The following is a 144,179-nucleotide window of genomic DNA, read 5'->3' as shown; positions in this document are numbered from 1 at the left end:
GTCGAAAGCCACACATCCGGTCGGTCAAGAAATTAGCTTTCAGTCCATCACCGGCGAGGCTTAAACATCCGACTCGTGAGTATTGATCTCCCATCGGATGTCGCGAAAGCCTCCCGGCCGGACAACCTCACCTTTTCCTCCTCTGTCAGCGCCGCTGGCCCATCAAACGGGTGAGCAAGCCCACCAGTTTGATGTCGGCTAAGCTTCCCGACCTAACTTTACCTTTCCGTCTTTACCTGTTCGACACAGTGAGTCTTGATCTCCCGTCGGACGCCGGCGAGAGCCTCCCGGCCAGACAACCTCACCTTTTCAAGTCCAGCTGGAGATGCTTACCCGTCCGACACAGTGGGTATTGTGCTCCCGTCGGGCGTCGGCGAGAGTATCACAGCCAGACAACTTACCGCTTCATCCTACGGTCGGCAAGACCGACCCGTTAGACTCAGTGAGTATTGGCCTTCCGTAGAGCGTCGGCGTCGGCCTTGGCCACCCACCTAATTTTCCGTCCGACGAGGCCTAGCTTTCAAGGGTCTCGTCCGCCTGCCGAACACCGTCCAACTGTCTCTTCTAGCCTCACACCTTTTCCCCCCGCCTGGCGAGGCTTACCCGTTCGATGCTCTGTGAGTCTCAATCTCCCATCGGATGCTGCGAGAGCCCTCCCAGTTCCGGGTTTTCTCTTCTCCCTACTCGTCGGCGAGGCTATCCGTCTGACATCGTAGTCTTGATCTCGTGTCAGTCGTTGACGCTGGTCTCCCGGTGGGCTCCTATGCTTGACGCCCGCAAGTGAGGCTCATCCATTCGATGTCGTGAGTCTTGATCTCCCGTCGGATGTCACGAGAGCGTCCTTGCCGGGCGTCCCAAACTCTTTTTATCTGCCAAGCCGATGGGACCCACTTGTCCGACGTTGGAGTATTGAGCTCAAGCCGGAGGCTTCATGGGCCCCCTCGGCCAGACAACCGCCCTCTGTCCTCTGATTAGCAGGGGCTGACAGCCAGTAGAGCCCGTACGCCGACTCCGTGAACTATCCCACTGCAGGCAACTCGGGTCCTCCTGGTCAGGGCCTTAACCAGCTGCTCCTCCATCGGCGGGCAGGGCTCACCCATCCCAACGTGATGAGCACACCGTTGAGCTTCGGTTGAGCCCTCCCCGACCGGTCGCCCTAAACCACGCAGTTCACACCAGCGACCGGTGGGGCCTAACCATGCATGCCAATACGCTCCCTCAGAGCTCATAGGCTCCCCCGGCCCTGCAATACTGGCCACTCCTCGTAACTAGCTCCCGCCAGATCTCTAGTGCGTATTTTGGGGGGGATCTGTCTGGCGGCTGTCCTACACCCATTGCTTTTTGGGGGATACTCTGGGTTCGGGCCATTCCCGAGCTCAGAGCCCTTCCCCAGGACAGCACACCAACTACGTATTACCATACTCGCCAAATACGCATTACGTAACTCGTGCTAAATATATGTAAGTGTGAACTCGTGAACTATGGTGGGGACTGTTCAAGGACAACATGCTTTTTAGTTAATTATAAATGTATAACGCCATTGCTGTAAATAAGTGCATAACAAAAGTCAACATACATAAAATATGATTAAATGTGTAAAAACAATGTTTGGAGTTGTTTTAAATTTGAATATTCTATGAATATATTTTTATAAATTAATAATTGACTGGTGCACAAGAAAAAAAAACATTAAACAAGATTAATTATCACTTAATTCAATCTTAAAATTCACTTATTTGGAATAAATTTTCTAAGACTACAAGCACCATTCACCATGAGATTAGTGAAACGACTGTGATGTGATGTGATGTGATTACACTTGACTTATATACAAGTTGTAAGAACACACACACACACATATTTTTGCCCCCTTCCTTCAGGATTTTCTTGTAGAGTGCAGAATTCATGGTTCCATCAATTATGACAAGTCGTCCAGGTCCTGAAGCTGCAAAGTAGCCTCAGATTATCACACTACCACCATGAATGACTTTTGGTATGATGTCCTTTTTATGAAATCCTGTGTTGGTTTTACGCCAGATGTAACGGGAAACACACCTTCCAAAAAGTTCAACTTTTGTCTCATCAGTCCACAGAATACTTGCCCAAAAGTCTTAGGGATAATCAAGATATTTTTTGGCAAATGTGAGATGAGCCTTTGTGTTCTTTTTGGTCAGTAGTGGCTTTTGCCTTGGAACTCTCCCATGGATGCGGTTTTTGCCCAGTCTCTTTCTTATTGTTGAATCATGAACACTGGCCTTAATTGAGGCAAGTGAGGCCTGCAGTTCTTTGGACGTTGTTCTGGGTTCTTTTATGACCCCCTGGATGAGTCGCCGTTGTGCTCTTGAAGTAATTTTGGTGGGCCGGCCACTCCTGGCAAGGTTCACCACTGTTCAGTGTTTTCTCCATTTTTGGATAATGGCTCTGACCTTGGTTTGCTGGAGTCCTGAAGCCTTAGAAATTGTCACGAATCTGGTCCATGATCTCCTGGTTTACCACCACCAGAGGTCACCCGTTCACCACATTGACTCTCACACTACACAGCACACTGGACTCCATTTCCCACTATGCATTGCACAGATCACAGCTGTCACCATTCACTCATCACACACACCTGATGCTCATTTCACAATCACACACACTATTTAAGCCATGGACTTCCTCAGCATCAGGGCCGAGTATTGTTAGCATTTATCACTAACCTAGCGATAGCAACTTTACAGAGCCATTGTTATAGTCTTGTCTTGCCTTGTTTATCTTGCCGTGTCTGACCCTGTCCGTGTTTCCTGGATTTACCCCTTTGCCTTGCCGTTTGGACTGTGTTCGCTCCCCATTTGGATTATTGCTCTCGTCTCTGGATTATCTCTCTGCCTTGCCCCTTTGGATACTGTTCGCCGATCATCAACCCACGCTTGCTCCACGGATTGCTCTGTCTTGCCCTTGCCATACCTGTTTGCCGATTTCTGACCCTGCCTGTTTTCTGACCATGTTTTTTAATAAAGCTTTGCACATGGATCCGCACGTCTCACATCTCGTCAGCCCCGTAAAAGAAATGGCTTTATAACCCTTTCCAGACTGCTAAATATCAACTGTTTCTAATCAGATCTTGAATTTCTTTAGATCACGGCATGATTAAGCATGCTTTACTTTGTCAGACAGGTTCTATTTAAGTGATTTCTTGATTCAACAGGTCTGTCAGTAATCAGGCCTGGGTTTGGCTTGTGAAATTTAACTCTGCTTTCTAAAATAATGTGGTTAATCACAGTTCTTTCATGATTTAACAGGAGGGGGCAATACATTTTTCACATTGGGCCAGGTAGGTTTGGACAGCTTTTTCCCTTAATAAATAAAATCATAATTTAAAAACTGCATTTTGTATTTACTTGCATTATCTTTGTGTAATAGTAAAATTTGTTTAATGATCTGAATCTTTTAAGTGTGACAAATATGCAAAAAATAGTACTATAGTAATATATATATATATATATATATATACTGTTTGTATGTGTATATATATATATATATATATATATATATATATATATATATATATATATATATATAGGCTGAAGTTACCTTGTCAAAAAAACACATTTGCTGCCATTTATATACTGTAGCAAACACAGACTTTTTCCGATGTAACTTCAGCCTAAAATATGTTAACAAGGCAGGTAAGAAGCTGAGCACAATAATCTTCAAATATTAGCTGATTTTATCTTTTAAAAACAAAACTGATACAATATATACTGCATTTACATGTCAATGTATTTTATAAATATTGTAAATAAATGCATTTATTGTCTACTAATTACCAAAAATCACAGTTCTGTCTCTCTAACTCAATGTATTCCAATTGCCCACGTGAATCACTTGACTATTGAGCGCTTGAACTTACGTTGTCGTAACTCTCTCTCGACGGCTCTGAGAAGGACATGCCAACTTTGTTATAAATGATTTTTCTTACATATTATAATATATGTATTAAAAGAAGAGATACAATACTTTTCTATGTACAATGCACTCTGCACACTAAAAATGCAAATGTGCACATACTTTAAGATTTATTAGTATTTAAAGTTGATTGCAAAATTGAGGGCTACCACCTGCCACTGCAAAAGAAGAATGATGCTTATAAGACTTAATGACCATAACCAAACAGTAATCAAATAATGGAGAAGAGCATTATAACTAGAAATGTCCAGATGTGTGGTGCAGTCAAGCACATGTTCTGCCTTTTAAATAGCCAGATCAAGGGTCTGGATTGCAGCAATTGAATAATGCAGCAAAGTCCCAATAAAGTTTAAGATCCTGGCTAGATAGAAACTTGTTACTGTTCTGTACTTCCTACTTCCACACAAAACGACCTGCAAGATGAAAAATTGGAGGATGCAAACTGCATTCAGCACTAATTAATTGGGCTTGCACTGTTACATGATTAGCATAATTCTATTAGTGAGCTGGGTGCTAAAATAATACAGACAGCGTGGATAAGTAAACAGTGACACCAGTGGGCTATACGTTTCAAGTGCCCTTAGATGATTAGTAAATTTGCTGTTAGCCATTTTGCTTGATAGCAGTGTTATGTGGCCTAAGGATTTTGAGATAGGCATCCTGTCAAGTGTAAAGAATGGCCCTCAAACTTGAGATGACATGAATGCTTTGCGTCTAATGAGACTACAGAGAGGGGAGAAAGAGGACCTGCCTAATCTGATTTATGCTCACAGTCACAATCTGTCTGATCACATAAAATTGAGGCAGCGTGTTGATCTTGTGTCTGTGTTGCCCCTTTGGTCTGATATGTACACTGTAAAAAGCAAATCAGTTAAGTTTACAGTAAAATACCGGCAGCTGTGGTTGCCAGAATTTTACCGTGAAAAATATGGTAGCAACATTTTAGGATTTACAGAACTGTTTAAATTTACAGTGAAACCCCGTATTTCATTAACTGATACAATGTTAATATACAAACTTTTCCGTTAACTAATTTTATTTGCAGAAACCGATTGCACTTAAATTATCCAACTGCCATTTGTTTATACACTAATATTTATAATGTTTAAGTAAAGTGAGCACAAGGACATTGATAACTATTTTGCTTAAGTACATGAAGAAAAACCTACTGATTTATGCAAAGTCATTAAAAGCAACAGTTCAACTCAAATCTCTTACAAACAACAGCAGCACACATACACGTATGATTAAAATTAGTGTAGAGATTCTCACTGCATCAGTAACTACACAGTTACTACCTTTAAATAAAGCAACGTGCAGCATAACATCAGTATTTCTCTGTCTGTCCTTAACTTAAACACAGGCTCTACTCTCCAGCACAATGGTGACCCACAAAAAACAACAGGAAGTTTACTTAGGTTTTACAGTATTTTTCTGGGGTTTTTTTCTTGATTTTACGGTGAAATACCAGCAGCTGTGGTTGCCAGTAATCTACAATTTTTTTAATTTACAGTGTATTTCTGTTAAAATTATGTTTGTTTATGTAGTGCTTTCATTTGAAGTCACCATATTGTCGATCAGTGCTTGCTTTAGTTGGGCTCTTGAACCATGACTTTTTAAAGTTAGTTTTTATTTGGTTGCTTTAATTAACTGTGTTTATTAAGTACAGTTTTTAAAGCAAGAAAAAACAGAATAATCTGTGATCAGATGAGACTGATGTTTGTGATATCAAAGCCATTGTGGTCTAGTCTGGTTCACTGATCTTATCCAATGTTTAATCTGTTATTAAATATGTGAAGTGAAGTGACATACTGCCAAGTATGGTGACCCATACTCGGAATTCGTGCTCTGCATTTAACCCATCCAACGTGCACACACACAGCAGTGAACACACACACACACCGTGAACATACACCCAGAGCAGTGGGCAGCCATTTATGCTGCGGCGCCCGGGGAGCAGTTGGGGGTTTGGTGCCTTGCTCAAGGGCACCTCAGTCGTGGTATTGACAGTGGAGAGAGCGCTGGACATTCACTCCCCCCCACCTACAATCCCTGCCAGCCCGAGACTCAAACCCACAACCTTTGGATTACGAGTCCGACTCTCTAACCATTAGGCCACGACTTCCCCCTCAATTTTGTACATGTGATATGTTAATGCACTTAAATTTCAACGCTGATACTACAGCAATCAAATATTGTGAAACAGTTCTAAGCAAAATATGCACAAATAAATGTATTGAACTACGGCAGAACTTAAACACACACAGACATCAACAATCAGCGTATGAATCTCAAAATTGGTAGCAATCAAAAATGATCAAATTTATAACAAATAAAAAAATCGGTTCAACTCTAAACATCACAAAACAGTTTACTGAAAAGTCACAACCAAAACAACACCAAAATAAAAGCAAATAAAGAACTTTCAGCTGCATAATTTATTCATGCCACAATGCATGCTGGGAGTTTTGTACTGGCACCCAGCATGCTTTGTGGCATGAATTGTTTTTTTTATTATTAATAGTCACCATTGTTGAGGTTCATGTGCTGATTCTTGATGTCTGTGTGTCTAAACTGTGCTGTACCTCTAAAGGCTTTGGGAATAAAATGTTTTTAAATTCCTTCATAATGGTTTGTCAATTTATCTTGTAGAGTAATATTACTAACATAGAAAAAAATGAAATTAGTAGATCAGTGAATTCGGTCATTAATTGATGATGAACATCTGCAGTTATTCAAAACTACTTAATAATTTCTCTTGGCTTTTTACTGTGGCATTTTTACAGTCTTTTACCGTTAAAATCACAATCGTTTTTTCCAGTGTACAAGCTTCCCTAATATTTTTTCCTAATTATTACAATAGAAATCATTACATTTTAAGTGTTATATTTTTTAAAGAACATTCCTGAAATTGAGAATATGAATCACAGTTGATCATTTATCAAAGTCCTGCCTTATTTAATAACATACTACAGAAGAAAAGCTTAAAAATGGTTGAACAGTACTGAATTATTAACTCAAATTTTCTGTGACAAATATTCCAGGAGTTCAGATGGTAAGGTAATTAATGGGCTGATTCCAATTTTTCCAATTTTAACATTTTGAACATCCTATGTGAAAATGAGTAAAGCATTTATTGAGATTAAGTATTTATATTTTATTGTGCATGTGGTCATTTTTATTTTGAATCTGTTATTTGTTTGTAAAGTTTGTGTGTCTATGAAATATGTGGTACAAACATTACTTATGATAAACTGGATGTATATTTTGAACTAATTTCTATGGACTTGTAAGAGCAAATATGATGAATGCTAGGCCACAGTTCAGATTACACTTGTTTGTCTTGTTCCATTAAAAATATCTAGATATCTTTAGATAAATTCATTTAAGAAACATAACTGGAACACATATCAAGATTATTGTCAGAGAAGAAGTTATAATAATAAACACAATAACACAACATAGCGAGGTTTATGCTTACAACAAAAAAATGTGCCAATGAAAATGAAAAACAAAGTATATTTTTAAATAGATTTTCTAAAAACAATTATTACTATCTTAAAGTTTAGTAAATTGTTTAATTGTTGGATACACATTTAAAAGCTGGATGATTTCCATTATAGTTTCATCATAGTATGCTAACACATAAGGACTGAACAAGCATTTGAAAAAGAGGCACCTAAAATGTGTTTTAGGTGAAGGTAGTGTGACTAAAGGGAATTAAACTGCACTATTCCTCCTGAACCAACAACAATCTGAAGTAAGCAGTGCTGATGAAGTTTGACATTTCCCCTGAGACACACTTCAGAAAATCAGCAACACCCCCTGGAGAGACCCTGACTATCACCACTTAAAAGGACACTACCATCATTGGGTTTTGACCTGAACAACACTTCAAAGAGGAGACGGGGGAGCAGTCTGACCTCGGGCCCTGATTCAGACAACTGTATCGCACAAACAACTTAATTACACAACACACACTTAAAAAACTTCCAACTTTCCAAACTACAAATTGCTCATAATTTAAATTAGATATTGACAACAATTCTTGACTACATTCAAACCAATCAAAGTCTAATCAAAGAAAGAGGACTTCTGGAGTTCTGAAAACATTCAATACCAGGATGAAGATGCTTCATAATGTTAAAGCTGCTGCTGCTAAGATGCAATTTTGCTTGATTTATAAATTGTTAATATATTAGGTCAGTATATGGAACCCAATTTCCTTGTTTGCCTATCTATCCTTATTTGCTTATTCGTGGGGCAGTCGTGGGCTAATGGATAAAGAGTCGGACTTGAAACCCAAAGGTCGTGGGTTTGAGTCTCAGGTCCGGCAGGGATTGAAGGTGGTGGGAGTGAATGTCCAGCGCTCTCTCCACCCACCCTCAATACCACGACTGAGGTGAGACCCTTGAGCAAGGCACCAAACCCCCAACTCCTCCCAGGGGCTGCAGCACAAATGGCTGCCCACTGCTCCAGGTGTGTCTTCATGTTGTGGGTGGGTGTGTGTGTTACCTTGGAAGTCAGATTTCAGAGCTGGGAATGGTGTCATACGCAAATGAGCCATGTTCCAGTAGAGAAGTCATAAATCAGGATATTGTAGTTGGAGTGTTGCAAAGAATTTCCAACTTCCAAGTATAAATGTACACACCATTAGTTGCAAGTACACTTGTTTGTAACAGCCAGGTGTGTTTGAATAGGGTTGGAACTGAACTCTGCAGGGAGAAGGTCCTTCAGGTATAGGATTTAACACCACAGCTTTAACATTATTATCTTTTATCTTGTATGAAGCCCAAACCTCTGAATAGGTTTAGGTGTGTTTGATTAGATTTAAATCTGCAGGTAGATCTCTGGGAGCAAGATTAAGGGCACCCAAAAGAGATTAAACAATCTATGAAGTCCCTTTTTAAAGCATGTGGAGAGGAGGTCAAATCATCTACTGTATCTATGTGTAATGAGTATGTTCTAGACAATGGGATATTATTATCAAATTAGAGTAAGTTGTCCAGTTCTGCTCTTGAAGGGCTACTCTGGTGCAGAGTTTAGCTCCAACCTATTCCAACACACCTGGAAATATGTTCTTATTATTGAGAGATACCAAGGTCAACACCTCTACTTTTGAAGAAAGTGTAATGGCCATTTTATAATTCAATTCAAGATCATTTGTATAGTGCTTTTCACGTTGCAAATTGTTGCAAAGCAGCTTTACAGAAAATTTAAGTTTCTACATTATATTTACTAATAGCTTATCAGTGGTAATCTCAAGTTGATGTCCATGTGGCAGAAATGTATGGTAAAAATCAAGCAGGTAGTTAATGTCATGTAATCAAACAGACAGTGAACACTATTAACAGCAATGATTATATTTTGCAATCAAACTTATAGCAAAATTTGTTAGTTTTGTATGTTGGTTTTATAACCAATCATATAACAGCCTAGGCATCAATGAATAATTGTTCTGTTGTGCAACAGTCTATCACTCTTTGCAGATACCACAGAAATGAATTTGAAGTGCCTTAAACTGAATCCCACCTGTGGCATTGTCTTCGACTTTCCTTATACAACATTTTTCTGTGTAAGCTCTAAAAACAGATAAATCCAAAGCAAATGTTTATTGGCAAACCTTTTGAAGATTAGCTGATGATTAAATGATAAGCTGCTATTCCACAGAAGTAGTTTATCAAGCATAGTGAATCCACTCATCATTTAAAAAACTTCCTCTGGTCTCCTTCTTTGCATACCATAGGGTGTTTCTCAAATGGAAGACTACATCCTATCGGGGCTGTGTCCCTCCTAGTTCAGTCCTTTGGAGACTTGTAGGCTAGAGTCCTCCTTGGCATTAAACACTAGAATGAGACAGTCTAGTAAGTGCGCGTGGTTATACACATACACTATATTGCCAAAAGTATTGGGTCACCCCCTTCTAATGAACATGTTTGACTACTTTAGTAATTTCTATGAGTACAAATCTTAATGTTAAAGCATATAATGATATTCTAGGGAATTGTGTGCTTCTAATTTTATAGCAACAGTTTGGACAGGACCCTTGTTATGGGCTGCGTGTGTTTGTTTAGTTTCTTTTTCCCTCCTTTTTCCGTCTATACCAATCTACTCTCTCTAGTTTGTCGTTTTTGCTTTCAGGTCTCTGCTGAATGGAGGAGGCGGCTGTCGATCATTATTAGGGGCATCGTCTCTGCAGCCAATCCAGTGTGGCCCCGCTGTGTGGCCACACTGGGAGAGAGGGAGCTCAGTGTGTGTGTTCAGATGTTTGAGTTGAAACCTATGTTAGAGTTGTAATCTTTCGCTGTGAATGTGTGAATTTAATGTGTTGATAAGAGTTAACTGTTTTCCTTTACTGGGGGAATGGGGAACAGGTTAGCGTATCGCGCACCCTAGGGTACATACTGCCCGCAGCTGACAAGTGTTAGACACACTAGGTAAGAGGTGAGTGCCTTCTTTGTATTTTTGTTTTGTAGATAGTGTAGTATTAGATGTGGTGTCGCATACGCCGAAGATTTCGGGTTTGTTTTCTACATTTTTCTTTGGATATTTAGGTTAGAGTGTTTTGGGAATCTAGTTTAGGAACTATTTTTGTTTTATTCTTTTGTTGATTTGGCGCCACCCTCGTTCCTCTTTCTTTTCTTCCCCTCCTTAGTTTTGTATTCTTTTATTTTTGTCTGATTAGTGGCTTTGGCTTGAGGAAATTAAAGACATTCAATTGGATTAAATTCTTGTTTGTGCCTGAGTCTTTCTAAAAAATCTCCACCACCAGTAATATTAATAACTAAATGTTACGTTCCAACCCCTGGAATTTTAAAGATCGTAACATTTAATGGGGGCTCATCCAGGATCATAATAATCATATTTTCTGTGATATTAAATATAGCTGGAGTGGAGAGTAGAATGACCGTGGCTTTAGTAATTTGCTGGAGTATATTTCTTGAGGCGTAACTGGTTGACCGGGTGATTAGCGATTGTTTGGTGTAATTATGGCTGATTTTGATTTGGAGACTTTTATTAATGCGCCGTCTGTTGAGCAGCTTGATAAATCTCGAAAAAGCGATTTAATAAATATTGCGGCCCATTATCAAATGGCGGTCACGACACAGCAGCTTAAGAGCGGGATAAAGAGTGCTGTCATACAAAGGTTGGTGGAGTCAGGTGTTCTAGTGTTGCCTGCAAGAGTCGAGGAAGATTCTCTTGGTGACGGTGTTCAGGTGCCGTTGGCAGCTGAGCAGGAGCAGAGTGGGGTTGCTGTGGTAGAGGGTTCCGAAGCCAAAGCTTCCCTGCCGCCCTTTGAACCTTTTTCTCCGGCCTCTATGGGGTCTGCGGGTGTTGCACGGCTCAAAGTCCGTTTGGTGCGGGTCCAAATGGAAGCGCATGAAAAGGCAGAAGAACGCTGGACTGAGATGAAGTTACGACTCCAAATTCGCAGGTTGGAAACTGAGGTGGATAAGCAGGTTAAGCTGCGTGAGCTTGAACTGAATGCCGCCAAGAATGCACCTGTTCCCGCGGTATCATCTGTACAGGCCGCTGATTCTTCAGCGAGGGCTGAGCCTCCGGGAACCACCTTTGATGTGAGTAAGCATATCTCTCTTGTGCCGCAGTTTCGAGAGGCCGAAGTCAATTAATATTTTAGTGTGTTTGAACGTATCGCATCCGCACTAAATTGGTCTAAAGAAGTATGCTCTCTGTTGCTGCAGTGCAGACTGATGGGCAAGGCTCAAGATGTTTGCGCTAGTTTATCTTTGGAAGACTTTGGAAGATATCAGCCTAAATTATGATATCGAGAAAAATGCAATTTTGCGTACTTATGAATTGGTGCCAGAAGCCTACAGGCAGCGGTTTAGGAACCACAAAAAGACTTCTAGTCAGACGTTCGTTGAATTTGCTAGAGAAAAAGGGGTCTTGTTTGATAAATGGTGCATAGAGTAAGGTTACAGATTTCAAGACACTACGAGAACTTATTCTCCTAGAAGAATTCAATAACTGTGTACCCGAACATGTCGTTGTTTAATTAAACGAACAGAAGGTGTCTTCCTTATCTCAAGCTTCTGTTTTTGCAGACGAATTTGCTCTGACATCGTCCATTCTGATAAAACTGCATCCGTTTCACTGATTAACCAGTCACGACCAAAATCAGTTACTCCAAAGTTAAAGGAAGATCAAGAATGTTTTTATTGCCATAAGCCTGGCCAATTAATTGCTGACTGTTCCTTATTGAAATGGAAGCAGCAAGGTTCGGTACCTAAGAGCGTTGGTATAGTGAAGGCTATTGATGTTGACTGTGCTGAGCTTGATGGTAGGCTAGACTTTAGCTATGAACTGTTTCTGATGGAAGGGTTCATTTCCTTTACAGGCAAGTCTACAGATCAGGTGTTGGTTAAAATGCTTTGTGACACTGGAACCTCCCAATCTTTACCCAATCACCAAATAATAATAAATACTCTTTGTCTTGCCTCATCTATGACTGTTTGCTGTGTATCGACCCATGCTCATTTCTGACCATGTTTATGAATAAATCCCTGCAGATGGATCCGCACGTCTCATGTTCTGATCATTCCGTAACACATATTTGTTTCAAGTGCTTTTTCTTGGGGGTGGGGGGGTCTCCAACATGAATTTTGCCTAGGGTCTCCTAATGTCTAGAACCAGACCCTGTCTTCAATACCGACGTCAAGGCAGTTCTTTTGTACTGAGCCGAAACCTGGAGAACTACAGCTGCCATCACCAAGAAAAAAATGGTTTTCATCAATAACTGCCAACGCAAAATCTTACATATCCGTTGGCCACAGACCATCAGTAATAGCGAACTATGGCAGAAAACAAACCAGCTGCCGGCAGAGGACGAAATCAAGAAACGGCATTGGAGATGGATAGGGCACACCTTAAGTAAGCCAGCAAATAACATCACCAGGCAAGCCCTAACATGGAACCTGCAAAGCAAGTGGAAAAGAGGCAGACCAAGAAACACATGGCGCCGAGAACTGGAGGCAGATATAAAGATCACGAATATGACCTGGAACCGACTAGAGAAGAGAGCCCAGGACAGAGACTCTTGGAGATCCCTTGTCAGCAGCCTATGCCTCAGAAGGGGTAGTAGGCATAAGTAATTAAGTCTGTGTGCTGTAGGTGAAGTGCAGTTTGTGATCCCGGGCTCTGTCTGACATGAAAGTTGAAAGGGTATATATATTTACCGCTAGGCTCCATGCAAGGGCTTTCCAGTTCCATCATGGCTAAGCTTAACTCGACTGTGCAAAGAAGAGGAGAGATACGTAATATGGGAATAGAAGTTGTAGCTCATGTTCTTGAGCCTTTTTCCACTCTTCAGTGATGATGTAGGGGTGGTGATGGCGCAGTGGATAAGACATATGCCTTTGGTGTGAGAGACCTGGGTTCGAATCCACTGTGAGACACCAATGTGTCCCTGAGCAAGACACTTAACCCCCTAGTTGCTCCAGAGGCGTGCGACCTCTGACATATATAGCAATTGTAAGTCGCTTTGGACAAAAGCGTCTGCTAAATGAATAAATGTAAATGTACCCCTTGTTATGCTCCAGAACATCTGTAGCAACAGTTGCCTCGGGTGATGCTGACAGGTGTGAGAGAAACTTGCTGCCTTACACATTGCTGTGTGCTGTGTGTATACATATATAAGACGTATGTCTTCAGCTTCTGAAATTATTATGTGTGCATGTTTATGTGGTTTATGAGAACACAAATTTGTATAATGACATGGTATGACAGAGGTATTACAATATGAAGGTGGTTTATGAGGACATATGTCCCCGTAATTCAAAAGGCTTAAAAAACATACTAAATGGTGTTTTTTTGAAAATCTAAAAATGCACAAAGCCTCCTGTGAGGGCTAAGTTTAAGTGTAGGGTTGGTGTAGGGCAATAGCACACACAGTTTGTTCAGTATAAAAACCATTACGCCTAAGGAGAGTCCAACGTGTGTGTGTGTGTGTGTGTGTGTGTGTGTCTGTGTGTGCTGTGTGTATACATATATAAGACGTATGTCTTCAGCTTCTGGAATTATGGGGGAGAGTTGGGGAAAGCTGTCATTGTACATTTGAACTCTTATTTTGAAACTGTCCTGTCTCTTGTTCCTGTTTCTTTCCTAATTTCCATATGATTAGCATCTGTTCCTTGCTTAGTCTAATTAGTCTGTGTATAACAAATATATAAGTCTCCTTGGTAACACTTTAAATTAAAGAACACGTATCCACTAAGAGGTTTCCCTCAGTCAACTCCTAATTACTAATTATTGATAGCAAGTAAGGTAGTAGTACTTATAATTTTAGGTATGGGCGCAAGTTAATGGATCTAAAATATGGTTGTGTAGAATAAACCATAAATATGTGCTTTTTAAGTACTTAAAGTATGCTAGTAATATTCATGCTAATAAGCAACTAGTTAATAGTGAACAGTATTCACCGTGTTGCCGACTCCTTTGTTTTCTATAATGTTTTATCTGGTATGGCATGTTTTATTTGTTTTTATAGATTTTAGGATTCTTTGTATCTTGTCATTGTTTTTGTCACAAGGGCTACTTGTGGAAAGAAGGAGTAGTTTGATGCAGGACCTAAAAACACAAAACACAGTAAACCTTCAAATATATGATGAAAACAGACAGTGAAATTAAACATACAGACTATTACATATACTGAACAGAACTAAAATAATAATAATAATAATAATAATAATAAAGAACCAAAAAAATCATCATCGCACTCGTCACTCCAAACTTATGGAATGCTTCTTCTTCTTTTTTTGTCTATATAGTGACAAGCCCTGTTGAGGTAGTTATATTGTTTGTTTGTGTTTCCTAAATGAGGACATGGTTAAACCTGTGCAAAATGATGCCGTTCTTGTGTAGAGTTTTGCAGAAAACACTGGGCAAATTGGAACGTGTGAAAACAGGTGAAATGTGTTACAAGTTTTGAGAAACGTGTCTTTGTGCAAAATTGTGCAAATGAATCAGTTATAGTGTTAGCAATCGAGAAAAACTGTAAAAGCTCCCTTAAACCCCATGCGAAAATAAAAACTGCTGCTGGTTGATTTGCATATCAATCTGTTTTATACGATCTAAGTGGGCTTTTCCTTCCCCAAAAAGCCTCAAGTGGACCACAATTTATTCTGATAGATAAGTATGGCTACCAGTGGCAGCTCGCATCAAGTTCAAGACACTGATGCTTGCATACAGAACTACCACAGGCTCAGCATCCTCCTACTTCCACTCACTATTACGAACCTACATCCCCTCCAGAAGTCTGAGATCTGCTAGTGAGCGACGCCTTGTGGTACCATCACAGAGAGGCTCAAAATCACTCTCCAGAACATTCTCGTTCACCATTCCTGGCTGGTGGAATAATCTTCCCACCCCTATCCGGAATACTGGATCCCTGTCAATCTTCAAGCAACAACTGAAAACTCATCTCTTTCGGGAGTACTTGACTTCATCCTAAACTAAAAAAAAATATTAAAAAAACTTAATCTTTCCCTCTGTCCTTCCCTCCCTCCCTTACTAGCTTGTACTTATTTGAACAATGACTGAGACTTGGTGTTACGAGCACTTCCTCTGTCTGATTGCCTCTTCAAGATGAATCGCTTTTTGTATTCCCCAATTGTAAGTCGCTTTGGATAAAAGCGTCTGCCAAATGACTAAATGTAAATGTAAATGGCTATGCAAGACATTTACACCACTTGTGTACACCTATGGTTTTCAATTGTGGTTCTTTCACTCAACTGCTCTGCACATTTTGGATGTCTCTCTTATCTAAACCTGATTCAGATCATCTGCTCATTAGGAGAGATTTCCATGAACCAAACTGAGTTATCAGATAACGGTGACATACAAAATGTGCAGAGTGATGGATCGCCATGACCAGAATTGAGAACCACTAACATAGAGAATATATTCTTACATGTGAATCACACAAACCTTTTGTTCCTGTTTACATAATCATCCATTGCACTGAATAACCAACAGCAGTTTCAGAATGCACTCTCTAGAAAAAAAAAAGTTATATTTACAGTAAAACCAACAGCAACTTTGGTTGCCAGAAATTCAGTGTAAAAATTACAATAACAATGTTTCAGCTACAGGATGTCATATTGGTGCCTGTATTTTTACAACTTTCATTGTATTTCATTCCTACATTTCATTAGGCTGATATAATGTTGATATAGGGCCGACTGTACCAGTCTACAACTATCAATATCTGCTTTTTACCTTAAAATATACCAATGAAAATATATGTAGTAATAAAAAGCCACATAATAAATCAGAGTTATAAATATAATTTATAACATTATAAAGTGGCCTCACAAAATGGCAAAAGCTCCTATAGATTGAACGAAGGGTCATACTGTGCACATCATCAGGGTAACACACATAACAATAAAATAATAATACATAAACATTAACTAAATATCAAAAAATGTAACACTTTATTGTACATTACTGATAACAAGAATAAAAATAAACAAAACATGCATGAAATATATGTGATGTGTCACGCAGGAACTTCTGGGAATGTACGTTTATTGTTTTTCATAGTAATTTATGGTGTAATTCATAGTTGTAAAAAAAACTACTTTACTGTACTTTACAGTAAAATTACATATAATGGGATGTTTTGCCCTTTATTTTAATTGTATAGCTAATTAGGCCTTTATAACTAGGCCTGGGTCTATTATGTCTTCTAACATAATTAAACAAACTCATTCAGTGGGACAAGGCAATAACTGCTTTGGCCAATGCACAAAGCACATCAACGATAATATAACCTGGAGAAGGAAATTAAAGGTGTTCACTGAGACAAAGGCAAGGTTTCAGAAGGACTGAACTCTTGCTAATACCTCTTGCATGTCTAGAATGCTGCTGTACATATGAAACAGCTGGATACGTATCAGTAGAAAGACATTTCTTTTAAGTGCACAGAGCACCTGTTAGAAGCCTGTACGCCTTGTGCTTCAGTTTATTTGGCAGAAAAGACACAGTCCCAATGCTGCTCATTTTGAACCATTACTGAGAATTAGTGTGCCTTGAGGCAAAACTGGCTTCAATCTTTCACACTTAAACAACTTTGAACCAAAGTTATCTGAACATTAGTTATTTAAAAGAGCAGGTTGCTTTCAATAAAGACTTTGTAGCAAAAAGAATTTGCTACATATTCATTGTTAGACTGATTCCAAACAATATGGAAAAGCGCATATATCTATAACAGAGCATGTTAGATTCCTGCTGTACCATTCTTTAGGAACATCCTATTGAACTTCAGAGCTGAACACTGCATATATAATACATTAATTATCTTCTTTTCTGCTTTGATTTTCAGCTTTCACCTGGTCCACTTTGAGAGATTTTTAAAGGTTATACATCATATGTTAAAATAACCTTATTGAATTTTATCAAGGGGTAAAAATCAATGCTGTAAAGGATGAAAATAGTGGTGTGTTATATGTTCCATATTCAATTTTATGAAGTCAGCAGTGGAAAAATGCAAAAAATTTCCGCAAATGTCTTTTCAAAATACTGTGTTTTTGACATTTCTGTTACTGCCACAGTTTCATCACATCCCTCTGTTATAAAAGCATGTTCCCCATGGTTTAACAATCTTTTCTGTCCGAAACCGAAAATGTGAAGGAAGCTGGTACATCAACATGCCAAATATATCAACATAAACAAGAACAACTAATAACTTCATTAGTTATTGCACGGAAGAAGTAGATTGAAGAATGTTGCTCATTATTTACAATATAAGAATCCTCTCTTAGGCTTTCATTGAGGGCAAGCTTTTATGGGATTTAAAAGTATGGTTGTTGTGCCCCCTCCTGGAGTTTGTTGGATAGCACAGCCCAATATCACATATAAATGCACTCACCGGCCACTTTCTTCACAGGTACAATTGTTCAACAGCTCATTAACATTACCTGTGTCCTGTCCTGTTACTGTCCTTCTGTTGCACTGTGGAGCTTCTGTCACTACAACAAATTCCTTGTATGTGTAAACATACTTGGCCAATAAAGCTCATTCTGATTCTGATTCTCATTCTGATTCTGATTCTGATTAATGCATATATCTAATCAGTCAATCACATGGCTGCAACTCGATGTATTTAGGCATGTAGACATGGTCAAGACAATCTGCTGAAGTTTAAATCAAGCATCAGAACGGGGAAGAAAGGTGATTTAGGTACGGTGGCCGAGAGAGCTCAACATGCTGCAAATAAAAAAAACACCTGCAAATTACCAAAACAACATAAATTTAACAACACACGCACTGCAAATGTTCACAACACAACCAAGTAACAAATTGTTACATTCCCCTTGTAAGTCATCTCCTTCCTTCCTCAATCCTCAATCAGGTATACGTGTGAAACAACAAAACACTCAGACCTCAGATCTTATGTATATCAAACTATATTTTTGCATTTTCTGAAGGAAATGTGGGTAGGAATTCATCTTACATGTAACTTTTTAAGCAAAAAACAACTGCTCATAAAACTCTGAAATGCTCTTATAGGATCATTTTCAATTGGGTTACTTTCTTTTTGGTCTGTTCAGCAGACTTGGGGAAAAAAGCATCCAGTACAGTTTTTACATTTTACCTCAACACCCTAACTTTCATTTTTAACGTCTCAGGTTATGTAACCGTGGTTCCCTAAAGGGAACGAGACGCTGCGTCAAAATGCTAGGGGAACGTCTTCAGCATGACTGCGCTCTGAACCACATGTGTAATCTGTCCAATGGAAGGGCGGGTGACGTCACCGACCGGGAAGCATAAAAGCACGTGTGGTGGAACCAATGTTTGTTTCTAGGAATGAAGCAACCGCTCGCAGGGATGCCGGAAGTATGGCCTCGAGACGCAGTTGTCCCTTCAGGCAACCAGGGTTACATATGTAACCTGAGACGTTCCCTTCCAGGAACTCGAGCTGCATCGAAACGCTAGGCGAATGAGATGCCCACACCACCAGACTTCAAAGTCCCTGCCCTGTGTGTATCCCTCAGAAGCACGACGAGGGCGAGAGAACGGACGAGCCTGGAGTGGCCTGCAAATCAAGGCCATAGAACCTGACGAAAGTCAGGGGCATGGACCAACCCGCAGTGTTGCAGATGTCCTGCATAGGAACACCTGCCAGGAAGGCCTTGGAGGCCGCCATACTTCGGGTGAAGTGAGCCTTGACCCCCAGAGATGAGGGGAGACCAGAGGACTCGTGAGCGATAGAGATAGCATCCACGATCCACTGACTAAGGGTCTGTTTAGAGGCAGGCAGACCCCGCTTAGGAGGACCGAAGCACACCAGCAGTTGGTCCATCCTTCTCCACAGGGCAGCTCCGTGGACGTATGCGTCCAGTGCTCGCACTGGACACATACAATTAAGCTTTCACTGGTCGGGCTCTCTGAAGTGAGGAGGACTGAAGGCCTGCAGCACGACAGGCCGTGGTATAGAAGAGGGAACTTTATGGACAAAACCCGCTCGAGGGAAGAGGAACGCTTTGGCCAGACTGGGCGCAAAGTCGAGATATGAAGGGGTCACTGACAGGGCCTGTAAATCCCCAACTCTCTTAAGAGAAGATATCGCCAAAAGGAAGGTAGTCTCTTCAATCTCTTCAATAGGCTCGAATGGAGGCTTACAGAGAGCTTCTAAAACCACAGCCAGGTCCCACGTAGGGACACAGGATCGTACTGGAGGCCTCAGCCTGAGCGCACCGAGGAGGAAACGTGTAACAAAGGGGTGCTTACCCACTGTCTGGCCACAGAGAAGGGCGTAGTAGGCCGATAAAGCCGCCACGTAAACCTTCAGGGTGGAGTGGATTACCCCTGTGGAGAAACGGGCCTGCAGGAACTCCAGCACTGTACCGATCGGGCAGTTAACTGGGTCGAGGTGGGGGTCTCCTCACCATGAAGTGAAAAGTTTCCACTTCAGAGCGTACAGTTTCCTCGTAGAGAGAACTCTGGATTGGAGGATAGTCTCAGCAACCTCGGTCAAAGCCACAGCTTCCACAGCTCCGGGCGAGGGTGCATGATAGTGCCCCCTGCCTGTGAGAGGAGATCTCTCCTGACGGGAATCTCCCAGAACGGTACTACCAGAAGTAGACTGACCTCATCCAGGCGCACTCTTGCCAGAACTCCCGGGAGTAGAGCGATTGGGGAAAAGGTGTACAGACGAAGCTTCGGCCAAGTCTGTACCATAGTATCCAGTCCCAGAGGAGCTGGAGGAACTAGAGAGAAACAGAGGGGACATTGCGATGTCTCCTGAGTCGCAAAGAGGTCCACCTGAGCCTGGCCAAACACTCTCCATATCTGCTTCACCACCTCGGGGTGAAGCATCCATTCCCCGGGCATCGGCCCCTGCCTCGACAGGATGTCTGCTCCCATATTGAGATACCCAGGAATGTAGACGGCTCTCAGTGAGCGAAGTCACTAGCATTACGCGGCGACAAGGAGCTCCCAACACCGGGCCCTGAGACAAGAACCAAGGTTGTCTCCACATGTCTAAGGCACGTAGGCATCGCCGCGTGACCTTGATCATGCAAAGTGGGTTTCCCCTCGGGGAGAACCCCTTGGTCTTGAGCCACCACTGTAGGGGTCTCATGTTCAGCAGGCCAATAGGTATCATGTTGGATGCAGCTGCCATCAGCCCCAGCAGTTTTTGAAACTGCTTGACAGTGAGTGACTGGCCTTCTTTCACCCTCTTGATGAGGTGAGGATAGACTCAATCCGAGTGGTCGAATCCCACACCACACCTAGATAAGTGGTTCTATGAGCTGGAGAAACACGCTTTTCTTGGCGTTCAGTCTCAACCCCAGCACTTTCATGTGTGCGACATCTCGATGTTGAATCGCCACTTGCTCTGATTGAGCTAGGATCAACCAATCGTCGATGTAGCTGAGTATGCGGATGCAAGGGAGCCAGAGCAGCATCCACACACTTCGTAAAAGTGCGGGGTGAGAGTGCAAGGCCGAAAGGAAGGACCCGATATTGGTATGCTTTGCCCCCAAAAGCAAACCTCAGGAACTTCCTGTGAGGGAAGAATGGAGACGTGGAAGTATGCGTCTTTTAGATTTATCGTGACAAACCAGTCCTCGGACTTGATCTGAGACACGACCTGTTTGAGTGTGAGCATCCTGAACTTCAGTCGCATGACTCAGCGGTTCAACTGACGCAGATCTAAAATGGGACGCAACCCTCCATCCTTCTTTGGAACAATGAAGTACCGGCTGTAGATCCAGGACTCTCTGTCGTGAGGAGGGACCACCTCGATGGCCTCCTTCCTCAAGAGAGTGTCTACTTCCTGTTCCATGACCAGAGCCTGCTCAGGGCCCACCAGAGTGGGAATCAACCCATTGAAAGGCAACGAGAAAAGCGCTCGCTGGAGCCAGCTGAAGCGTCGAGCCGCCTCCCTGGGGGGAAGAAACCGCGGAGCGGGCTTCCGATCCTGGGGAGCGGCCGCTGGGTCTGATAGGCGGGGAAGGAGATAAGGACTGGCCCGTCTCCATTCCCTCTATCAGATCCATGTGCGAACCCCACGAACGCAGCTGCCGCTCCGCCTCGGCAGCAGCGGGACCACCACCGTGGGGAAAGCTGGCGAAGGCTCCCTCGCGAAAGAGAGCCTCGAGAGCTGACTCTGCGTGACTTGCTCCCAAGCTGACCACACACAGACCGCGAGTATCCCCCGCAGTGATGTAGCGTCTGCAAGGGGAAACACACGGTCTGAAAGCTGATCTGCTGTCGCCCAAGTGCTTAGACTTCTGAGGACTCTTAGACATGTTTCAGTGGAGCTTATAATGTATACGGGACAAACAACACTAAATAAGACTCACACCATGAAATGACAGTACACACAGACAGAGAAGCGGTTGCTGAATGACAAAAATCATACGCCGTTTCCACCGCACGTGCTTTTATGCTTCCCGGTCGCTGACGTCACCCGCCTATGACATCTCGCCCTTCCATTGGACAGATTACACACATGGTTCAGAGCGCGATCACGCTGAAGGCGTTTCGAAGCAGCTCGAGTTCCTGGAAGGGAACCACACCACATCCCTGCCTAGTATCCTAAAACGAATTACAAATGCTCAAATATCAGGACTAAATCTTTTCTAAGTCTTCAGCCGTTTGTATACATTTGTATACATATTCATATAAAGTTCATATAAAATTCCATACTAACTAGTCTGAAGATATTTTCACCCTCCCCATACACAGAGCAATATATCTGTATAAACCACTACTTAATAACAACAACAGCTGCACTATTTTTAAATGGAGAGTATTTTTGTAATGGTTAGTAAATGAGCAGTACACATACTAGAGCTGCATTTCTAAAATATCCACTTCGCATTGCGTAAGCTGTTGTTTAGTTAAGTTGCTCTCTGTATGGGGAGAGTGGAAATGTCTTCAGAGTTAGTATGGAACTTTGTTACAACTTTATCTTTATATAAAGATATAGAAATTTGTACAGCTGAAAACTTTAGTCCTGACTTTTAGAGTTTCAGACTCATTTCAGAATACTATAGGCACAGCTTGATAAGTAACCTGATATGTATGTAAGCTATTTAAGTACCATGAGAAATGCAAAGAATTTCATTTAAACCCCTCCCTTCGCCTGGCCTTTTTCTTCTCTTTCTCTGATAGCAGCCCACACTATTTAAGGCAGTGCCTTGTCCCACCCTGCGCTGAATCTGAACCTGAAGCTTGACCTGTTTGGAGACAAAAATTAATGGAGCTTGGAAAAATGGACACATCCCGCAAGAATGAGCCAACTTATCTTGTCTGGTCCATCTTCAACACTTTTTGTTGCTGTTTGCCACTTGGCATTGCAGCAATCATCTACTCATGCAGAGTAAGTAACTTACAATTAATTTTATTTACAGCTCTTATAAATAAATGAAAATAAAAATGGTGCATATTTATTCTGTGCTTTTATTAATATTATTACTATTGTAGGCCGACAATGCAAATTCACTTGGAGATGCTGGAAAAGCTCAAGAGTCCTCCAGGATAGCAAAGAACCTGAATATTGCTTCACTGGTGTTTGGACTGATTGTTTTAATTATGGTGATTGTACTGATGGTGATTCGAAGCACAAACATGTAAGCAACATAAACATATGCTTGTGATGCATTGTTTTTTGTTTTTGTTTTTGTTTTTTTGGTTTGTTTTTGTTTCTTTTTTTGTCCTTGCTATTCAAACAACACTGCAATCTATGAACTACACCTCTCAACTCTAGAGATGATGACAGCCAGCTGTGGCTTGAAAATCAAATAAGCAATGATTTTGCTTTGGATGTTTTGTTTTGGAGTTTACTCAATGTTCAGAAACTAAAGAGCTACAGAAATATTAATTTGATTTGTTAATAAAAAAAGAGTTTGAAAAATGTAAAAACCATGTTTGAAAGTTTTTAATAGTTTTTTATTTTTTTATAATTTCCTTTTTGTTAAATCCTTTTCATTTTATTTTGCATGTAAGTAAAATGTTCATGTGAATTCTGTTTTATACCATATAATATCATGTAACGTCCTTCATTTTAATTAGTTTTGTCTTTCATGATTCAGTGCAATGAATACAAAGTACTGTAATCACATAGCCACTATATTAAACATTTAAATGGAAAATGTAACTGGTAAATGTCTTATGTAATGGTTTTCTGCATTTATGTATTAATGGTTTTCTCCATTTATGTTATCTATATATATATATATATATATATATATATATATATAGCATTACATACATAATAAATAATGCATACAAATGTATAACAGTTTGGTTTCTCACATTTTATACTTATTATACATTCTCCTTTATGGAACATTTCGCCATGATACTCAAGTCTGTATTTTTTTTAACTTCACTACATCAACTTTTATTAAATGTCATTTGATCCTTAAAAATAGTCGCTTTGTTTAAAATTTCCATCACAGTGCACAGAAGTAAGGTCATAGATATTTCTGTAATATGAGATCACACGTCGGATAGTTTTGGTGGTTCTGGTTAGCATTCAATGAGTTTATTGTAACAGACTCAATTGTCAGACATCTAGTCGTCAGAAAGCATTTATATGTGAACGGATGTAAGGGAGGGGCATATTTCATGTCTGTTATCACTATGTTGTAGACTAAGCATGATAAAATTGTATGCTGTGCTGTGTTACTTGAAGACACCGATTTATCGAAAATATACACTTTTTCTTAGTGTGAAGAACATTTTTTATCATCTGAAAACATTTTTTAGCTGTAAAGGAGCTGAAAAGGTTTCAAGGATGTTCAAGGTTTTTCATGGAACCATAGATGTCAATAACAAACCTTTTTTTGAACTTAAAGAACAATAAATTACTTTTTTTTAAAAGTCAGTCCTTTAAAACTCCTGATGATTGTTTTACTCCAAAAGCCATTAAACTAAAAATAAATGTTTTATACATTGTTAAATTGAAAAGTTACATAACTACCACTTGCAAAATCTCCTCCCACGTTTCTGTTATGCTATTGGATTTTCAGGAGAATAGGGAGTGGCTGATCCTTTAGGATTGTAACTGAATTCCTTACAATCCTAAAGCTGTTCCAGATGTGAATTTTATTGTGTAGAACACTTTTGAGGGCCATACATACACATACCTCGAAGTACATTTAATTGTTTTCTTAATCATTATAATCAAATGGTTGTTGTTGTGTAGTTGTTGGAGTGTAGACTGGTGATTTAAAGAGTCTGACTCATTTCTGAATGCACTATAGAAAATCTGAGACTGTTGTCAAAAGAATGCTAAACAAGATCCTACATGTAAGGATTACCCAACATGGTTAAGGATTATTGAGTTACTTTACTACTGACGATGGGATCATGTACAGTCTGCCGGTTGTTATTCCAATACAAGTCCTGACTGGAGGACTGAAGATTGGGTTTCGCCAAGGCAGATAATGTTCAAACCAGGCAAACATTTAAGGGAAAATGTAGTCATCCTGTTTATTACATGGCTTCTCACCAAATAAATAATTACAAACATTCAATAGTGATTTGAGTTAAAACCGTTTTAAAATCGTACCTGTATATCACGGTAAAGCTTTTATACTGTGATATACATAAAAAAAAGGGCTACGTGTTTTTCTGAATAGTAATGTTTATTTTTTGATTATTCTATATTTATAGTCAAATATGTTATTTGGCATTCAATGACATGAATTTTTATGTATACGAACAAGAATAACATAAATAAAAACTAAATGTATTATTATTATTAAATAGCATGTCACTGGATAACAAATAACATATTTGATTGGACTGGAGACACTGTAAAAAATCCAATTAACAAAATATTGGAAGGGCAAAAATATTTAAGTTGAACTAATTTTATTGCTTGGGCTTAGTTGAGAAGACGTATTATATTAAGTCTGCAAACATTTATTTTAAAAACATTAAATGAATGGTTATTTTCAAATCCAGTCAACATTCAGAATGCTAAATGTTGACTAAACTAATAAAAACAAATCCACCCAACACTGAGATCATTTTGCATGTGCACACACCTGAGTGACTTCGCGGGAGAAACAGCGTCGCCATCTTGTCAAGTTCACGCTTCAGGTAAGCTGCACAAAATTTTGAGTGGACATTTAGAAAGTGTTTTATGAGTTGTATATCTGAAGAAAAGTGGATATATAAGACAGTGTTGTGAAGTTCAGGCTTCAGGTAAGTCAAGGTATATGAGGTAACATATAAAACACAGAGTAAACGGTTTAATTTTAATTGACATAACTTGCTGTAGTCTTCTAAATGTTTGACCAATAAAAACATTTTATTTGAATGGACTATAAAACTAGTTCACTAAAGATTGAGCCAACTAAAAAAATAACAATTCAGATAACTCTTTGAAGTCAGAAACTGACTAAACGTAAAATTACTAAACTAGTTACTAAATAATAATTAGTTGAAACCGCTTGAAATTTTTTATGGTGCAGTTGGAATATTTTCATTAATTCCCCAGAGAGCAAAAAAAAAAAAACTTAACGTAAACAGCAGCCAATCAGCAAACTAAAAGCATTCTAAATAATTATTGCAAAAATTTTGCCCTGATTTTAGCCCTCTATTCTAAATTAAAAAGAATATAATGTAAATGCCAAATATTATATGTAAATGCCAAACGCTATGACTGAGTAACATCTTTGCATATGAAATGAGCATTGCATGTGGAGCTCTTTGAAAACTTTTAGTACTGTAGGCCTACATTAGAGGCTTCATTGATTATAACAGGAGTTTTGGTGAATGTCCAGAACTCCGTCACTGATAAACTTGTGCTGTGTGATTGATGGCTCCAGTGATTATAAAGGCAGGGTTTTTTGATAGTTGACCATTTAGTCACTGGCTTGATTTACTGACACATAAACAGCGATGAAAGAATTTGAGACAAATAACATCTGTACAAGTATACATGAATCATTAATCATCAAAAATGACTGATCACAGATTGGACATTAGAATTAACACAGTTAGTTACATGTTATGGCATTGCATATTTTATGCTAAATTTACACTGCCAAGAGACACTTCTTTGATCGGACTGATTATAGGCCCCCCTCAATTGAAATTGCGGTCATTTCAAACATTTCAAGATTTTAAAAAGCAATGGATTTTATCTACACTAAGTGAAAATAGCAGTATTTTTAGCGATATGTTATTAACACTAAGTGCAAATAGCTATAGATTATATTTAAACGATGTTAAAATAGCAGGATTTTCTGCTATTTATACTACTTGTTGCAAAATAGTGGCAATTATCTGCACTTCAGTATTGTATTACATTATAAAACAGTATGCAGTAATAACGTATTGAGTGTAAATTATCATTTTGATTCAGATTATTAAATGGATGCCACTTTATTGATACAATAAAGCCCTCCCTACACCTACCCTAACCCTACCCGATACTTTATTTTCAACTTTTTGGTTATTTCTTTAATTTTTTTATTAAAAATAAATGCCTTTACGATGTGATATGATATTTGAAAAGGGAGAAAAAAAGTTCGGCAAAAGGCGGGTTCGAACCCTGGTCGATCACTTCAAAAACACCACAGTACGCACTTTACCATTTGACCTCTGGAGATGTCGGCTCGTTGTAGCTTTTTATAATCTTGACAGTCCCACGTTGGTGGGCGGAATTAGTGTAAATAGCCTCTGCCAAAAGGTGGGCTATTTGCACTAAATGTAAATAGACACTCCGTTTACATTATCAAAGAACATTATCATTGACTTAACCAGAATTAAAGCACTCTCAAAAACTCCCATTAATCACTGAAGTTGCTTACATTGTGAAATTAATATCTTGCTTACATCGTACGCACTTCTGCACTTTGTTGTTTCTGATGAGAGAAATCAGTTATAATGCTCAGTGCTGTAGAAAATCTCCATGCCAGCCAGTTGAGCAAAGCAGATTTTAATTTAGCAGTTGATGATATGCCGATCTAATCACACCGGTGTGATCGTTTATTAAATATAAAAAAATATTATTTGGCTATTTTGTTTTTCTTTTGGATGCTGCATTCAAAATCCACTTTTGCATGGGCAAAAGGGGGCATTTGAGGGGGCACGGTTGAAATCACATCTGGGAGTAGTGGTATTTCGGCTAGGCCCCCCTCTGGTCCAGTGCCCTGGGCACGTGCCCAGTAGGCCCGTGCGTTAATCCGTCCCTGCTCAACTTCGCTGGCTGGCACGGAGCCAGAGACATCCGTGTGTTTCTACAGCACTGCGCATTATAACCAATCACACATGATTCTGTTGAGCTTATGAGTACAATGACCAATAAGAGGCATCCAGATGAGTCATTGCTGAAATAGCTGTTTTGTTCAGAGCGCGCTCCCTGAATGAATTCTGCTCTCTGCCGATTTCTCTCATCAGAAACAACAAAGTGCAGAAGTGCGTACAATGTAAGCAAGATATTAATTTCACAATGTAAGCAACTTCAGTGATTAATGGGAGTTTTTAAGAGTGCTTTAATTCTGGTTAAGTCAATGATAATGTTCTTTGATAATGTAAACGGAGTGTCTATTTACACAGTGCAAATAGCCCACCTTTTGGCAGAGGCTATTTACAATAATTCCACCACCAACGTGAGATTGGGACTGTCAAGATTATAAAAACCGGCTATGATCCAACATCTCCAGAGGTCAAATGGTAATGAGCATACTGTAGTATTTTTGACGCGATCGACCTGGGTTCGAACCAGCCTTTTGCCAAACTTTTTTTCTCCCTTTTCAAATCTCATATCACATCGTAAAGGCATTTATTTTTAATAAAAATTAAAGAAATAACCAAAAAGTTGAAACTAAAGTATCAGGTAGGGTTAGGGTAGGTGTAGGGAGGGCTTTATTGTATCAATAAGGTGGCATCCATTTAATAATATGAATTAAAATTATAATTTACACTCAATACGTTATTATTGCACACAGTTTTATAATGTAATACAATACTGAGGTGCAGATAATTGCCACTATTTTGCAACAAGTAATATAAATAGCAGAAAATACATCCGTGCGTTTCTGGGTGTGTTCTTTTCCTGACTGCCTCTGACGGGCGCAGTTGCTGTCTCTCATGTCTGGACCATAAGCATATTGAGACAGCATTTGTGGATGGTTCATGCCCATTTGGCGAGGCTATGGTCATGTAAATGCTGAGATTGTGACTCTCCCTAATTATGAGGGGGGGAGGTCTCACATGTCGTTGCCCAGTCTAGCTTTTCAAGTAAACAGAGGAGCACATTGCTCAGCACACAGAGAGATCTGAGAGTGGGAGCTTTTTCAGTCAGGCCAGTCCTCACAGACCTCCCATTCCTCTAATCCATTGCCCCCCCATCGATCTCCCGAAGGAGGTCACCAGGCTGTCTTCTGCTGGTCCAACTGTTTCATTCGGGGCTTCTAAGGAGAATCAGATGTCGACCGTGGCTTTGGAGGGAGGGTCAGGCTCCTCAGGTGATGACCACTCAGCTGAGCTTCCCACCTCCGGGGTGGTTGCAAAGTCAGAGTCTGACTCTGAGCTGACAGCCATGCTTGCCTGGGCAACCGAGAGCAATGTGCTGGATTGAAAGCCTCCACCCAACCCAGATCATAATAGACTGGATGATGGCACTTATTTCTTTCAAAACCCCCATCTCACAGCTGGCCTTTTCGGTAACCCTGTCGTGGACTATGCCAAGCAGTTCTCTGCAGTCCAGAAACAGAAGTAGACAGAGACCATTAAACACATCCTGCCCTGCATGATTTTGCTGCCACCAAGCCACGGGCTGGCTCTCGGTCTGTTGCTCATCGCCGAAAGCATAACTCCTTTGGCGACTACATCTGTTCTGGCGCAGTCTGACATGACACCTCAGCTGCAACGTCGTGCAAGAAATGGAAGGGACTGCTCTTTCCCAGGAGGTGGTGACAGCACCACTTCTTCCCCCAGAAGGGGGCCGGGTGGTTAATTTTTTGTTGCTCTTATTGTGTGTTCTACCAAATTATAAATTACAGAGCAGATTCCTCAGTATCTAGGTCATACTCAATGCAGTCTGGCAGTGAGCCATGTGCAACTTCCTCACTCCCAGCCTCATCCTCCCCTTTTGCCACAGGCCATGAGGTCACGTACCGAGGACAGTCCCTTGGAGGATCCACGGAGCCAGGTAAATGCTACTCCACACTCACCACCTGGTTACAATCAATCCTGGATCTGCGAATCTTGAATTGGGCCCTGCACAAGGTGTTGATTCACAAGTGCATTCTTACATGCATACGGGCTCCTAGACTGGTTTGCAGTGATCAACCTGAAGGACGCGTACTTCCATGTCTCGACCTTGCCTAAACACAGACTGTTCCTGTGCTTTACCTTCGAGGGTCGGGCATACCGTATCTTCTTTATTAATGGCCACCACCCACACTCCTCTCTCTACCACCCTTAAGGCTGATTTATATTCGCTTAGGTGTGCGTGGAAAATATGATGTCATCGTGGTGTTGGTGGAAGTTCGCTTTGAGTGTGCGCGACATCGTTTCACGTGGCAGTGTGCACAGCATTTTCTGTAACTTTCCGCACAGCTCCGCTTTCGAAGATGCATGGGTTCTGTGCTATTCTAGCCAAACATGCACGTCTGTGCAGGCATTTGTGTGAAACAGAAGCAGTTTAATGAGAAGTTCAAACTCCATCTGGTGCTTTTTGACGCTTCAACAGAAAACAGTGCTTAGTTGTTGTTGTTTTTTGCATAGTTTGTCCAAGGATTTTTAATTGGAGTATGTATTATTTTTATTGTATAAAAATAGAATTAGAATTAATATAGACAGTATTTATACACTATTTGCTGAAAGTTGTCTTGTGTCCGATGCGAAATTAAGCCAAATTTTAAGATTATTTTAATCTGTTTGTACATTATTAATTCATCACGCGAGAAATCTTGTACCGGCAAATGACTTCTTCTCAACGGTTATTCCCAATGGTTTTAGAGGACAATTACTCCTTGTCGCCCCCTGTTGTTTCAAAGAATAGTACAACGGCGAACGCGGCAAGTATTAAATGTCCCAAGGCATGAAAATTTCACTTTATGAGGTTTTTTAACATTAATATGAGTTCCCCTAGCCTGACTATGGTCCCCCAGTGGCTATAAATGGCGATAGGTGTAAACCGAGCCCTGGGTATCCTGCTTCGCCTTTGAGAAAATGAAAGCTCAAATGGCCTGATCTGGAATCTTCCCCTTATGTCGTCATACGGGGAAATGTTACCTCCCCTTTCTCTGCTTTGCCCACCCATGAGAAAATGAGCTACGACCGTGTGAGGCGAGCGCAATTTTTTCGAGAGAGAGAGACATCATGGCTTGCAAACGAGCGAAGCAATGTTTTGCGTCTGAGTAATAAACTGTGCATATTAAGAGACAAATTATGTTCATATTTAAAAGTCCAAACAGTCAGTAAGCGACAAGTGCTTGGAAACGCTGTTTTGTAAATGATTTATTGATGAGTCTGCTGCTTTAAGGCAAACTGAAAGCGCTGCTTCTCTGTCGTTGCTGCTCAGAACAGACGCAGAGAGAAGCGACACTGCGCCGGGAGAGAGACCTCGCGCTCGCGGGGCAGTACTGGAGACATCTTCCAACTGAATGATAAGGTTTTTTTTTAAGTCGCTAGGTTTGTTAGTATGTACCCATTATGGGAAAAAAGCCGCCTAAAGGGTCTGAAAGTTACTAAATATTGTGCTCGCGTGTAAAGTCGCGCTCGTGTGTGTGAGACGCGGGAGCTGATGGCAGCGGGTGGTGGATATTGTTGCGGTCCGCCCAGGTAAAGTCTATGTGTGGGAAACACTGACCGTATCCAGACACAATATTTTAAACTAACCATTCGGAGACGTTCTGCTGTAGCCGCTGAGTTGCATCTTCTTCATCTGGTGCTTCTCCATCCAGATCAGATTCTGGGTCAAACTGGAAAGAACGACTGCGTGTCTACGAGCCATTGTGATACATCCACTGTCAACATTAGCGCATGGTACCGTGGCCGCAAGCTGCAGGACACACACCCACCCTCCACCTTGCCCCGCCTCTCTCCTCATCATTAACATTTAAAGCTACAGACACAGAAATGGCTCGTCCTAAGGAAAGCTCATTTTGGGACTGGCTCATAGTGGCTGAAATTCTGCACCAAGGCTGTATTTCGGGAACGAGACTTCAGATACAGTACTAGGGACCACTTAGGCCTATATAAAAGCATCCAAAAAACAGCATGTCATGGGACCTTTAAAGCCTCGTCCCTTTGGGAATGTGTGCGTGCAGTCAGCGGAGGCTTGCAAAGCGGAGCCAGGCGAAACTATAAATTAATGGGAGAACATTATTTGGGATTCGCAAGTTCCTCTTGAGCATTTTAAAATTATACACAGAAAGATAAAAGCCAGTTTCAGTTTTGTTAATGGAAATGTAAGTCAGTATTTCATTTCATGTACAAAATTCTAAACCTAAAACTTTTTTTGATAAAGGCAAATGTGTTTTTCATTTTGTGTACTAAATGCATTAAAGAGTAACTAAATTTTGTGTCAAGTAATTTATCCCATCTAAAACTGAGCCATTACACGTACTGCCACATCTATCTAATTTTTACTTGTTTCTAAAAATAAGGACTAGAAAAGGTTAACGTGGATTTATAGAACTGCATCTAGTTTCTCAAGCAATTCACTTTATCTGTTTTCCTTTTGATTAATTTAATGTGTACTGCTGAATTGCTGAATAAAAGTACAACCCGAATTCCAGAAATGTTGGGACATTTTTTAAATTTGAATAAAATAAAACCTAAAAGAATTTCAAAATCACATGAGCCAATATTTTATTCACAATTGACCATAGAGAACGAATGTTTAAACTGAGAAATTTTACAATTTTATGCATAAAATGAGTTAATTTCAAATTCAAATGATGCCTGCTACAGGTCTCAAAATAGTTGGAACGCGGGCATGTTTACCATGGTGTAGCATCTCCTCTTCTTTTCAAAACAGTTTGAAGATGTCTGGGCATCGAGGTTATGAGTTTCTGGAGTTTTGGTGTTGGAATTTGGTCCCATTCTTGCCTGATATAGGATTCCAGCTACTGACGTATTTTTCATTTTATTTTACCAAAGATCTGGACTGAAGGCAGGCCAATTCAGCACCCAAACTCTTCTACTACAAAGTCATGCTGTTGTAATAGCTGCAGTATGTGGTTTTGCATTGTCCTCCTGAAATACACAAGGCCTTCCCTGAGACATCATCTGGAGGGGAGCATATGTTGCTCTAAAACCTTTACATAACATTTACATTTATTCATCTAGCTGACACTTTTATCCAAAGCGACTTACAATTGCTATATATGTCAGAGGTCGCACGCCTCTGGAGCAACTAGGGGTTAAGTGTCTTGCTCAGGGACACATTGGTGTCTCACAGTGGATTCGAACCCCAGTCTCTCACACCAACGGCATGTGTCTTATCCACTGCGCCATCACCACCCACTATACCCAACATATGGTTTTACCATAAAGCATTCATAGTGCACTTATGCACCCCCATACCATCAGAGATGCTGGCTTTTCAACTGAACGCTGATAACACGCTGGAAGGTCTCCCTCCTCTTTAGCCCGGAGGACACGGCGTCTGTGATTTTCAACAAGAATGTCAAATTTTGACTCATCATGTTACAGAGCTGATGTCAATCTGGCTACAATCTTGATGTTACGAACTGTTGTTGTGGGGCAGTCGTAGCCTAAAAGATAGAGAATCAGACTTGTAACCCAAAGGTCATGGGTTCGAGTCTCAGGTCCTACAGGAATTTTCAGTGGGGGGAGTGAATAATCAGTGCTCTATCCACCTTCAATACCAGACTGAGGTGAGACCCTTGAGCAAGGCACCAAACCCCCAACTGCTCCCCGGGTGCCACAGCATTGGCTGCACACACTGGATGTGTTTTCACGATGTGTGTGTGCACTTGGATGGGTTAAATGCAGAGCACAAATTGTGAGTACATCATACTTGGTCACATGTCACTTCACTTTCACTTTTTCACTTTTCACTTTCAATTAACTTAATTAGTTGCTAGATGTTCTCCCAGCTGAATCTTTTCAAAATGTCTTGCTTTTTCAGCCCTTTGTTGCCCCCGTACCAACTTTTTTGGGCAGGAATCAAATTTGAAATGAGCTCATTTAGTGGATTAAATTGTAAAATTTCTCAATTTAAACATTTGTTATGTTCTCTATGTTCTATTGTGAATAAAATATTGGCTTACGTGATTTGAAAGTCTTTTAGTTTTCATTTTATTCCAATAAAAAAAAAAAAACGTCCCAACATTTCTGGAATTCAGGTTATATTAATTAAAGGAAAAAACCTTTGAATGATAGTTTGTTTATGTACCATCTGTTCTGTATGGTCATTACTCATGTTATTACTCATGTTATGTTGTTGGCCCGAAAGCACACTCTGGTATCTGTTAAACCGTGTGTCAGTGGTTATATCTACTAATGTGTTTGTATGCCAAAGGTCGTTGAGACGGAATTTGTTATAGGCTCAACATCTTTGATGGGCCAAGTGTTACACTGAGACATCTGTTATTTCATAATGTTTACTTGTAGTCTGTATAAATAATCCATCTACACATATATCTTCATTTTAAATTTCTAATTAGTTTTTAGGCTTTTTCCAGCCTCAAATTTTTTTTTTCCTTTCTTGATTTTAAACAATTTAAACACCACATTGTACATTGTGTTTACTTAAACATAATAAATTCACATTTCCTTTGCAGCAATTGATGATAAAACGTTCTGTAAAATCAACAGAATGGCTGTTGCTTCACAAACTATAGCACTACAAATATATTATGACTGTTAGCAAGTTTCTCATTTTCTTTGAAAACTGAACTGTTGGGCCCCCTCAGTTGCATTTGCTGCCGAGGCCCCTCCCTCTTTCTGAGTCCTTGGAATTGTTGTAACTGTAACCCCCTTATGGTGCCCCTGACTAAAGCCAGTGAAATGGGATTCTTTAGAACACTCCTGCCTTCTGGGCGATAAAGCACTCAGCAAACCACACTACAAGGCTCAAAAATCCCCCCTCCAAAACTGAATACAGTATCCAGAACAGCAGATTGCAATGTTCCTTCACCACTTGTTTGGAGGCTAATGCTTTCACTGTTGCACAATAATGTCTGCAATTATGCACATCTTTTATTTCATTACTTATTACTTTATGTATATTTGTCTTATTACTGTAGTTGTTTAATTGTTTAGCATAGGAATAAAACAAATCCTTGTTATCAAAGTTCTAGACAGGATTCCACACATAAACATATGCTTGTCTGAAACAGACCTTAATTTGCTGATTTTATTACAGCTAACATGATAAATAGGTACATTTAGTCTTATGGATTCTTCTGATCAATAATAATTGTCTAATATTTCATTTAATTTCAGTTGCAACTTTCAGTTGCGCAGTTACTACAGTTTAGTGTGTCAGAGCATGTGTGCTCTGTTCAGCAATTGTTTTAAGTAAATCATGTATACCAATGTATTGGATGGCTTTTGTGTGCTATTTTGTGTGACTATGAATGAATGTTTGAATTGTATTTTTAAAAATGTGTATAAATTTGCTTTATACATTTAAAGCTTGGAGGTTTCGTGTTCATAGTTCTTGAACAGTGAGGCCCATTTCAGGGAAAGTGAGAAGTGAGGAAAGTTTTTTGCTGTTACAGATGTTGTGAATTAAGATATGTTTATACGACACTCAATACATTTACATTGAGAATTTTATTCTGATTACATTTGATTAAAAAGTCTAATCCAAATGAAAATGTAAACACCTCAATCAGAATAAAAATTCCCAAATTTATTGAAATTTCAATTGGTTTAAGAGGGGTGTGATATAATTTTTTTTAAATTCATTCGATAGAGCACATAAATACTCTATCAGATTAAAAAAACAAAACTGCAAAGCCAATGTGCAATGGCTTAGAAATGGTGTAATTACGTGTGATGTTCAAACATGCTAATATTGTTGAATATAAAAAATTACTGTCATGTCAATTTAAATTTTATTTCCTTTTTCATTGTCCTATTTTATCATTTATTAGTCATTTGTTCATATTTTTGCAGTACTGGTTGAAGCTACCCATCATTCGTAAATGTTTATAAACATTTATTAAACATTTAGTATTAAAAATCAGACTTTTTGACACATTTGCATGTTTTTGTGGTATGACTTCCATTTACACATATTTATAAATCATTTATTAATTGTTTGTTCAAGTTTTTGCAGTATTCATTCGAAAGTGAAAATTATTCTATAATTTGTAAATGTTTATAAACGTTTACTATTAAACATTTAGTACCTTTGTGGGAATTGGACTTTTAGCTGCACAAGCAAAGTTTGAGTAAAACTTTAACCTAGTTAAAAATATTTATATTCTTGCTAAAGATATAAAAACTACAGCAACACATAATAGCAACAAGAACATCTTAAGAGAAAAGCTTTGTGTTGACTCAATTACAGATTTATGATCAAATATGAGGTTACACTTTATTTCGATACTCCATTTTAAAGAATCTACTAACTAGCAAAGTAAACTAACTCATTAATTTGCAACTACATGTCAAATAACTCTCATTAGTATATAAGTAGACTGTTGTGTTATGGTTAGGGTTAAGGTTAGTACAATAAGTAGTTATAAGTATACTAATACGTTAGTAGAACATTTTATAATGTTTGTCAATGATTTATGGATGAAAACTATAAAGCACTTTTAAATTCATATGTACATTTTTAAAAGTGTATATGATCACATTATAATTTAAAGTTTAATAATATCTGCAAGCATTTTAGTTTACTTGAATGATTTGCTAATCATTATGTAGCGTTCAGTATGTACCTCATACATTAAGCTATTTGAATATATATTATCTAATTACCTGTTCAAAATTATATTGTAGCATTCTAGAGACAATGGCGTTTTGCAGTACAAGGAGTGTTTATTAAGGCTGTTGTCAGCAACAGACATGCCGTGCAAGCATTCCGACTTATTCAGAGCCCCTCTTTCCCCAGTGCTCCTCTCACACACGTCCAGGGGGCAGGGCTTGTCCCAACTCACATAGAACATATAATAACAACAGAATAAAGTGTAACATTAACATGAACACTTTCCTTTAACAACAGTAACCTTGTTAAGTCTCTACATTATCATGTTTGTTAAGGATTTATTAATGAAAGTTTTAATAAAGTGTTACCCTCTGTGGGTTACATAAGTTTTGGATTCAGGACGTAAAATACTCTTTTTATTTTTTGCACTCTCTCTTATTTACAATGTCGGTGAAAGGGTAGACAGGAAGGAATGGGAGGAGGTGGAAAATGAGGGGGATGTAAGATCGGGAAATGACTTAAATGTAATTAACCTCGGGTCTCTGCACAAGCACGCAACGGAAAGTAAGACCACATTTTGAAAATGTAACATACTTGATAAGTCTGAAGCACAGCAATCTAAAGAACAATGCACTTCTTTATGCTGCCCATACACTACACAATTCCAGTCAAAACACATTTCACTCTGATCAACAGACACATCCAGATATTTAGTCACTTTGAATAAATGTGTCTGCTAAATGACTAAAAGTAAAGTAAAGTAAAGTAACACTTTATTAGTCCACTTTAGACATTCTACTGACAGTAAGTAACTTTGCAAATACATGTCAACTAGCAGTCATTAGAGTATTAGTAGACTGTCTGCTTAATATCTTCTAACACTTTATTTTGATGGGTCCACAACATACTGACTATGAGAAACTTTGCAAGTATGTCAACTTATTCTACTAACCCTAAACCTACCCTGCTGAGAGTTAGTAGACATGTAGTTGCAAATTAATGAGAATTAGTTGACGTAGTTGAAATGTAGTTATAAAGTTACTTATAGTTAGTAGAATGTCTAAAGTGGACTATCGAAATGCAACCTAAATTAAAGTAAATGTCACTTACGACATTCTGGTTCTCACCCCTCGATATATATATATATATATATATATATATATATATATATATATATATATATACAGTGGGGCAAATAAGTATAAGAATGATGCGTTGGGGTGGAGGAGGGATGCCGGAAAACTGTTGTGTCATGTTGGCTGTGTGTGTATATATATATATATATATATATATATATACACAGTGGGGCAAATAAGTATTTGATACACTGCCGATTTTTCCAGTTTTACCACTTACAAAGAATGGAGAGATCTGTCATTTTCATCGTAGGTACACCTCAACTGTGAGAGACAGAATATAAAAATTAAAATCCAGAAAATCACATTGTATGATTTTTAAATAATTAATTTCCATTTTATTGCATTTTATTTTATTTTAATAAGTATTTGATACAATAGAAAAATAGAACTTAATATTTGGTACAGAAACCTTTGTTTACAATTAGAGAGGTCAGACTTTTGACCAGGTTTGCACACACTGCAGCAGGGATTTTGGCCCACTCCTCCATACAGGTCTTCTCCAGATCTTTCAGGTTTTGGGGCTGTCGCTGGGCAACACGGAGTTTCAGCTCCCTCCATACATTGTCTATTGGGTTCAGGCCACTCCAGGACCTTGAAATGCTTCTTACGGAGCCACTCCTTAGTTGCCCTTGCTGTGTGTTTGGGGTCATTGTCATGCTGGAAGACCCAGCCACGACCCATCTTCAATGCTCTTACTGAGGGAAGGAGGTTGTTGCCCAAAATCTCACGATACATGGCCCCATCCATCCTCCCCTCAATACGGTGCAGTCGTCCTGTCCCCTTTGCAGAAAAGCACCCCCAAAGCATGATGTTTCCACCCCCATGCTTCACCGTTGGGATGGTGTTCTTGGGATTCTACTCATCCTTCTTCTTCCTCCAAACACGGCGAGTGGAGTTTATACCTAAAAGTTATATTTTGGTCTCATCTGACCACATGAACTTCTCCCATGCCTCCTCTGGATCATCCAGATGGTCTTTGGCAAACTTCAGATGGGCCTGGACATGTGCTGGCTTGAGCAGGGGGAACTTGCGCGCGCTGCAGGATTTTAATCCATGACGGTGTAGTGTGTTAATAATGGTAACCGTTGAGACTGTGGTCCCAGCTCTCTTCAGGTCATTGACCAGGTCCTACAGTGTAGTTCTAGGCTGATCCCTCACCTTTCTCAGGATCATTGATACTCCACGAGGCGAGATCTTGCATGGAGCCCCAGTCCGAGGGAGATTGACAGTCATCTTGAATTTTTTCCATTTTCTAATAATTGCGCCAACAGTTGTTGCCTTCTCACCAAGCTGTTTGCCTATTGTCCTGTAGCCCTTCCCAGCCTTGTGCAGGTCTACAATTTTGTCCCTAGTGTCCTTAGACTCTCTTTGGTCTTGCCCATAGTGGAGAGGTTGGAGTTTGATTGATTGATTGTGTGAACAGGTGTCTTTTATACAGGTAACAAGTTCAAATAGGTGCAATTAATACAGGTAATGAGTGGAGGATAGGAGGGCTTCTTAAAGACAAACTAGCAGGTCTGTGAGAGCCAGAATTCTTGCTGTTTGGTAGGTGATCAAATACTTATTTCATGCAATAAAACGTCTCGGTTACGTATGTAACCCTCGTTCCCTGAAGAAGGGAACGGAGACGTCACGTCGGTGACCGACGAATTGGGATCTCGCTTAGAGAGACCAATCCCCTACGAGAGTATCTAAACAAGCCAATGGATATTGGCATGCGATTATTGCATCCAGCTGCCGCTAATCACAGCGTGAGTATAAGTAGGAAGCGGGTGCAGCGCATATTCAGATTTTCGCTGAGGAGCCGAGCCGGTGACCCGGCCGCTCAGCAGTGGTACAGCAGCCGTGGCGACGGGACGTGACGTCTCCGTTCCCTTCTTCAGGGAACGAGGGTTACATACGTAACCGAGGCGTTCCCTATCAGTCGGTCACTCCGAATCACGTCGGTGACCGACGAATTGGGATCCCCTACCAAAGGGCCACGGATACTGCCCCTTCCAGTGTCCTGTGGAAGCCTCCTGAGCCCCTATTTTTTGGCGCAGGTCAGGGCTACCACATAAGACCAACTACTGTTGCCATGGCACTACCCACTCAGTAAGACTGGATAACACTGGGAATTGCGGAGCAATTACGCATATGATCAACCTTAGGCGCATATGGAAAATTTGAGGAAATTGTACGTCATGGAGATTGGCAGAGGACCTGCCGGGGAAACACGGGCTCTCAGGCTATACCGTGGACTATACACATATGGGATCCAACTAGGCCTTTCATATGGAACCCAGCCCTCTACCGGTTCTCATGGATTCAACGAGTGAGGGCCTGGCGTCAGACGCTCCGCCACGTCTGACTGCCGAGGGGACGGAGGAACTCGACAGGGTCTAGAGTACGGACTCTCTGGAGCAGTTTTAGCAAGCCGACCCGTAACTGGAGCCTCTCAGTGCTTCTACCCATTTGAGGTGAGAACACAGGAGGAAACCGGTTCCACACGAAGGCTATAGAACCTAGCGAACGTGTTAGGGGTCGCCCAGCCCGCAGCTCTACAAATATCTGCCAGCGAGGCGCCACGAGCCAACGCCCAGGAGGATGCAACAGCTCTAGTAGAGTGAGCTCTCAACCTGAACGGGCAGGGCACACCCTATACCTGATAAGCCAGGGTGATGGCGTCCACTATCCAGTGGGCCATCCTCTGCTTGGAGATGGCCTTCCCCTTCTGCCGGCCTCCGTGACAGACAAAGAGCTGGTCTGAGTTCCTGAAGCTTTGTGTCCTGTCAACGTAGCATCTCAACGCCCGGATGGGACAAAGCAAAGCTAGGGCTGGGTCTGCCTCCTCCAAGGGCAGCGCTTGCAGGCTCACCACCTGGTTCCTGAAGGGAGTAGTGGGAACCTTGGGCACATAGCCAGGCCAGGGCCTCAAGATTACCTGGGAGTCAGCCGGCCCAACTCTAGGCACGAATCGTCGACCGAAAATGCGTGCAGGTCCCCTACCCTGAGACCTCATTGAAAGAAACTGCAGCTCAACTGACTGCAAAGGCTCGAATGGGGCCTGCTGTAGTGCTTCGAGGGGGGTTATAGGTATAACTCTATATATGTTATAGAGGGGGGCCGTGGAGGATTTAACCTTCTTGCCCCCCTAAGGAACCTGATGACCAAGTCATGCTTACCCACCGACTTCCCTTCCATGGGGTCGTGGTTGGCAGCAATCGCAGCCACATCGACTTTAAGGGTGGAGGGAGACAGCCTTCGCTCCAACTCCTACTGCAAAAAGGAAAGCACGACTCTGATCGGGCACTTCCGGGGGTCTTCTCGGTGAGAAGAGCACCACTCGACGAACAGGTTCCATTTCAAGGCGTAGGCCTGCCTCGAGGACGGCGCTCTAGCCGAAGTGATGGTGTCAACTACCCCTTGGGGTAGGTCACCTAGAACCTCCGCGTCCCGTCCAGGGACCAGACATGACGTTTCCAGAGGTCTGGACGCGGGTGCCATAGGGTGCCCCGTCTCTGAGTCAGTAGATCCTTCCTCAGAGGAATCTGTCCGGGAGGCAATGATGTGTCAGTGCAGTTGAGGGCCCATCCAAACCCCCGACACTGCAAGCCCGTCGAACGTGGCACCCCAGCCGGTGGTGGAGGCATCCGTGAAAACCACAGCATGCCTGGAGACCTGTTCCAGGGGCACTCCTGCCAGCAGAAACGAAAGGTCTGACCACAGGGTGAGGGTTCGGCGGCAGGCCGGTGTGACTTGGACCCGGTGAGTGCCGCGCTGCCACTCCCACCTCGGGACTCGGCCATAGAGCCAGTGTTGAAGCGGTCTCATATGAAGCAGCCCCAGCGGCGTGACTGCCGCTGCAGCTGCCATATGCCCCAGGAGCCTCTGAAATTGTTTCAGTGGGACCGCTGTCCTGCTCTTGAACGTATTCAAGCAGTTCAACACCGAGTGAGCACGTTCCTGCGTGAGGCGTGCTGTCTGACTGACCGAATCCAACTCCATACCGAGAAAAGAGATCCTCTGCGTCGGAGAGAGTTTGCTCTTTTCCCAGTTGACCCGAAGGCCCAACTGGCTGAGGTGTGAGAGCACCAAATCCCTGTGTTCACACAACTGGTCCTGAGACTGAGCCAGTATGAGCCAACTGCATCGCAACTGACCGCTCCACCGGGGGGACCCCCGTATACCCCCTAGCTGCGCCACCACCGAGGGTGGTGAGGGGGAGGAGTTAACAGGGCGGTTTCTGGCAGTAAAAGGTGTCGTCCACGACCTGGTAAGCTCCCCATGCACCTCCGGGAAGAGAGGCACTGGGGCAGGGCGCTGAGAACCCAGTCGTCCAACCTCGAGGGCTCGGGACACTGCCGGAGCAGCAGCACAGTCGAATCTTCTTGCCCAGAAATCTCCGGCTCACCCTCCAATGCAGCAGTCGACGTCCGGTCGTCAGGAGGAGCGCCAGGGTAACTGCAGGTGCACCCCTTGTAGAGGGCCCAGCACGTTCCACTGACAGCTCAACTGGTTTCGGAGCGCAAGAGGAGCGATGGTCCCTCGAGGGTTGGTTCCCTGGAGGGTTTGCCACCACTGTAATCCTCAGACCACCATGCCACCACCTGAAATGGTCCCCAGCTGTCTGCAGCCAGAACGAGAACCAGATCAAGGCAGAGGCAACAGAGCTCCGTCCCTTTGTCGAGGTAACGGAGCCTGGCCCGCAACTCCGAGATGATCATCTTCCAAATGACAAGATACCTCATCCATGAACGCCACCTCAGCATGCTTACTGCCCAGGCACGTGAGGCAGCGATCATGACCATCACCTGGTGCCAGGTAACGACCGCATCCAGAAACGCACGGGTGACACGTTGTCTGTAGCAAAACCCAACTCGTCTTTACAAAGACGTAACGTCAAGTTTGTCAGATGCAACGTCGCCTTTAAAAAGACACACCCGTGAATGCTCTTTTAGAGAAATCACTCTTTCAGTGTGCTGAAGCGCACAGGGGAGATGGCCGCTTGCAACACAATCAGGGGGTAGTGCAACCTGATGTGTGCAATCCACTCGACACAGGAAGAACCACCGCCGCTGACGCGCCGTACCACCAGCACAAGAATGCCTCGAAGAGCGCACTGACTTGCAGACACTGTAGGTTGGTCAGGAGCAGAACGACGAACGCTCGGCTCCGAAGCGAAAAGCTGAATATGCGCTGCACCCGCTGCCTACTTATACTCACGCTGTGATTAGCGGCAGCTGGATGCAATAATCGCATGCCAATATCCACTGGCTTGTTTAGATACTCTCGTAGGGGATTGGTCTCTCTAAGCGAGATCCCAATTCGTCGGTCACCGACGTGACTCGGAGTGACCGACTGATAGGGAATGGAAATGAATTATTCAAAAATCATACAATGTGATTTTCTGGATTTTTTTTTTTTATTCTGTCTCTCACAGTTGAGGTGTACCTACGATGAAAATTACAGATCTCTCCTTTCTTTGTAAGTGGGAAAACTTGAAAAATTGGCAGTGTATCAAATACTTATTTGCCCCACTGTATATATATATATATATATATACACACACAGCCAACATGACACAACAGTTTTCCGGCATCCCTCCTCCACCCCAACGCATCATTCTTAAACTAATCTCATCCCATACTAGGGATGGGGGGGTTATCTGGGTTTGAGCTATATTCCAAGCTCGGAGCCCTCCTTCAGGACAGCACGCCAAATATGCATACTATTTGCTAAATCCTATTATATGTAAGTGTGAACTCCTGAAACATGTTATATTATGTGCAGCAGCAGTATTTTTTACATACTCACGGCAGCATGTGGATATACTGGCAGTACAAAATCTCAGTACTTGCTCAACTCAGTACAGCAGCAGCAGCAGCGTAGTAGATTTATTCCACTAAGACCAAACACATTAACATGTCCATGTATATTTTCATGCTAAACTCCCTGAGAGGTGTCATGACAGAATTGTTGTTGAGTGAAAATTGGGCCCTAAATCTTGTAGTGTATACCTGGCATTAGATTGCATCTTTTTTCATTCAAACATAGTGATCGTTATTCACATGAACAAGTACAGGTTTGCCTTTGATTGTGAGCTTTTGTCTGCAATCTCTATTAACTTGTAGTGAGTTGAAAAATCAGGCCTAAAATCTTGTAATGTGTGTGGATGGCGTTAAATATCTAGATCTGTCTGCATTCCGAGTCCTGTGGTGTGAAATCTGTTTTTGACAAAATCTTACATCAACAAATGACAGACATTTGTGTAGTGTGAGAACAACAACAATCTGATGACTTTGAAGTCATGTTGTGTATGGGTAGCATAAGAAATCACTTATCACAGCACTTTTATTCGCATATGTATTGCAATTAGAGTAAAAATAAATAATAAAAGTCTTCACTTCAGTCATCCATATCTCAACCACAAGATCAACCCCTCAGTACTATATGGAAACCATAAAACTTTTAACATCACAGAAATTATTTTAAATGTCCAACATTACTAAACATTAAAAACATCCTTTTCCTTCAAATACCAGTAAAATCACTACCGCAAACCTTTGTAAATTAAAAATGATTCATTTACATACTCTACTATAAATTTTGCATCCTTCTACAAATGTAAATGCAATGAGATCAACCACAGAAATAACTGTCCACACCAATTTATTGCTAATTTTTTATTTCATGTCTTTAGTAAATCCTGACAGTAGAGGGTTTGCACTCGTGCAAGCTGTTAGTAAGTCTGGCCCTTATACTCACCCTTATAAGGGGCATGGTGGAAACTAAGGTGGCATTTATACAACACCATTTTCATCTAAGGAACGCATGTTTTGGCCTTTCATTTACACAGCAATGCCATTTTAAGGTCCTGAAAATTTTGAAAGCCGGTTTCTTATTGCAAACTTCTGAAAACAATCCCGTTATCGTCTCCACATAATCAAAAACTTGTGAAAGTGGTGACATTGTGTTGTTTAAACTCAGTTTAAGTAAATTGTTCGAAGGGGAAAAATAGTTTTGGGGATTGTTCATTAGCATTGCTGTTATTTTCATGTGGATTCACAATGTGTTCAGCATTTAGGACAGCATTTAGGAGACAATTGTGAAGAAACTAGACAAATTTCAAATAACAATTGTGGAACCATCCTGTGCCAACCATGCAACTGCCTTTGAAAATGGGAAAGCTGAAGCTTTTTCACTGGTTATTATAGACTTTCCCTACAAACACGATTTGTGAAATCAAACTGCAGATGCCAGTGAAGGTACTATAGTTACTACAAGTCAAACTCAAAAAAAAAAAAAAAAAAAAAGCGTAAACAGCAATTTTTGGAGCTGAAGGGTTTTTAAGAGTACTCAAACCACACCCTAGTTTCCTTTTCCGGAGGAGTCAAGTCTCAGAAATATGCACCCTAGAGCGGAAAGAGAAAAGTTCCCACCCCACATCATTGTGGTTTACCAAAAACAGTACATGGCACAAGTCACAATTTGAGAGTTAAAAAATAAAAATAAAAAAAAAGTGCTTTTCAGTTCCAAGCTTGTGTACGACATTACACCAAACCATCTCATTAAGATTATCACCATCAGCAGCCATGAACCTAAAGAGGTGCACTTAAACATACTGCATTAGAAGACTATACTGTGGATTTGCCACCATCTAGTGGCATAACAGACCAAGCACGTCCACACAACAGCTTTTATTAAAATATATTTTATTTAGAAAGTATTTTCCACTCCACAAATAAATTTAAAAAAAATTTAAAAGCGTCTTCATGGCATTGCCACATGACTCCATAAATAATTTAAAGCACTACAAAGAAATGAAGTTACATAACACCCATGCCTGCATAGCTGCTCAGCAAAACAATACACCGTTTTAAAACTAAAGTCTAGGAGCGGTTTTTGCTGACCCAGTGATATCGGTCCACCCTTGGACCAGAGAATGCATAGGAGGGCCTGTAGCCCTTGAAACTCTTATGAGGTGGGTATGGTCCATTTGAGGAATGCTGCTGGTAACCTTCAGAGGCATATGGCTTTCGTTTAGGGTATGTGCCCCAGTTCTGCATAGGTGGGGGCTGCCCAAACTCACTGAACTATAGATGGAGAAAAACAGCAGTTAAAACAACGCAAATTTAAGCAACCAGTAGTGTTCGGTGCATGCTAAGGGACTGAAGAGTGGTTATCTGGAGTGGGTTACCTGGTAGACACTGTTTGGGTTGGAGACCGTTGGGATGCATTTAGGCTCTGGAACAGAAAGGCTGCTGCTGTTACTGCTGCTGCTGCTACTACTGCTGCTGCTACTGTTGCTGCTACTAATGTTGCTGCTCATGCTGGTGTTTCCTCCCTCCTCATCTGAGGAGGTTCCAGAGTGGTAGTCTGATGAAGCCCTTTCCACTGCATTATTTATCCTACGAGAGAACTCCCCATCTCTCTTTTGACCCTCCAACTGAGTAACACAAAATGGGGTTGACTTCTCCCCATACCTTAAAAGAACAAACAACTTTTCAGTTTTTGGAAGTACTACAGTGGTACATCAAAACCAGTATGGATCAAGCACTTAATTGACAGGCCAGCAAATCAAGTGTTACCGGCATGACACCTCTCCTGGATCAACCCAAATGGTCATTTCCTTTGGTAATCCAAGATTTTCATAAACAATGTCACTCTGGTGACAAGCTTGTTCAATAACCAGGTCTCTCGTTTGAGCTTTGTTCATCCTTAAGCACCTAAGGAAAGAGGCCCTTGAATTAGTGCAATTAAACGTTTGATTTGCTAAATGTCAAGATGACATCAGGATACTCACCTAAAAGCTTGTCCTTTGGTTGGGTTTTCTGGGTACCAGTGACTTTTGTAATTTTCAAAGAGCACCGAGGTCAGTTCCACAGCAAACTTCTCCCTCCTGACACGATCCAGTTTACCATGTTTTTTCGCTAGTCTTGCAATGAAAAACACTGTTGCAGCAATCTCTTCCTTCATTTTTAAATGTTAAGATCAGGAGTCAATGGGGCAAGTGGTTTGATTTTTTTCTTTAAAAAAAAATATATTTATAAAACCACAATCAAAGAAGCAAACAACTTGCTCATTAACACAACTGCTTAAATATTACTATTGTTTCGCTTCAACGATGCAAAAACATCTTAAACCACCACAACAAAAATATGAAATCTCTTTCAATATCAGTCAGCCTTTTAATGCCTCAGGATGACCTCATATGTAATTAGATAAAACAGGTGTTTCAAATTGTAGGAGGAGCTAATAATGTGAAAAATCAAGTCTAATCACTCTACTCTGTAGTTCAACAAAGTGGTATTTGTTTGTTATTGTAACTGCTGCATGAGGTAGCTATAGCAAAGAAATTGAAACATTGTGACATAAATTAAATGCCATGTTAAACCAAATATTGTATATGAGTGGAAATGTACTTTTCTGTCTTCACTCCCATTTATAAGCATGATATTGGGTTGCAGACAGGCCCAGGGATTTGTTCATTTATTAGGTCTAGCTCGAAGCTAATAAAACAAGGACATAAAGTAGAAATATGACTAGCTTTACAAAACAATTGCGAAAACTTGTTCCATAAAAATGGGTGACCTGCAAGGATGTGATGTTTTTTTGTTTTTTTGGCCTAATAGCCTACCTCTGGGCAAGCCTAGACCTGTCTTCATGTGGACTAAATGGTCTCTTTGGTGACCTAGTCCAGAAAACCATTCTCCACTATAAACACTGTACAGCATTGCCTACCAACAGCTAACAACAAGATATGGGCCTCAAAGGCAGTTTGTTGTTTCCTAGCCTCGTTACGTTTGACTTTTTTTTTCTTTCGACCTAAGGAATGATGACAGGTAACGGCTTAGCAATGTATATTTTAATCATTAGATATTATACTGAGGATGATAAAACGGATCATTTTGACTCTAAAATTTGATTGAGCAGCGTTCGACGCCGTTTGCTTGACAACCATAAACAGAAGTAGCCTGTATTACTTGCGGGAGAATTTATTTCCAAATAAATTATTTGATCTTAAACCTGTACCCTGATGAACGCCTGTCAATGCCTCTTTTTCATTCGGGGAAAATTTAAAAAGGCTATGGGGTCTGCTGTGAATAAATCGATTCATAAAAATAAAATGGAATTTATTTTTAGCCGGTAGGCCTAACTCAGTTAATTGCATCAATTGCAAAGAAAACATTTTATTGTTAATATTCAGTTAAAATGTATTTTTAGAGCTCGTTAGTTTAAATTAAGCGCATTCCACTGATTTTTCGCTGATTTTCCCTCTATGCACGGCGCTCATCTCTGTGCACAGCGCTATATGTTCCTGGGAGAAGTAGCGCCAGTCTCCGCAGCGGTGAGCGCCGTGGTTCGCGCTCAAGTGGCTCCCGCCTTGGATGGCGCTGAATTTGAACATACCGCATCAGCTCTGGCTATAAATACAGACAGCTTGGCATGTGCTGGAATCCAATGCAGAGGGACCATGCAAGACACCGAGAGCTCCTGAAGAATTTCTTCAGGTAGGATTGACTAAGTTTAAATGTTATGAGGGCTTTCGTTGTCCGCAACTATAAACTGATTTATTTGGCAGGTAAAGTTGCCTATAGTTAAAAAGAAGTATTGCACATTCAACCCCACCTGGAGATGTCCCGTCAGGGTCGTAACAACAGTAGATGCACACAAACCTGAGAGTGCATTCCTTCAGGTGACTTCTCTCTGAAAGACTCAAATTATTATTTGGTATGCCTCAGTAATCAGTTGTTTCTTCGACTTGGGTATGTACTAAATTAGACTACAAATTTGAAATCTTTATTGTTTTGCTGACTTTTTTGTTTGTTTGTCTTATTCTTTTAGGTTTGCCTGGTACACAGATTCATGTGCTGCTATATTGACCTGTTGGGGTTGGTTTGTAGGCAGTGTTGTTAGCTGATTGTTTTATATAAGCTATAATCACTAACCATACTGCCAACACAACGACCTACAAGGAAACACAGAGAAGATAAAATTATTTACTCAGTTTTTATGTCATATTGGTCTATTTGTAATTTCTATTTTTTATTTTTTTGTAAAGTCCATCTTTTGTGAAATGGAGAAAAAACATCTGCAGGAGACATTAGGATAAATCAATAATGGAATTGGACCCTTCCCGAGAATATACTGTGTGGTCATCAGGCAGTGTATTTAGTTGATTACAATCCTTATAGTAATCACTAACCTCACTACCAGATGAAGGCCATTTATAAAACAACGTTATAATAACAGCTTGTTTTTGCTGTGCTTTTGAGATATAAAATTTAATGCATACATCTGAAAATAAAATAAAGTGAAACATGCCACACCGTTTTAATTTGTCTGACTATCTAGTGATCTATTAGCTGATTCTGATTTTGATTATTTTATATAGGCCTATATATATATATATATATAGGCCTATCCTATATAGGCTATCGAATATTTCTCTCGCGCACCCTCTGTTTTTAGTTTGGTGCCTGTATTTACAGCTGTGTATTTCATTTTTATATAATGCTAATATAGCCTACTATTACCAGCCTATACTTGTGAAATAAATGGGCTTTCCTTGAACTGTGATAAACAGTGCACAGTGTTAAACAAAGATCTTAAAATAATAAATAGCCTACTTTAAATAATTCTACTTGGGCTACGTGTAGGGTAACAATATTACTGTGCAAGAATGTATTGTCTTGTTGCATATTATACAGATTTTCATTGGGCATTCATTCAAATCATTCGGTCATTCATACCTTTTACTCAGAAAACACATTCTACAATTAAATTGTCTCGTCGAATATAGTACGCCTACAATAAATTACTTAAGATTTGTATTATTATTATTCCCGTAAGAAGCGTGAATATCTCGAGCATAGATGTAGTAGGCTATAGATATGTCTATGATCTCGAGACAAGTCCTTCTTTCCTTCTCATGTAATTCTTTACTTCCGTTTACTAGGGAGCGTTTGGTCACCTTGGCAACCGTAACACATCCACTCATGCTAGAACAGCAAGCTCGCTAACTATTATGACTGAAGAACTAGACGAAGAGGCTGTAGACAGTCTTGCAGAAATCGACAAACTTTATACAGTATTTGATGGAGCGTCGCAAGAAGATGTGGCATATGCAAAGGTTTTCTGGAACTCACTTTCCCTGCAGCCACCGGTCGAGTCTCGACTCGTTTCTGCTGATATCAGGCAGCGGCTGAAAGCAGCGAAGACCCCGCTCTGTAAGTGTGGCCTTCAGTACGAAAGCGTATATATAAGTGCAAACTGTCTTAAACTGCAAACTTGTATGAATGAGCGGTAAAACAAAACTGTGAACCACGAGGGCCAGAGCTTGTTTAGGTCTATAAATATGGTTAAAACGTTCTGGTGACCCATTTAAAGAATTTAAATAAAATCAGATAAAGAAGAGTAATCCTTTGTCATTTTATTTTTAGCCACAAATGCTACCGCAAAACAAGCGTCGTGGTCAAGTAAGTAACGTTATAGTATAGGTGTTTGTCTGAGCGTATTATTGTTTTTTCTTAAGTATAATCTAATTTGGCCTGTTTGTTTGCTTCCTTGGTAGAGAGGGATGATGAAATCCAGCAGAATGCTTAATTGAAGCAAAAGCAAGAGGAGAGACAGAAATACATGGAGATGGTGAGGTCTCAGTGGTAGGCCTACAATAACCTGATCTCATGAATGTGCGTTTCAATGGCACGATTTTCTGTTGCTGTTTGGCTTTCTATTTATATGCAGTAACCGACTTTGGTGTGCATATGATACGCAATTGGTAGGTTTAGGGGTGTGGGGTAGGTGCATATTATATGCACGCAGAAACTGCGTAGGCCTATTATATAATCAAACACGTGCATATCCTATACACGCCAAAGTCAGTTTCTGCATATAAATAGTAAATACAAAAAAAATCAAATCGTGTTATTCATCGCATTTTAATGACACTGGGCTGTATCTCTGTATAAAATATAAAAAAAATCTTCAGTGTGTAGTATATATATATATATATAATTATAAAACAAGTTTACTTCAGTTTACAATCAGCTCTACAGTATAGGCAATAATGTTGTTATTCAGCTGCTCGGGTCAGTTCAATAGCAGTGTTGTTGCAAAATTTGTCCATTATAAAACAAATCAATTCAGCTATAAACCAGCTCCACAAAAAACAATAGTTTCTGAATTCAGTTCAAATTTTGTTCTCAACCGATAGTGTCAGTGCAGTCAAATCAATCAGCCAAGTCTTTTAAATCCCCTAAGAATAAATGTACTTATTTAGCATTTTAACTGTAACTGTATGAGCTGTCGTCTCATTTTTGAATGCAACCTCAGTCCCTATTCATGTCCCAAGAAGAGATGTTTCTTACTTGTACATTCCCATCTACACTCGACTTTCCAATAAATTAAAAATAAAAAGTCTGAAAACATCCCTACCAAAGAATCACTTTTTTAAGGAGTCAAAACACTTTGAAAAATAAGAAAAAAAAAATAATAATCCATGCAACAAGGTTCTTGAGGGGGAAAAGTATGGAACAAAGTGAAGTTGATTGTTAAGAGGTAGTGAACAAAAATGTTAAATGTAAATTTAGAGATTTTAATTCATTAATTTAGAGGTTTTATTTTCTGTATTTTAATGAATATTGTACTTTTTATGTAGACAATGGCACTTGCTGTACATATTGTACAGCGAGGTCCTGACTCTCTGTGGTCATTAAAAATGCCAGGATGTCTTTCGAAAAGAGTAGAAGTGTGACCTCGGCATCCTGGCCAAATTTCCCATTGGTCTCTGACCATCATGGCCTCCTAATCATCCCCTTACACTGATTGGCTTCATCACTCTGTCTCCTCTCCACCAGTAAGCTGGTGTGTGGTGAGCGTTCTGGCGCACTATGGCTGCCGTCGCATCATCCAGGTGGATGCTGCACACTGGTGGTGGACGAGGAGAGACCACCCCTCACAATGTAGAGCGCTTTGAGTGCTTAGAGAAGCAGAAAAGCGCTATATAAATGTAATTAATTATTATTATTATTATATTGTGGGCACATGTGCTGCACTGCACCACAGCTTCAATATGACCGCTCTCTTTAGGATAGTTGAAATATATGTGTAGTACAGTTGCTGTGTGTTTAAACTCAATTCACTGCACATGTAAGAATGTCAAGTAAAATGACTTGATTTAATAAGGAAATTAGCAAATTCTGAGAAACAAAAACAATAAGAAAGATTGAGAAATGTGGCATAATGTGGACTAGATGGCCCCTGCTTCTGTCTTGATTCTCCTTTTGCTGTGATCTGTATTTCTAGACAGTGCATTACAGCATAAAGAGCTAATGAGCCAGCCTGGGGAGGGCAGTTATGGATCTCTAATGATAGATGATGTGAGATCAACGGGGTTTCTAAGTGTAGATCTGGCAGGCTGGATTCACCAGTTTAACAACAGCGCTCAGTATGCCACATAAGCAAAATGACTCTCTGAGGAGCGTCCCAGATAATTTAAGATCACAACATAAAATGGAACTCTGATATAAAGTTTTTAATGGTACTAAAGCAAGTATCACTATTACATGTTAATTATAGTTAGATGCTAGGAATCTGAACACATTCATAGCCCTAAACTTCATAGTCCCGCACCCGATATGCTGTGCTGTATATTACAAGGCAGTTATTGTGCTGATTGATCGTACACGTTCAATGCTTTCAAACAGAGGTATCCGATAAGTCTGCAGATTTAATTTAAAGGCTTCCATTGCTGTCTGACTTGTGTAAATTTTCTCGCAGAGGAGTCAGTTGTAATGCTATCCAGCAGGCAGAATCCTTAAGAGCCTGCTTACCGCTCTTAAGCCCTACATTTGTGTGGTGATGAATCTCTCCGCATAGCTACTTTCTCTCCCAACATTGCACTAACCACATCTACTAATCAGATTAGCAGGAAATCACTGGTCTTGCAGATCAATTCATCTGTGTATAAGCAGAAAGAGGCATTGATTTGTCCCTTTTGGGGCAAGAAACTTGACATTTTACTTGCCACAGAGCCTAAGCATACTGTGAGCATTAAGTAAAAAAAAAAAAAAAAAAAAAACTAGGCTCACATTAGGTTATGCACATAATGTCCAAATATAATTTTCAGTATTTTTTATAGACTTGGATCATTATAATCATACAAAGCTGACATTTTTCAATAATAGTTGACATATATGTCTATGACTTTTTATTTAGTATTTTAAGTCGTCACTATTATTTCTATAGCGCTTTTAACAATGCAAATTGTGTCAAATCAGCTTGATATAAAGCTGGGTGGCTTTATATCAGCTTTACAGTATTTAGACGGGGAAATAGTGTGTCGAAATAGTGTCATTCTCCTCTAGCCAGACAAAATCATCAGTTTAAATCTAGGCTAAAGCAGAGTCAGATTGTGCAAAGGACTCATCTAGTTCCTGTGGTCTTGTCCCGATGGCCGTCTAGGAGACAGGATCTTCACTGGGGATCAGTCTCTGGGGCTCATCAAGTTGTCCTGGTCTCCGCTGACATTCAGGGCTGTAGAGGTCATCTCTAGGTGCTGATTCACCTGGACTGGATATGGACTGGATCCGGGTGACTGCAGTGGCCATCTGATCTGGATTGTGTATGAATCTGGGTGGCTATGGTGACCTCGGAATAAGAAAGAAACAGACTAATATTAGCGTAGATGCCATTCTTCTAACGATGTAACAAGTATATCGGGTGTTTTGGGAAGTGTTCCCAGTTCCAGTTGACCTAATTAATGTAGCCTAACAATCCTTAAACAGATTTGAATTATAGAAATGCGAGAGTGTATTATTTGTAAGCCAGGTTAAAGAGATGGGTCTTTAATCTAGATTTAAACTGGCAGAGTATGTCTGCATCCCGAACAGCGTTAGGTAGATGTTCCAGAGTTTGGGCGCTAAATAGGAAAACGATCTCCCACCCGCAGTTGATTTTGATATTTTAGGTATTATCAAATGGTCAGAGTTTTGAGATCGCAGCGGACGTGGAGGACTATAGTGTGATAAGAGCTCACTCAAATACAGAGGTGCTAAACCATTCAGAGCCTTATAGGTAATTAGCAAGATCTTAATGTGTATATGATGTTTAATAGGGAGCCAGTGCAGTGTTGACAGAACCGGGCTAATGTGGTCATACTTCCTGGTTCTGGTAAGAACTCTGCTGCATTTTGAACCAGCTGTAGTTTGTTTATTAAACGTGCAGAGCAACCACCCAATAAAGCATTACAATCATCTAGCCTCGAGGTCATGAACGCATGAACTCATGTTTTTTTGTTTTTTTTTTAGGGTAAAATCATTTACATACAGTGGGGTCCAAATGTCAGAGAATATATCCTTTTATTTTTAATCAGTATAACAGTTAAATTGAAAAAATATCATGAATGTCAGAATGTCTTAGTATTTAATATATTCCCCTTTAATGAGAGCAGCACTCCAGCTGTGTGAACTCCACAATATGTATAAAACCTGCTTATCTTATTCTCCAGCATGATATTCAGCTTCAATTGAATGTGTAGTAAAGTGCATCTGACCATATAAGGAGTGCACTTGTAACAAACTTTCTTTTTAGTCACCTTGATAGTAACACCTTGATACAATTTTCAGTTTATTTCCTAATTACAAAAAAAAAAAAAAAAACTAAATTGGATATTACTGTATATGTATAAAGGAAATGTGTTCTAGCTGGTTGCTATTTCTACATTTTTACCATTTTAATCACTATTTTTGCCATCACTGTTTAATTTAAATGGTCCTTCTGCCTGCACTGTGACATAAATAAAAATGCATAATACATGGAGTCTCTCAGTTAATATGAGATCATAAAAGCTGTAAGTTAAGCAAAGTTATTAAAAATAACACTAAAACTGTTAAGACATCTTTGTTAATTGAAATAAACCTATAAATAAATAATTGAGGCAACCTTTTCATTTTTGTTTAGTTTAGGTTGAAGCACTAAATTTACTAAGTGGAAATAAATTAAATAAAAGCTAAAATAAAAATAAATAAATAAACCTAAGTAGTTATTAAATAAAATGATATACACTATATTGCCAAACGTATTGGGTCACCCCCTTCTACTGAACACGTTTGACTACTTCAGTAATTTCTATTAAGTTATTTCTATGTACAAATCTTAATGTTAAAGCATATAATGATATTCTAGGGAATTGTGTGCTTCTAATTTTATAGCAACAGTTTGGACAGGACCCTTTTCTATTCTAACATGACAGTGCCTCTGTGTATAAGACACGGTTCAAGAAGACATGATTGATTCAGTCAGTGTGGAAGAACTTGACTGGTCTGCAGAAAGTCCTGATCCCAGCTGAACACCTCTGGTGTGACTTTATATGCAGATCTTGAGCCAAAAACTCATCACCAAACACCAATGACTTGTATAGACACTATAAGGACAAAAGTGTTGCGACACCCCCTTCTTTAGAACAGAAAAAGGCACTAACAAAACTGTGGCAACAAAGATGGAAACATAATTCATGTATTTAAAAATTGTATTTCCATCTCTGTTGCAACAGTTTTGGACGCGTCTAAAATGACAGTACCCTTATGTACAAGTCATTGGTGTTTGGTGATGTTTTTGGCTCAAGGTCTGCATATAAAGTCTCACCAGAGGTGTTCAGCTGGGATCAGGACTTGGCTTTCTGCAGACCAGTCAAGTTCTTCCACACTGACTGAATCAATCATGTCTTCTTGAACCGTGTCTTATACACAGAGGCACTGTCATGTTAGAATAGAAAAGGGTCCTGTCCAAACTGTTGCTATAAAATTAGAAGCACACAATTCCCTAGAATATCATTATATGCTTAAACATTAAGATTTGTACTCGTACAATTACTAAAGTAGTCAAACATGTTCATTAGAAGGGGGTGACGCAATACTTTTGGCAATACAGTGTGTATATATATATATATATATATATATATATTAAAAAGTGCAAAAGGACATAAAATTGTAATTTTTTTTTAAATGTAATTAAAATTAAAACAAAGTGCTATATAAAAAAGCTTATTCAAAATATTAATAAAAATTCTAATGTGTTTTGTTTGTTTGTTTGTTTGTTTTTTGTGCTTATGTACTGTAGATTATAGTACGTCACATCTCATAACACTGTTGTTGCTTGTCAGCTGCACCAGTACAGTTTACCATCTACATGTGTTGTACACTAGCCTTGGTGTCCCATGTGCTCTTCACAATCTGGTCAGTCATTCATGCCCTTGCATTTGGAGATAGCATGTTGATCAGGGCAGTGGGCAGTGCCCTCCCTGTAATGTCTGCTTTCCCACTGTGAGTAATCAACCTGGAAACCCCGAGATGGATGGCCCTCTGGAGGACAGATCCGTTTTATGAGATTACTCTTAGCTAATTAGCCTCATTCCCAAAACCTCTGAATCGAAGGGTTATTCATTGGATGTTTTTTCATAAAAATTGGCTTTGCACTGTAAAAAATGCCTTAAAGTCTCTGTTCTATATTGTTCAATTATTGTAATGTTTAATGTAATGTGAGGACATGTAATCATACTCCCGTCTGCTCTAATGTGATTTTCCCAATGTATTGTACTGTTCCACAACTCCATTTGATTTAGTTGTATGAGTTTTAGCAGATTGCAATATGACAGATGTTTACACTGGGTGATAATAATCAACAGAGACATTACATTACATTATTATAACTGATTAACCTGCCATAAAATACATTGGCTTGAAAAATGTTTAGTGTACAAGCATGTAATGGATTTAATGAAATGACATTAAGTTCAGCCAGAAATTATGAGGCTTGTTTAGTAAGTGCAGCTGTCGACTGCTATACTCAGACAACTGAACCTATTCAGCAGTGCTGGTATACTCAGTAAAAGTGTATGTATCATGCACCATCTTTTACAGATGGCCATCAGTGTAGGTGTTGGTAGATCAATTCAGTAACCGATATGCAATGTGCCATGGTTGTGCATGTGCATATATTTAGTAGGATTTGTGTTAAAATAAACAAACACTTAAACTAATAAAATTAATTAAAAATGCATTAGTAATGCTAAAAATGACTTTGATGTTTAGTAATTCTAAAATTATTTTCGCTTAAATAGTTTTAGTTTCATAACAGTTTCATAACAAGTCGTGGCCTAATGGTTAGAGAGTCGGACTCGTAATCCAAAGGTTGCGGGTTCGAGTCTCAGGCCGGCAGGGATTGTAGGTGGGGGGAGTGAATGTCCAGCGCTCTCTCCACTCTCAATACCACGACTGAGGTGCCCTTGAGCAAGGCACCGAACCCCCAACTGCTCCCCGGGCGCCGCAGCATAAATGGCTGCCCACTGCTCCGGGTGTGTGTTCACGGTGTGTGTGTGCACGATGGATGGGTTAAATGCAGAGCACGAATTCCGAGTATGGGTCACCATACTTGGCAGTATGTCACTTCACTTTCATGTATTAAAATTCAACCTTTATGCAGTGTACCCTGGTTGTGCATTTACTTACATATTTCATTTTTGTGTTAGGCCAAGAAACGAGAGCAGATTATTGCACTTCTGAAAAAGCAGAGGGATGAGCGAATTAAGGTAAGAAATATACTTGAAAAGAAGTACTTGGCCCCATTAGCTTAAAACATCCGCTCAGGTCTCTCCATTCAGTTTGTATCAGCCTAAACCTCATCTCGGGTATTTGGATGCTGCAGGACAGGGTTCCTCGGACAGCCAAGTGTTTTATTTCTCTCCCATTCGTTAGAGTGCTCTCTCTCCCTTCCTCAGCACTTTTTCCCTAGAGCCTCAGCATTTCTTAGGGCATCCTCCCCTATAGAGGAGGAGAGGAAAGGAGGGGTGGGCTTCCTCAAGACTTTGATGTCTCTCTGGGGAGCAGCCTGATGATTATGGGGTGGTGGTGCTTTATCCAGCCCCTGCTGAGTACCTTACACTGAAGTCAGTTGTTTTAGCTGTGTTTATTCATTTTGGTGGCTGGGATTGATGTTAAGCATCTCAGTTTTAGCTGTATAATATACAGAGCTACATTTTTTTATGATACTAATAATAGTTTTCAAGTTTAGGTGTCAATACTTATATATACATACACTTTTTTAAAATACTTTGAAAATATTTTCACTCAGATATTGCTAGTAAATTTTACAAATCAAAGAAATGGCAAGTAACACATTAAATTATATCTGAAATTTTGAAGTAGAAAGACTGAAGTAGTATTTTCATATGGCATCTATTTTTAAGATTAAGGATGCATTAAATCAATCAAAAGTATCAGTAAAGATTTATAATGTTAAAAAGGTTTCTAATAATAAAAAGAAGAAGAAGAATGACGATAACGAATATTTACAATGATTTCAGAGAATCATCTGACACTGAGGATAAAATATTAATCTATAAAACAGTTATTTTAAATTTGAATGCTATGTATTGTAAAACAATATTACTGTTTTTCTGTACTTTTGATCAGCCTTGGTAAGCATATCTAATTTTAATTTTCACTATAAAACAAACAAAAACTGATTAAAATTTTTAGTCCCTTGTTTTAATGTTTAATTTTTCCCTTGTCCCTTGTTTAGTCCCTTGTTTTAATGTCATGCAGAATTGACACAGTTTTGATGCATATTCTCAACAGAAGGAGATGATTTCCTACCGAAACAAAACAAGACAAGGCAACCAAGTGGAAAAAAGGTATCTTATTTCTCTTTTCTCTGAGAGATTAACATAATACCTGATTATAATTTCATCTGGAAAATTATCTTTCTCTGTATCTTTTGCGACTTATGGACACCAGCGCAATAAACTTTTCACAATTAAAGGTGATGGTACAGTGCAATGTATTACTGCATTCAGTAAAGTAATAGTAATTGTGTGCTTAATAGTAATTTACTGCTGTGGACAGCAAAAGGAGAGCTATTCCGCTGATGCTGCTACTGTAAATCACATTCAATTATAAAAGGGAAAAGCACATAGGGCCTCAAGTATTATTTAAACAGGTAAACTAGTAAGGGGGAAATGGTTTGTCAGCTGGAAAGGGAGGAAAATTACTGACAGTTTCTACCATTTTCATTATTATATGGATTTCTAGCCTACTAAAATTGATTTCCAGACCCAGTGATGAAGGGTTATTGGAAGACCAACTTAAGCTTATATTGAGGCTTGGATATTGATCTGAAATCTGTCTGATCTTTTCTGCTCTGCTGTGTACAGACAGCTCAAACCTGCATTGATTACCTGTCCTGTTATACAAAACAATTCCCTTTCTGATAAATGCATCATTGCAAAATCCTTTGCTTAATGTCATGTAGGATGACTTTCATTAGCCTGTGTGGTAGATTGGTTTCTAGCAACATTACGCTAAATGTGGAAGCATGACACATATTACAATAGACTAATGCTCAGATGAACATGTTTGCTGCATCTAAAACAATGCAAAATAGAAAATGCTTTTTTTTGTATAAAATAAATTCAAATAAAGTTTTCTATAATAAACCAAGTGGATTTTGAAAACCCTGAAGTCATTTGTTCTGTGTAGATTGGCTGCAAAGACCCTTTCATCATCTGTGGAAGAGGACCAGAAAGAAGTTCAGAAGCTGCAGTAAACCTATTCATGATAACATAATGTGTAATTTTAGAATAGTAAGCAGAGCAATGTATAAGATGCTTATTTACAATGCCGCTAAACAATGTGTGTTTATCATAGGCCTATAAATATTGTCGGTTTGTCTTCAAATATAAAAATACAGCCTAAAGACCAGTGAGCACTGTGTACTTGTGTTGATATCTACAAAAAGTCAAAGGCGTGTTAGTTACTGTTATTTGATGACGTGTTTTGATCGTCTGTGAGTTCGGTCACGCGCGCGCGTCTCACTCTGGACGTTCACAAAGACTTCAGCGGATAACGGGACAGGTTATCGGGTTTCTACTGGACAAAGCCCTCCTGGTGCCGGATGTTCTTTTTTATTATTATTTCTTGGCTTTTCGTTGTCTTCCTGAAATTTATTTTAAGACCCATGGAAGTTTGAGAAAAGATGATAACATGGATTTGATGAGAAAATGTGGCTGTGTGCTGGTTTTACTCAGCGTCTCCGCGTGCGCGTCAAAGCTTCTGGGCGGTAAGTTACTGCACTCGACTGTTTTAAAATACTAAACTATAGATATTATATTAGAAAGAAAAGGTTTCTAAGCTGAAAAAGATTTGAGATATTTTCATTTTTACTGTAGTGTCTCGTGTGCATTGACAACCTTCTAGGTAATAATATTTATAATATAGAAACAGTTCTCTGTGGAAATTTTAAAAGGTTTTGCAATAACTTTTTTTCTGTTTTTTTTTTGGAGGGGGGGGGGGGGGGGGGGTTCCCACTCACTTACCTAACCGACTCAATCGTTTCTTGTTTAATTAATTTTAAAGAGATGCTTGAATATAGGAAGTGACTTCTTTAGATCATGCTTTAATAGTGGCTGTTTTCTTTCTTCACCACTTGTAAACCCGATGTGTTGTCCATCCTCCCTGTGGTGCAGACATTTACGAGCCCAGAGGTATGTTCTGCCGCAGACTCTAATGGCTTTCTCTGAATGAAATGACAGCTCCATCTCATCCCATGTCTATATATTTATATGCCATCCATAGAGCGAAATGTAATTTTATTATTCATTTAATTTTATCTTTAAATATTTACACTTTCAGGAAAAAGGTACTTTGAACACCCTGGCCACGTTTTCAATCAACTGAACATCAAGTAGTGATCTGTTATTTGCTACACAACGTTATTAATGATCTTTGTGAAAGGAAAACGCTTTTTATAGCCTATTGGGAGTCCCTGGATTTGCGGATTGTCTGAAAAAAAACCCATGCTTTCTAAAAAAAATAATCAAATATATAGCCTACATGTGAATATGTGTACCTAAAGGGCTTAGTTTGTGCATGAAGAAATTTCGATTTTCCATTTTTCCATTTACAATTATAGCTGACATTTTGTACTGAGAGTAACTCAGAGTACAGAATCACTTTTCAGTGTTTCAAAATGTGGTTTGTTTTTCTTTATTGTAATTTTTTCTAACACAATCTATTGTAAGCTGAGTTTCAGAGTAATGTATTGTATGTACTTTCTGAGTACAAATGATCGGTGGAAAGGAACACATACATTCCATTGACTTTCCTAACATCTATAATGTCTTTCAAGGCCAGCAAATATGCAAGCGTGGCACTGAGAAGCCCTGCTATAAAATCGCCTATTTTCAAGACACTCGGCGTAAACTCAACTTTGAAGATGCGAGTCGAGCCTGCAGGAGTGACGGTGGAGACCTTCTCAGTATTGAGTCTAAGACTGAGCAGAGACTGGTAGAGACCTTCATCCATGAACTGAAAGCATCAGATGGAGACTTCTGGATTGGGCTCCGCAGGGATCAAGGCTATGAGGAGATAAACGGAGACTGTCCTTCTCAATACTACTGGCTGGATGGAAGCCGAGCAACCTTCAGGTGTGACGAGAGCCACATAGACACATGTCCTTTGTAGGTGGTTTAGCTCATTGTTTTGTGTGTGTGTGTGTGTGACAGGAACTGGCACTGGGATGAGCCTTCTTGTGGGTTTGAGGTGTGTGTAGTGATGTACCATCAGCCCTCTGCTCCTCCAGGTCAGGGTGGACCTTACATGTTCCAATGGAATGATGACAATTGTGAAACCAAAAACAACTTTATCTGCAAGTACACCAAAGGTTGGGAAGGCGTGTTTTATTCAGTTAATTTCTTGGTCACTTAAGATTACAAATGGAATAGCTCATTGATTTGAACAAACCCCCAACACTAAGAATTAAACTTCAGCATACCGTACCACATACCACACTGTTTATACAGACATGAATGACACATTCAAATAGTGCAGCATTGTTAAGAGAGACATGCTATTATTTTTGAAAGCAATTAGGCTTATGATTTCCATCTGGTTCACAATGGAAAAAAAGCATGAAAATCCCATTTGCTTACATTCCATACAAGACCAGAATCTGGAGAGCAGAATATTATATAGATTTGAGGGGTGATCATTTACCATTTACATTTTCTTCAGAAAATGTAGAAATTTATTTAAAAGTTAATATTTGTAGTATTATTTTCAGTGCTATTAGTTGCAATATTTGATTACAGCTTCAACATTAAGTGTTTAGTATATGATACCATGGTCTTCATGTGATGTTTCAGATAAACCTCCAGCACCCGTTCCTGCAGAAAATAGAACATTTGAAGGTAAGCTATAGGCATATTGTGCTTGAGAAAATTAATTAATTTAATTATATTAATACAGTACCTCTGCCTAATTAGTACAAATGATTTTGTTAAAACAATTTTTTTTTAAATAAGCATACCTATTGCAGTGGTTCACTGCAGTACCTCGGTTCAACCAGTAGGGGGCAACAACTGGTTGTAATAAAGTCCTGTGCACTCCAAGGACAATAAGTATAACTGCAACTATACAGTTTTAATAATTGTTCTAATTCTATGAGAATAGGGATGTCCACATTAGCTATAATGACAGCTATAATGGAATCATTTTCAGAATTTTTTTTTCCAGCTGTTGAGAATATATATATATATATATATATATATATATATACATATACATATACATATACATACAGTCGTGGCCAAAAATATCGGCACCCTTGGTAAATATGATCTGTGAAAATTAATCTGCATTGTTAATCCTTTTGATCTTTTATTTAAAAAATCACAAAAATCAAACCTTTCATTGGATAATAAGAATTTAAAATGGGGGGAAATATCCTTATGAAATAAATGTTTTTCTCTAATACACACTGGCCACAATTAACGGCACCCTTTTATTCAATACTTTCTCAAACCTCCATTTGCCAGTTTAACAGCTCTAAATTTTCTCCTATAATGCCTGGTGAGGTTAGAGAACACCTGACAAGAGATCAGAGACCATTACTTCATCCAGAATCTCTCCAGATCCTTCAGATTCACAGCTCCATGTTGGTGCTTCTTCTCTTCAGTTCACCTCACTCATTTTCTATAGGGTTCAGTTCAGAGGACTGGAATGGCCATAGCAGAAGCTTGGTTTTGTGCTCAGTGACCCATTTTTGTGTTGTTTTTGAGGTTTGTGTTTGGATTATTGCCTGGTTGTAAGATCCAAACATGGCCCATTATAAAATTTCTAACAGAGCCAGTCACTTATTGATTTTTTATCTGCTGGTATTTGATAGAATCCATGATGCCATGTGTCTAAACAAGATGTCCAGGACCTCCAGCAGAAATATAGGCCCACAACATCAAAAATACAGCAGTATATTTCATTGTACACATGAGGTACTTTTTATCCCTGTGTTCACCAAACCCATCTTGAGTGTTTGCTGCTAAAAAAATCTTCATCTGAGCATAGAAGCCAGTCCCATTTGAAGTTCCAATCGTGTCTAATAACTGAATATTCTGGAGTTTGTTTTTGGATGAGCTAGGAAAAAAATTTATTGAAACCCTCCCAAAAAGCATGTGGTGATGTAGGTGTTGTTTGACAATATTTTTTTTTTTTTTAAGGTTTTCTGACCCCGAGACTTAACTATTTTCTGCAATTCTCCAGCTGTGGTCCTTGGAGAGTCTTTAGTCACTCAAACTCTCCTTCTCACCGTGCATTAGGACGATATAGACACACGTCCTCTTCCAGGCAGTTTTATAACATTTTATGTCGATTGGAAATTCTTAATTATTGCCCTGATGGTGGAAATGGGAATTTTCACTGCTCTAGGTCTTTTCTTAAAGCCACTTCACTAATTTGTGAAGCTCGATTATCTTTTGCTGCACATCAGAAATATATTCTTTGGTTTTTCTCATTGTGATGGATGATTAAGGGAATTTGTACGTTGTTTTCCCTCCTATTTATATTTCTGTGAAACAGGAAGCCATGGCTGGATAATTTCGTGTTCATAATCACCCTGAAGTGCTCAAAATTGTGAATATGAATGGGAATATACTTCAGAGATATTTTTCTCATAAGAATTTCTAGGGGTGCCAATAATTGTGTCCAACGTGTATTTGAGAAAAACATTTATTTCATAATGATATTTCCCCCATTTTAAGTTCTTTATCTAATGAAAGGTTAAATTTTTGTGAATTGTTTTAATAAAGGATCAAAAGGATTAACAATGCAGATTAATTTTCACAGCCTTCTTTGATCATATTTATCAAGGGTGCAGATATTTTTGGCCATGACTGTATATATATATATATATATCAGATTCTTCCTGATTTCGAGCAGACTACATTACTGCAACAAGTGCTTATGCAACCCGAATTCCGGAACTGTTGGGACATTTTTTAAACTTGAATAAAATGAAAACAAAAAGACTTTCAAATCACATGAGCCAATATTTTATTCACAATAGAACATAGAGAACATAACAAATGTTTAAACGGATAAATTTTACACTTTTATCCACTAAATGAGCTCATATCAAATATAATGCCTGCTGCAGGTCTCAAAAAAGTTGGCATGGGGGCAACAAAGGGCTGAAAAAGCAAGAAAATTTGAAAATATTCAGCTGGGAGAACATCTAGCAACTATTTAAGTTAACTGACATCAGGTCTGTAACATGATTAGCTATAAAAGGGATGTCTTAGAGAGGCAGAGTCTCTCAGAAGTAAAGATGGGCAGAGGCTCTCCAATCTGTGAAAGAGTGCGGAAAAAGATTGTGGAATACTTTAAAAACAACGTTCCTAAAACATCAAATTGCAAAGGCTTTGCAAATCTCATCATCTACAGTGCATAACATCATCAAAAGATTCAGAGAAACTGGAGAAATCTCTGTGTGTAAGGGACAAGGCCGAAGACCTTTGTTGGATGCCCGTGGTCTTCGGGCTCTCAGACGACACTGCATCACTCATCGGCATAATTCTGTTATTGACATTACTAAATGGGCCCAGGAATATTTCCAGAAACCACTGTCGGTGAACACAATCCGCCGTGCCATCTGCAGATGACAACTAAAGCTCTATCATGCAAAAAGGAAGCCATATGTGAACATGGTCCAGAAGCGCCGTCGTGTCCTGTAGGCCAAGGCTCATTTAAAATGGTCTCTTTCAAAGAGGAAAAGTGTTCTTTGGTCAGATGAATCCAAATTTCACATTCTTGTTGGAAATCATGGACACCCTGTCCTCCAGGCTATAGAGGAGGGAGACCTTCCAGTGTGTTATCAGTGTTCCGTTCAAAAGCAAGCATCTCTGATGGTATGGGGGTGCATAAGTGCATACGGTATGGGCAGCTTGCATGTTTTGGAAGGCACTATGAATGCTGAAAGGTATATAAAGGTTTTAGAGCAACATATGCTCCCCTCCAGATGACGTCTATTTCAGGGAAGGTCTTGTGTATTTCAGTAGGACAATGCTAAACCACATACTGCAGCTATTACAACAGCATTGCTTCATAGTAGAAGAGTCCGGATGTTGAATTGGCTAGCCTGCAGTCCAGATCTTTCACCTATAGAGAACATTTGGTGCATAATTAAACAAAAAATACATCAAAGATGACCACAAACTCTTCAGCAGCTGAAAACCTATATCAGGCAAGAATGGGACCATATTCCAACACCAAAACTCCAGAAACTCGTAATCTCAATTCCCAGATGTCTTCAAACTGTTTTGAAAAGAAGAGGAGATGCTACACCATGGTAAACATGCCCCCGTCTCAACTATTTTAAGACCTGTAGCAGGCATCAAATTTGAAATGAGCTCATTTTGTGCATAAAATTTTAAAATTTCACAGTTTAAATATTTGTTATGTAATCTATGTTCTATTGTGAATAAAATACTGGCTCATGTGATTTGAAATTCTTTTATTATTATAATTTATATATTAATGGGATAGTTCACCCAAAAATTAAAATTTTCATTATTTACTCACCCTTTCGTCATTCCAAATATGTAATAAAACAGAAGTACCAGAGGTACGTATCAGTGTAGATGGAAGGACCTTCAAATATTGTTTTGAACAAAGGAGACCCTTTTGAGTCAAGAAGGTTGAGGACCACTGGCCTAATGGTTGGATGGATACATTTTATTGTGCCATTTTGTGTGAATATGGGAAAGTCTGCATTTATTGGTTTATTTATATGTGTTTGTTTGTTTTATATTTTTTTCTGTTTGTTATGCTGCTATATTGATGTCTTACATTAGATACTACCATAAAACCTATATCACATACATTACAGGTGCTCTTCCGACACCCAGAATACTCCAAAACCCCTCTGTCACAGAGAAGGATGATGGCATGAGGGTGGTCGTTTCTGAACCTCCAGGTGAGTCTTGTTCTCACAGACAGGGTTGAAGACTGTCATGGCATGAATACCTGTTATCACAATACAATGGGTTCAAAAATTAGAAAGAATTAAAACAAAGAATTATGATGCAAATTAAACACAAATATTTCAGCTTCTGCACTATTTCTACGTCACTAATGAAGTAAAACTTGAAGTAAAACACTAATGAAGTAAAACACGATCAGATGTCCCTGCTTCCACTGAAGCACAAGGTGCTCTTTGGATCATCTTGAATCATGATGCAAGTTTTCATTCAAATGATTATGCTGATGGTATAATTTGCAATAAGATCTATTGAAAAAGAAATAGACATATTGTGGTCTTAGAAGTTTGGAACCCACTGTACATTGAAAAAAAATGGTGTGGAACAATGAATGAAACATTAAATATTTAAGTAGAAGTAGTATATAAATTGTATTACAGTGATTGTAAAATGTACTCCAATAAGCTTATTGGAGTTTTATTTACAACTTTGTTTACGATATACTGTGTGTTGACTTAAAACTTAACTGAATACCTGGTGTATTTTAAAGTAAAAAAAAAACCTTTCCAGTTAGGACACATTAAATTGATTAAATGTTTTCTAGATATTTATAGTGATACAAAAGATTTATATTAAAATTAACTGAACTTTCTATTCAGCAAAGAATCCTGAAAAACATCCTGTTTCCTCAAACAAATATTAAGCAGCACAACTGTTTGATAATAATGAGATTTTTTTTTGTTAGCATGTTAGCATGAGTTCTGAAGGTTGGAATAATGGCTGCTGAAAATATATTACAATAGAAACAATCATTTTATATTATAAAAATTCCACAATATTACTAGATACTTTAAAAAATATTTAAAAAATCTTACCAACCCCAAACTTTGAAAAGAAGTGTAAATAAAGACTTTATTGATCACACTAACCAATGCCCTGTTGCATGTCTTTCAGACAACGTTCTTAATATTGCTTACATTGTGCTGCCAACCATCCCACTTCTGCTGCTGTTGATTGTGGCGACAAGTGTTTTCTGCTTTAAGCTGTTCACAAAGAGGTGCGTTGTTTGACTGCTCTATTTCTGTTCAGAAGCATTTTAAATATGATAAATTTGATGGCATACAACATCATTTATGCATGCAGGAAGAAACAACAGACTGAGACCCCTCCAAAGGAGCCAGGTTACTGGGCCGCTGGAGAAAGATGCAACAGCCCGAGCCCTGACGTCTATAACGTCATCCGAAGGCAGCATGAATCAGATCTGGCCGGCACGCGGCCTGACATCAAGAACACTTCCTTCCTGGGTTCTTCTCCAGACACTCCACCTGGAGATTACGACAATTTGGCAGGCCGGGACACTGAAAGTGGTTTTGTGACACTGGCCAGCACTGAGAGCGGCTTTGTGACCAACGATTTGTATGACACGTTGCAAGGCCGTGGAAGTGGGAGATATTACAGAGACCAGGGATGGATGGATGAATTATATGGCTACTGATATGTGAACATTAGCATTTAACTGCATATTCTCCCGTCAAAATGATAATAGCTGTTGATGTCTTACCCGAGTATTTCCTTGGTGCCAGATATCCAATATTATCTATATTTCAGTATAGGTTATCCAATCAGTATGACGCTAGAGCGCAAAAGAGGCCTGGATGTATGTACACTCTTTTTTTTTTTTTACTTACAAAATGTATTGAATGAATGAGAGTGTGTTATTTTAGTGTCATTCATAAACCATTAGTTTGTGTTTTTGTTAAAGTTTTGAACCCGATTTGTATTTATATTTTCCATTTTGTTTTATTTTGTATTTAAAGTTTTAGCATTTTTTATTATTATTAGTTAGGGTTTTTTTCAATATAGTTTAAGTTTTAGTTTATAGTTTTAGCTTATTTATAGTATTTTAGTACTTGAAACAAAAATGATAATTGTTGCTTTGGCTGAGTTTTTTATATATATATATATATATATATATAGTTTCAGTTAGTGATTACTTTAAAGTAAGTAGGCTACATTTTTATGGTTTTAATTTTATTTTCAAAATATAATAACCCTGATTAGAGAAACTAATACCCAGATTTCTGCAGATCTACCATTAATTTACTCTCAGTCAGACTTTCAGTGCAACAACATCTGAAGTTTATGGGTCCCATATGATTATCAGATGTAGTTTATTTTTTTGTTTGTTTTTTTGTTTTCATAGGCTCCTATGACACATAAAATATCTATAACAGTAATACTTAGGAGTTTTTAATGCATCTTAAAGCCAAATTCTGGAGGATGAACACTCAAAGTTAGTACAATGCTACAAACAAGCTGCTCAACAAATCAAAATGAGATGCTCGGATATGAGATCAGGGCTTGTTTGGCCTCACTGGTTGGTTTGCATGACCCTGTTATGCTGCTTTTACTGGATGTGCTGTATGGGGCTCAGTAATTACACTGTGACAATCTCTTGCAGACTGTGTTTTCCTATGACATAATGAATGATCAAACATCCTTCAAGTTTCTTATATGCAAATATCGGAATGTGAATGCGGTGATGTGAAGCCTTAATAAACAAAAACAGATGAATGAAGTTGAAGCTAAATATTTTTACTTCCATATTTCGGCATCATTATCTATATTTATGTACGTGTGGTAAAAACAGCAGTAAGCGTTTTTAACAGCAGGGGTCGCTCTCTGACAGCATGCTCAGAGCACTGGGAGCGTAGATGTGCAGATCTACAGATGTTTAAATAGCCTAAATGTACAAATATATGTTAATAAAACACAAAATTATATGCATTTTTTTTTCTATAATATGGTCAATCCAAATAGCAATATTTAATGTTTAATCATAGTAGTTATTCTAAAATATTGCAAAGCCATTTTGTATGCATAATAGACAATATTATCTTTATTTACATATGCATCGACTAGTGAACGTTTTGGACACTAAAGTCACAAAATATAAAACAACAATAGTGGATAGTTATAACAACATGCATTATTATTATGATCTTTTTAGGGTTCCTTTCTCCACACTGCGGTGTTAAATAAACACACTAAAAAAACAAACAAATAAATAAATAAATTCAAAATATGAAGCAATGCAATTATGTCAGCCCCATTTCAAACACACAGAGAAAGAGCTCTCGCTATCTATGCCTGATTTCTTTCTTTCTTGCAGTTTTTTAACGCATTGAGCAAAATCAGTCGTCTATGAAAAATGCCCGCAGCACAAATGCATAAAAATCCCTACTTATATTAATTTGTGGTATGGTGTCGCGTGCGGGATCTTTTCAGTGATCCTAAAAAATGAAATGCATTGGGTTTTCGAAGGTCAGATGTAAGCAACGGGGTTAAAAGTGTTTAGAGATTGCAATAGCCGCAGATTGACGTACGCAGTGGATAAGGTTGTCTTGGTGACATGCTGGTCGCGGACGTTGAAGCCGCTTTGTGAGATCCGCCCCTTTATAAAATCCCTTCAGCACTGACGTCAATGCATGTCGAGCGCCAGAACATCATTCCTCGTGCCGAGCATCAGAGCGGAATGCGCTCTCATTTCAGTCATGTAGAGCCCTTATCTGGAAACGAAGACATGTGCAGGAGCCCTTGGCACCCATATGCCCCATTTGCATTTTAGCTTTGGCATTAGAAACAAAATCATACCTGCCACTTGAATTGCTTTGTATGAGCAGGTGAAGGTGGCCAAATCATCCACACACCTCTTTATCCAGTAGTTCACTAGAAAACTATGGTCATGGCCGCCCAGGACCAAAAGCCGTCGCAGCGGGCTCCGGTTCGTGTGGGATTTTATGATATTGAGCGCACGCTGGGAAAAGGCAATTTTGCAGTTGTGAAGCTGGCGAGACATCGTATCACGAAATCTGAGGTGAGTAACACACACACACAGCTCACACACTAGTGTTTTCAGTGCACATGCGTTTGTGCAATCCAAATAAAAACTTACATTTTCACTTTTATCATTTGAAGGAGAATATCTATAGAAAATGTTAAGCCTAAATATTTGGAAGTTGTATTTGAGTCTGTGACAAATGTGATCTGCGAGAAGAAAAATGGAAACATCTTTAAAATGCATTTGCTAAGTTCTGAAATTGTAATGTGATGTTTGTATCCACGGTTATTTCATACATTTTTGAAAAGCGTTTATACAGTTTTGCACAAAGAAAAAATGTAATGACTTTTATTATGTCACGTGGTGTATAAAAATAATAAAATAAAATATAAAACAAAAAAAATCTCAGTGTGCAAGTAATTGTTTAGTTCATATATAATATGTTATATAGTATGTTATACATTATACATATATAATGATTTTTTATTATTATTTTATAATTTCTTGGGGTTACTCCATTTGACTTGGACAAAATGTGGCTTGCAATAAAAAAGTCAAAATACTGTATGTGAAATGTGAAAGAAAAAAAACGCTCTAAAGGGGGTCCCCTGATTTTTGTCACATGACATTATGGATTCCTTCATTTTGGTGTCACAATACTGACTTGCCATACAGAAATTTGATTATTAAAAATATTAATATTTTAAAATTTAATTTCTTCACTATACCAAACTACTTATTATTAATATTACTACATTATACATATAGTAATATTATTATACTTAGACGTTGAATCATTTTAATGAGACTTTTTAAATGTAACATTTAAGCATTTTTAATACTTATATTTTAATTTAAAAATCAAAAAGGAACATGTTCTTCACAGAAAATGTGTTTTCAAGTTTTATATGAATTGCTTTTTTAAATATATTTTTGAATAGCTTAATAGAACAAAAAAACAACACTGACCTTTGATATCTAGGACACAGTGGCAAATTATAAGTGGAAGCATTTTTGCATGTTCAGATTGTTGTTTATCTAGATGAAGTACTTAAATTGTGCATTGCGTAATGTGTATTTTATTTAAATAACAGGCACTAGCTGGATCTGCCCTTTGTTTCTCTGTCATCAGTTTGGATTTGTATTACATTGTTGTTGTGCTATGAAAAAGGCCAGTTTACTCTCTGAACTTGAGTTGTGGAGTGACTAAGAGCTGCGGTCAAGATCAGTTCAGATAAAACCAGAAAAGTTATGCAGCTTCCCACCATTTCTCACTTAGAAGCAAAAGTGGAACAGCTGTGTATCCAGTTGCAGTTGCATCATTTTAAAAGGTGCGGTAAAGTAAGACGTGAGAAAGGAAGCAGTTTTTTTTTACTGTATTACAACTATAAAGTCATATAAAAAAATGGCATATGCCAAAGTGGTCTTTTGATTTTTAGAAAGGTAAATTAATACTGTTACATCGTATTGTTGTTTATTATTGCACTGCAGCTCAGTGGATACACAAAATTCCTTTATTTTTCTGTTAACTGTAAATAATTTTTGCTGAATTGCAGGTGGCTATTAAGATCATAGACAAGACCCAACTAGATGCAGTGAACCTGGAGAAGATCTACAGGGAAGTGGAAATCATGAAGTTGCTGGACCATCCTCATATCATCAAGCTTTACCAGGTACTGCATAATCATTAATGTGCGTATTGTGTGTATTTATAATAAATTTAGGACAATCCACCAGCTGCCCATGCAAGCAATTTGATTTGTCACCTGTATTAGCATTTATCCTACGAGACTACTGTTGAATCCAGGAGTTTCGTCTGGGTGCTTTATAGGGTTAGTCTTGTTATGTTATGTAAGATTTTTAGGTCACTCTGAGCCTGGATGCTGAACGTATCAACAGCTGCCTGTGCTGTTACACAACACAAATACAGCATCAGCAGCAGTCCGGTTATGATTTCTGTGCTCATATTGTGATCTGTCTGTCTGATCTGGTATTAGACGTTATACACAGAGCTTTCAAAAAACTACCCACTGTTCCTTTGGCAAGTCAACTGGGGGAAATAATGTTGTATTTAAAATTATTACTAAATATTTTTAAAATAATAATGATAAATATAAATTAACAGTAACATCATAATACATATTATTATTATTATTATTATTATTATCACTGGTTCACTTGTTTGAAAAAAAATAAGGGGAAAAAACAATAATAATCAATAAATATTAATACAATTATTTAATTTACAAAATTAATATATTTTTATTATTATATTTATAGTATTAATTGTTATTGTATTGTGTTGTATTGTAAGTGTAAAGTCTCAAATTTTAATAGTATGAGGTAGTAACATACATTTTTGAATCATTGCTACATTGATGTATCACAGTATTATAATATGGTACTCCAGTGTACTTCAGAGTGGTAATACCATGGTACATGCCCAAAAGACAAGGTTATGCTATGATACGTTTGTTAGCGTGCTCAGAGAGGACAGCAGCGTAGAGAAAATAGCATAGTGAAATATTACACCTATGCATCTAAAATAATATCTATAACATATTATTGACTAAGTGTGAATCACTTGTCATCTTCTAGTTTGCCTCACACAAAAAAAATAATGTAGCATTGTTTTCTCACTTGAAGCCAAGTGTGAAAAGTTGTGACAGGTGAAAATGCTGTCATTCTCTTGTGCTCTTGTGATTTTTGTGATTTGTGGTATTAATTGCATTGCCATAACCATCCCATAATCATGCAATGAATAATAATTACGTTCCCTCTCTTTCAATAGGTCATGGAGACCAAAAACATGCTCTATCTAGTCACAGAATATGCCAGGAATGGAGAGATATTTGGTGAGTGCATCGCCGTTTCCATACATCTGCAAACAAAAGTTCATTTCACCATATACTCACCCCATGCTGTGCATGCATGCCTGCATTGGATTGAGATCATTTCTGCATATTTCATCCATCTATACACGGATTCACTCACTTAAAGCCTAATGGATGAGCTGAGCACATGCTATTTTTTGTGCTGTGATGATTAGCGGTGTCACCTGTAATGGAAAAAGGCCCTGGTGATTTAGATGAGAGCTACGTGACCAAAGAAAGAATCATCTCACCCATAACAGCCCCATGCAGTAATGCTACCGTCATACTTAAATGACAGTGAATGAGATTTATAGCCTCATTAAGGGGCAAAAGGTTGCCTTTGACAAAGCAAGTGAAAGAATATGATATGACAGCTGCTGCCAAAAAAGAGCAATGAGATAATAATTTACAGAGACATCCTTGTGATTTTGCCAGTACGTCTTCAGTTATTGTCTTGTATTTGATATGTAATTAACCATATAACTGTGCATATTCAGGATAGCAGAGTAAGTACAGTAGGCCTGCCAGTTTTTGAAGTCCCCTTTCAGTCACTAATTTGATCCCTTAATTTAAAACTCATATTTGGTAATCAAAATGACATATCTAAACATTTTTTTTCTTCATGTCCTAACATGGCTTGAAATTAATTGTTTTACCTCATTTACAACAGCTCCACTTTCACTCAGTTAACTGAAAGGACCCACTTTAAATTTACTGTGTACTTACATTTAAATTAAATCAGTTGACTTAATCACTTGATCATTTGGTACAATCATTTGATGTACTTTTTGTGTATATACATGTTTTTGCATTGTAAATATATTATATATATATATATATATATATATATATATATATACTATAAAATTAAAAGACATTTCTTTTAAATGTATTGTGCATTTACCTTTCCTTAACCTTAACTAGGTTATATCCCACCTAAGTAGCAGCAAAATTGTTTTGCCATTCAACATGAACACAAAATTATACCTAACAATAATTTTTGGACTTAAGTACGTAGTTAAAAACACCGGTAAAAGGACCAATTAATAGTGAATATGTGTTCTCTAATCACCTAATATAAAGTGTCCGTATGTAGAAACGCTAATGATATGAAAAGCCCCACCTCGTCTGTGATTGGTTACAAATGTCTTTGGTATACTGCTGTTTTAAGAAGAAAAATCTCAGAAATGATTGGACGATTCTGATGATTCTGAAGATTTTGATTTGTCTTTTAAGCATATTGAAAAGAGCAGACAGACATGATTTTGACTTTCACTGCAAGTATAGGGAAACTGTTTCCAATATCTAGTGTTGGTGACATTAAAGGATGTGCATCCAGTCAAACATGATCAGGATCTCATGATCTCATTCCTTAAAAAGACATGCAAAAGTAAAAGAAAATACCATCCAGACTACAGTGCATTGAAGATAAACATGGTTTGTGTTTGTGCTGAGCACAGTGAATTCTGTGTGGTGAATTATTGGCTTAGAGAGCACGAAACTATAATAATAAAAAAAATCAATTTTGTGCAATAAACTGTTTTGGTACTGTATTTGGTACTATTGCCTCTTGAAAAAAAAACACTGTTGAGTACCACTGTTGTATCCTGCTTTGCACTGAGCTTCCAAAAGTAAATTGACTGACTGCCACAAGATATTTTACATACAACCCCAATTCCAGAAAAGTTTGGACATTTTGTGAAATGCCATAAAATCAAGAATGTTATTTGTTTATTCTCTTTCACATTTATTTAACTGACTAAAGTACAAAGAATTTTCCAATGTTTTCACTGGCCAACTTAATTTTATTTTGTAAATATAAACAAATTTTGATTTTGATGGCTACAACACATTCCAACAAAGTTGGGACAGAGGCATGTTTAACACTGTGTGAATTCACCTTTCCTTTTAATTACACATTTTAATCATCTGGGAATTATGGATGCTAATTTTTAAAGTTTTGCCCAGTCTTGCTTGATACAAGACTTCAGCTGCTCAACAGTCCATAATCATTGTTGTCTGATTCTGCTTTTCATGATGGGCCTTATATTTTCAATAGGAGACAGATCTGCTCACATCCAGTCACATCCACGTGTCTACGGAACCACGCTGTTGTAGCACATACCGAATGAGACCTGGTATTGTCTTTATCTAATAACCATGGACTTCCCATGAAAGATATCATCTTGATGGCAGTATACAGTATGTCTCTGTATAATCCCAATATATGCCTCCAGGTCAATAGTACCTTCGCACATATCCCAGTCACCCATGCTGTTTGCACTGATGCACCCCTATACCTAGACGTTTGCTTTTACATCTTTTACTGATAAAAGTCTGTAAGGTCTCTTTGATCTTTGGGACTGAGAGCTCAACATCCTTTTTACCCAGAACCAGGTTGAAATGTGGACTCTTCTGACCACAGCACACATTTTCAGTCTTTTTGACTTTCTGAGATGAGCTCTGGTCCAAAGAACCCCGCGTCATCACTGCATAGAATTGATGTATAGCCTTCTCCTAGAGTAACAGAGATTCAAGTTGCATTTATTAATGCAGCGGCAGACTGTGTTAAGTGACAGCGATTTTCCGAAGTACTCCTGAGCCCATGTGGTTATATTTAACAGCATGACGGTTTCTTATGCAATGCCATCTGAAGGCTCAAAGGTCAAGCATATTCAAATGAGGTTTCCTGCCTTGCCCTACATGTACTGTGATTTCTCTGGATTCCCTGAATCTTTTCACAATATTATGCATGGCAGTTGGTGAAATACCTCAATTCTTTGTGATTTTGCATTGAGAAATTAGATTTTTGACTTGTTTGACACTTCTGTCATGAAATTTGAAAGTTATAAGCCATGATCTAGCTTTTCTTGCAAAGAATGAGATGCTCCTTTTATACCCAAACATGATACCCTCACCTATTACCAATTCACCTGCTTACTGTGAACTGTTTCAAAACAGTTTAATTCGGATATTCTATAACCTTTTCACTTTTATTTTGCCTCTGTCCCTACTTTTTTGGAGTGTGTTGCAGCCAACAAAATTAAAATTTGTTTTTTATTTACAAAATACATTTAAGTTGGTCAGTGAAAACTTTGGCAACCTTTTCTTTGTACTTTTGTCAATTAAATAAAAGTTAAAGGTGCTGTATGTAGAATTGCAGTCCAAATTCAAAATATTGGAGAGGGTTTTTTTCATCCAACTCCTCCCACCTTACATATACCTAAACCTACGCGTCTCCACCCCCTGATCCCTAAACCCATCCATCCCCACCCCTAAACCTACCATCTCCACCCCCTAGATGTGGATCCAACCCTGCCCCCTGGATCTTTGTTTTTCCGCCAACTGGCAACCCAGGATGCCGAAATACAATTGAGTAAACTGGCAGTGGGCAGGTTACACAGACTAAAACAGAGACAGACATTCCGTCCCGGAACGCACATTTTCAAAGGAGAATAACTGACTGTAGTATTGTTTTTCAGATAAACAATTTTGTTAACTTAGCTTGTTTCTTAAATATCTGCAAACATATTATGGTATTTTTATGCTTTAGTAGAGTCAAAAACTTACATACAGCACCTTTAAAGAGAATTAACAAATCACAGATTCTTGATTTTATTACGTTTTACAAAACGTCCCAACTTTTCTGGAATTGGGGTTGTAAAATGCTGAGGCCATGTGACAAATACTAAGATCATGTGACAACAACAGTGTGACTTACTACTATTTAAATACATGTACTTGACTGCGCTGACTTTAACTGATCGGCAAGATTTGTTGAAAATGAAGACATGAAGTTGGACACTTTCTACTTTCACATATTGACGCTTGCACTGTGTTGCATATACTTTATCACAGATGAACTGGATTAGATGCAATATTTGCCAAATACACAGATGTTACAGGCATTTTCATGAAGCAACAGAAACTTTTCAGTAAGTTGTTCATGTACTGCTTAATGTAGATATTTAGCACTTTGCTTAATAGGACTTAATCAGCATCTTAAGTTTTATTTATTAAGCATAAATGTTGAAGTTAAGCATTTTGGTCTCCATAATAGTTGTACTATAAGTTGATCTGAATGCTAAATATCTAGTCACTCATTTTTTGACAATGACAAAGTGAAATTTAGAACTGCTGTCCAATTCTTAATACAAGATTGGTTCCACTCAGATAATTGTTTCATACAATTACAATCATGTTATTTTTCTCCACATGGAGTATCTTGCAATTGATCTTTTTATATCTGCTGCTGTTGAGGATTTGTACTAAGAGGAGGCCAAGTTGCTCTTTATCATAGTTCTCTTTACATAAAATTCTACAGAAGTGTAGCGATAAGCTGATTCATCCAATAAAGTGATTGTCATTTTTTATTTGAACTTTTGTCAGTATCCTATTTACTTGAATATCTATATTTTCACATCTCTAAAGCTTTTTAATGGTACATTTGCATATTTCTCTCCATTCTGGATGTTCGTACATATTTTACGAGGTGGCTAATTCGTACGACCTCACTCGCACAAATTCATACGATTTTTGCTAAATCGTACGTATGTTACGAGTTGCCAATTCGTATGAATTTGTACTAATGACCTACACCTAACGCCGCCCCTAAACCTACCCGCCATTGGGGTTTAGACAAATTGTACAAAATCGTACGAGTGAGGTTGTACAAATTCGTACAAATTACTAGTAAAATACTTACGAATGGGTCGTTAGATAGCGTTGGATGTTCAGTTTCCTTATGCTACCTGCTTGGTGCAGATGACGTGTTGTTATATAGTCAGTCCATAGGGATGTGAAGCCATCTGTCAACTCAATATCATACCATCCCATTCACACTGCACACTGCCTCGCATTCACATTCACAGTGCAGCCTTTGAAGTTTCCTACGTGTCCCTAACACATGGGCCATATGACACACACATGCGTACACAAGCAACTGGCATCTCCATGCCCTTGTCAACTGATTAACTCAGAGGACTGCTGTTTTATCAGCGCTCGGCTCACATCTGAAGTAGGCATGGCTGACAGTCAGGTCCTGTTTTGAATGTGTGGTCGGCTGTGGATGACAGGTTGGCCTTTCGTTTTTGGAGAGAATGAATATATGCTGCTTGCTTCTGGTTGTTTTTGTTGGATTTGAAATTCATGAAAAGCTGGTAGTTGCATATTTACATCAGTCTGACATGGCAAAAGGTATTAAGCAAACACCTGCTATGTATGAAAGAGGACATGAGAAAATATTGTGATATTAAAAGAGTCTTATCTTCAGGAATTAAATTTCCCTTTATCTTTTGAGATAAAAGAGCTCAATTTACTTTATGAAAACATACTGTAACTTTCGAAGACATCTAAAACAAACAATATTCAAAACTAGTTGTGTTAATTGAAATAAAGCTGCAATTAAATAATACACAAATATTATATGGAAAAAAGGAAAGTTAGAAAAGTTGATTTGGCAGCTAACTGAAATTAGTGCAAGTACTAAATTTATTAAAACTAAAACTGAAATAAAAATGAATTCAGGCTAAATAGAAACATTTAGAAAAAATAATAAAAATGACAAAAGCACATGAAATGATTTTAAACTAAAATTAAATTAAAATAAAATAAAAATAGTCTGGTTTTATTAATTCATTAAAAAATATTAAAAATGCAATTTAATACATTAACTTGAATAGTCTTCTGTGATTAGCATATTTTTTTCATAAAATCGAATAAAACTAAAAATTAATATTTCAGCAACTGTCACAGTTTCCACAAAAACATTAGGCAGCATAACTGTATTCAGCATTGATAATGAGATATATTTCAAATCTGCATATTAGAATGATTTCTGAGGGATCATAGGTGACGCTTAAAACTGTAGTAATGACAGACTTTTGCAGCACAGGAGTAAATTACATTTAAAAAATAGAAAACAGTTATTTTAAATAGTGAAAATATTTGACAATATTACAGTTTTACTAAATTTTTTATCAAATAAATTTGATAAAAGAGTATAAGAGACTTTCATTCAAACACATTAACAAATCTTACCAACCCTAAACTTTTTAACAGTACTGTATGCCTACAAACTTGTAAAATTTAAACTTTTCCTTAAAATGGAAAAAATAAATAAATAAACCATATGTTCAACAGATTTAGTTAGCTTTTTTATATTGACAACATTGTCCAACGTAGTATTTAATCAGGACGTCTATGAGCAGCACTGTTAAACATATGTTTCCCTGCTCATTGTCACAATCTGCATACCATTTTCATGAAAAATTCATGACTGTGACATGTTGCCTGGATGTGCAGATGACGACCCAATAACACCTGATCCCTGTCTGGCAACACAGACTACCTGGCCAGCCGCGGGCGGCTCAACGAGATGGATGCGAGGAGGAAGTTCTGGCAGATCCTCTCAGCGGTGGAGTACTGCCATGAACGCAATATTGTTCACAGAGACCTGAAGGCTGAAAACTTGTTACTGGATGCTCACATGAATATGAAGATAGCAGGTAAGAGGTGTGCCTTTCCTTCTTACAATCTGGGGACGCTGAGTGAAAACATGGTGCTGTGATAGACAGCTTATAAGAAGGTGTCAGTGACACCAAGAGGCTTTAAACATCTTAATGTCAAAATTCTCTCCTCTATCCCAATGTAATATGCAGAAAGAACAACTCCAAGCAAGTCATTTGTTGACTTCTATGAGGCTTGTAAGCTATGTGGCTCTGTCAAAACACTGCTCTGTTTGTTTGAGCAGTTTGTCAACTTATGGCTCAACCAATAGCGTGAGTTTGGGGCGAGACTATCTGTAATAAGCTGTTTAGTAGCGGTGGGGTGGGAGTGTTTGGGTAGGAAACAGATAGTGGCACAGAAATAGCACTTTTCAACTTTTACCTTGAATTTCAAGGGTGAACATTAGCAATGATTAAGCGAGTCCAGCTTGAGAATTTGAATTTTATTAATTAACATGAATATGGATTAATAAACACCATGACAAATGTATTTCTCATTGTCAGTCAATATTAGTCAATGCATTAACTGACATTAACTAATGGCCTCTTATTGTAAAGTCATTTTTTTGTTTTGTTTTATTGTCTGTATAGTTTTTATTAATGTTTATTTCAGTTTTAGTTTTACTAAATGAAAATGAGAAATGTTTTCTTGGCAAGTAGATGAAATCAAATAAGTTTAAAGTTTTTTTTAATATTTTATTTTATTATATTATTATATTTATTTTATTTCAGTGAACTTTTTTTACCCAAGTTTTAGTTTTAGTTATAAGAACCATGATAGCCTTGTGTCATGTTAATTAATTAGACTTTCAAATTTCAAATAGAATGTCAAATTTTCTGCTTTATCTAAGAATAAAAGGTGTCATTGCCCTTTCCTCTGTGGCTCTTGTACATTCCAGAAGGGAAATCAGACCTTTTTCTCACAGTAGCCAAAGTCTATCAGGGAATTGCATTTTTACTCAGTGACATCAGTTCATTTTAGCAGCACAGTTCATTTCTCAGACACAGACGTACACAGAACTCATGCAGTTCATGCAGCACACTGTTCACGTAACCGTTTGTACGCTGCAAGCCAATGGTGAACTTGCCTTGGGAAATATATCTATTATGTTACATAATAGTTTTGTGTATCTGAGTAAATGTGATGTATACTAGTGAAAGATAAACAGTATATCGACCAAATGATTAAATTGCCAATAGTTAGCCACTGAATTATATTTATCACCCATTAACCATGAATGCCTGACCAACTCTCAAAAGTGTCACCTCTAAAACCTGCTGACAGACTTGAGATGTCCAAAGAAAAATTTACAGACATTACAGGCATTTACAGTTTACCAGTATGAATTTATATTTACATACATTATTGGTATTGCATCTGCAATAAGCCACCATGCTATGGATGTCATCGTCTGTTAAAAAATGAAAAAGACGTACTGTTTGACACCATTATCAGATTCATTCATGTGTAACAGATTGACAAAATAACTTGCAGAAATACCTTCACCTGATCTGACCTAAATTCCCAGATGTTATCTAGAATGCGTATGTGATGCAAAGAGTCAAGTTTGTTTTGTCCGTTTCAAGCATGTAATCATAGTGTTGTGATGTAAAGTAATGATGTGGTTCAAAAGACACTGGAGGGATGGAGGATGACAGAGGGGCTTCTAACATGCTGTGCTCTATAAGTACCAGTCACTGCAGAGAACGGAGCCTTGTGCCAGACTATTTGTCTGTATTTATGTCATACCAAGCTGAAAGAGAGACACTGAAAATGCATTATAGGGCGTTGCCATTGTGTCACTCATGCACACAGATAACAGATGTGAGGCGCTTGCCATCACGGCAGAGGCTTTTTAAAACACATCTCAATCTTTCAGTTATTTCTAAAAGTGTTTTCAGTGGGAAATTTGACTGCAGATGTTGCTAGAGTTCATCGTTATGTTTCATTGTTGCTACTTTTTCTCTGATGTTCCTCCAACAGTTAAACTAAGACAATCTAGAGTAAGAGTAGAAATATAAAATGAATGTAAGCCACATAGTTCAGATCATTTGGTCTGGAATGACAAAAGTTTGAGTTCATATCGAAACCTGATATTTCATTCGAGACTTTGCTATTTTGGCAAAAAACAAGTTGAAATTGAGATTACTGGGGCCTGTTGCTCTTGAAAACTAGAAGACTTAAGCAAAAGAAATTTTGAATTTATTCACTACGTAATTGTTGATTATTAATAATAAATATATCTTCTCTTAAAAATAAATATATATTTATTTATTTACATTTATAGCAGTGTTGGCTGCAAATGATTGAAGACCGCTTGAATTTAAGATACTGTACAGCACCAACATTTATGATAGCATGATTGTCAGATTTTATTGCTAAAATAATTGACCCTTTGCAGGGAGTTTGACTGACAGGCGATCTGACCAATCATATCGCTGAATCTGCCAATTTTGTGCAACTAACAAACCAGACAAGTGAGTAGATTAACGATGGTGGACTTGGACTTGAAAAATTGTGCTTATTGACGTCTTTTTTTCAGTTGAAACAAGATACCTTCTGATGTTCATTCATGTTTATTACATACTGTAACTGGTGAAGAGGAAGAGATGATCGATTCACATGCCGCTACAGCGATCTGTCACAACATTGTCACACATTAAAGAGGCACAAAACAGTATTTATTGTTTGAAATTCTTAAAAAATTACAAAATTTGATAGCTGAGACTTTGTTTAATACCTAAAGTAACCTGCTCTGTGTTGTCTATCGGTGCGTTGTCAGTTTTCTTTTTGCTCCACAATGTATTGCATGAGAGTGGCATGGCTTGTCAGACATCGCAACAGTAACAAAGCGGGGCGGGTCTTTGCAAAGGGTCAATTGAAAATTGCATTTTGGAAAACACTCATTTATTAAGCTCTGAAACCTTTGCAAATCTTTTGTTTTGAGTCAAGTTTGGAATGCATATGCATATCCAACTGCCAACGGATTTTATTAAATAAGGCTTCGTTATGTCATATCTGAATTAGTCTTGCATAGTCAGACCTTCAGATTGATGGCAGAAGGTCTGGGAACCTTGGCCGCTTTGAATGGTCAAGGCCCCCCCAAGAGGCCATACTGACAGGTAAAGCAACCAATCACGTTTCGTTTTGGGTTGCATCATGTTTTTGGGTGTGGAAATCTCTCCACAATAACAGACTCTGTGTAAAACTCTTGGACATATTTTATAGTCTATGCTGCAAATTTTTCAGAAGCTTTTGACAATCCAATATTTAGTTCATCCTTATAAGCGCTCATCGTCACAGTTGTAAACACGACGTCTTTCTTCATTGATGAGGGGGTTTGGCATCACGGCAGCTTTGTTTCCAGACAGAACGTTAAAGAACGCAACACACACATCTCCTAGAAATCCTGTATAATTTAAACAATCCGACAACGACTTCGAAACTCCTGAAGTGTTTCCAGCTAAGTGTGCCGTATACAGCAGCCATTTAGCCAGTGGTCCATGGGTGTGACGTCTGAGGCTGAGAATATCTGTATCAAAACATTTTCAAAATTTAAAAGGTTTGCCGCTAGGGGGAAATTTATTTTCCCATTATCCAGTGTCTATATGGCTTTTACCTGATCTCAGATCAGCTTTATAATATAGATATTTTTTAATATTTTAATTAAATTGTTTTAAACAGTTCTATCATGACAATCCTAGGAAGATTTTAGCATAATGGATATGACGGTGTTAATGTATTTGGTCTTGGCAGATAGATCTGCTACGCTACTGCTGCTGAATTGTTGCTGCTGTTGGTTATTGCTGTAGCTACTGCCAATACATGCGCTAATACGATGTTGTGAGTATTTATGCTGCTGCACAAATAACAAAGAACCCGTAGCAGATCTAAACAGGTGGAGCTGGGGAAGGTGGAGGGTTTCAAAGGAACTCTGAAAGCACACTGCGAACTGTTCAAGTGAATGCTAACCAGCCATTTAATTATAAGGCAGTAAGTTAATTGGCTATGAATGCAACATGAACCAATCAGCTTGTGCCAAGTATTGTAGTTTAATGCTGTGAATATTATCAGTTTGCGTTACCGACCCATCAGCCTGTGCCATCTAGAGTTTCATGACAGAACTTGGCATTTGTATAATATAACAAGAAGAGTCGTAGTTAAAATTCCCTTATTGTCCTGATTAGCCGAGCCCTCCATAATACACACAGAACAAGCCCTATAAGTTAATAAAAGAACACATATTATACAGACACTTCCTGTTTAATAATATTTTATGATTTGTAGATTGCATTTAATAGATTAGCCCTATACTTTCAGGGAATTTTTTTTAAAAATAAACCTTTTCAGTTGGTATTAAAAATGGTGATTTATGCACCATTTTGACCAGCAGGTGATGCCATCATGTGGTGTTTCAGCACTTCGAAACAGTGAATCGTGCAAAGCAACTAATTAAGTTGAGTTTCGAAAATCTCAGTTTCTCCCCTCACGTTACTATTAGCTACATAGAAAATGGCTGCCTGGGGTGACACCAAGATGGCCACTAAATTGCCTTAAAGGAACTTTGCTTCATGACTACTGTATTTGAGTAACATTTTTTTCAACATATTGTGACTTATATATTAATATCAAACAAGCAAAACATGCGCAAAGCACACACATTTTAATCTGTGCCAAATGAGAGAAGTACATGAACTAGGGTTTCCACCCGTCCCTTAAAATACGGAATCGTCCCGTATTTAAAGGTAAAATGATGCGTCCCGTATCAAATCAATACGGGACGCGATTTGTCCCGTATTTTACAAAGGCCAACAAGCTGAACCAACAAATAAGTATTTTGCAACGTTTATAATGCTAATAGAAATTATAATGAAATCAATTTCATAAGAAGTTAGAGAAGCTCATAATAAATAAGCATATATGTCATATACAATTTGACATTTTAAAAAGTAAAAAATTTAATGTAGTCCTAATTTAAGCAAATGAATAAAAAAATGTATAAAATTTAAATTTATCTCATCCAGGTAACAGCTGCAGAACTGTCAAAAAAAGACTAATAAGAATAATTAATTTACATATATGAGCATGTTTTCTCATGGTGTATTGTTGAGCTATGAGTTTCTCTCGCTGATTATATGTCCTTTTAAAAAATATATTTTTTGGGGGGGGGGTTGCAACCCTAACACGTTTTCCACACATCAGTAGCTTCAATTGCACTTTGAATACATTTTTTAGACTTGCTTGCCGTTTATATTAAATGTCATTTATAATGAATTCCACAATAATTTATGTTTGTTTTATACTTATATTTTTAATTCTTGTTATAAATACCATAAATTTTAAAAGATTTGTTGTGGTGTGAGGTAAACTAGAATACTAAGTGTTTCTAAAGTTTGTAAATGTTTTATTTACTGTTTTTTATATACTGAATGTAATAATAAAATGTGATGTACACTGATGCGACTTTTCTGTTATTTTTCTCTCAACAATGTAATCTTGACTCAGTGCAACTGATTTATTTTCCAGAAAATAGGTTAATCAGTCTCAAACTAATCAAGGGTTTTGTTGTTTTTACTTTTAGAATATGATTCCTGTATTATGTGCTCATGGACTTTATGTTCGCCCCCACAGCAGACAGCCTATGAGTTCATTCTTCCCGCCCCCATGCAATCGTTGATTTACGTCAATCAGTGGTGACGAGCATCAATTAATCTTTAAATTATATGGATTACATTAGGGGAAAGGGAAGGGAAGTGGTGTGTGGCCAAGTATGGTGACCCATACTCGGAATTTGTGCTCTGCATTTAACCCATCCAAGTGTACACACAGTAGTGAACATACACCCGAAGCAGTGGGCAGCCAATGCTGTGGCACCCGGGAAGCAGTTGGGGGTTCGGTGCCTTGCTCAAGGGTCTCACCTCAGTCGTGGTATTGAGGGTGGAGAGAGTGTTGGTTATTCACTCCCCCCACCTACAATCCCTGCCGGACCCGAGACTCAAACCCACGACCTTTGGGTTACAAGTCCGACTCTCTACACAATTCAACCTGTCCATTATCTGCTAAGAGTAAAGATCAGGAGAAATGCGTCACCGCTGGTTGTGTATGAGTAGACGCAGACGCAGACCCTCCCAGAGTCTGTGTGTGGTCAGTCAGTGAGTACCACTTGCTTCAGTGCCGTCACACCATCCAGTCCTGTCACGTCACATTCATTTCCTCCTGTTGCTGATTCACTAATGATTTTTTTTTTTGCCTGCGCGCCGACACACAGCCAGGAATCTATTTAGCCATCTGGACAGTTTATGTTCAGTTACTTGTGTCATATATTATTTTGCACCAGTGGCCAGATCTGTCAGATTAAATTTAATTAGCTTCGATATTGGATGCATAACACTATTACTTGCTAAACACTAGTGATTTGAAGAATAACTCCAAGTCTTAAATATTGTTGCATAACTCATTCCAAACCTACCAAGGGTTAATTTACCAAAAGCATCATTAGCCAACTATGGTCGCTAGTTCCATTAGCAATATAGTTCCATGATCCGGTGTTTCCTGAAACCACATTCTCAAACTTGTGTGGTTGGAACAACAGCTCTCGACCTGTGGTTAGAAGCATAGCTTCTTGTTTTTAAAACTTTATAAACTTACATAGATCATGCTTTTGACATAGACTTACATTGATCAGCAGGTTTTTGATGAGTGCGCGTGTGCATAAATGTGTAAGGGAACTCCGTAGTATGGCGTGAGAGGGAAGCCGCAATGAATCAAACATCAAATAAAGCAACACGATGGAGAACAAAAATAGTGATGTAGTCCTCAGATGCCATGTTCAATACAGCAGCATCTCAGAAATATTATGTTGTTTAGAAATGTGCTTACTAAATAAACCATGTTATAGTGATTTAGAAAAAAATTAATGCCTTTCTGTTGTGCATGATAATCTGATATTAATTGCAGTCTTTAATTTGTTGAGATCAGAAGTTATTGTTTCACCTGTGTGTGATGTCATTAACAACAGTCTTATATTGGTGAATATATTGGTGAATAAACATGGTTCAAACAACAGAAGTTTTAGAAAACAGTCATTAGTAGCTAGGCTCATTCATTTCTGTAAAGATGCATTGTACAGTCATTAAGCAGCGAGTTATGTCTTTGTAGGGCAAACACACCCCAGAGCAGCCCATGCACGAGAAAGAGCCACTCTGTTTTTCTCAAGGAAATGTAAAAAAAAAAAAACCTTTTTTTTCCCACAAAATTTTGCAAATGCCATGCAGGATGTATACACTAATGTGAGTGCTGACATTGACTTTTTTATTCAAATCTGCTGTAGATTTTGGCTTTGGAAACTTCTTCCGTCATGGGGAACCCTTGACCACTTGGTGTGGGAGCCCCCCATATGCGGCTCCAGAGGTGTTTGAAGGACAGCAGTATGAGGGTCCACAACTGGACATCTGGGTAAGCTTGGACTGTATCAGATGGCAATATTATAGTAATATTTTATAGATACCATACAATACTATGTTTGAGTACCATATTCATGTACAATGGTATTTACATTGTTACAGTAAAATGTAAACTGTATTATAAAATTGGAAAACACAGATAGATAGATATAGTCAGAACAGAGAACTGCACTGAAAACATCATTATTATTTCCTGTATTGTGTGTGGGTGGTCCTTTATGCTAGTTCCTAGGCAGAGTTTGATGTTTATGCATTGATTTTCTGTGTATGTGTGTGTCATGCAGAGTATGGGGGTGGTTTTGTACGTGTTAGTGTGTGGCACTCTTCCATTTGATGGTCCTAGCCTTCCTGTCCTCAGACAGAGGGTCCTGGAGGGCCGTTTCCGCATCCCCTACTTCATGAGTGAGGGTGAGGAAGTCAAAGTAACAAAATTACACGACTGTTCATGCATCCTTTAAGCTGTCATAAATAAACAGTGAACAGTGCCAAGGGTTACATGTATGTACTCAGATTTCAGAAATAATGATTTTAGTTACTCTGAAGGAAATGTCTTTGTCTTTTGAGCTCATTGCATTCCCTATATCCTCTTTCAGACTGCGAGCACCTGATCAGAAAGATGTTGGTTCTAGATCCAGCCAAGCGCTTGTCCCTCAGTCAGATCAAAGAGCATCGCTGGATGGTGCAGGAGCTCCCGTCCCAGCGGCCCGTGCTGTATAGACAGGGTCTGGCATGTGAGAGCAAATCAGGCTTGGGTGAATACAGCGAGCAGGTGCTCCGACTCATGCACAGTCTGGGCATTGACCAGCAGAAGACTATTGAGGTCAGTAGATCAGCTTTTACTTGACCAGGATTTAGAATGTGTTTAAATTCCAGTTCAGTTCTTGCATCTAAACAGAATTTGAATTAGAGTGGCAAACAGGATGTAGAACTGTAAACAAAATTATAATGTATGCAAGTGTATATATATATATATATATATATATATATACATATTAGTGCTGTCAAACGATTAATCGTATCCAAAATAAAAGTTTTTGTTTACATAATAAAAGTGTCTGTACTGTGTATATTTATTATGCATATATAAATACACACACATGCATGTATATATTTAATAAAAATTATAAAAGTTATATTTCTATATGAAATATATGTATATATAATTTAAATTATACAAATATAAATACATACATGTAAATATTTTCAAAATATATCCTGTTTGTGTGTGTGTATTTATATATACATAATAAATATACACAGTACACACACATATATTTAAACAAAAACTTTTATTTTGGATGCGATTAATCACGATTAATTGTTTGACAGCACTAATATATAGAGAGAGAGAGAGAGCTATATATAAATTGACCCTCAAACACTAGTTTATTTTCTCTATTCTTTTTCTATTCTATCTGTTTTATTTTTGTTTATTTAAATGTATACGCTCTAACACTAGCTTTCTCTCTTCTTTTTCTATTCTACCTGCTTGTTTTCTTTTTATTTATTATTTTAAAAAAACTTGTTACATATACTGCATTAGACTAACTGAGAATTGTCACAGCACTTGCACCTCTTTGCTATTTTGTTGGTTTTGATAGCTTCTATTGTCCTCATTTATAAGTTGCTTTGGATAAAAGCGTCTGCTAAATGACTAAATGTAATGTATATGTATGTTTTAACTGTTATTTTGGACAGCATTTACACCTTTTTATAAAAAAGAGCAATAAGCAATAAACAAGGCAATAAACATTTATAATTAGTCCAAAACAATGGTCTTACAATTTATGCTTTGTCACATAACCTGCCACAAAACACAAATTCAGAACTCTAGCAATGGTTTGGGCTTTATGTTTCCTCTGATTTGCAAATATGATTATTCCAAAGAACAGCGTTTCAGAATATTTTCAAAACGTACTGATAGAAATGTGGCATTTGCCAGTGTTCTCTTTCCTTGTCTGTCTTGTTCTTCAAAAACTCTTGCTTTTCCTGTCACAGTCTCTTCAGAGCAAAAGCTATAACCACTTTGCTGCTATCTACTACCTGCTTGTGGAGCGGTTGAAAGCGCATCGCAGCAGTTTCCCTGTGGAACAGCGTTTGCACGCCAGCCAGCGCCGCCCTAGCACCATCGCTGAGCAGACTGTTGTCAAGGTAACCCCATCTGTGAAGTCTACCCAGACATATTGAAATGGCGTTGGTATAAAAATGTAAATATTGGAATCATGAGGAACAAAATCTGTAATCCAGCCATCCTTCTTTCAGTTAAACCTCTGTGAACGTAAACCACAGAAACAGACTTTTGAGACCTTTCATGATCCTTTTTATGGATTCATTAACATATTCATGCAGTATCAGATGGTAATACCATGGTACAGAGTCTGTGACTATATGAACTTGGAAAAACAGTTACATTGTACCAAGGTACAACCAAGATAGCTGCAATTCCATGATGTTACCATTGGACTTATTGGTATATGCCTTCATGTTCTTGTTACAGACCATTGCGATTCCTTCTCAAGCGGGCATTCTGCCGCAGGCAGCGCGTCACCTGCGTTCACCTGTTCTGTTGCAGTCCACTACAGACACGTTTACCTTCCCACAGACCCCTGCTTCCCCAGATCAGACACTCATGGAGGAAGATGTGGCCACTCCCAAGGTCAGTTATGTTTCAGATGAAGTGTGCGGCAAAACAAAGAGCAAAAAAAGGTTATTAAATAGATTCGTATGGCACAGAGAGAAATCTCTCATCCTCTTTTCGGGCTTGAGGCTATATTTCGTAAGCTCTGCCAGCGTGTTTTAAATAGCAGCGTTACTCATTGGCGCTGCTGTATGATGGCAATAAGAGCTTTTGTCTGCAGCGTGTGAAGTTCCTCTGCCTGCGTGTCAGCCTGATCTCTTCCTCATTACTCACCCGCAGTATCTCAGCAGCACTTCAGCCTCCTAAAATAACACCTGCGTATATATTAAATAATAAAAAAACGCTCTTTATGATTTCAATGCTTGGTGTCACCATTGGTGCTTTGCGTCAGTATAGGTATCTCAAGCACTTATTTTGCTATTCCTTCATAAATGAATGACTCAGACAGCGACAAGGGAATTTATATATTATATCTGCGATATGACAGTATGCACTGCATGACACCAGGAATATGTCAACTGGCAGAGATTTTACTGTACCATGGTAGTGGTAGTTTGTGTGGCTATCAGAGTGCTTTACACTAATGAATAATAGAGAAATATGGAAATATGGAGAGGGATGTCGTTTAGTCCATGGCTAGTAACTTTGAGGTCACCTAAATCCTAGTGTACTTTTTTTTTGATGAACTGTATTGCATTACACAGATTTTGTCCAATCAAATTCTCTCTGTAATGAAAATGTCCCTCCTCCTAATATCACCTGATACAGTGTAGCAAATCAAGCTTTATGTAGCAAGTCTATTGTCGTTTTTACAATATTTCATAATCCTATTTTAATTAATTGATTTAGTTAACACATTATTAATTGTAATATAATATAAAATAACAATGTATTTTTTTTGTGTCTATTGTTTTATATTGTGATGTAGTTATTGCACAAATGCCAGATTTTAGTTTCTTATAATCACCTTTTTTGTTCCAAAAAAGTTAGTCAAATTAGTCCATTTTTAATGAATTCATTGCAATGCTTAAAATTATTATATATTATCATTATTGTCGTTTTTATTAATGATGATTATTTTCGATAAAAGCTATTAATATAAACTACTATTATAAACTATTTTTGATCAGAGATGAAGCAATTGTCTTTTAAAAAATTATTTCACTGTATTGTCTGGAATGTTACTATTATTTAATGATTTCATATATAAACTATGTTACTTCATTGTCCAAAATATTACTGTTAATAATTATCAAAATATAAATAATTTTTCAACAAATTTCCAGCAAAATGAACTATTATGTATATACACATACCATGATATAAAATACTGATCATGCTGCTCAGCACAACAGCACAGCTCTGTGTTTGTAAATGCCCCTGATGTGCCAGTGATGGGCCACCCATGTGATGAGTGCTGGGTGTTCTCTCCACTCATGACAAGTGTGACTACAACATTTGTAACCTTGGCTGTCGCAAGGCAATCTCCATAGCTACTGTTCTTTAATTGACGTGCAGCGTTGACTCATCCAGTGGGGACTCTGCCGTATACATACCAATTTGCCCTCCAACAGGTCATTTTCTGTACTGTTGGTGCTTGCAATACCAAGGTCAAGAGCTTCCAAGGGAACAAGCACATTTCTAAAAGTAGTCCTTAAATGGACTGTGAGTTGTTGTTAAACTGTCTGCCAAATGAATAGAAGTAAATGTTTGTTTATGAAGAAAGGGACGTGTGATAAGTCATTCATTTAGCCTAAGCGCCTGTGGAGCTGAACAGATGGCAATCTAGGGATCTCTTCAAACACATTGAGGTCGCGCTCTCACAAACTTATATCAGCTGGCTTATTGTAATTCAGGAAAGCTGCTGGTCGCCTGTGGGCATTTAGCAGAGCAAAATTACATAATTTCTCATAAATGAAACAGATGACATTGTCTACACTCTTAAAAACAAAGGTTACACAAAGGGTGTTTTTGCAGCGATGCCTTTGGAAAAAAAAATAAAGAGAACAGTTTTAGAGAACAGTTCTTAAAAGAAGCATGTTTCTTCTTGTACTGTAAAGTACATTTAAGAACATGTAATCTAAAAGATACTTTTGTGCACTGGAAAGTTTCCATGGATGTTAACGGTTCATAATGCCAATGAAACACTTTTATTGTGGTAGAATGTACCAGAAAAGAGTAACAATGTCATGAACAAAAGAGGAGATATAATCTTGGAGCTTGTAGGAAATACTGCTGCTGCACATAAAACATGAAAAAACTAAATATGAAATAACACCCGTATATAACAAACATGAATTACCCCATAGCAGATCTGTACAGGTGGAGCTGGGGGAAGTGGAGGGTTTCTGAAGCGCCCTGCAACTGCTACAGCAACCACTAGCCAAGTATTTGAATGTTGAGCAGCAAGCTCATTGGCTGCTGATGTGAAAAGAAACCTATCAGCTGCGCCATGTGAATAGTGATGTGATTATATCAGATTGAGTTAGACAAGTTCACAGTAAGATTTAGACTTGAATTTCATGCCAACTTTAAATTATTGTTCACTGATAATCTTTACTATTATATACATTTAAAAGCATTCTTGTTTGCCTCTTTGGGAATAACTAGTAGTTAAATCCATTGAGTTGCAGCTTTGATTTCCCTTGTCAGTTCTGGAAAATGCTAAGTGAAAATGTCCCAAAGAGCTGAGCTGAGCTGTTTCAGCCCAAAATAGTTTTGCAAACGGTGTGTTTGTGTATTTATATCTCAGGTGGATGGCTGCTTACTGGACCCGCTTCCTCCAGTCGTTGTCCGCAAAGTCAGTGGCTCGCTGCCTAGCAACGTTATGGAGACATCCATTGATGAGGGCATTGAGGCAGAGGAAGAGCATGCTGTGCCCCTCGCCGCCTTTCATACAGCTCGCTTTAGTCAGCGCCGGCATACGCTTTCTGAGGTCACCAACCAACCTGCTGTGCTGCCTATCACAGGTTAGTACTGGATTTCATAATGTGTGTGATGAGGGCAGGCAATTATAGTCTTTAATACGCTTCAGTATTAATATATAGTGTCTTAATCATATATTAGCATTTAAATCTTTGAAAGTCTGTTATACTCACCAAGACTGCATTTATTTGATCAATATACAGAATCAAAAAATTGTTAAAAAATACAGTAAAAACAGTAATATTTTAAAATTCTTTCAATTCAAAATAACTTTTTTCTATTTTTTATATAGGCCTATTATAAAATCTGATTTATTCCTTTGATCGTAAAGCTGAATTTTCAGCCTCCGGTCTTCATTGTCACACAATCGTTCTGAAATCATTCTGATATGCTGTTCAAGAAACATTTCTTATTATTATCAGTGTTTAAACAATTGCACTGTATATTCTTTTGTGTAAACTGTATTTGTTGGATTCTCTGATAAATAGAAAGTTCAGAATAACAGTATTTATTTTAAATTGAGCATTCAAATAAAAATTTAAATCTATTAAATTTCCATTTATGTTTAAAATTAAAATAAAAACAATATGCAATAAAAATGGATTCAAACACATGATCAGTTGTATTTAAATTTTTGTGAGGAAGATTTCAAAACTTGGCATCCTAGCTAAACTGCTTACAGTACTTTTTTCCACTGACATTAACAGCCAGCTTTTTTGTAGTAGACAGTTTGTGACTCTTTGATTTTGCTCATGTCGCTTACGTCAAGTTTATTTATAAAGCACATTTCCTTAACAATGGGAATTCAAAGTGATTTACATAATAAAGAGAATAAAATCAGACGTGTAGTCAGTACAGCAAGGAGCATGTTCAGAGAATTCACTGAATGTGTTCAGCAAGGCTTGGATTAATGTTTTACTTTGTAATGTAAACCATGCATAATGTTGCAGTTCTGAAATTTCTTGGTTACTAAGATTTATGTATTCAGTTTTAACTTCAATTTGAGATTTGGTGTTAGTTTTGACACTGAATAAATACGGTTATCCATATTATTCATCCATATTCTTGACTGAACTTCAGTTACAACAAAAGCTCCTCTCTACAGGTCTAAACCCGTCTCTCGGCAGCATGGACTCAGAGTACAGCTTGGGTTCGACTCAAAGTGATTTCAGCTTGCCTGAAGAGAATCCAGCTCTGAAGGATGCATTAAGCACTAGACCTGCCAGCCCCACAGCTCCAGTCTTCCTGGGCATGAAGCCCCCTGAGCCCACCCTTCAGCCGCTCAACACGGAGAGGCAGGGCGTTCATAATCACTCACTAGTCAGTTTCAGAGAGGGGCGAAGGGCTTCAGACACGTCTCTTACTCAAGGTCAGGATGATTTGTGTTCATCCTTTTTTTTAAATCACTTTTTTTTTTTTTACTTTGTCTTTGTTTCTCTCACATTGTTCCAAACCTGTATGAGTTTCTTTCCTCTGTTGAGCACAAAAGAAGATATTTTAAAGAATGCAGGTAACTAAACAGATTTAGTTAGCCTATGACTTCCATAGTATGGAAAAAATACTCTGGAAGCCAATGGCTACCGTCAACTGTTTGGTTACCAACATTCTTTAAAATATCTTCTTTTGTGTCCAAAAGTAGAAAGAAACTCGAACAGGTTTGGAACAACTTTGAACAATTTAACCTGTTAAATTGACAGCCATAGTTGAAATACATGATAAAGTTTTTAGTATTTTTTAGTTTACCATAAATGCTTCTCAGTACAGTACATTCAGCAGCACACTTTAACCATATAGAGACAGTAGAAGTAATTATGAAATTATAATTAAATATGTACTTAAGTCCTACTTCAAAAGTAAAAAAAAAAAAAAAAAAACACTCTTTAAGTTGAAATTATTGCATTTCATATAAAATTTAAACTATAATTCATATTTAATTAAATTGCAGTTAACATGCAGTGTAATGTCCAAAAACATTACATTCAATGTTCGCGCATTCGCACTTAAGTATATTCTTTTAAAGTATATTTCCATGATAAGTACTCTTTTATTTAAGTATTCTAAATTATACTTCTTTTTTGAAGAAAAGCAACACATTGGAGTATGGTTAATACGAAAATACTGTTTAAGTCTTTATTCTTAAAAAAAAATCAGATTTAATTCAATGTGTAATTGTACATTTTTAGTGAACCTTTTTTGTACCAATTTCTTTGGCAAAAAATGACCTATACAGTTATTACACAGAGGTTATTCTGTTAAATGCAGACTGTGTATTAATCAAATGTCTCTTCCCTATAGAAATGCATTAGGTGTGTATTATTTTCTAGTAATTACATGGAACGGAGTCAATTATTCTTATACTCGTTACCACATCTCAAGACATTCAGATGACACTCAGATGTTGTATATTAAGACCCCCGTCGGGTTTTTGTCCTTAAAATGCTCTTGCATGTAGGACTAATTTCTTATGCAGCTCATTTCTACTAAAAGCTATAAGTTTATTTGCTTCAAAAACAGCGCCGTTATTAACTCTCTATGGTGAGAGACGTCATATAGCTTTTAAATTGCTAAAATGTTTTACTGATAAAATCGGCACAGCAGCGCTGAAAACACGTTTTTTTTGTGAGTTATTTGTCTGTACAGTATGTGTGCATTTGTAAGTGAGAGCGAGTGGGAGTATGCACTTTCCGTACATAATAGTATTTTGTGGCAAAAACATGGAAATAATTAGTCATTTTTTCCTATTGTTTACTATATTAATTTGCTGCTTCAGTGTCTTTGTGGGTTTGGTTCTTTTGCTGTTGTAGGCTGAAAGGACCTTTAATAATAACTGAAATCATTTGCTGAAGTGATATGGACACGCAGTGTGACCTGCCTGGAACTAATTTAGTCGTTTGTTACCTTGAAAATAATTACACACCTTAGAACATTCATCAACCAATCAGATTCAAGCATTCAACAGCCCTATAGTATAATGTGCTACAAAAGACAAAATCTGCTACTGTATCCATTCTCCCATATATGTGAATGGAGCAGAAAACCTTGCATGACTACAGTTTTAGTCACTTGAAGGCATGTATTTGCATGTCATAATCAGTGTTTTGGAAGATTTATTGTTAGCGGATAAAATAACCCTCATTCTGAATGATATCTGACCTTCTATGAATAATGACTACTTTTAAAAGCTGTAAATAATCGCAGTGATTCACTCCTGTACTAATTATAGCAGTAGTCAAGACTATGAGTCAGACCACCCCTGCAGCAGTCACAGGAATATCTTCACCAGTTCATCTGACTCTAAATGTCTGTTGCATTTGTTGAACCCAACAGGTTTAGTGGCATTCAGACAGCACCTCCAGAACCTGGCCAGAACCAAAGGTTTCCTGGAGCTAAACAAAGCCCAGATAGTGTTAGGAGATGGTGGAGGAGGCGGTAAACCCACCATCAGTCCCCAGGAGCTCCTAGAGCCTCACCACCCATTCAGCCACCAGGTCAGAAAGCTATTTGTGCTGTTATCAGATCGTTTTCTATTTTTACATTTTATGCATGGGTATTTTGCCTTTGAAAGTGGAATAAAATAGGTAGCAGAATGTTTTTGTCTTAACTTTTTTATTGTTAGACTTAGAATATGGCAGTTCTCTTTGATTTATGTTGATATGAAACAAATTCTAAATTTCAGGGCGAAGGACGCCAATGTCTAAGTGGAAAAGATACGTTGACGTTCACTGGTAAAATGCACCCTTATCTGCTATCCAGGAGGCAGAGTTTGGAGACGCAGTACCTCGCTCAGCGACTACAGGTATACTTAATTACGTATAAGATTGAACACAATAAAGAAAATTTATTGTGAAAATTTGGTTTAAATCACAAATGCAAAATATTTAGAAATTTACTCTTTGTGTTCGTTGGTTTTTGATGGTTTTAAAATTTTTATATCATTTTCGAGTTTCCTTGGTGTAACCATCAAGTAAAACGTAATATTTTCCATATAACATAAGTATATGCAAACACACATATATGTATATAGCTATTGTTTTAAATAGATTTTTCAAGATAAAGGGTATTTTAACTTTTTTGTTGTTGTTGTTGTTGTTCTTGTTTTTGGGTAGTCACACCACGTGACATTTTACAGCCTGAACTAATCTTGCCTTGTCATGACAAGCTCAAATTATTATAATTTTTTGTTGGTTAAATCACATGACTTTGATTATGAGTACAACCATTTTTCAAATATTAATAAGCTTTTATTAAAATATTGTTCTTCTAAGAAATAATATTATAAGATTGCCGAAGTACTTCTACAACTAATTTTAAAAAATGTAATTCTTTGTTTTTTTCTTCATTATTATAATCAGCACAGTTGTATCAACCTTACATTATTGCCTTTATGCACCTCAATTTTAATTCAGAAACTAAGACATGCCCATCATAGAAGATGCGTACTCAAGTCATTGTATGTATTAATTACATTTCTAATATATTATTGAAATTGACAGTAAAAACAGAATCAGACCAAACTAAATAATGATAATAATAAGTGCGATTGACCCAAATATCACAAAACAGTATTTAAAAGTAGTATTTATGCCAACATAACATATTAATCTCTAATCCCTACTGAAAATCTGATCTAAAACCAGCGCGACTTTATGTGCTAGTCCAGTTTAGTTTATGCTGGTTTAGTTCTGGAAATCTGAGCCGCAATTATCTTCATAAAATATAAAAAAAAGAAAAAAATTGACAACTGGTGAACTAGATCTGCTATGCCTCCTGCTGCTGCAGAGAAAATATGGACTTGCTGCTGTCAATAGATACACAGACATGATGCTGTGGGCATGTAAAATATGCTGCTACGTGAATAGGCACAAATAAATCCCATAGCAGATCTGGACAGGTGGAGCTGGGGGAGGTGGAGTGTTTCAGAGGAACTCTGATAGTGTGCTGCAGGACTAGCTTACTATAGTCTCGCATAGCCAGACCTTCAGACTGACGGCTGAAAGTCTGGAATAGATGTCTGCTTTCATTGGCCAAAGCCCGCCCATGAGGCCGTTTGAACGACATGTCAAACAACCAATCATAATTTGTTTCTTTTAGCGTCACGTTTTGGGGAGTGGAATTGTCGCCACAATAACAAACCGGTGTGTAAAACTTTCGGATGTATTTTAAAAATTCTATGCCGCAAACTTTAAATATTTCACATACTTTTGAAAATCCAGCATTTAGTTGACCCTGATAAGCGTTCGTCGTTACATTTGTAAACACGACAGCTTTCTCCTTTCGTGAGGGGCTTTGGCGCCACGGCATCTTTGTTTCCTGGTGGACCGAAAATAAACGCGACACTCGCCTCTCCTAGAAATCCGGTTTAATTCAACCAGTCAGATGACGACTTCGACATTCCTGAAGTGTTTCGAGAAAAGTGTGCCATATGCATCAGACGTTCAGCCAACGTTCCGTGGGCGTGATGTCTGAGGCTGAGACTAAGCTTACTAAAAACACTGAACCAGACCATTTATATGTTGTGCAAACAGTTTTAATGGCTGCATAATCAGCAGAGGCCAATCAGCTTGTCCCATGTAGTAAATAATTTGCTTGCTAGCATGTGAAGGACTGTGCAATCTATAGTTTCATGACTGAGCTGATACTTATTTAAAAAATGGATTATGGCTTGTTTTTTTCAGAGGGCCAGTCAGTTGGCAAGTGGTCTTGGAAGTGGACAGATGTTTTGTAAAGAGGCTGCACCACGCACTTTAGAGCAACAACTCCAGGAGCACAGGTCAGGAACAACTGCCTTCATAATGCACTGATATCCTGAAGTTGTCCTTAAGTTTTATTTATGACACATCTGTTCATTTGTAATTCTCTCCGCAGACTGCAGCAGAAGAGGCTTTATCTCCAGAAGCAGTCTCAGGTACAGGCTTACTTCCACCAGATGCAGCTGGCTGAGGATGCTTACCGCCCTCCCCAGGACAGCAGAGACCCCCAGAACAGCAGCAGTCCCTTGTCCAGCCCTCCCGTCACACGAACCCAAACCTTAACCCCTTTTCTGGAGCCCGGCACTTCATCCCTGACATACAGCCCCAAGCCAGCCCGTTTCCCAGACTGGCCTCTGCCGCCAGACAACTGCACAAACTACACCCCATTCCTCCCTACAGAGCCCCTGTACGCGTGGAGTCCTGTTCAGCCACCTCTCCCAACGGGCAAAGCAGAGAGCCCTTCAGCTCAACCTGCACCTGAAGCCCCCTTCCTGGACTGCGAGAAGATGGAGACCGTAGAGGCCCCACAGGGCTGTGTACTCGTAAACTAAATGTGAAATAAAGCACTCTGAGGCTGGCTCTCAGGCAGAAGATGTGGTGAAAAAAACGCCCTCAGGGACGAACAAGACGCCATGGTTTGTGTCACATCTTATAAACCTACAGAACTGTGGTAGACCATTACAGAACTTCATTTTCAGAGATGTTTGTGAGATACGCTAGTGTCCTGAAATGTTTTCTTGTTTTGTTTTTTCTGGTAAGCACAGATTAAATGTAGTGCAGAAACCATAGAGTTTAAAAATCAGTATTAAAGCAATATTCCTTTTCCTATATAATACTAGAATTCTACGAGTTTCAGTGTTTTTATAATTAGTTTGTTTCATCCTTAAATGATCAGTAGCTACTCAAGTTTTCCTTATTAGTATTGTGTGATTTTAAATAATAGATATAATCAACAGAGAAATGTGTAAATATTAGGACTTATCTAAGGGATAAAAAAAATAAATAATCTTAAAGTCAACATGAAACAGCATTGAGTCTATTTTTCTGAGTTATGAACTTCTGAATGAAAGACAAGAACAAAATATAGAGTCAGACCGGAGTTTAAAACATTGCCAACACTTTACAATAAGGTTCAATTTGTTTAAAAAAAAAGAAAGGAAGTTAATTAGGAATCGTAAACTGGCCAGAAAATAAACAACAATGAACAAACAATAATTTACAGCATTTATCAATCTACATTGATTTGAATTTATGCATATAATAATACTTTTTAACTTTATATTTATATATTCGCAATACTTAGCATTAGTAAATTAAAACAAAATAAACAAAGCAACAATAAACAATAGCATATTAATAAATTAACATTAACCAAGATTAATAAATGCTGTAACATATTGCCATTGATTTGTTAGTTCTCAATACCTAATGTATTAACTAAGCACTTACTAATTTAAGTGCTGCACATATTCTGTAATTTTGCAAGCCAACCCAGACATTATGGTTCGTTCACACCATGTCAGGATTAACGTAATTATGAGATTCTGACTTGAGAACGTTCATGTCCTCTTAGAATTCATAATTACAAATTGTGAATTTTCGGAGAGCTCTGACTTGTACCAACTGACTGCTGCAACACCGCACAAAAACACTTCAAATGACAGCAATTTCAGCTACGAATTGTAGTGAAGTAATAATATTGGGAAATATTTCTGTTTAATAATTGATTCATATAATTAATAATAATTCCAGTAATTGACTATTGTTAATGTCTTAATAATGCCAGGATAATCTACAAAACATAAAAGACATACAGTACCTTAATGCAGCCAGCACAGTTGAATTCATCTAATGTCCCACTAAATAAAGTTTATTAATAAGGCATTTGCATAAGGACTGTTATTTGATGTATTGTTTTTTTTCTATTGATTACTCAAATTACACAGACTTGTTTTGGCATTAATAGTGCCATAGAAATGTATAATTCACAGTTCTGGCACAAGTTATCATCTAGTAATTACGACATGGTGTGAATGCAGCATTGGCATCACCCTGGTTCCCTCGGCAAAAGCCAATAGGATTTTCCAATTCGATTATTGTGTAAAATAAGCTCTGTGGCCAGCAAAAGTATGATTCTTGCACGTTTTGTTCAAGACAATGAACATAACATTTGTGAATTTTGAAGACTAAATACAATCACCAGAAGCGGTCACACAACTTCAATGTCACCACCATTAAACTTCTCACAACTCTTAAGGCCTTTATTTAAATTCTAAAATAAAGTTGGAAAATTTGAGTTGGAATAGTTTGAGGAAGTATAAACCAAACAAGGCAGTAAAAGATGATTTTTCATGTTTAGTGTCATGTTTAATGCCACTTGTTAGCAACCACCTTTTTCAAAATGATGGGTGGTGTATTACTTTGTTTTAATGAATAATGAGCTTGTGTGAACCACAGAATTGATTTCAGGCATTGACGTTGTGATGATTACTCTGGGTTTAGGACTCATTCCTGTAGCTCTATTGTAAAGTGTTACCACATTTCTGTTTGACCATTAGTAAACATTAACAGGCAAGACCTAGATGATGTCAAACAAAGTAAAGTTGTTTCGGGTGGAGCAATGATGAAAGATTACAAAATAATCTGTGAAATAATATACACCAATGGTTATGCAGAGTAAGACCAAACAACACGCGTTAAAGTAAATAGAGTTCGTTTTGAGTTCATGTTGACTTTAAAATCACACTACCTACTTTGGACTTATCAGAGTGGACTGGAGAAGTAGACATGGACAAGGTTACAGTACATGGTTTTTCTGACAGTATGTTTGCTTTTAGAGCATTCAGAATTACATGGTTTAAACCAATCAGAATTAACAATGATCTCACACAGCGTGCACTATGACTCATACCGAAGTCCAGCTGATTTTTTTAGAAACTTAAGTGTTGTGCCTTTCAATTCTTCTTCTTCCTCTTTGAAGAATGTCTGTTTTTAGATTTAATTCTTCATGTACAACTTCCTGTTTGGAAATGCAGTATGAAGCACCCTCTTTTGACAGATACCTTGAACCAAAGTCTCCATTTAGGTTGTATTTTGAAGTCCACTATGTGGATTGTTCGGGAACCATCCAGCTACATGAGATAGCGGTCATGGTCCTACAGTATATGCCATTCAAAAGCATAGCAATATCTAGAGTAATAGTTCTGATGTTTAAAATGGGTGTTGATATTGATTGTTGTCATTTTATGCCTAAGGAGGAAAAATATCTTATTGTGACTATTTAGAATTTGTAGTCAGATGCTTCTTGACTATTGTTGATATTAATACCGATATTGAAAAGTGAACTGTTTTGTTATAGTCGTTTTTCAGTGCTAAAATGTTTCCCAGTATGTAATCACAATATGGATTTTGTTATATTCAGTTGAAAATGCAGAGTTCCTTGCACAAGGGGGAATAAAAGTCGCGTTCCTTGAGTGAAAATGTTTGAGTGATATTTTGTTCATAAATATCTCTCATCTACGGTGGCCGAGAAGTGCAAAACAAATCATGATTCTGCAAACATAATGACAAATCCGAAAACAAAATAAGTCAGAAAACACAATAAATCAGACAAACCGGAAGAGGTAGGTATAGTTAGAACCAGCTAACGAATCAGCTCCAGTGGTGCAGATGGTAGATTGTGTGTTATCGTGTTTTTTGACGCGATTGACCGAGTTCGAGTCCGCCTTTTGCCAAACTTTTTTTTTTCAATAAAAATTAAGGAAATAATCCAAAAGTTGAAAATAAAGTATCGGATAGGGTTAGGGTAGGAGTAGGGAGGGCTTTATTGTACCAATAAGGTGGTATCAATTTGAATTAAAATTATAATTTACACAATACGTTATTGCATACTGTTTTTTTGTTTTTACTACAATACTGAGGTGCAGATAATTAGCACTATTTGCAACAAGTAGTATGCATAGCACAAAAATCCTGCTATTTTCACTCAGTGTAAATACGTTAGCTGCTATCGCTATTTGACAGAACTGTCAAATTTACCGTCACTCCCATAGACACTGTATTAGAAACACCCTCGCATTAGCGTTATGAAATTTTGTATTCTGATTCAAAGGTAATATAATTGTACAGTGTACAGTGTTGTAAATGTACATGCATGTATATTTTTAGGCAGCAGCTATTTGCAGTGTGTAAACCGCGATAGAGGGTATTTAACAGTGCAAATACCTATTTACAGTATGTTAAAAGAGCAGAATTTTGTGCTATGTATACTACTTGTTGCAAATAGTGGCAATTATCTGCACCTCAGTATTGTAGTAAAAAAAAAAAAAAAACAGTATGCAATAACGTACTGAGTGTAAATTATAATTTTAATTCAAATTATTAAATGGATGCCACCTTATTGGTACAATAAAGTCCTCCCTACACCTACCCTAACCGATACTTTATTTGAAATTTTTGAATTATTTCCTTAATTTTTATTGAAAATAAATGCCTTTCCGATGCGATACGAGGTTTGAAAAGGGAGAAAAAACTGTTTGATAAAAGGCAGACTCGAACCCAGATCGATCGCATCAAAAATCACGATAACACACAATCTACCATCTGCAGCACTGGAGCTGATTCTTCAGTCGACTCTGCTCTTCAGAATACAAATTAAAATATTTTGATGAAATCCGAGAGCTTTCTGACCCTGCATAGACAGCAACGCAACTACCATGGTCAAGGCCCAGAAAGATAGCAAGAACATCGTTAAAATAGTTCTTTATTCAACAATGTCTTCTCTTCTGCGTCAGATTTTGACTCGCGTTCACGACATACATGTGCATTCTTCTGCTTGTAAACAAACCGCAGCGCATCCAGGTTCTACGTCAGACCGCCGGCCCCTGTGTCAGCAGCACCATGCGCCATGGAAGAACTGTTGAATCATTGAACCACTGATGTCGCTGCACAGCAAGTGAAATGTTATGATCATTCGTATTTCTCCCAGAACTGTCTTAAATGACAGCGTTCCCAAAGCAGGCATCTACTTTCGAAAGCAATGACCGCATTTGTTTTGTCTGCTCATGCAAGAAATGTATTATATCTGAAAATTATGGCTTCTCCTACTTTTCTTAATGATATTTAGTGCCAGTTTAATCAGGAAGTGACTATTTTGTTCTCTTTGACTCATTGGTGGAAAAAAAAAACTATCAGAAGAAACTCATAGGTTTGGAACAACATGAGGGTGAGTAGCCTAAATGAGGACAGAATATTCATTTTTGGGTGAACTATCCCTTTAAATGGAGCTTACTGAATCTTGAATGACAAAAATAAACTGTAAATTGTCCATACGATGCAGGTAATTTGTCACTGGTGTAGATCCAAATACACACAGTAGAAATGTAGCAAAAACACATGTAAACCCGGGAACAGTCACTGTGTGGGAAATTTAACTCTACATAGCTGCTGAATGAACAGGAGTGTTGGTAGAAAGCTGTTAATTTCCCCTGATGATGAGTAATCTGGGCAGAATGGCACTGACACTCAAAAGGGGAGTCGTGATGTTCCAGCTGTAAACTGTTCATCAGCAAGGCACGACAGCAGCAGCTCCACAATTCAGACTCCAGAGAAAACAGCCTTGTCAGAACAAACGCTCGAAGCCATGACAGCTCTCACAGGCTGTTAGACCTTGCATGCCAATTGTGAAGCAGTTTTTAAAGCTACCAGAACTTAGAAACTTCAAAACTTTAGTGATGAGATCTTGATTTGAATGCAGTTTTCTAAATGAGAAAGAAAATCTAATTATTTTATCCCTTGGGAATGACAGCCTTTAGTTTATTTACCAAACGGAGTCTACCAATTATGTGAGGTGACATGTTAAAAATAAACCAAGCACTTTCTTAAAGTTGAGATCTTTCAGAAGGATCTGCAGAGTTGCTGAAGCGGACTTATTTTTGCATAATTTAGCTCCTTTTTTTACGGTTTTGTAAATAAAATAAGGTGACCGTATAATCACAAAGAGGGGAAAAAAGTGACATTAAACGATATAATATAATATTTTAACAGCATTATTTCTTTTAGATTTATACATCACCCAAGTGTTATTTAAAATTAGTAATAAAATTTGATTCAGATCCACATGGCCATTGAAATATTTGAAATATCTAAATTCCACATAGCTGTAAAACTATATTTAGTGTACATATAACTACCATATGTATTAAATTAACACAGAACATTTACATACACTACTTAAAGGTTTGAGTTCAACATGATTGTTTTTTAAATAAGTTTCTCATGATCATCAAGGCTTCATTTATTTGATCCAAACTACAGTGATAACAGTATTATGAAATATTACTATAAAATATAATTCTTAATATTTGTTTTAAATCCAACTTGATTTCAAAGCTGACGGCAGTCATTTCTCCAGTCTTCAGTGTCACATGAACCTCCAGAAATCGTTTTTTTTTACCTTTATTATGATAGGTCAGATCAGAGCTGACAGGAAGCCAAGTGGGAGAGAAAGAGGGGGGTGGGATCAGGAAAGGTCATCAAGTCGGGATTCGAAAATCATTCTAATATGCCAATTTGATACTTGTTTAAAACTGTTGTGCTGCTTATTTTTGTGAAAACCATTACCATTTATTTTTGCCGTTATTTTAACAACAGCATTTATATGAAATAGAAATGTTATGTCTTCAGTGTTACTATTCAATGTAATGCATCCTTGCAGAAAAATAATACCTGTTTTATGGAATTCATGCATTATTTGATCTCTCCTTCCATTACCTCACTGTTTTTTTCTGAACAGGGCAGAAGTTTTGAGTTTTGAGAGTTCAGTGTACGCAAAAACTCATTTCAAATGATGAAGGAAATTTGATTTCTCATGATATGCCTCCTTCAATAAATCCACTCCCAGCCTAGACGTATACTCATGCTATATTGCGTTTTACTGTATGTGACCTGATGGATTACAGAAGGTCCACGCACAGTGAAATGGGGTTATATAACGTTCTTTATTGAGTTCCCTGCTATCGAGGGCAATGTGACCATATTCATATAAAACCCGAAGCACATTCTAATGACACTCATAACATAAGATACTACTATACTGTCTGCACTCTGAAGCTGAAGAAGAATCGGACAGTCAACATCACAGGCAGAAGCAATGTGTTAAGGGAGGGAGTATAAGATGCCCTGTGATTAATGAGCTTCTCAATATACTGACGGTCTATGGAACCTGTGTGCAAGAGGCATGCAGATGCATTTATATAAAGGAAACAAGTTAAACCTCTTTTGAAAAACAAAGCGAAATGAGAAAATGTGCAACACAGTCAATGGCACAGAATGAAGAAGCTTGCCTTCTGAGGAAAGAAAAAGGGCCGTTTAGGAATGCCCAACCTCTGTTATAACAGTTGCAGGAAGCAGATGGAAATTTATTATGGTCCCTTTAAGAAGATAAGCACTTTGAGAATAGGGGAACGGTATCAGAGCCCACCACTACACAACGGCTGTGCGACTAGTGCTTTATGGGGTCTTGGGTCAATAATGATCAATGTAAGACTGGGCCACGGGAACACTGTAATCAAATGAAAGGTGCAGTAGTGATTCGCCCACTTGTCATGCTATGCGCATGCACGGATCAACTCTTAAAATTAACAGTAAGAGCAAAAGTTATTCAGTCCACCAGATCAGACGACTGAAGTTAAATCGGATGCCTCAAAACATCTATATTTTTCCAAACCTATGATGCTTCTGTACATTGTTACACTGATAGTAAAACTCGGCTGAGGGTTAGCACGTGAAGATACACAGAGCAAGAGGGGCTCAGTGGGAGAGAATGAAGAGCAAGATCTGGTGTTTGGTGAACAGCTGAACAAAACACTGAGAGAAGCCAAGTATCCCTAAAACATTTCTCACTGAAAGTGAACAGAGCACTTTGTTTCTCCATAAACAGTGGACGATCCTGGATGTCAATAAATACAATGCAGGTCAACTTGAGAGATGGGTCTTACGTTCAGCAAGTAGGTACATTATGCCAGGGAAAGAACTTTGGGGAGAGAACAAAAGGAAATGTCAGAACTGTCTGTTTGTCTTTTTAACATTATTAAATTAAACATATTTAAGTGTTTTGTTTTTAACTTCTGTTACATAATGGTGAGTCATCAGTTTGCACTGATGCAGGTTGTATTTAAGAATGACAGTAGCTTTCTGGTTTACGTCAATAGTTGCACAACACTCAAGAGCAGCAGTTGCGGAACTCACCACTGATGGCCTCTTGGGCGAAATATTTCACATCCATGTCTTGATCTGATGCCAGTTTCTCCAGCACTGGCTTCACCTCTGCCTGCAGACAGCTGTAATTAAAAAAAATAATAATAAATATAGCTGCAAGCAGCGATTAACCGGGGTTCGTGAAATTGACGCCCTTTAAGGTTGGCCAACCTGGATGTATGGCTGACAGTTAAAAACATCCAAAATGGAGAGCAGACTCACAGACACACAACACTCATGCACACACAGTGAAATTAAATGATTAAACTGGCCTATTAATGCTCTATAAGCATATTCACACACACACTGAAACACACATGCACACACACATAAATGAAATGGTCAGACTATCACAGTAATAATCATTAAGCCTGCTAACACACAAACACAAACACAGTTGTTTGTTATTTAAAATAAGCGATAGGTAACAAAAATTATTGCACCTATTCACTTTTTAAGAGTTTAGATGTCATTTTCAGGTTTCACTGTAATCATAATCTGGCAAAATTATAAAAACTGATATGTCTGTATGAACAAAATGGTAAACTTTGACTCAATGAGGTTTAAAATGTTATAACTGTGATTTTATAGCATCTCCATAAGCAAGATATAAACAGTACTGTTTAAGAGTTTAATAAGGCCATTAGTGGTCTTACGCTGCCATCTAGTGGTTATAAATGCCTATTTTTCATACAACACTGTGTTTTTGAGCTTTTTAACTGTAATAGTGTTATTTTTTGCCCAGTCTCTGTTAAATTATCAACATTTTTTGATAATTATTGACCTAGAGAGTCTAAAGAACAGCACTGCAATGATTTGATTGATTTTGAGTTAAAAACTGAAAGCTAGTTGACAAAAAGCATGTTTTTTAAAATAATATCAATCTCAAAATGATTAAACTAGCCTATTAATACTCTATAAGCATATTTACATACACACAAAAACACACATGCACACACACACATAGAAATGAAATGGTCAAACCATCACAATAACAATCATAAAACCTGCTTACACACATACACACACACACACACACACTTGTATACACACACACACACACACACAGAAACACTCATACACGGACATACATGCACACACATTTTGTTGCAGATGCAGATATTTGAAATAAGCGATAGGTAACAAAGCCTATTGCACTTATTCACTTTTTAAGAGTTTAGATGTCATTTTCAGGTTTCACTGTAATCATAATCTGGCAAAATGATAAAACCTGATATGTCTGTATGAACAAAATGGTAAACTTTGACTCAATGAGGTTTAAAATGTTATAACTGTGATTTTATAATGTTTTATCTTGAATCCTTCAGTAACCATTGAACAGTACTGTTTTACAGCTTAATAAGGCCATTAGTGGTCTTCCGCTGCCATCTAGTGGTTATAAAAGCCAATTTCTCATACAACACTGTTTTTAAGCTTTTTGACTATAATAGTTTTATTTCTTGCCCAATCTCTCTTAAATAATCAACTTTTTTTGATAATTATTGATCTAGAGACTCCAGAGAACATCACTGCTGTGGTTTGATCGAGATTGAGCAAAAAAACAGAGACAAGTTAGCAAAAGTAGGTTTTTAACACATTTGTAAATAATTAATGAACGATTTGATTGACAGCATTAGTCCAAGAGACAAACTTGTTCAGAATGAGGGGATCTATCAGTTGATATGAAGATGTAGTGTATAAGTGAATGTTATTAATATTTTATTGCAATTTGAGGTCATTTCCCTTAGAAATACTGTTTCAGAAGCCCCTTTTCACTGTTAAAGCACCACCTATGGTCCGATCTCCATGAAACTTTTCATGCTTGTTAACGGTCATGTGACACATGTTTTCACCAACATTCGTAAAGTTTCAAGTTTTTGTTTAGGTTTTATAGGCTGTTGGGTATGTGTGGCCACACGTCCTTTTTTAAATGAGCCAATTATAGCTAACCAAAGGACAAAATTCAACATTTTTTCGATAACTATTGATCTAGACAGTCCAGAGATTATTACTGCAGTGGTTTCATCGAGATTGACCAAAAAACCAGAGACTAGTTCGCAAAAGTAGGTTTTAGACATATTTCTGAATAATTAATGAAAGATTTGATTTACAGCTTTTGTCCAAGAGGCAAAGTTGTTCAGAATGAGGAGCTCTATCAGATGATGTGCATATCTAGTGTATGTGTGAAAAACTGTGCGATATGAATTCCTTTATGTGCTTAAAAAATGAAAATTCGGCCCCTAGTGGCCGATTTCTTTCAAAATTCTTACAGATCTTCAGGGCCATGAATCGAACATGCCCACCGAGATTCATTCTGATCGACCTCCGTTAACCTCGTCTACTAGGTGCCTAATCGGTGGTTCAAGTTTTTTGGCCAATGGCGGCCATGTTTTTTGAGATACGCGAATGTCCTCATAGATATTTCAGCCACGTCGGACAAAGACACAGCATACCAAGTTTCAAGTCGATCGGACCAACGGTTACCCAGTTACAGTTTTTTCGATCTTATAGCGCCACCAAGTGGCAGATCAGTGGTACTTTTTGTTTTTTGACCAAAGTTCCTACTGCTATATATATGTACCAAGTTTGGTGAAGATATCTCATTTCGTTCACGAGTTATAGCATTTTTCGTAAAATAGGTCCTCGACTTTTAAACGTTTTTGGGCCCCATTACAAAAGTGAGTGGACATTTCAAAGATTTTTTTGATAATTATTAATAAACCCTGGACAGAGAACATTTCGGCCGTAGTTTGGTTGCGATTGCATGAAAAACCTACGACTAGTTCACCAAAGTAGGTTTTGAACCTAATTGCGAATAGTTAAATAACAGTTTGATTGACAGAAATGATCCTAGAGACAAAGTTGTTCAGAATGATGAGGTCTATCATGTGATATGAATGACTTATGTATTTGTGAATATGCAAGATGTTTTTTTTACAGTTAATTTCATGTACAGTTGAAATATTGTGTTTTTGATGGCTTTTCTGACTGTTATAGCGCCACCTATGGTCCGATCTTGATGAAACTTTTCTTGCTTGTTCACAGTCATGTGACACATGTTTTCACCAACTTTCGTAAAGTTTCAAGTTTTCGTTTAGGTTTTATAGGCTGTTGGGTATGTGTGGCCACGCCTCTTTTTTGAAATTAGCCAATTATGGCTAACCAAAGGACAAAATTCAACATTTTTTCGATAATTATTGATCTAGAGAGTCCAGAGATTATTACTGCAGTGGTTTGATCGAAATTGAGCGAAAAACCAGAGACTAGTTCGCAAAAGTAGGTTTTAGACATATTTCTGAATAATTAATGAACGATTTGATTGACAGCTTTGGTCCAAGAGGAAAAGTTGTTCATTATGAGGAGATCTATCAGATGATATGCATTATGTGTGGATATGTAAAACACCACGTGATTACAGAGGCAAAAATCTCGTTAGCGCCAACTTGTGGCCGATTTCTTTCAAAATTCTTACAGACCTTTAGGGCCATGAGTCGAACATGTCCACCGAGTTTTGTTCCGATCGACCTCCGTTAACCTTGTCAAATTGGTGCTTAAAATGTTTTGGCCAATGGCGGCCATGTTTTTTGAGATACGTGAATGTCCTCATATGCACTTGTGCCCCTTTGGACCAAGATGCTGCATACCAATTTTGAAGTCGATCGGACCAACGGTTGCCTAGTTATAACCATTTATATGTTTTTTCTGTCTTATAGCGCCCCTAAGTGGCAGAGCTTCGTAATTTTTTTTATTTGACCAAAGATTGAGCTCGTACATACGTGTACCGAGTTTGGTGAATATAGCTCATTCCGTTCCAGAGTTACACTTCCAATAACATTTGGCTAACGTTAGCATACACGCTAATTGGAGTACTGTATCGGCCGACAATCAAAATTTAAACTTTTTTTTGATAATTATTGATATTCAGTGTCCACAGAATATTTCTGCACTGGTTTGGTTCCGATCGGGCGAAAAACCTAGGACTAGTTCGCAAAAGTAGGTTTGGGATTTAGGTCAATTTTAGGGCAAGAAGGAAGCGTCGTAGCTCAAAAATTTCGGACTCCACTTTTGTTCGGGCTAACCCAAGGATTGCAACAATGTAAAGTTTTTGAGTCTACGACAAACGGTTTATGACTGTGGGCCAAAAACGTCTGAAATTTTAGGTTTTTGCGCTGTAGCGCCCCCGTTTGGCCGATTTCGCCGATTCTTTGTATCTGAGTAGCGAGCAAGACTACTACCTTCTGACCAAGTTTCAGCTCTCTAGCCCTTACGGTTTGGGCTGCACGATTCGTTTTAAGGCAGAATAATAATAATAAATATAGCTGCCAGCAGCGATTAACCGGGGTTCGTGAAATTGACACCCTTTAAGGTGGTCTTGGTCAACCTGGATGTACGGCTGACAGTTAAAAACATCCAGAATGGAGAGCAGGCTCACAGACACACAACACTCATGCACACACAGTGAAATTAAATGATTAAACTGGCCTATTAATACTCTATGAACATATTCACACACACACACACATTTAAATGAAATGGTCAAACGGTCACAGTAATAATTATTAAGCCTGCTTACACACACACTCACACATACAAACACACACAGAAACACTCATACACGGACATACATGCACACACATTTTGTTGCAGATATTTGAAATAAGTGATAGGTAACAAAGCCTATTGCACCTATTCGCTTTTTAAGAGTTTAGATGTCATTTTCAGGTTCCACTGTAATCATAATCTGGCAAAATTATAAAAACTGATATGTCTGTATGAACAAAATGGTAAACTTTGACTCAATGAGGTTTAAAATGTTATAACAGTGATTTTATAGCATCTCCATAAGCAACTTATGAACAGTACTGTTTAAGAGTTTAATAAGCCCATTAGTGGTCTTACGCTGCCATCTAGTGGTTATAAATGCCTATTTCTCATACAACACTGTGTTTTTGAGCTTTTTAACTGTAATAGTGTTATTTTTTGCCCAGTCTCTGTTAAATTATCACATTTTTTTGATAATTATTGACCTAGAGAGTCTAAAGAACAGCACTGCAATGATTTGATTGATTTTGAGTTAAAAACTGAAAGCTAGTTGACAAAAGCATGTTTTTCAAAATAATATCAATCTCAAAATTATTAAACTAGCCTATTAATACTCTATAAGCATATTTACATACACACAAAAACACACATGCACACACACATAGAAATGGTCAAACCATCACAATAACAATCATAAAGCCTGCTTACACACATACACACACACACACACACACACAAACACACTTGTATACACACACACAGAAAAACACTTGTATACACACACACACACACAAACACACTTGTATACACACACATACACAAACACACACAGAAACACTCATACACAGACATACATGCACACACATTTTGTTGCAGATGCAGATATTTCAAATAAGTGATAGGTAACAAAGCCTATTGCACTTATTCAGTTTTTAAGAGTTTAGATGTCATTTTTAGGTTTCACTGTAATCATAATCTGGCAAAATTATAAAAGCTGATATGTCTGTATGAACAAAATGGTAAACTTTGACTCAATGAGGTTTAAAATGTTATAACAGTGATTTTATAATGTTTTAACTTGAATCCTTCAGTAGCCATTGAACAGTGCTGTTTTACAGCTTAATAAGGCCATTAGTGGTCTTCCGCTGCCATCTAGTGGTTATAAAAGCCAATTTCTCATACAACACTGTGTTTTTAAGCTTTATAACTATTATAGTGTTATTTTTGGCCCAGTCTCTCTTAAATTATAAACATTTTTTGATAATTATTGATCCAGAGACTCCAGAGAACATCACTGCTGTGGTTTGATCGAGATTGAGCAAAAAAACAGAGACAAGTTAGCAAAAGTAGGTTTCTAACACATTTGTAAATAATTAATGAACGATTTGATTGACAGCATTAGTCCAAGAGGCAAAGTTGTTCAGAATGAGGGTATCTATCAGATGATATGAAGATGTAGTGTATAAGTGAATGTTATTAATATTTTATTGCAATTTGAGGTCATTTCCCTTAGAAATACTGTTTCAGAAGCCCTTTTTCACTGTTAAAGCACCACCTATCCGATCCGATCTCCATGAAACTTTTCATGCTTGTTCACAGTCATGTGTCACATGTTTTCACCAACATTCGTAAAGTTTCAAGTTTTTGTTTACATTTTATAGGCTGTTGGGTTTTTGTGGCCACGTGTCCTTTTTTAAATGAGCCAATTATAGCTAACCTAAGGACAAAATTCAACATGTTTTCGATAACTATTGATCTAGAGAGTCCAGAGATTATTACAGCAGTGGTTTGATCGAGATTGACCAAAAAAACAGAGACTAGTTCGCAAAAGTAGGTTTTAGACATATTTCTGAATAATTAATGAACGATTTGATTGACATCTTTGGTCCAAGAGGCAAAGTTGTTCAGAATGAGGAGATCTATCATATGATATGCATTATTTGTGGATATGTAAAACACCACGTGATCACTAGGCCAAAAATCTCGTTAGCGCCAACTTGTGGCCGATTTCTTTCAAAATTCTTACAGACCTTTGGAGTCATGAGTCAAACATGCCCACCGAGTTTCATTCCGATCGACCTCCGTTAACCTTGTCTAATAAGTGCTCAAATTTTAATGGCCGATGGCGGCCATGTTTTTTTAGATACGCGAATGTCCTCATAGATTTTTCAGCCACGTCGGACAAAGACACAGCATACCAAGTTTCAAGTCGATCGGACTAACGGTTACCCAGTTACAGTTTTTTCGATCTTATAGCGCCACCAAGTGGCAGATCAGTGGTATTTTTTGTTGTTTGACCAAAGTTCCTACTGCTATATATATGTACCAAGTTTGGTGAAGATATCTCATTTCGTTCACGAGTTATAGGATTTTTCGTAAAATAGGCCCTCGACTTTTAAACGTTTTTGGGCCCCATTACAAAAGTGAGTGGATGTTTCAAAGATTTTTTTGATAATTATTAATAAGCCCTAGACAGAGAACATTTCGGCAGTAGATTGGTTGCGATTGGGTGAAAAACCTACGACTAGTTCACCAAAGTAGGTTTTAAACCTAATTGCGAATAGTTAAATAACGGTTTGATTGACAGAAATGATCCTAGAGACAAAGTTGTTCAGAATGATGAGATCTATCATGTGATATGAATGACTTATGTATTTGTGAATATCTAAGATGTTTTTTTTACAGTTAATTTCATGTACAGTTGAAATATTGTGTTTTTGATGGCTTTTCTGACTGTTATAGCGCCACCTATGGTCCGATCTTGATGAAACTTTTCTTGCTTGTTCACAGTCATGTGACACATGTTTTCACCAACTTTCGTAAAGTTTCAAGTTTTCGTTTAGGTTTTATAGGCTGTTGGGTATGTGTGGCCACACCTCTTTTTTGAAATTAGCCAATTATGGCTAACCAAAGGACAAAATTCAACATTTTTTCGATAACTATTGATCTAGAGAGTCCAGAGATTATTACTGCAGTGGTTTGATCGAAATTGAGTGAAAAACCAGAGACTAGTTCGCAAAAGTAGGTTTTAGACATATTTCTGAATAATTAATGAACGATTTGATTGACAGCTTTGGTCCAAGAGGAAAAGTTGTTCATTATGAGGAGATCTATCAGATGATATGCATTATGTGTGGATATGTAAAACACCACGTGATTACAGAGCCAAAAATCTCGTTAGCGCCAACTTGTGGCCGATTTCTTTCAAAATTCTTACAGACCTTTAGGGCCATGAGTCGAACATGCCCACCGAGTTTTGTTCCGATCGACCTCCGTTAACCTTGTCTAATTGGTGCTTGAAATGTTTTGGCCAATGGCGGCCATGTTTTTTGAGATACGTGAATGTCCTCATATACACTTGTGCCCCTTTGGACCAAGATGCTGCATACCAATTTTGAAGCCGATCGGACCAACGGTTGCCTAGTTATAACCATTTATATGTTTTTTCTGTCTTATAGCGCCCCTAAGTGGCAGAGCTTCGCAATTTTTTTTATTTGACCAAAGATTGAGCTCGTACATATGTGTACCGAGTTTGGTGAATATAGCTCATTCCGTTCCAGAGCTATACTTCCAACAACATTTGGCTAACGTTAGCATAGACGCTAATTGGAGTACTGTATCGCCCGAAAATCAAAATTTCAACTTTTTTTTGATAATTATTGATATTCAGTGTCCACAGAATATTTCTGCACTGGTTTGGTTCCGATCGGGCGAAAAACCTAGGACTAGTTCGCAAAAGTAGGTCTGGGATATAGGTCAATTTTAGGGCAAGAAGGAAGCGTCGTAGCTCAAAAATTTCGGACTCCACTTTTGTTCGGGCTAACCCAAGGATTGCAACGATGTAAAGTTTTTGAGTCTACGACACACGGTTTACGACTGTGGGCCAAAAATGTCTGAAATTTTAGGTTTTTGCGCTGTAGCGCCCCCGTTTGGCCGATTTGGCCGATTCTTTGTATCTGAGTAGCGAGCAAGACTACTACCTTCTGACCAAATTTCAGCTCTCTAGCCCTTACGGTTTGGGCTGCACGATTCGTTTTAAGGCGGAATAATAATAATAATAATAAAAATCCTAACAATTACAATAGGGTTTCTGCACTACGTGCACGAACCCCTAATAAAAATCTTAACAAATACAATAGGGTTTCTGCACTACGTGCACGAACCCCTAATCATTTGAAAATTAGAGCCATGATGCTGAAGTGAGTCACATTAAGAGAAATGTGAATATTTTTGACATAGAATCAATCCCTGGTTAAATGTGGATAAGCACATACTTGCTGTCCAGCACAGGTCCAATCTTCTGAAGAGACTTGGCCACATTGAAGCGTACATTGGCTACCTGGTCATTGGACATCTTGAAAACTACAGGGAGCATGAGTTTGGTGGTAATCTCCTGTCCACACACCTCAGACAGAGCCTAAAACACAGTTACACACATCAGTGCTGCTGCAGCAGTTAAAAGATTAATTTTATATACATTTTTCCCCACAATTTCTATAGATGACTTCCAAATATTTCATGGATGATGCACCATTCTACAAAGAATTTGAGACAGATTTTACTATATTTTAAGGTCAAAATGTACGTCAAACTGCACTTTTCCACCTAATGCATCAGCACCAACGCCATACATTCATCTGTGACTCAGCAGCTGTTTGTTGAAGCTGATAAGCTCTGACTCACATTAATGCAAAAGAGGGTAGTCATCCTGTGCAGGTAGTTGGGGTCATTAGCCATGCCCAGCACTTTAGGCACAATGGTGTTCTGTGCCCACTCTGCTCCAAACTTCTCCACCAGCTTCATCAGGTTACAGGTGGCTGCCTCTCTGATGGCATACACTGAAGAACACGGAGAAACAAGTGTTAGTCCACTGACACACTCCGACACATTATAACAGCCTTTTCAATTTTTATGCTACAAGCAAATGGAATTGCAACTACATTTTTTGTGTGGGACACATTATGTGCAATTATAGTTATTATGAACATTCCTGGTAAGCAACCTACCATGATCAACAAGCCACGCCATACACAGAGAATTGAGTTTTTCATCGAAGAACTCTACACCCTGCAAGCACGAGAAAGAGAGAGGAAAAAATGATACCTCATATCATTTAGATTAGCTTACGTGACCCAAGGCGACTTGACAGCAATAAACTAACAGGATGATTAGTTAAATGCATTAAGTAAAGAGAGACTGAAGAATAAGAAGTGACCAACGGAACATTCCGATCTCTATTTCAGGATAAAGAATTCTAGGACATCAACGGTCAAGACTCACCAGCTGTCCAGCCAGAAGGGGCATGTACTCAATGATCGCCAGTCGCACTCGCCATTTGGCATCCTCAGCCAGCTCAACAATAGCTGGAAGAAGAGACTGGGAAAGCTGGCGGATTCCAATCACCTCATTCACACAGTCCAAGTTGGAGATGATGTTCAGGCGAACCTCTGGACACTACAGGAAGGACATGACAAAAACTGTAACATTCCGGACAACATAAAAAAAAATAATACAACTGAGTGCCATTATTAGCAACTACAACTATTTTAAAAAAATCATTAATTAAAATAAAATATATTACATGAAAAACTAAATTACATTTTTAAAGCTAAAACAAAATTAAATCTAAAGAAAAATGATGAAAGAAAACTGATAAAAGCACAAAATCTAAGGTAAAATTTTAAATAAAACCAATAAATATAACTAAGCCTAAGTATATAAACAATATGCCAAATAACATTATATAAATATTACTAAAAATACTAACACTGATTTCCTTTTCCCAATAAAATTCACAATAAATAAGATTACAGATATTATTTTTTTATTTTATTTGTAATCAGTTCAAAACGATTCACCAAAAGGCCCATCCGATTCATTAAACTGTCTCAATCAAGCCTTGTTTATAATGAGTTTTATCGTTTTCGTCTCATCGCGCTGGGACAAGGCATCACAATACGGTAAGCGGCGTAACATTTCCGTCACACGCTTGAGGTAGTCGGCCAATCACAAGGCACTGGATAGCTGGCCAATCAGAGCACACCTCTTCTCAGAACGATGAGCTTTGTAAAAATCTTTTTCAGGAAGGCGGAGCATAGAGGAGCAACAATAATGTACAGTATGTGGAAAATAGTGTTTTTTTTTTTACCTCAAGCCACATAAACATTGCATTACACCAAATACACAAATTTATGTTCTTTTAATCAACGTCATATGACCCCTTTAAAACAGCATGTTACAGTGTATGTTAATCTCTTCATGCAGTCAGCAAGAATGTTAGCCATTAAATGTCAGTGTTTCATGTCACAGTGTCAAGTTTTCATCAGGCTGACAACTATATGACAGGATTGTTTCTTTTTGCAGAACAACAGAGCAAGAACTGACACAGAATAGCAAAACAGCTTCCTGTCTTAAAACATGGATCAATGCACGCTGTAGTCCAGGAGCTGGCTTTGTTCTATTTATTTCGTGCAGTCTGTGTGACTGACAGATGTTCAAAGACTTCTCCCAAGCAGTTTAAAGAAGAGCGATCGCAATACAGACAGCAGCAAGCAACAAAAAGCCCTAGCAAATAAAGAGATGAGACGTGAGATAGTGTGCCGCACTCATCCATTCATCTCTCACTTCAATGCTTTCTGCTTTCCACTAAAAGGCTAGCATTAGCAATGCCTCACCTCGACAGGATCAAAGTGAGCAGTTGCACAGAAGTATCATCTGTGACTGGAACATGACGCAAATTACCTCAGCCAGACCTGTGCTTTCTCTCTCACTCTCACACACACACAGCAGGCTTACCTCATCTTTGAGCTGGGCCAAGAAAAGGGGAAGCAGGTGCTCAATGGTGTTGTCTTTGCCTAAGATGGTGGAGAGGCCCATAATGACTGACGCCAGTGCAGACTTCACATGCTGATTAGTGTCTGAGACAAGTTCCTATTGAAGGAGGAGTAAACAACATGCCATCAATGACTATCAATGCTTTAATACAACTTTCAAATAATGATGTGTAATACCTGAAGTCTACATGAACTATGAAATCTCACTGATATCAGTATATACTGGAGCTTTGGTATTTTGCTACTGATCCTACTGGAGCGTATTCTTATAGACCATGTGACTGTAAAAGCAGTAGGGATACATTGGTAAATTTAACAGTGGTAGATATATTTTGGCTAACAGTGGGTAAGACTGTATTTTGGTACTGATTTACTCTTTTAAGTTTGTTTTTAACTCAAGTGTTACATAATGTCAAGCCTTCTTTTGCTCAGACAATATGAATCTTGCTTTTGGGCTTTTTGCATCTATCTGGTTTCAAATGAAAGGAAAAAGAAAATCAATGAATAACTTTTGTACTGTTCTAAATTTCCTGGATTGTGCAAAAATTTGCACTGAACTTCCAGCAAAAACAACCATATTAAATATGTTACACTAACTACTGTTAAAAAGTTCAGTGTCAAAAAGTATTTTTTGTATTGATGTATTAAACTGATCCGAAGTCACAAAATCAATTAATCCGAAATCCCAAAACATGCTGTTCTTTTGAACTTTCTATTCAAAGAAAATGGTTTCCACAATAACGGTTGAGGAAATAAGCACTGTTTTCAACATAATTATACATAAATGTTTCTTATATTGGCGCAAAGACAGTACATCTAATACATTAATACATTGTTATTCTAAATTGTAAAATATTTTACAATATTACAGTTTTACTGTATTTTTGATAAAAAATAAATGTAGTCTAGGTGAGCATAAAGGACTCCTCAAAAACAACTTTTTTTGAAGAGCAAAAACCAACCAAAAACTTTTGAACAGTAAGGTACATGAACAATTTTAAAATGTTCAGCCACTATTATAAAATGAAAACACACGCCTGGGATCAGGACACATTCACATTGCAGGAAGATCTTGTGTAAAACAAAACAAAAAATATTCAAGTCTATATGAATGTGGAACAAAGCAGTCCACGGATAACTGCCCATGTTGAATGTTTATATTGCAATGAAAAATGTCAAAGCTCCATTTTTGTAAAGAAGTTTCAAATGTATTTCAGCTATGCAAAAGGTTTGGAATAAAATGTTCTGTGCTGCCATCAATCTTGCAATTATTTGTATCTATGCTGTGAGCCCCTGCAGATATTTTGGTGGACATGTCCAAAGCAAATCACACGCTCTCAAAAATATATATATTTTAGCTACTAAGATAGCCTGGCAAACAGCAGTTTGAGTCTAGACAAAGGTATTTTTACCAGAACAAAATGTTTCTTACAATAATGGAGAAAGCACTGATTGATATATAGTGTGTGATTGAGAGCAGAAGTGTGCTAGTGTTGCTACAGCCAGTAGGTCACAGCACAGACATTGACACACTGTTAATCTGATCTTGTTTAAGTCTTAGACACTTAGAGAACAGATGCTGACTCCAGAGTTACCTGCCAGTAACTGCGCACCAATTAAATGTGATTAGTACTGGAACAATGAGGAACAAGTGGCAGAGTGCAGAGATGTTGACAAGCGCTGAATGAAAAATAATTTTACCTTAACACAGGGGAGGATGTGTGTCATGATGATCGTCTCTCTACTGTCCTCTGGCAAATTTTCACAGAATTCTGAGGACAAGAATAATAATCAATTACGGTCATCACAACAAGAACTTTCAGTAACAAATTACCAGTGTAATTTCAGGATTTTCAGAGAAAGATACTCTTGAGAGCACATTTACAAATGAACTCCAGACTGATTTGACTTGTATTAAGTCACATGCCGTCTTTGAACCACAGTTTAAAATGCCAGCTACAAACAAAACACTAAAAATCCAAAGCTGTTTATATGACAAAAATATTAAATATTGTATTCCTTTTAAGCAAGGAACACAATACTAAATTTGTATATAAATCACAGTAATTTTCGACAGTATGTCACTTTTTTCTGAGACCTGTCGCAGCTAATATTGAAAAGCAACTTATATACTGCAAACATGCAAAGTGCACACATTTGAATTTGCGCCAAATAAGAGAGGTTTGCAAGTACAGCACATTTCCAACAGACTGATAGTTTCAATTGCACTTTAAAGAAATATATGTTTAGGCTTGGTGTTTATAGTAAATGCCACTAATTTGTGTTTTATATTTTTCATTCCTTTTCTGAATGTCTTTTAATTTAAATGATTTCTTGTGGAAAGAGGGGAGCTTAAATACATGTTTATAGTTTTATTTACCAGTATTTTACATTATTTCATACACATGCATTTTATGTTTTTTTTCTCTCTCAACAATGCAATTTTGACCTATTTTACTGAAAATATACTAACTACGATTATTTACACCTATTTTGCAAATTAATAGCAGTGATACTCAACATCATGCTCATATATTACAGGGCTGCTTTGGTGCTTTTTCTCACCTTTGACTTTGTTTGCAGCAGCGGCACGAACCTCAGCCTCACAGTCTTTCAGAAGATTCTGGAAGGCTGGCACTAGGTCATTCTTTGTGATTTCTGGACCCACAGCTTTCTGCAGCTGTAAATTCACAGAGACAAGCATGTCACTTCATATTTCCATTTCATAGCAGCACTACAGCGTTTCCTGCAGACTCAAGGACAAAGGCACTTCCGGAGCATGCTAGGATACAATCAAGGCTATTCTAGCACTGCACAAGAGATGTGGTACATAATTCTCATTTCTAAAGCAGGTCAAAATCTCATTGCTCTAACCCAGGATATTTCTAGGTATTTATATCGCTGCATTCAACATTTCTTTTCCTGTAAAATATCTGACATTACAAGTGGCTCAGGATAATCCAAAATCATCTGATGAAATGACAAATATTATCATATTATTATGGAAAGAACTGCATTTAGGTCAAGTTGCACAACGAGCAGTGTACATGTGCAGGATTACAGAGAGCAGTGAACTCTTATGAGGTGTCATCCTGAAAGTGCGATCCAGCTGTTGAACCTTAGCACTGATACATAACAGAGAAGAGGTTTCCCGGTAGATTATATAACATTAACAATATAAAACCAAGTTAAAGGGTGCCCAAATACACATCACATAGCAGTGATTGCTGCATCACAATCAGTGGTAGAGCTCTGCCACTACTGAAACAACATTCATTTTCTGAACCGCACAAGATTTAGTGGTTTTTATCAATCGGACAAGTCCTTTATTAGATCAACTGGACTCACTTAGGCTGCGTTTACGTTGCAAATCTTGATGCACAGATCCGATCTTTTAACCATATCCATTTTTTTGGCCTGCCTGTTTACATTCACTTTAGACAAGACTGGTAAACGATTTCTGTGTTTACATTCATTCCAGCCTCAAAATGATTGTCAGTGATCGTTTTACTATGCACATGGTAGACCCTTGGGATTTGAATGGCCGTGCTATTAAAATTATTTATATAATTCACGCTGAGTGGCCATTATTATTTGTCTGCATGGACAACAGTTGTCATGAATGTTCTGGAGCACAAAATTTGACTGAACAGACGAAGACCAGAAGTTAATGGTAATTTTCATGTTATTTTATCTAAAGCTCATTAGATGCAGAATTCTAAAGTGAAATAAAATAGCACTGTAAGATTATATTTATTTAAACAGACTTGAATTAATTAACGAGAGCAAGAGAGTGAGTAGCCAAATAGTGAAGCTTGCTGGTCTACAAAAACAACAAAGTTATCACTAAATTGCTGAGAAATATAATGCAGTTTTGTAGAAATACACGAAGCTGTTGTATTTATCAAATTCACAGTGCGGGGGTTAAAAAAACGAGCTCCTGAATGTTGCACAATTTCTTGCATATATGAAGTTCCCACCTCAAAAAAATGCAAATGCATACAGCACGCCGGAATTAAAACGCTATCTTTATAGTCAAACATCTCACCCTCGTATTGTGATGGCTTGGAGTTCTGAAGGGAATCCGATATATGTTTAGACGTAGGTCGGATGTCCAGATATCACACAGGTATCTGCTTCAAAACCACATTTTGAAGCAAAAAATGTGGTTTTGAAAAATGTTTTCACTCAATTTTTTTAATACGGAAGATCTAGAGAGTGAATGTACTCTGACTCATAACACTCGCGCACGTGGAAGAAAACGGACGGTGCTCTACAGATCACATAATTCAGTGGAGAATTAATAGAAATGTTATTCAGTATAAAGAACGTGAGAAATCTGGTTGATTTCAGTTTGGGGGATTGCTGTTGTTGTGGATGGTCTTTAAAACAGGTCGATTCATTTATACTGTTATCAGCACATGAAGTATATTCGTCTCTTGCCTCTTGAGAATATGCGCCGTTAATGCAGTGTTAGAAAACTCCATCAGTTTTTTTTTACTTTCACTTTCTGTATGATTGTAGTTAAGACGTTCACCGGCATAACTATTGCGCAAAGTTTGCACGTTGCAGTTGTGATATCCATTGGTTCGCCTTCATGGTTTAAAACAGAAATATTTCCAGTATTGCGATGTAACTGCAACCCCCCCATGCATATGTATCTTAAACGCAGGGATACATAAAAAAGGGGAATCAAATCGGTATGTCGCTCTGTATGAAACACGTCTCTATGCTTATGCTGTACTGGAACACACCCGAAGCACACACAAGCATAGAGACGCGTTTCAGACAGCGCGGCATACCGATTTGATCAACTGCGATACGTTTAAGCCCTAATAGCCTATATGACAGATCAGAGTAATCTTTTATTTACTAATTTAACATGAAATCGTCAAATTGCTACTCGATATCAATCGCATACAACGAAAATACTGAATAATTAGAAAAATAATTTACGCACAATAAATAACAGGAGCGTCATATCTATTCACATTTTCCCCCGAACGTTCTCGCGACCGGGTAGGAATTCTTCCACGGCCCGGTAGTGGGTCGCGGCCCGGTGGTTGGGGACCTCTGACCAACAGCATGCAGCAAGTTAGTAAAACAAAGATGGCAGCATCGTGGAAAGTTATCAGGAAAGCACCATCAGTGTTTAAATCTGATGTAAGACTACGGTTTATTTTATTTTTTTAATTTAACAGTAATTTACTTTCAAATGCCCCAACTGCTGAAGGGTCTGCAAAACATTTTTGTAGAAGTTCAAGTTGCATTGTTCAAAATACCTGTAGTAGCACAGCAGTGAATACCTGTTTACATTTAATTAAGGTGGACTAGATTAGACTGTAATATAAATAAGTTTGCCAGGTGCATACAATATTTATGATAGGTTTTCATGAAAGTGTTGGTCAGTTTGTCTGCTTGACAATCCCATTTTGCACTGCAGCAATAAAATTGAAGTGAGAAACTGAGAAATGTTTATTTTTAGTTAAAACAGATGTTGCCTAAGTTTTCTCTTGGAGAGATAATTTAAAGTAGGAAAAGGGTAATAATAATAAATAATAAAAAAAAAAAAAAAAAAAAAAAAAAAAAAAAAAAAAAAAAAAAAAATCGCAATAATATTGTATCATGACACAAGTATCGTGATAATATTATTTCGTGGGGCCCCTGGTGATTTCCACCCCTAGTCATCACGTCCGATACTCGTTTCGCTTTTTCGCGCTCTGTGTGGAAAGGCCTTTAAGCTCACAATACAAGACAGAAGCTTGTCACCTTTAATATCAATCCGTTGTACTTGTAAGGCACACACAGATTAGCAGTCGCTTCAACAGACTGCAGATTTGTTTAAAACTGGTTTGTTTAAAAATACATTTTTCACAAAGATTTTAAAAAGCACAACCATTTTCAGCTATGATAAGAGATGTTTTTTGAACACCAAATTATGTGATTTTGAAGACTGGAGAAATGGCTGCTGAAAATTCTGTTTTGCCATCACAGAAATAAATTATATTTCTAAAAATATTAAAATAGAAAACATTTATTTTCAATTGAAATAATATTTAACAATATTATTGTGTTTAAATAAATGCACTCTAGGTGAGCATAAGATACTTTTCAAAATCCTACCAGCACCTAAATTGAACAGTAATGCCCATGAGAAGAATTATGAGTGAAAAGCAACCCCCGAATTCTGTGATAAACACTAGGATTTTACAATAAAATTCAATTACATATAATAAACAACGCATGATTTGCTTTTGGCTTACATCAGAGAATTTGTCTGCAACCATGTAGCGAACTCTCCAGGATTTGTCCTCTGCTGCCTGACGCAGAGTGGGCATTACCAGAGCTTCCAGATCCTCTTGAGGCAACAGAGTGGCAATGCTGACACCGGCCTCCACAGCCAGGAGACGAACAGAGTCCTGCAATGATGTAAATGTTTGCATTCAGATGTCTTAAGAAAACACTTTGATATTTGCCATACAATTCTGCTCCAGCACTAGTTACATAAACACAATGAAAACCTTTCAAACCTCCAATGGTCTTGTCATGCAACATGTGCTCAGAGACTTTAGCTGTGGTTTGAGTAATGACGGAATAAGACTGTGTATATTTCAGTATTACTGAAACCAGACCTGTTCATCAGATGCCAATGCAGTGAAGAGAGAAATGATGTCACTCTTGACATACTCCAGCTCTAAGACTTTGGCAAATTCACCCAGCTTGGAGGCGGCTGCACGGCGCACCATGGGAGTATCATCAGAACACAGGGTACGGAAGTGCCTGAGGAGAGATGATACGTGTGTTAACATGTTTCCAATTAAACAGAAAGAGACGACGAGGTAGTGATTTTCCTTTCCACTTTGGTTATTCTAACATTAACACTCTGTAACTATAATTACGTATAGTCTAAATGGATATTCACACTGAGAGTGAATAATTACCACAATAAACAATACATTTAAGCAATATATTCCTATGGAGCTATTCGCACCAGGGACAAAAATTCTGATGTCAGAATGTTACATTCAGTATAAATTTCAGTATAAAACTCAAAATATAATCCAGCTGGAAGCCTGTTTTACACCTGCTAACATTGTCAATACAAAGAACATGCAACAGACACAGAAAGAAGTGATGTGAAGTGGGAATGCATTTAATATACATTTATACTGGTGTGAATATTGTGTAATCTGTTAAAAACATATCCAGACCATGTTTTACCCCAAAATCAAAAATTATTTTTTTTTTTTTGCAAATATTGCCTGTTTTAGCACCATCACTCCAAATTCTCATCACTGTAATGCAAAAGGAAAAAAATCAAATAATACTTCAGATTTAAATGGCAGTATTTCTTTTACTGCCTTTGTATTACATTCATCTTTTTATTGTAATACATTTATGTACTTGCCAGAATTAAAAGTAATTAGACAGCAATGAGAATCACGTTTGTGGGTTTGTGGCTACTTAGCACCATATATTATAACAGCTATGATATTATTATTAAAATTATTTCATTTCATTAATGTATGGTTATTTAAAAAAATAATTACATTTATGTATTCGGCAGAATTGTTTATTAAACATTACAAAGGCACAATATGTAAAAATAAAAAATAAAAAATTATGTGCACAGATAAGTCAGAGGGATATAATACTGCAATATATTAATTAGTTAATTTTTAATTCATGGTGACTTTAAAAAAAGCGATTGTAATCTGTATTGTTAATTTTTTAAAGTGCTCTTAGTGTGAACGATCCTGTATTAAATGTATCAGCGTTTCCAAAATGAAAATGCAGTATTATAGCAAAACACTCCTCACAAATGTGTTAAACTTACTGGCGGATCTCAGCTTTGACTGTACTGGACACTCGTGGGTAGCAGACACTGAAGAGCCCGCAGGCAGAGGTACGTGACGTGAACCAGTCTCCGCTGGCCAAACGCTTCACCAAAGGCTCAAAGTGCACTTCCAAGTCCACTGGAGAGTGTTCATGGGAGATCTTCCGCAGGGACTCCACTGCCTTGTCTCGCACAACTGTCTCTTCAACTGTAGCCAAACTCTCCAAAGGGGGCTATAAACAACAACAACACGCAAGTCAACAAATAATAAGCAGAAATTATTTCAGTATGAAATCAAGTCAAAAAGCTTACAAGGAGACAGTGCACATATTCAGGGCCTCCAACCAGCATGGTGAAGTTCCCCAGTTGTTCAGCAAGAGCAAGCAGAACTTCATCCTCATCATAGATGGTATCTGATCAATCACAAATTGAGAAATTTAAAGTTATGCATGAGAAGAGTTCACTAGACCTAAAATATACTTGTTATAGTCATTTCAGACAGGAAAAAAACATTTACCTGTGAGGAAAGGTAGAAGTTCAGTGCGTGTTCTTTCAACGCCTAGAGCTAAGGCGATGGTGGACAGTTTCTTAATGCTGTTTAATCGTAACTACAGTGAAAAAGGCAAGAAATCCGTTAGAATAGAGTCTTGATATATTGGATTGTAAAGCAGCTGATTGATGAGGGACAAAACAGACTATTGGTTTATGTTTGCAACTTATGCAATTTAAATGATGGCTTGATAGATGACAAACTATAAAAATAAATCACATCTTTCCTAATCCATTGAGACCAAAAAGATTACATCATTTATTTCCTTACTTGATTCCTATAATTATCACAATCCTGTATCTTTATAATGAGGGGAAAATGAGCTCACCTTTTGGTGACAGTTGTTAATAATCAGTTCTGGTGTATTTTAAAATTGTAAACAAAATATGGAATAGATATTAAACGCAGTAAATACAAATTAAGTTATCTGAAAAAAATATGAATTGTCACTGAAAAATCTTATCGCTAGTGGTTGCTTGAGGAACTTTTCGCTGAAATGACAAACTGTGTAGCCTAAAATATTCAACATTCATACTTATTTTGTGCTTTACAATGTCATGTAATGAAGTATTGTGATTCTCTATTTAAGTAAACGAGTCAATGACATAACAGTTAAATCACAGAACAGCTAACGTTAGCAGAGTTAGCACTCACAAACTGCTCTGCGTCACTGTATTTAACTTACACACGAAACGAAGTAATTTGACATAAATCAAATAATACATTTGGGTGTGCTAAATAGCACGCTGGTGGCTTCATCTGTCCTTGAATTTGATATGTAATCTTGTAGGGTCTCAATTACTGAATTATCTTTCAGTTGCTAGCCGGTTTGCTAAACTAGGACAGGCCCATGTTACCTGTTGCTGTTAGCTATTCATGTCAAAATCAAGCCTACGAGTTCCAGTCTATTTCTCAAACTAGTAGTCGGTGTTAAAATACGTATTTTGTTTACCTGAACATCTTCATTTCTTAATTCGTCGATTAGTACGGCAATGGGGTAAAGAGAGTCGTCGCTATCTGCTCCCGCCATCTTGGATGCTAAAGGCTGCTAAGCTAGCTCCTGAACTTCCTGCTACGGGGTTTCTCTCTGCCGCACGAGCCCAGCACAGCACACTGACTGTACGTCACAAAAACACATCATTTTCTGCTAAATAGCTGGAGTGATTCACTCTCAAGGTACATTTAATCATTTAAAATTGTTGCATATATGTATTTTGAGACAAAAGACTTAATGTTATTTAAACAACAGTTTTCAACACCTGATCCAAAGGGGAAAAATATTAGACAACTAAACAAAATGACATGGCATTTATGATGGAGTAATTTAAAGACTCACTCAAGATTTAGCCTACTTGTTTCATTGAATGAATGAAGACAAATACATTTTTAACAGTCCCTTTTGCCACCTAAAAAAAAAAAAAAGATTTGATAGGTGGAATTGAAATTTGAGTTTTTCAAAAAATGTCTTGCCTTGAGACCTTAAGTATCCGATTCTGGAATTGGAATTGATTTTCGATTCCCAACCCTGCTAATAATATTACTTTTTGCAGTAGATAGTGTAACTAAGTATTAATAAGATTTCAGTAATAATCCATAATAATCAGTGTCCATAAAACAGCTAGTTACTTTCGATGCCTCAACCAACCCCTACTGCTTTAAACCCTTTTTAGAGAATGAAACATTTTCTTATGAACTTATATGATTTATTTTGATAAAATACATCGTGGAATATAATTGTACATGGGTATAACAGAAATTATAGCTATAATTAGCTTCAAGTTTCACATGATAATTAATGAGATTAATACACTTTTACTGAAACGTTACTGTTAATCACCACTGAGTGTTTGTAATAACTTCTGACTGGGATCCAATGTGGATTTTGGTCAAATGATGATGCATAAATATATTATTAGTAACATTTTAGAAGAATGTTATGGGGAAGATGTGCAACTTATGTGGGGTGTGAAAGAAAAGTAATGCAACTAGTGTAACTAATTATTGTTTCCAGAAAGTAATAATTAAAAAGGAGTAACTATGAGTAATATATTACATTTTTTGAGTAACTAGCACAACACTGGTTGTGTGCAATTGGGAAAAACATGGTTATTATGTATACTTTTCATTTTTAAAATGTTGCATATTTATTCATCCAATATATTGATGAATACATATGACACTGCTGGCAGAGGACAAAGATGTAGTATATTCTAGGAATAAGAATAGCTATATGAATTGTTGACCATAATTGTGAGGACATAGATTTGTTGTGAAGTATGTGGTCCGACATGTACTTTTCAGATCACCATGAAGATTTGTTTTGCAAAATATGTTTGTAGTGCCAAGATATACACCATTTGTTTACTTAAAGCAGAATAAAAGAGGAGTTGTTATAAAATACCGATAAGAGTTTTTAAGACACTTAGATAAGAGGTTATTTATGACTGATTAATTATTAAATAAACAGAATTATTCTTACATTATTTGCAAAATTGGTTGTTTTGAATAAGTGTATTTAAATTTTATTAAAAATATCTAAAGCATTTAATTATGGTGACAAATTCTATCACTAATTACTATAGTTTGTGTGAGCCTTTTGTCCCAGGTAGAGGATATAAAGGACTTTGTCATTTCCTTTATATATATTTTTACCATTTTATTTACACAGTTGATGTTGCACTCTTGTTATATAGTATGTCGAGGAAGCATTTCCTATTTAATTTGTAGGATGCTACCACACTGTAAGAAATACTCCATCCCATGATGCACTGCAGCCAACTTGACCTTTCATTTCCAGTGTCATGAATGAACCAGAATGACTTTTTATTTATTTGTTCACTCATCAGTGTTATTATTATTAATAATAAACAATTAATTAAAACTTGCCAAAAACCATATGGACATATGAAAAACTAATAAAAAATACAGCAAAATTAGTAAAAGTTTGAATTAAATTAAAATGAAAACCAAAAATATAAAATAAAATATAACTCAAAATATTAACAAAAACTAAATCAATACTAAAATAATAAATTGAATCATTTTAAACCGTTGCATACACATTCATCTAATATATTTTGAGACAAAATAGAATGCTTTTCAGTTTTATTGAAGGTTATTAAATCAGCTGTTTTCAATGCCTGATTTTTTTAATTAAATTAAAATGAATACTAAAAATATAACCATTATATGTCTTTTCTGAATGTGCACTACAATCCTCCATGCATAATTTGAAAACTTTATTTCCACAAGCAAACGTATAAACAATAAAACAAGATAATAAAAGAATCAAACCCATTTTGGAAGAAATAGGGTCACGAGAACTGAGAATATCGTTATTTAATATGCACAGAAAATGTTTTGTATGATTAAATGGGCTTGTGTCTGTACCATCTGTTCTGCATTCAGTTGCTAATTCATGTTCAATTAAAACACACTGACATCCATTATTCATACTAGGCCTGCTTTTGTTAGTTTGCATTTTAAAAATGTGTTCATCTTCACATAAGCGACGATTGCATTGATCCGGCTCACCCCATTAAGATGACTTGAGATCAAGCTTGTAGTTTCTTTTGTTGTTGTGCAGGTTTGATTAAAGTGGGAAATAGTATCAGCATTAAATGACACCAATCTGGAGCCCTGGATACAGGACACACTTTTAGGCAACGCTCTGTAGCAGGAAGCTGCTTTACAAAATAGCATGTTTATGACCAAGGGCAGAGCCACATATAATACACAGCATAAAAACAGGCTTAGAGTTTTTAAAGGCTGAGTAATTCCTGGTTTTGGACTGTCGTCTGCCGACAGACAGCACCAGGTGGCTGATCCTGCCAGGATGGAGAAGCAAATGGTCAGGACAATACACTTACTTGCTTTCATCATATCTGAGCCTTTGCAGATGGTGGATCACTGACCTAAATGTAGACTTGACATGCAAAGAGTGGAACAGACCAGATTTGAATGCCAGACTGATCCAGTTTGTGCTCTGACTAATAACAATCAAGCAAGCAATATACATGCACTGCATTTTAAAAAGAAATTAAATCCTAAAATATGAAAGGATTATATTAATTTAATATTTGACTCAGTTATATGTTTTTTATAAGTTCTATATTGTTTGTTCATTAGAACAGATTTGGAGAAATTTAGCATTACATCACTTGTTCACCAATGGATCCTTCAGTGAATGGGTGCCGTCATAATGCTGCCTCCATGCAATGATAAACTTCATCCCCTGTTGTTCTCCCATAACTCAACCAATCTTTTTTCTTTTAAACGGTGCTTGATCTGTGCATATTTCGCTCCTAATTCAGAATCATGACTTTGTCACTGGAGAAAGCAATATTATGACTCATATTTTAGCCAGATGAAGCAAAGGTTAAAGTTTAAAACGTAATGTGGATATGTTTCTTAACAAATACACAGCTTTTTACATCACAAGATATTAATCGATGTACTGGAGTCGTGGATTATTGTGTTGTTTTTATCAACTGTTTGGACTCTCATTCTGACGGCACCCATTCACTTCAGAGGATCCACTGGTGAGCAAGTGATGTAATGCTAAATTTCTCCAAATCTGTTCTGATGAAGAAGCAAACTCATCTATACCTTGAATGTCCTGTGGGTGAGTAAATTTTCAGCAAATTTTCTTTTTTTGGATGAACTGTTCATTTGAAAAATTAATCAGTCATTTCACAATCACAATTTTTTTTTTTTTTATGAATGTAGGAACCTTGTATATTGTCATTTTAATTGTAATCAATGTAACAAACGATGTCAAACTAATGCATCTAAACAGATTTTGACCGCCAAAATGTTGGACTTTTCTGCAGGGATTAGTATAATGGCATAAAAAAAATTGCAGCTCTCCTAAAGCAAAGTACATTTTAAACATCTGAACTTCTGGATCATTGTTCTACTTAGCTGTTAATCATATTTGAAGTATGAAGCATAGAACAGTGTTTGGGAAACTATGTCTCACCTATGTTTCAGAGGGGTTCTGCGCCATAGTGTATAGCGTCAATGGAAGGATTTAAAAAGGATCATAGTTCCCTGTAGTGTTGTGGGGCTTAACGTGTCGTCACTGTAGACAGCTGAATAATCCCAGAAGCCACACATTCATTGCCCTCAGCATGTTTACATACACCAACAATCTATCCACCACAGCGTACCTATTTTCTATCTTACAGAACCAAATATGACACACAGGAAAAATGATGCGTGTTTCTGGGCGATGCGGTTCAGTGATAAATCTGAGCCTCTATGGACCCCAGAGCTGTAGCACTTAACTCAGAAACATCAAGAAAATACAGCCATCTCTATTAATCACGGATTCTAAAGAAAGATAGTTATAAAAATTTAAAATGTCACCTGACACTAGAAAGTTGTTTATACACTTTATCCACTTACAGTAGCACGAGCAAATCTTTTCACACTTTTTGACCAAAGAATTTTCATTAGGCTACATGACCTTTCAAGTCTGTAAAGATTAAAGTTTTTTTTTTTTTTTTGAAAGAGACTGTGGTGGATTTCCATTTGTACATCAAGGAGCTTTTAATCTTTTAATTAATACACTTTGTTTTAGAATATTCATATTATGTGTGTGTGTGTGTGTGTGTGTGTGTGTGTGTGTGTGTGTGTGTGTGTGTGTATGTATGTATGTATGCATGTGTATATATATATATATATATATATATATATACACATACATATATATACACACACACACATATTTACTATTACTTATTTGATAATTTTTCAAAAACAGGTAAAATACATATTTGTATTTTTACACTATAGCAGAACTAGGACAAATAGCTTTTTTTTATTATTGTTTAATTTGTGCATTTTTTAAATTAAAGTTTATAAAAATATGAATTTATGTTTTTTTTCTTTCAATAATAATAATAATAATAAAATATTTACTTTTTAGAACAGAGCAGTAGGAAAAACATTTAAAATTATATATAAATGTGATATAGAAAACATTTTTAAGTAAAAAATCTGTCATTTGTACAGCAGAGCAAATTTAGAGAAAAAATCTTTACATATTTGATATTAAATAGAAATGTGTTATAATTTTAAGATTTAGTCTAGTTTTAAATAAAACATTTATTATTTTTTAGAACAGCAGTACTAGGAAAAACATTTTATATTAAATAGAAATGTATGATAAAGTTTAGTTGTTTTTAGATGTTTATTTTTCGATTTTATTCATTCATTCTTTCATTTGTTTTTATTTTATTTTTGAGCAGAGCGGGAAAAATTCACTGATTTAAGATTTTACATATTTCATTGACTGTTTTAGACTTGGAAATAACAATTCCTTGATACTTCTCGGCTTTCCGAGGTGATTTATCTGAGATGGCACAGCCACACATTAAGACAGCCTTCTTTTATTTGACTCAATCACAGTTAACACTGATATGATTAAGATGACAAACATGATTTGGAATGTAAACACTCAATAGTCCTCTTCTGCAGTCTGACCTCACAGTCAATGTCCACCTTTACTGACAACGGAACTGGAGAACACCAAGAGAGTTTTTTGGTGCAACTTTTCTCCTGAGATGCTGAGGCTGACCTGGACCAGTTACTCAAACAGGACAAATGAACAGAAGTTCAGCGATGGATGAATGGATGATGACACATGAGATCTGGTTTGGGTCTGGACTCATGTACAGTTCATTGTCCCAGATCAAGGATGAGGTCATAACAAACAAGGGACCTGTAGTCGTTAAAGGGTCATCTAAACAGACATTCTGAAACGCTTCAGAAAAACGCAGAGAAGCCCAAGCAGGAATATAGGAACAGAGGGCACGGAATGGAGAGGAGATGAGATGATCGGGAAAGATGGGTAAGGCATCCATGCTCTGTGCTGGAACTGTCCAGGATGGACATGAAGTCTACATACAGGCCAATACTGCATGGCTTGATAGCCAAGATGGTCAAACAAACTCTGGCATATTCATTCATTCATCCACTCACAAACAAACACAATCACACAGATGTGTGAACACAAAAAGAGTTTAGGAGGAACACCTTAGGACCAAATAATGAAGCACTGCAGAAGCTTTTTGACTCGCGATGAAGGAAAAATAGCAGGAACGAGAGGTCAGCCTTGCACTCTTTTCCGATTGTGTTTGGGTCGTCGCGGTTTGAGGATGACATATCTGCTGTAGGTGGTGTATTGCTCAGACAGGAATGGGATAAAAAAGGCCCTGAGCAATCTGGAGGACCTGTGTGGGAGAGACACGAAAAGGGAATAGCACCAGGGTCATGAACAGCGAAAAATAACGTAATATGCACAAGACAGGCTACAAAATGCAAACTTCTAAATCCACTTTCTTAAAAAAAAAAACATTTCTACATTTATTTTACCATCATGAACTGAATACTGACACCCAGAGATGATAAATTGGGTCAAGGATAATCTCTTTTAGGATGATCAGACATCCAGTGTCACAACAATTTATGTTGAGGGCTTGACAATGATGTCATTAGAACACAAGTATTTTTAAAAGAACAAGGGGGCCCTCTAGTGGGCCCTACAACTTTCAATGATTCTTTACAGTAGTATTCATCACTCTGCATGGATTACCCACAAGAGCCTCCTTTATGTTAACAAATTTCCACGCGTTTTCAAAAATTTCCGTACTCCACACATAAAGACTTGCCTGGTAGTGTCTAGAAAAGGCTTTTCAGCAATAATGCTCCACTCCTCTTTGTTAGTGGCGTATCGTGGTTCACGAGGGGCTTCTGTTTCTGTTGCCAGATCCACCAGGTAATGACACTGCTTCAGTTCTACCTGAGAGCCAGAGAACATGGAAAATTACACAATGCAGCTGCAACAATGACATATGCAAACATATGTAAAGATTTTAGATAACACTAGTTATTTCTTTGAACTAGTATAGTTTAAAAAAGGGGTGTTTAAGATCTCAATAGTTGATTTTCCAAAGTAAATGTCATTCAAACTCTTTAGAGTGAAATGGATTTTTACCATTAACAAATAAAGAGGAACTACTATGGGGAAAAAAAGAAGTCCAATCACTGTTGATCTTGATTCTTAAAAAAAAAAAAAAAAAAAAAAAAAAAAAAAGTGTTGTTTCACACATTCAGCTCAGTTATTAGACTTTATAAACTTGCAATGAGTCAAATGCTAAATTGAGGTGTTTTGTAGTGGAACGCTCACGTATCGTGACGGCTCCTCAAGATTCTGATCATTCATGTCTGATGGGATTATCCAGGTGGCATCAGGACCCATGGCATATGGCTTAGGTAACTGACCCCTGAACTCTGACTGGATGAACTGTAAGTGCCAGCTGCAAAACAAGATGATGCAGTTAACAGTTAATATATATATTATAGATCTATAATACCGTTCAAAAGTTTGGGGGTTGTAAGATTTTTTTTTGTTTTTGAAAAAAGTTATACTAATGCTGCATTCATTTGATCAAAAATAGCCAAAAACTGTAATATTGTAATTACTCCAGTCTTCAATGTCACATGATCCTTTTTATTCACATTTCCTATTATTATCAGTGTTGAAAACAGTTGTGCTGCTTAACATTTGTTTTTGAAATTAGTTTAAGATTCTTTAATGAATAAAGAACAGCATTTATTTGAAACATTTACATGAAATCTTTTGTAATATTATAAACGTCTTTATCTTTTGATCCATTTAATGCATTCTTACTGAACAAAACTATCAAGTTCTTTAAAAAACACACACACAAAAAAAATCTTACTGACCTTAGCCCTTTGAACGGTAGTTTATATGTATGTGCTCTCTTTAAGAATTTAATTAGAATTCAAACTCACTTGTTGGGCAGGAGGAAGCTGCTGGGGAAGCGGTACCACTCTTTCCCCACACAAACATTGACCAATCTTCCCTCTGGAACCGCGTGGATTGTAGGATCTTTAGCAATGCGATGAAATTCTGGATACAAATCCAGCGGAGCATGATAGCCTTAAGACACACAGCAACCCCATGTGAGAGAGACATCACAAAAGCAATACTTTACTGCACAAGGAAAATAATATGATTTTTATCATTTTGTTTTATCATCAAATTCATCTGCCAGCTAGATAACTCTACTCTGAGGGAAAAGTTCAGCAGAACTGACCCAAATCTCTCTTGGTCTCTCTCAACATCCTTACCTCTGAAGAGGGCCACGGATCGGGACAGTGAGAGCACTCCAAACAGCAGCACAGAGCTGAGAGCCAGCCAGTTGGAGGAGATGGTGTAGTGCTCCAGACGGTAGCGCTGGAATATGAAGTGATAGCATTTCTACATGGATAAACAGACAGAAAACTGTTTAAAATGGGAAATGATTTGAAGCATTACATTCATATTTTACACAGGTTTAACAGCAAACTAATTTGCACAACATTGAGGAAATATGCCAATAAAGATGTGCAGTTGTGCATACTTTTTGGACATGTACTAAAGTTTTGTTTTGAAAAGTTCCATGTACAATACCGTTCAAAAGTTTGAAATCAGTAAGATTTTATTTTAAATATATTAATACTTTTATTCAGCAAGGATGCTTTAATTTGATCAAAAGCGTAAAGACATTTGTTACAATTCCTATTGATAGAAATTTTATTTCAATGTTTAATTTTTTTCAAATAAATGTTCTTTTGAACTTCTTAAAGAATTAAGAAAAAAAAAAGTGGATGACTGTCTCCACAAATATTTTAAACGTCACAACTGTTTTTAACATTGATTAGAATTAGAACTGTTGTTGAGCACATTATCAGCATATTACAAAGATTTCTAAACATCTGACACTGAAGACTGGAGTAATGACTGCTGATCCAGTTTTGCCATCACAGGAATAAATAACATTTTATAAATTTTAAAAAAGAAATCATATAAATTAATAAAATTTCACAAAATTACTGTTTTACTCTGTTTTTTAAATAAATGCAGCCTTGGTGAACATAAGAGAATTCCTTCAAAAACATTAAAGGTGCCATAGAATGGAAAACGCTCTCGGTTACTCACGTAACCTCGGTTCCCCGAAATGAAATTGCTTTGGGAAATACCTTTTCCTTTTCAACTACACGATGCCACGTCACACCAGGGGCGGAGTTATAACTCCGGTGAAACAGAGAATGTGAAATGGCGGCGGCTTTGGCGCTTTCACATATAGATTAGTTGAAATGGTTTCATTTCAATGAAATCATGTGTTATGATGCACGGCCGTAGCGGTGCTCAATAAGCAGAGTATGATGGTGATCGAGTCCTAAAAGACGTGGTGAACTATATCAAAACATTGTGATAAACTGTTAGGGACCGCATTGAATTGGTAGTGCGTCAATACAGGGTGTATATGACCTAGTCGAAACCACTGATACACATCTCAGATCATAGCTGAGGCTGAGTAGGCACGTGCGCTGCTCGCACTGACAGCACATGCGAGGCAAGCGATGACATCTAGGTTATAAAACCTCGCAAAAGTGCTGGGTGACGACCATCCTGCCGCCATACAAATGTCCTGAATAGACATGCCATTTGCCCAGGCCCAGGATGACGCGAGTCCGCAGGTTGAGTGGGCCCGAACCCCTATCGGACATTCCGCGCCCTTAGAGCTGTAAGCCAAAGCAATTGCGTTGACGATCCAGTGTAACAGCCTTTGCTTGGACACAGGCAGTCCCCTTTTGTGTGTCCACCAAAACATACAAATAGCTGCTCCGAGAGCCTGAACTGTCTAGAGCGCTCGATATAAGTACACACCGCACATACAGGGCACAGCAGTGTATTAAGCGGCTCCGCCCCGGTCGGTGTTTCGGAGCGGAAAGCAGATAGTGTTATGACCTGCGCTTTAAATGGAGTCGAAAGCACTTTAGGCACATATCCTTTTCTAGGCTTCAAGGTGAGTCTGCAATCACCTGGCCCGAATTCAATACACAAGTCGTCAATTGAAAGCGCCTGCAAGTCTCCAACTCGCTTAACAGAGGCCAGCGCGAGTAGGAGCGCTGTCTTGAGAGCGTCAAGCACAAGCGCCAAGTCCTAAGTGGGTAGAGTAGAAAGGTGAGGAGGGCTCAGCCTTCTTGCTCCTTTTCAAAATCGTATGATCAGTTCATTTCTGCCGATCGGGCGATTTTCCACGTGCACGTGATATAGCGGCCACATACACTTTCAATGTGGATGGCATATGACCACTATCAAATCGCTCTTGGAGGAAGGCAAGAATTATTGGTATTGGGCAGTTGATTGGGTTTTCGCCCCGCGATATGCACCAACTTGAAAAAACTCTCCATTTATGTGCGTAAAGACGCCTCTTGGAAGGAGCCCTTGTCTCAGAGATAGTGTTCAGCACACGCTGAGGTAGTGCATCTGTTACTGGCAAGCTCCGTTGAGCGGCCAGACATGAAGGCTCCATGACTCCGGATTTGGGTGCCATATCATTCCTTGTGCTTGAGAGAGGAGGTCTCTCTTCAGTGGGATAGTCCTCGGGGGGGCTACCAGCATCTCCACCAGTTCTGGGAACCACGGCTGATTGGGCCATTTCGGTGCCACTAACAGAACACATTCCTTTTCCTCTCTGATTTTGCAAAGCACGGGAGGCAGAAGTTTCACTGGAGGAAAAGCATACTTGCGTACTTTCGGCCAGCTGTGAGCTAGTGCATCCAATCCCAGGGGAGAATGTGTCAGAGAATAAAACAACGGGCAGTGAGTGTTCTCCGCTGATGCAAAGAGATCCACCTCCGCCCTGCCGAATACACTCAATCATTTTGACTGTCAGAGGGTGTAATCTCCACTCCCCGTGGATTACCCCACCCCTCAACAGTAAATCCACGCCGTAGTTCAGGCGGCCGGGGACATGTACTGCCCGGATGGAGAGGAGGTGCCGATCTGCCCACAAAAAGAGGTCTCTCGCCAGCCGCAGCACTGGTCGCGAGCTCACGCCACCTTGGTGATTTGTAAACGCTACCACTGTCATGCTGTCCGTCCTGATGAGAACGTGACTGTGAAGAATGTCTGGGTGAAAGCACTAGAGCGCTAGGTGTACAGTACAGCACGGAGCTCCAGACAGTTTATGTGCCATGACTTCTCCATTTCTGACCATGTTCCGAAGGCTGGTCTGCCATCGCATACGGCTCCCCAGCCCGTGTCGTAACATTCTTTCTCCTGATCACTTGGCCAATACGAACACCTCGGCGATACGGAGTCATATTGCGCCAAGGGGTCAGCATGTGCAAACAGTCGCGCGTTACTTTGATGCACAAGGTGCCCGTGCGCCATGCGTTCTGTGGCATCCGGCTCTTTAGCCAGAGCTGAAGCGGCCGCATATGTAGGAGCCCTAGATTGCACACTGTCGAAGCAGCAGCCATCTGGCCGAGCATCCTCTGAAAGCATTTTAGCGGGGAAGAACGCCCTAGTTTGAAGACTGCGAGAGAGCTGATCACTTTTTGTGAGCGCCCCTCTGACAGACGCGCTCGCATATTGATTGAGTTCAGCTCCACTCCTAAAAAGGAGATGTTCTGGCTTGGCACCATCATGCTCTTTTGCATATTTACAGTCAGCCCTAAGCTCTGAATATGAGCGAGGAGTCTGAGTTTGTCGCGCTCTCTGATTGGGCTAAGACTAGCCAGTCGTCGAGATAGTTCAGGATGCGCATTCCGCTCTGCTTCAGAGGAGAGAGAGCAGCGTCCACGCATTTCGTAAACATGCGAGGGGCCAAGGATAAGCCGAAGGGCAGGACTGTGAATTGGTACGCTATCCCATCGAATGCAAATCTCAGGAAGCGCCTGTGGCGGGGGGCTACCTGAATGTGAAAATAAGCATCCTTTAAATCCACGGAGATAAACCAATCTCCCGGCCTGATATGTGAGAGGATTTGTCTCAACGTAATCATTTTGAACGAGCGCTTTGAGAGTGCGCGATTCAGCGGTCTCAGGTCCAAGATTGGGCGGGGTCCGCCGTCTTTCTTTGGCACCAGAAAATAACGACTGTAGAAGCCGCTCTCGCGGTCTGTGAGGGGTACTACCTCCATAGCACGCTTTGCGAGAAGATTGTGTATCTCCTCTCGCAGAACTGAGGCATTCCGCATTCCCGTACAATGGACATTAACACACCGTTGAAACGGGGCGGTCTGCGGAAGAACTGAAGCGTGTAGCCATTCTTTATTGATTTCATAACCAACTCTGATACCCCTGGCAGTGCCTGCCACGCTTCTGTGAACTGTGACAGCGGTTGAGGCAGACTGCACACCGTGAGGGATAACTCGCCGTTTGGGGGCGGGGAGTTTAATACCACACGAGTGCGAGAGTGAGTGATGGGGAGAGGGGAGTGAGAGGAGGAAAATTGCGCTGATATTGAGGTGAGTTTTGTATTTTTTTTTTTTACTTTATTGCACTGCAAAGTGGAATAGTCAAAACACAAACATGACAATTGCTCTCGCCACCCGCAACAGGCAAGGGGGCGTGATGAGCACACACAGCGGAGTGAGCTGACTACTTCAGTGGCTCGTCTTCGGCGCTGGGTGCAGCTTTTCTCCTCCGAGAGACAGCATCAGGAACGTGGCTTTGATTCCGGTGCCGTTGGCCCGCCGTTTCTGTCAGCGCGGGGTCTCTGGCCCTTCGAGCCCTGATGACGCTTCGGCCACGGTTGTCTTGACCTCACCGTCGGCTCATGATCGCGGCAAAGAGCAACAGAAGAGGCGTGCGGTCTTCCTGCGCACTGGGCTGAGGAGGAGCGGGAACACACAGGAGGTTTTGCGCCGGTGCGCTTTGGCAGGAAGTGGCTAATGGCTTTCGACTGCTTCTGTGCTTTAACGAAGCGCTCCGTGAACGTCTCCACCGCCGCTCCGAAGAGACCTGAGGGGTTCACGGAGAGTCCTTCATCTTGGTCAGAGTAAACCACAGGTGACGATCTAGCACCACAAGATTCCCCATATTGCGGCCGATCGCTCGAGTTGTCACCTTCGTCACTCTTTGAACACTTCAGGGTCCGGCTCGTCCTCATCCAGACACTTGAGCAACTTGGCCTGATATACCTGGAGTATCGCCATCGCGTGCAGTGTTGAAGCTGCCTGGCCCGCTGCGGAGAAAGCCTTGCCGGCGAGGTTTGCAGTGGCGCGGCAAGGTTTAGAGGGGAGAGACGCGTTGTTTCTCACTCTCCAGTTCGCCGCAGCTGAAGGACAGAGATGGGCAGTGACGGCTTCTTCCACTGGGAGTTGTTCCACGACTTTATCTCGTCGTGCATCTTGGGGGAAAAAGGGTCTGGGTCTCCGCGGGGTGTCTTTTCGGCCGCGATCCGACTGGAGGTACCACTCGTCCAGACGGCTTCTGGCCGGCTCGGCAGGAGGCACCCACTCCAACCCGAGCTCATCCACTGCCTTGGACAGGACGCTTAGGAGCTTGACATCACTGTGATGGGAGGTCCCCCGCGTCACTGCCGTGGGGTGCAGTGTAATCCAGCGGGCTGTTGGACCACTCCTCTCTCTCAGACGCTGCCACTGAAATGGCATCATCCTCCTCGTCAGTGCCCTCCATGGCACTGAAAGACAACACATCTTGAGCGTCGGGGGAGGGGGCGGAGATCAGCAGTCATGAAGCGCACTGGAAGGGGACCTGCAGCAGGGAGGGTGAGGAGCGCGTGGGCACCGAGCCGGCGCAGGCTCCTCACCTGATCCTGACAGATCCGCATCAGAAACTTGCGCCACTTTCCTCTTTGGCTCGAAAGAGGCTGCTGAGGAAGAGCCCGGCAGAGCTAGTTGGGAGAGTTCATCGCCTTGGACGATGGCCACATGGAGCCTGAGAGTCCAGAGACTCATATCTCTGCCGTGGGGGCAGTCTGACCCCACAAACGCCGCCTCTGCATGGGCGCGACCCAGGCAGAAGACGCACGATTTGTGGCCATCAGAGAGTTCGATTGGCTCCACACAGGAGAGGCAATCGCGAGTCATCTTTGCTTCCGAAGCTCACCGGAACACAGCAGGGGAAGAGAAGGCGTGTCCGCTGCAGTGTATAGATCACGATGAGTAGTTCTTTCTTGTTGATAGGTTTTCTGCTTCTAGTAGAAGCTTGGCTGAAGAAAAAATTCTGAATGGATGACGTACAAGTACTGCCTTATATAGAGTGGGATTCCCACTCATATTTCGCGCTCTTGAACGCCATTGGCCAGTTTCACTGGCGTGATTCAATAAAGCTTCAGTAGTATTGGAGAAAAAGGTATTTCCCAAAGCAATGTAGAGTGACCGAATTGAAGGGGAACTGTATTTACCTTGTCATAGTGGAATAATAACAGTTCTGTACATGGAAATGTACTTCTTATGTGAATCTTGTGAATGCAAAAGACCACTGAAAAAAAATCGGTGAATCAGAACATAACACAGACTGTGACATTACAGTCGGGATCACTAATAGTTACGCCCCCAACATTTGCATATACCCGCCCATGTTCTAGGCCAGCCGCCAGATGAACCATCAGAAGTTCTGCAGGTATTGTGAAGAAACAAGCAAGGACAACAGTGAAAATGGCAGATCATGGAAATGTGAAAAAAGGGGATGTGAAGTAGAGGGCTGCATTGGGTTTGGGCACCTGAGGGACACGACGCAAATCTTGTGGGAGTGGGCGGTTTTACCTTTGCTGTGGGCAGTCAGAAAATTTTGCGGGAGACACGCAGGGAACGGTGGGATTTGGTGTGTAATAGAAATGGAGTCAGTCAACACATTAAGTTGAGAAGAAAATTAAAACGGCTGTTTACTAGACAAAAGCAAAGCAAGGCAAGTCAGACATCTGGAAACACTTCTCAATTGTCACTGAAAAAAATGGGAAAGAGTTAAACTTCGTAAGTTGTGATAAATGTGCACAAGGACATAAATCTGGCACCTCTGCCCTGAGGAGACATAGGCCTACCTAAGTTCTGTGTGTTTATTTACTTAAGTTAAAGTCATTTCATATTTAGCTTTGGCTTATTTAGCCAACTTAAACTGTTTGTTAACAGTTATGGTCATTGCACACTGAGTCCGAAATTTTCGGGTGTGTTTTTCAGATTTTTCGTATTTCTCATTCTTTCCCATCAAAATGCATGCTATGGATGCGAAAACACAGAAACTCGAACCTGATCCGAAATTTTTTATTTTATGACGGATGAAAGTTTCTGAGGCAGTGTGTAAACGTGATTGACATAGCCTAACGTGAGGTCATATTTATTTTTTAACGTGCAAAAATTTCGGACTGGGTGTGAAATGACCTTTAAACTGTTTGTTTAGGAAATCATTTAAGTAAAGTAAAGTCGTGACGTATTGTCAAGTATGGTGACCCATACTCGAAATTGGTGCTCTGCGTTTAACCCATCCAAGTGCACACACACAGCAGTGAGTAGTGAAATGCACACACACACACACACACACACCGTGAACACACACCCGGAGCAGTGGGCAGCCATGCTGCAGCGCCCGGGGAGCAATTGGGGGTTCGGTGCCTTGCTCAAGGGCACCTCAGTCGTGGTATTGAGGGTGGAGAGAGCGCTGGACATTCCCTCCCCCCACCTACAATTCCTGCCGGCCGGGGGCTCGAACTCGCAACCTTTCGATTACGAGTCCGACTCTCTAACCATTAGGCCACGACTTCCCCCATTAGGCCACGACTTCCCCCATTAGGCCACGACTTGGTGCTCGTGTATCAAGCAGTAGGCTACTTTCAAAAACTGAGGTGCTACAATTTGTGCTTTTGTTTTAGTGGTTAACGTTTTATAACGCTAATAAAAAAATACCCAATGTTTTTGTCAGGTCTGGTGCTTTGATTTAGCATTACTTCATCTTATTTAAACGCAATCATGTTTAAAGCTGAACGAATATTTGAATATTTGTGTAGCTTACATTTTTTACAAGCTCTGAGAGAAAGTCCAAGGGAGTGGACACAAACATTGTGGGCGCGGGCGGGAGTGGATCACGCAGGTTGCGGGAGCGGGTGGTCCTGGTCAGAAATTCAGCGGGAGTGGGCGGGTGTGGGTTTAAGAAAACAGTCCCGCGCAGAGCTCTAATGTGAAGTGCAGGGATGGGTTGGTGTCTGTATTCAGAAAGGCACGGAAAGCAAATAACGCGTTCTAATAAAATAACGCGAGCCTCTAAAGGGACATGGTAGGTATAGGTATATAGGTATACTTTATTGTCTCCACAGAGAAATTTGTCTTGGGCTCCAAAAACAACCACTGCATCAACACTTTCAAACAATACATAACACACAAAAATAAACCATCTCAATAAAAAACACACCCCAAAAAAAAAAAATCACATACTACTGTTTAGTGCCTTAGTTGCCGAAGGAATGAATGAATTCTTAAACCTGTTAAGTCTACACCTCAGCATTCTAAATCTCCTTCCTGATGGTAACATTTCGAATTCTGGATTCAAAATGTGCGTTGTATCATGTAAGATCTTGTATGCCTCCCTAAGCACTGATTCATCATACAAGGTCTGGAGGTAAGAATGCTCCTTCACTCCCACAATCTTCATGGCTCTTTGAATAAGCTGTGTAAGCTTAGTCTTTAATTGCACTGTCAAATTACCATACCAAAGATGAATACCATAACGAATCACATTCTCCACACAGCTTGATAGAACAACCACATGATCTTACTGTTAACACCATAAAATCTAAGTCTTCTCAAGAAATACAGTCTCCGTTGTAACTTGGAACACAGACTTTCAACGTGGACATTCCATGTCAATGAACACTCAATATGGATACCAAGGTATTTGTAAGAGGACACCTGCGTAATAGGAACTTTACGAATAAATCTCCAATGGACTTAGGATCAAAAATCATGGGGCTCCTGTACTAATGTTAAAAAAGAAAAGTACCACTTAATAATAAATGGATTTACCTGCATCTTTAATTTATCCAACAATAAATAAGGCTGTAATGAATTAAAAGCTGAACTAAATCAATAAAAAGGAGGCGTGCATATGCCTTAGTATCCTCTAGATGCTTCAAAACTAAATGAGTGATACCTCCTACTGCGTCCTCCGTGCTCCTACCCTGCTTATAAGCAAACTGCCATGGATCTAACTGTGATGTCACTTCATTTGTCAGTAAGGTGACCATGTACTTCTCAAAACATTTCATAACAATCGAAGTTATCGCTACAGGTCTATAATCATTATTCTCGGATGGGTGTGGTTTCTTAGGGATTGGGGTGATCACAGATTTTTTCCAAAGTGCAGAAACTTTGTGTAAATCCAATGAACGTTGGAAAATTGTGCACCAAACCGGAGTAAGTTCAACCGCACAATTTTTTAAAAGGCAGGCGGAAATCCCATCCGGACCTTTAGATTTCTTTGTACACAACTGACGAAACAATAACTGCACTTTGGTACTGTCCACCTCCAATCTGATATCCCCATCATATACCAGAGAGTCTACAATTGGTTTACATTCAAGCTGCTTGCTAGGGGTAGCCTGTTA

General features: G+C 38.3%; 6 protein-coding genes across 12 annotated transcripts in view; 3 read left to right on the top strand and 3 right to left on the bottom strand.

Moving 5' to 3' along the window:
* Nucleotides 1–45,320: 45,320 nt before the first annotated feature.
* LOC306871834 (maternal B9.15 protein-like) lies at nucleotides 45,321–46,407 on the bottom strand (the record flags this gene model as incomplete). The annotated part of the gene is made up of 4 exons (XM_079420018.1): nucleotides 45,321–45,524; nucleotides 45,629–45,914; nucleotides 46,020–46,157; nucleotides 46,235–46,407. The coding sequence occupies 4 exons, from the start codon at nucleotides 46,405–46,407 to the stop codon at nucleotides 45,321–45,323; spliced, it is 801 nt and encodes a 266-aa protein (XP_079276144.1).
* Nucleotides 46,408–49,432: 3,025 nt separating this feature from the next.
* Nucleotides 49,433–59,058, top strand: LOC306871188 (cilia- and flagella-associated protein HOATZ-like). Its single transcript, XM_079418960.1, is given in 7 exon segments — nucleotides 49,433–49,661; nucleotides 49,875–49,910; nucleotides 50,006–50,034; nucleotides 50,038–50,079; nucleotides 56,960–57,019; nucleotides 58,068–58,123; nucleotides 58,968–59,058. Coding segments are annotated over 7 exon segments (492 nt in total). The 5' UTR covers nucleotides 49,433–49,459; the 3' UTR covers nucleotides 59,035–59,058.
* Nucleotides 59,059–59,439: 381 nt separating this feature from the next.
* LOC306871187 (layilin-like) lies at nucleotides 59,440–67,508 on the top strand. Of its 2 annotated transcripts, none has more exons than XM_079418959.1 (8): nucleotides 59,440–59,547; nucleotides 59,954–59,971; nucleotides 60,616–60,913; nucleotides 60,992–61,149; nucleotides 61,631–61,675; nucleotides 65,647–65,733; nucleotides 66,692–66,794; nucleotides 66,881–67,508. In XM_079418959.1, the coding sequence occupies exons 1-8, from the start codon at nucleotides 59,472–59,474 to the stop codon at nucleotides 67,230–67,232; spliced, it is 1,137 nt and encodes a 378-aa protein (XP_079275085.1). In that variant the 5' UTR covers nucleotides 59,440–59,471; the 3' UTR covers nucleotides 67,233–67,508. The 2 variants fall into 2 exon arrangements, with proteins under 2 accessions (XP_079275085.1, XP_079275084.1); XM_079418958.1 differs by having other exon boundaries at nucleotides 59,472–59,547; nucleotides 59,954–60,070.
* Nucleotides 67,509–69,211: 1,703 nt separating this feature from the next.
* LOC306871186 (serine/threonine-protein kinase SIK2-like) lies at nucleotides 69,212–101,204 on the top strand. 2 transcript variants are annotated; one of them, XM_079418957.1, is made up of 15 exons: nucleotides 69,212–69,614; nucleotides 71,135–71,251; nucleotides 72,370–72,433; nucleotides 78,755–78,957; nucleotides 86,289–86,413; nucleotides 86,706–86,829; nucleotides 87,015–87,241; nucleotides 88,420–88,572; nucleotides 88,919–89,077; nucleotides 91,812–92,028; nucleotides 93,090–93,353; nucleotides 95,312–95,472; nucleotides 95,661–95,780; nucleotides 97,660–97,754; nucleotides 97,850–101,204. In XM_079418957.1, exons 4-15 carry the CDS (start codon nucleotides 78,828–78,830, stop codon nucleotides 98,283–98,285), a joined length of 2,211 nt encoding a protein of 736 aa, XP_079275083.1. In that variant the 5' UTR covers nucleotides 69,212–69,614; nucleotides 71,135–71,251; nucleotides 72,370–72,433; nucleotides 78,755–78,827; the 3' UTR covers nucleotides 98,286–101,204. The 2 variants fall into 2 exon arrangements, with proteins under 2 accessions (XP_079275083.1, XP_079275082.1); XM_079418956.1 differs by having other exon boundaries at nucleotides 69,224–69,614; nucleotides 78,796–78,957.
* Nucleotides 101,205–104,014: 2,810 nt separating this feature from the next.
* LOC306870901 (serine/threonine-protein phosphatase 2A 65 kDa regulatory subunit A beta isoform-like) lies at nucleotides 104,015–126,872 on the bottom strand. The gene is made up of 15 exons (XM_079418475.1): nucleotides 126,705–126,872; nucleotides 125,720–125,810; nucleotides 125,515–125,615; nucleotides 125,203–125,435; nucleotides 123,998–124,145; nucleotides 123,629–123,784; nucleotides 119,931–120,045; nucleotides 119,067–119,137; nucleotides 117,328–117,462; nucleotides 115,813–115,986; nucleotides 115,539–115,599; nucleotides 115,216–115,370; nucleotides 114,807–114,949; nucleotides 105,982–106,073; nucleotides 104,015–105,766 (listed from the first exon to the last, which is right to left on the bottom strand). The coding sequence occupies exons 1-15, from the start codon at nucleotides 126,780–126,782 to the stop codon at nucleotides 105,750–105,752; spliced, it is 1,770 nt and encodes a 589-aa protein (XP_079274601.1). The 5' UTR covers nucleotides 126,783–126,872; the 3' UTR covers nucleotides 104,015–105,749.
* A 5,128-nt stretch (nucleotides 126,873–132,000) lies between these two features.
* Nucleotides 132,001–144,179, bottom strand: part of LOC306871106 (alpha-1,2-mannosyltransferase ALG9-like) — a 21,188-nt gene continuing 9,009 nt past the window's right edge. For 2 of the 5 annotated variants that reach the window (XM_079418799.1, XM_079418803.1), the window contains 5 exons: nucleotides 134,915–135,044; nucleotides 134,576–134,723; nucleotides 133,947–134,076; nucleotides 133,429–133,559; nucleotides 132,129–132,990 (listed from right to left, as the gene is read on the bottom strand). In XM_079418799.1, the coding sequence (XP_079274925.1) occupies nucleotides 132,867–132,990; nucleotides 133,429–133,559; nucleotides 133,947–134,076; nucleotides 134,576–134,723; nucleotides 134,915–135,044 (663 nt within the window). In that variant the 3' untranslated portion in view covers nucleotides 132,129–132,866. Of the gene's footprint in view, nucleotides 132,991–133,428; nucleotides 133,560–133,946; nucleotides 134,077–134,575; nucleotides 134,724–134,914; nucleotides 135,045–144,179 lie in introns of all 5 variants that reach the window. The other 3 variants (XM_079418800.1, XM_079418802.1, XM_079418801.1) reach the window with 2 other exon arrangements.

This window comes from Barbus barbus (genome assembly GCF_936440315.1).
Source record: "Barbus barbus genome assembly, chromosome: 6".
Lineage (NCBI taxonomy): Eukaryota > Metazoa > Chordata > Actinopteri > Cypriniformes > Cyprinidae > Barbus > Barbus barbus.
The sequence above is the reverse complement of the archived record's forward strand: the minus strand, read 5'-3'. Positions and strand labels throughout refer to the sequence as shown.

Bases quoted from the DNA above. Each gene is read 5' to 3' on its own strand.
- LOC306871186 (XM_079418956.1), top strand. From the start codon at position 69,477: ATGGTCATGGCCGCCCAGGACCAAAAGCCGTCGCAGCGGGCTCCGGTT. The intron at 92,029-93,089 runs GTTAGTACTGGA...TCCTCTCTACAG, and splicing joins TGCTGTGCTGCCTATCACAG to GTCTAAACCCGTCTCTCGGC. The intron at 95,781-97,659 runs GTATACTTAATT...TGTTTTTTTCAG, and splicing joins ACCTCGCTCAGCGACTACAG to AGGGCCAGTCAGTTGGCAAG.
- LOC306871187 (XM_079418959.1), top strand. From the start codon at position 59,472: ATGGATTTGATGAGAAAATGTGGCTGTGTGCTGGTTTTACTCAGCGTC. The intron at 60,914-60,991 runs GTGTGACGAGAG...TGTGTGTGACAG, and splicing joins GGAAGCCGAGCAACCTTCAG to GAACTGGCACTGGGATGAGC. The intron at 61,150-61,630 runs GTTGGGAAGGCG...GTGATGTTTCAG, and splicing joins TATCTGCAAGTACACCAAAG to ATAAACCTCCAGCACCCGTT.
- LOC306870901 (XM_079418475.1), bottom strand. From the start codon at position 126,782: ATGGCGGGAGCAGATAGCGACGACTCTCTTTACCCCATTGCCGTACTA. The intron at 125,436-125,514 runs GTAAGCTTTTTG...TGTTGTTTATAG, and splicing joins AATATGTGCACTGTCTCCTT to CCCCCTTTGGAGAGTTTGGC. The intron at 115,987-117,327 runs GTAAGCCTGCTG...TCCTTCCTGTAG, and splicing joins TGGCCCAGCTCAAAGATGAG to TGTCCAGAGGTTCGCCTGAA.